This window comes from Sylvia atricapilla, chromosome 3 (assembly GCF_009819655.1).
Source record: "Sylvia atricapilla isolate bSylAtr1 chromosome 3, bSylAtr1.pri, whole genome shotgun sequence".
NCBI classification, from domain to species: domain Eukaryota; kingdom Metazoa; phylum Chordata; class Aves; order Passeriformes; family Sylviidae; genus Sylvia; species Sylvia atricapilla.
This window is the reverse complement of record NC_089142.1, coordinates 31,900,198-32,044,376: the sequence shown is the minus strand read 5'-3', so window position 1 is coordinate 32,044,376 and position 144,179 is coordinate 31,900,198. Positions and strand designations below refer to the sequence as shown.

At 36.9% G+C, this 144,179-nt stretch overlaps 1 protein-coding gene across 1 annotated transcript; it reads right to left on the bottom strand.

Annotated features, from left to right (window-relative positions):
• Positions 1-32,648: 32,648 nt before the first annotated feature.
• Positions 32,649-105,831, bottom strand: MEI4 (meiotic double-stranded break formation protein 4). The gene is made up of 6 exons (XM_066314407.1): positions 105,665-105,831; positions 97,083-97,147; positions 96,566-96,814; positions 85,046-85,605; positions 71,866-71,997; positions 32,649-33,087 (listed from the first exon to the last, which is right to left on the bottom strand). The coding sequence occupies exons 1-6, from the start codon at positions 105,829-105,831 to the stop codon at positions 32,836-32,838; spliced, it is 1,425 nt and encodes a 474-aa protein (XP_066170504.1). The 3' UTR covers positions 32,649-32,835.
• Between the last annotated feature and the right edge of the window lie 38,348 nt (positions 105,832-144,179).

Genomic DNA, 144,179 nt, shown 5'->3' with positions numbered 1-144,179 from the left:
ACACACCAGACAAACTTCCCATAAATATGCTCATTACCTTGTCATCTAGGAAACTCAGGCTGACCAGAAAACTAAATGTTGTGGAGTAAACTAAACCTAAGAAAACCAACAGGAAAGGGAAAGGCAACCAACAAGTAATGCACTCTAATTATAGAGATCATCTATCTATTTCTTGGATATCTTTGTAAGATCTAAGCTACAAAGGGAAAGAAGTTTCAAAATCCTCCATGGTTAGGATCCTGGAGGATGTGTGGAACTGCAATGGAAATGATTATTTCAGACAATTAGAGATCTGTTCTGGAGCTAGCAGCACTCACTGGTAAGTTATTTTTTTGGAACTGAATGAAAAAAATTGGGTCTTCACTGTTGCACGGAGGCAGACATATTCCCTTGCCCACAGTCTGCTTCTTGTAGGTGATTGTCAACAAACATATTAAAAAACTGTCCCCTGAAAACAATTAATTTGTGCCAAAAGGCAAGGGATGTCACTTATGGAGCAGCCTTTATGGTACAGAGCAGGGACAGAGTAGCTAAAAGTCCCAACTCTACTCACATGAGGGATAGCAGTCACCCCTCCTGGACAGCACCATGGTCAGGCTGAGCCCCATCAGAAATGTGGAGGGGACACTGCTCATGGGTATATCTTCTGACATTGGAGAGAAGACGTTTTATAAACTATCTTATTCCCCTTCATTTTTGCAAAGGAGCAAGAGGATTAAAAGATCATCCTCTGAAATAAGCCAGACTCTGAAATCGATTCTCTTCCAGACCCTACCAGGCTGGTGAGGGCCGGTATTTAGGAGCAAGGCTGAGCCTTGAATGAGAACTATTTACTGTCCCATGGGGAGATACAGACTGGTCTTTTCCACTGTAACTTAAAAACTGGGAAGCATGAACAATTTTTTACATTTAACTTCATGTTCAGAACCCATCAACAGGTGCATCACGTCCCCAGGACTAACACAGAAAAGTCTTGACTCCAGGATACCTCTGGAAATACAACCCCCAAGCAATCCTCTGGTTGTAGAAAAGTACAAGCAGCTGCTACTGCGGTGCTCACTTCCTAAGCTCTGCAGTCTCGTCCTGCCTCTCCTCTTTCCCAGCTTACCCCAGCCATTATTTCCCTCTGCAGAGTGGTGAGAAGCAGTAACAAGATTAGTGCTGCTTGAAAAGACTGTAACTGCAGAGACGAGGGATCATTTCACTGATCAGTGGCCTGTAATTTAGAAACAAAGCTAGTAATATCATATAAAAAAAACCCCAAACAATCCAAACCCAAACTCTTTTGCTATTAGGCATATCAATTTATTATAAGATTACCATTTAAAAGCTGGAATTTCACACTGACCAAATTACATTCAAATTAAATAAATTACCTCAGGAAAAAAGATAGCTAACACATTTATATTCAAGTTATTCATATGGTTTTTATGGCAACTAAGATAAAAGTTCTCTTGCAGAGAAAGGATAAGAAAATATTTTTTCAAAGCCTCAAAGTGAATCCTTAAGCTTTATACACACATCATTTTACAAGAACAGATCTTGATAATAAATTTTGAATTTGAAAAAGTGCCACTTCTGTGTCTAGATGGCATAGAATCACAGAAACACAGAATCACAGAGTAAGCTGAGTTGGAAGGGGCCCACAAGTATCACTGAGTCCATCAATGTTCTGCACAGCACCATCCCCAAGAGTCACACCCTGTGCCTGAGAGAATTGTCCAAATGCTTCTTGAACTCTGTCAGTCTTGGTGCTGTGACCACTGCCCTGGGGAGCCTCTTCCAATGCCCAGCCATCCTCTGGGTGAAGAACCTTTTCCTGATAGCGAGCCTAAATCTTCCCTGACACAAATTCAGGACATTACTTTGGGTCCTATAATTGGTCACCACAGAGAAGAGATCAGTGTCTGCTGTAGGGGTATCTGTGGACATCAGGGACAAAGGAACTCTGCAGACCTGAGATATTCTAGAAACACGTGGTTTTATTGCAAGGGTCGTGGGTGAAGAGAGCCTGCTTTCAGCCACCAGCCTCGGCTAAAGTGAAGCCCTTAAAGAGAGAGGGAGAGAGAGGGGGGGGCATGAGGTAAGGGAGGTAAGAAGAGTGCCGGGGTCAGGGCAGTAGGAGAGAGGGAGGTAGGAGATGCAGAGGGAGAGAGTGGGAAAGAGAAGGGGTGAAGAGGCAAGAGAGCGCTCAGTTCCAACACATTATATCTCCTTTTGTGTTGAATATTCTATTTTACAGTGACCAACCAGCGAAAGATACAAAACCTACAAACTTTGCATGCAACCTATGAGAACTACTAAATTACCATATCATCCTATATTCTAAACTCTAAAGACTACTCTTCTTATCTACTTTTTCCTTGATGCCTTGGCAGGGTGGAGACAGGCTGCATTCTTGGGTCCTTTTGTTTTCTGTCCTTCAACTTATCTCCAGTTAATCACCATCTTCCTGCCTGCCATGCCTACATCTCAAAGCTGGCCTTCATTTCTATTTCACTCACAGATTTTATATCTCCAGTATTTCTTACCAGGCAATTATATCCATAAGCCCTTCCTGTCCCATCTTTCCCAATGGTCTGCCCCTCCTCTTCCCCTCAGTCTCCTCCAGCTGAACAGACCCAGTGCCCTCAGCCACTCTTTATGCAGCTTCCCCTCAAGGCCCTTCACCATCCTCACTGCCCTCCTTTGGACACTCTCTAATAGTTCAATGTCTTGTTTACACTGTGGCACCCAAACCTGTCCCCAGCACTGGAGGTGAGGCTGCCCCAGTGCAGAGCAGAGTGGGACAATCCCCTCCCTTGGCTGGCTGGTGATGCTGGGCTGATGTACCCCAGGACAGGGTTGGCCCTCCTGGCTGCCAGGGCACTGCTGATTCATGTTCAACTTGCCATTGACCAGGACCCACAAGTCCCTTTCCCTGGGACTCCTTTCCAGCATCCCATTCCCCAGTCTGTCCATACACACCCAGGGTTGCCCATCCCAGGTGCAGAATCTGGAACTTTCCCTTGTTGAACTTTATGTGGTTGCCCAGCCTTCCATTTGTCAAGGTCTCTGCAGGGAGACTTCTGCCCTGGAGGGAGTCAGCAGCTCCTCCCAGTTTTGTATGGTCTGTGAACTTGCTTAATACCTCCTCCAGTCCTGCCTCAAAGTCATTTATGAAGCTGTTGAAAAGCACAAGAGGGTCTGAGGAATGGAGGCCTGTAGAACCCCACAAGTGACAGGTCACCAGTCTGATGTCACCCCACTCACTTTGTCCACGATCCGTAAGCCAGTTGCTCACCCGCTCCTTGATGTGTTAATTGTGGGTTGGACATTTTGTCCAGAAAGATTCTGTGAGAGACAGCAGCAAGATACTTATAACACTTGCTTTAGAGTGAATGCTTTAACGGTATTAAGAAGAGAAAAAAGGTGTCCAAAAGTTTAAGTTTCCATCAGAAGTTATAAGGCTTGATTGTTTTATTCTATTTTGCAAAAATCACATTTTCTACTAATCCTTTGATTCCTATTAAAAATATTGAGCATTTCTGGATTGTTACTTAGATATTTTAATTTAATGAAAAGAAATCCATTGGTGCTGCCTCAAAGCCAGCAGGAAAGAATTTTCCCTGGTTTCTACAGGCAATGAATACTTAGATCGCAATCCAAAATCTAAAACAAAACTGTAACCCATTTTGAATGATAAGAACACTGAACTGTTACAGTTCCACTCCAGCACACAAATTATATTGGTCATTTAGCACAACTTTGATGCAGGAGCTCAGCTCCAAGTCGAGCTTATTATCAACCCCAGCAACTGCAATGTAATGTAATTTCAGGAAATATCAGGCAATTTCTCTCCAGCCAAGAAGCCCATCACATGTTCTACCTCAAGCTGTGCTCATGAGGTACCTTCAAACAGAATTTAGCCTGGGGCACTTGTGCACCCAAAGGGCCATGCACAGGTGAGGTTTAGGGGTACAGACACACTGTCTCAGTGGCGTTCAGCTGTTACACACACCAAAATGGGGTTGTTAAGCTTGGCTGCTGTGCAGTGAAGTCACTTTGGTGCAAAATAGATAAGCTCTGAGGGCCACAATTGTGAGCAAGCAATGATTTGTATTTCTTCTCAAGGATAGAGAATAGTTGTCAGTTTTTCAGCTTGAAGTTGCTGTCATCTAGGAAGTCATTCATTGTTGAGGAGATCAAGGAGATTTCTTATATATCTGCTAAAAATTCCTTTCTTTCTCCAGGGATTTAATAAATTTCATTTATTAATTCATTACATAGAAGTAAAGCACTTGTTAATGGTGAACAAAGATGACAGAATACAATTTTTATCTAATAATACTAAAGGAACTTAAACATGCTATTGAAGCTGAAATATCTACTAAAAAATTTATAGTGAAAAAATTCTCACTAATACAAGGCAGCTTTTTTGGTACACTGCAGTTTTCATTTATTTGTTTATTGTAGAAAGAATGGGTTCATATAGCAAATCTCAGAAAAATTTTAGGAACGGGTTAGAGAAATAGTAATCATAAAATATCTGCTGAGCTTGCACAAGTGGGATGAGATGACTCTTGGGGAATCTTTTCAATGCTCCATTTCTTTATGAATGCATTTAAAAATTTGGCACACTGTAAGAAATTCTTCTAGCCCTTACAAAGGATGTAGTAAGATGACTATAATCAATAAGACTATATTCTAGCAGTGCAGGTCAGAATATACCATAGAATGAAACCAAGGAACATGGTTTATTTTAAAAAAATGTACTAACAGCACAGGAAGATTCTTGAATTAATATTTTTTTTTTCTTCCAGCAAGAGTAAAATGATTGAGACAGTAAAAAAATTCCATTAATGTGTCAGAAAACAAGAGGGGGGAAAAACCCTAGAGACATTTTATGAAGCTCCTAAACCCTTTATAATCTAAATATCATACTAAGCTTCTTTTCAATTGTGCTTTAATTCACACACATTCGTGGATCCATCCCTCCAACAAGGACTCAGAGTATCTTAGTTCACTTCCCTGGATCCCTGCCAGATCTTTTCAACCTCATCTCAGGTCTTCAGTCAAAACTCCCATACAACCCACGACTTCTGATCTGTATTCTGATCACATCTATCATGCAAGTTTCAATTAGATGAATTATGAATTAATCTTTGGGCAGCTTCCCCTTGTTCAGGAGTCACAGCTTTGTTCGTGGACAATAGATAACTGAAACAAAAATAAAATCTGATCTTGAGTACAATTTTTTTCCATGTTTGCTTTCTTACTGGAGGAAAAAAAATGTACTTCAAAATGACAGTCTGGCTGCATCTCTCAGTGGAGGCACAAGATGTCTTATGAATCTTCTACAAGCCAAGATAGTCAGAATCACAAGTCTTGGGCCATGATTTTTAAAATTTTCTTTAGAGCTTGCTGATGAACAACATTAAGGCTAATGCATTAATCACTAATCTGGTAACAAACATAAGCAACCTTGTTTAGATTGCAGCTAGAAAAGGTACATCCCCTGTGCAACACCTTCAGTGACATCTTGCAATATTTGAGCACAACTTGGAACATGAAAATGCCTCTGTATTGCCATTTATTCCCTCTTGCTTGTGTCAAATTAACAATATGCTTTAAAATAGTTCAACAAACAGTTGACAGGGACTTCAAGTGAGAGTCTCACTGTCCCACTGTATTACAATCAAGATCAGAATAAAAAAGTGTTAGCCTAAGTTCTTAGAGAAGAAAATCGAGATCAAAATGAGTAATTAACAATCATGAATAAAATAATAAATAAGCTAAACAAGCTGACAGAAAAAGATTATGAGGGTGGGAAAGTGGAAACATCTCAGCGCCAATCCTTCACAACAACACTAGCTGGTCTGATTGAGACCCTCTTGAATGTTTTCTGCTCTGTGTAAGGCAAATTATCCTTCCATCTCTGTAATCATTACTTTAGTCCTCTTCATCAGAGAGCTAAATAGTTACATAAGCCTCAAGATTTTCAAACCTTATTTGGTGATTTTTGGTTGGCAGAATCCTTTGTAGCCTGTATAAATTCTCTGTACAAAAAAGTTTTAGGAGTCCTGATAACACCAGGACTCGAGGGAAACGGAGTCTCCATGCTGCTATATATGCAGTATTTGTTCATCTTCTTCATTAAAAACAGAGAAGCAGAACTAACTGCACTTTGTACCATTGCTCCTCTGATGAATTTGGATGACAAACACTACGAAACAACGCATTTCAACCCATGGATTGCTTCATTGAGAAGGATCCTGAATTGGCTCCTCACCTGGTGCAAGTGACGGTACCATCCGGGCCATGGATGACAAGCCCCAGAACACAATTCATCAATCTCCTCAACTGAATAAGTAGACAGTGCATGTGTACATATAAAGTTCACAGAAGTAACTTTTTCATGTATTATTTTCAATAAGCGGCATTCTTTTTCACTGGGTGCCTCCAGGTGAAACCCCTAGCAACGAGATATCACTTCTAATACTTTTATATCTATCTATGACAAAGGTTGACTTTCAATATTGAACACATTCCTTGCTGCTATTTTATTCGTTTTTTCCACTTGATAATAACCATGGTAGGTTCCAGGGAAAAAAATATTTAAGGGAAAAAAAATCCATAGCTCTGCTGCCCAGAAGTTCCTACTTCTAACCACACTACTCTTTATATTAAATATTCTTTCATTAATCTTACAAAATATTTTAAACTGTTTATATTTTTATAACTTGATTAGAATGTGTTGCCTGAAAAACCTGACTTGTATGTTAAATTGAACTGTCAGAGACAATTTATAGCTGGTGTGTGATCACTTTAATCAAGGAGGTGGCTATTCCAGTTCAAAAGCAAGATTTATTTCCCAAAAAACTGAAGCACCTGTGTTTCTCATTGGCATTATGTAGCACTTACACCAGTATTCACAACACAATAATTCTGAAACCGTCGGGTAACTTAGTCCTTTTTTTAGTGTCCATTCTTGTCATACAAGTACTGACTTGTCTGTTAGATGACCTTATTTTTTAGAGAAATGGTATTGTCCAAAGAATGTAACATTTCCAATAATGTGAATCAGTAGAAATGTTATGTGAATTACAGTAACCAGAATGATGGCTTATGTGACTAAACAGTGACAACACATTATACACAGTACAGCAAACATGGACTGCATTTCATTTGCCTGGACTCCTTGTATCAGCACAGTGCAGGTGCTTCTTTGGAATTACCCAGCTGTGGCTGTTACATGCTCAGCTGCTGCTTGCTTGGTATCATCAGTATTAACCACAAAGCTGGTATTCCACTTATTTTGTAATGCTCTTTTTTGATGCACACCATATGCCAACTAACATCTCATAAATTACCTTGTTTTTTTCAATCTCTATTCACCATTGTAGCTTAAATTTTTAATATTATACACTCCCAGCAAAGTGAGTTTGAGTCAGCAGAGCTCCTCTGCTGTGCTTGCACCTGATGGGCACTGCAGAATGGTGCTTCTCCAAGAAGCTACCATGACAACCATTGTGATGTCTGACAATAAATTTCCTACTCCTTTCAGTTTTAAAGAAGCACCTCTCTACCTTGTCTACTGTAACCTCTAAATTGGTGGTTAAGATAATCTTCAGGACTACAGCTAGGAATATAGGGATTAAAGAGAACTTTGAACCCATGAGTTCTTTCTTTAAATATCAAACTTTCTGAATGCATATAAGAAGCAAGCTGTACTACCAAATACCTATCCTTTAAAAAAAAGGGCTAAGCCTTGCCCCCTGTTAATGAATCATCACAGACATGCTCTCAAAAGAAGGCTACAGATTGGGTCACCAGACCAGAATGAAGGGCTTCCATATAGGTATTTGTAAGCCATCTGCTCTGGAATATCAAGTGTGAGTCTTCAAACTACATTTGGCCGTCTTCCTGGATATTCAGCTTCAAAACGCCACTTATCCAGTGTTTTACCCATTTGAGTCTCATTCTGACATGCCTGATTTTCCTCACACAAAGATTACTGGGATTGTGTACTGGAGTGAGCTTTGGGTTGCTTTATCAGAAACAAAATCCAAACTAAGGGATTGCAGTATCTTCATAAAGCACACCAATATTTAAGTCTTTTATTTGGTCTGTTCCTAATTTAGAGACATATGGCTTAAAGGAAGTTGATTCTACTTCTGCCATAGTGCTACTGGCTTCCACAGAGAGCAGCTGTTCCATTTTATTCCAGTAATCTCAAAATTTTTCTTAAATAACTGTATAATTCTTAGATCCTTTTGTCATCTCATTTCAGATGGTGAATGAAGAAACAGCTGTGTGCTTTTCCTTTTAGCACCTACTCCAGATACATAGAGAAAGGATTCTCTTTAACATGCAAGGCAAAAGATAACACAAATTACTATTGCTGCTGAGACTGGAAAACCTCTTAGCAACTGAAACACTAGGGAGAAATAGTAAAAGGGGCTGGACAAATTAAATATCCTGTGGGAAAATCTCAATTCTTGTTCTGCTCCAATGCTGCATGAAACTTGAAAGATAAGAAAAAGGAGACCTCAAACTCCACAGCTGAGACAGAGTTATCTAACATAGCAAAAGTTTAAAGTTTGCCTATGTTCATGTAGAATAAGCTATCGTGCATCTGAGGGATCTCTCCTCAGCTGCTTGAATAACGGGCATATAGGAAGGATTAAGACAGTGTTCTAGCCATGTATCCCAAAATGAAGACTGGGTCAGCGTCACTGGGCTTCCAGATTTTATTTTCACCATTTCCCTGTTTTATTCAGCTGTGCTTTCCTCCAGCCTTTACTGACTCCATACCTCACCTGATTCAAATTTAAAACTATGTTCCCCTTGCACTGCATTTGGGAATGAACTATCTAAATCTAGGTCTATTTGGAGTGGCAGGAACTTACAGAAACAATAGAGCTTTATCTTCTTTAAGCTGCTTTACTCTGTTGTATCTCCTTCCCAACTAAACTTTGTTCTTGTTTATGCAATTTGACCAGATAAACTAGAGGGCTAGTCAGTCACAAGATATTATTATGACTTTTTCTTTGCTGGGCACCTTGATAAGGCACTGAATTTCAGGGTCTGACTCTCTTCTTAGAGCCCAATTATTAGGAAAATCTTGAGAGGCTTTCATAGCTAACATATGCTTTTCCTTCATGTGATTTTTGCTATGAGAAAGCCTATCATCATCCTTAAAACCTTACTACAGTTTATTCCTGCATTTCCATTGTCTGCTTTAACCATCTCCTGGAACACTTTCAGACTTGAAGTCCTCTTGTCTTGACTGTTGCTCTTCATCTCTCTAAGTCTTTCCAGTAAGTACATCCAGCATGTCAGGTGGTGTATATTTTATATTCCAGAAGCTGCACCTTATCAATCACTCTCCTTAGCCTTTGTGGCATTTTTAAATCAAATTAGAACTTTTACTCCTTCTCTTAAGAATCTCCAGTAGACTTTCTGACCTCTCTGCTACACTCTCCTCCATGCTTATTCTACACCTCTGATCTTGCCCTTGCCTCCCTCTTCTCTATTTGCACCATCCTGTACATTCCAAAGATTTTTCTCCTTATCTAAACCTCTGGTTTATATCAGAAACCTGCTTTACAATTTAGCCTTTGACATTGAAACACATTTTACTTTCCCTTTTGTTTCTCATCAAGCAAGTCCCCTCTCACTAGTTCATCCTTGAAAGTTTCCACCACAAACTCAGCAGCTGATAAATTCCATCCTACTGTTCTGCTCCTTGCTGTGTCCCTATACTGCCAGAAATTTTCTGCTGGCATAGGGCTCCTACTCAGCACACTACGTATGTTGCTGTCAAGACACAACACAAGGGCAACATGTCACAAACAAAACACATACTTTCTTCTTATTGCTCAGATAATTTAGTCTGATTTTCTCTTCCTCATTAACCAGACTGAAAAGTCCTAGCATGGGAGAGTAAATCCCCTCACTGTGGCTACCAGAATGATATGAATAATTAAGCTGGAAAAAGTGACATTCACATAGAAAATCTGTATGAATTCTACATACTTCTGCAGACAAAAACACACAAAAACCCCTAACCAAACCAAATGAAACAAAACAAACCAAAAGTTCTACTTTTTTCAGATCAGGAAAATGTATTTCTCTGTAGCAGTCCTTCACTTTTACAGAAATGCAAACTCTCTTTACGTAGTGTACCCAGTATTATTTTAAAATTCACCAGAGAGCCAAATGCAAAAGTCCCTGGAGTCCAATGGTAATTTCTGTACAGATTTGCCCCTTTATTGAGAGTTTATTGAGCATTTGGGACATGCAATAAGCATAAAGTGGGTCTTTTAAAGCACAGAAATTTTTTAACCTCCAAAATTTGGCAGTAACTCTCAGACATAACTAGGTGAGTTCTTGTGCATGCACAGTTTACTGTAATTTCTATGCATGCCTCATATTGAATCTCAGTTTCCATTGCCACATAGGACAGTATTTCTGTTATCAAACTTTGAATTTTTATGATTCAGAAAACAAAATAAGCATCACTTACATATAGATTGGCTTCTGTGCAGACACAATTAGAAAAAGAAGAAGGAAACTATCCAAGGAAACTGAGTTGTAAAATATTCCTGTTGGTGAAAGTATTGCAGTTTTACTCTGCATTTTAAGAGGACAAATAGATTTTAGTAACATTTTTAAAAATATAATCCTGTGGGAAAGTTCTTTTTTTGGTTGTTCATTTGATTTTGCTAAAAGGATAAAATAGGAATAGTGAGAGATAATTACTGAATTATAGCTCTGCTTGTGTGAAATTATTACCTTGTTGTGTTTCTCTCTCTGATGTTGATTCATTGAATGTGTCATACAGGGACAAAATGCCCCAGCTCAGAGGAACACTGGACTCATTTAAGCCTTGTACAATTGAACTCTCCCCTGTGACTCACTAGTGGGCTCTGGAGACACTTTACAGAAGTCTGTTCAGATCCATTGCAAAGCCTGTATAATCACAGATTAGAAAAACCAATACCCCCTTTCTCCCCATCAGATAGGGCAAGCTCTGGCAGAGCAGCAGCAGCAGCAGCAGCATGGGTTCAGGATTGGTGGCCTGAGCTCCCCACTGCCCTCCTCTGCCAGGGGCAAGGAGCAAAATCAGTGGCAAAATCAGTATGTGACAGCCTATGACCTCTTTCTCTACCATCCATCACCAGCTGGTTTTTTACATCTTTTTCTTGACTCAGAAGATGATAACTAGCTGTGATGTCAAGCACTGCAATAGCCTGCCCAGGAAAGTGTTGAGCCACCCTCCCTGCAGGTGGAATATGTGTAGGCCATGGTGCTCAGGCAATGGTTTAGAGGTGGACTTGGCAGTCCCAGACTTGTGGCTGGACTTGATCTTAAAGGTCTTTTCCTGTTCAAATGATTCTGTGATTTGAGGTGGCATCTGGGGCTTGAAAAGGTCTGGAAGAGAAGTTTGCAGTTAGATGCAGGTGCTGCTGCCTCCAAAAGTTCATTATACACCAAAGGCACATCCATTTTAATTTTCCTACAAGTTTGCTGCAGCACTATTATCTCCACTATCTCCAAAAATCATCCCTACTCCATTTTAAAAACATAGCTTCCACAGAGGCATTAATGATAACAGACAAACAGAAAAGAAAATATCTATTGATATGTGCCACTAAGTCACAGACAAAACACAGACTTAAATGCTAGTTAAATGCTAGCATTTAAAATTTGCAAATGTGGTCACTAGAAAACTAAAACTAATGAAATAGGGCTAAAGTAATTATGAATTCTGAAACAACTCTACTAAAAGTTTTGGAACAAACACATAATGTTTATTGGCTTTCCTTTGTAAGGCTGATCATGCTTCATCTTACATCAAAAAGGCAAAATTATACAGTTTCCTGTGATGAGGAAGAAAGGGTAAGTGAAATTTAATGAATAGATTAGTTTCCCTATTGAAAAACTCACAACTAACTCAGTGGAAGTAATTAAGAACATGATGTTTTTTCAGAATTTACATATATATATATATGTACTTATTTATATACTGTTGGAATGTAACAAAGGCAGAGATATGTGCTGAGATTCTGCATTATATAGAAAGGTTTGGGAGTTGGGTGTGTTTGGAGTTTTCCCCCCCTCTTCCCCTGGCATTCAACCTACTTATTCAAAAACAAGACAGCTTTCCAGGTGACAAGCATACTAGATACCATTTCCTATATGAGTGCATATAGTTGTATCGTTAATTGTAAATTAATTTCTGAAATAATAGAGCTTATTAAGCTACTCATCAGCTATGAGTCTATCCACTTCTGAACTCCTGCATCACGGCAGTTTCTGACATCAGTCACAAAATCCATGTGGCTCTTGCAAGGGCCACAAAAAACAATAGCTTTGTTTTGCAATGTTTCCTAATGTGCACATTTACATGAAGGGTAATTTAAGAGTTTTGTTCTTTTTGTCTCTTGATTCAATACCTTTCACAAACAGAATGGCTTCCCTGTAAAATACTAACACCAGTTTGGCAACCATTCTAAAGTCCTTCATGCGTAACATTGTATAGAACACTTAGAAAAACATATTTGTTCTACTACAAAACTTTTTACTGCAGAAAGAAGGGGAAATTGGCTAACCTTTTGTGATTTCTGCCATTAAAATTGCTCCTATCAAAGTCTGCTAAATAAAATATGTCAGTGTTCCAACACAAATGAGTTTTGCTCCAATAATCACAACATATCCCAGGTGGAACATGCTGGAAACACTTAGACCCAAAATTATCCAAACCTTTTGAAGATTACTATTTGGCCTAGGTTTGCCACATAAAAGATTAAGAAATAAGTTGATATTGACAGGTGTATATTTCTAAGATTGGAAGGAAAGAAAGGTTTTGAGAGAAAGAAACTTTTTATTACTTCAGACAGAAGTAACCTATATCAATTTTATCAAGATCCTATTTCAATATTATCAAGAAAAAAAAGAAAACCACTCCTAAACTAGCGTTTCCCAGCAATGTTCAGAGGAATTACAATTTATAAATGAACACATGGCTTGAATTACCACTTCTAAACCAAAAATCATTAAAAAAATTTAGATCCTGTTTTTAAAATTCAGATGTTAGTTTTGAGATGGGGAAAAAATTAAAGTTATCTTTGTTACGTGAGCTTAATCATGTAAAGTTATTTCAAACCCAACCTGGTAGGAGCAAATTCATGCTATTTAAATACAGTTTAAAGTTTTAAGTTTTTGAAGCACTAGTGCATGTTTATGTAATTTTTTTTCAAATCCCTCAACCATCAAAGTATTAGAGAAAATTAAAGCCCTACAATGTCTCCAGGAAACATTTATTTATTCCCTCCAAGTAAATAACCACACCTACTCGTATAGAACACCCTGCACCAGAGCATACTTTCCTTCCTCAAGGCAAGATTTTTGATTTTAGCCTATTGGAGGTGTTTTTCTCCAATCATATGGGCATTTGTGGTGTTTAGTATCAATTAATTTTTATTTTTTCTTTTATTTTCTGAAGCCCTTGAGGAGTTGCAGAGTCTCATTTTCTCTGTAGGCACATCCTGCTGACTGGTAATGAGAAGGACAGGTTTACCCCTCTTAACATTAATGATCAGAGCTTTGCTTAAAATACCTCATCTTTAGATGATGTTAAGAGGAGACAAGATGTACTTCTCATTTCTTATTTCACACAGAATTAGGTGCATACACTCCTATAACAGGTTTACAATCCACCAAATGTAATGCAAAAAATCCCAGTGCTTAAAATTTCCATGTTTTTCCAAACACATTGAAGCATGATTGAAATGTTAACAAGAAGACATTGGAGGTGAAAAAGACTGTACAACTGATACAATAGTAAAGAACAAAAGCACACATTAGAATAAAATTAAAACTGTGATCTCTCAGTCATACCAAAATGTTTTTGCATGCATAATTTAATGAAAATCCTATTCAATTTCACTGAATTTTTATGCATTCAGTAAATCTACCATAGAAAGGCCGTAAGTCAAAACATTTTACCTGAATGTTTCCAATAAATTTGTCATATAAAGTCAGGAAAAATATGCCTAGAGAACATCACAGAATTGTTTCAGTGCTCAATTTTGAGCCAGGCCAGATCTCCAAATTTATTTATTTTCTCAGAAGGAAAGAAAAAAAAAAAAAAGAAGCAATTCAGCATTTCTTAGAAATCATAAACAAGTAAATGTCCTTGCATAATAACAGTAAAAAAGAAGTTAATATATTAATCAAGTTGGGTGTCCATGATATTTTTTAAAAGTAAAGCCACATCTATTGACCATTGCTCTTCCCTAATTATCACTGTTGCAAAATGGGAATTAGAAACAATGTTACCTTTTTTGAATCACATGCAGTAAAGCACGCACAGTTGTGTGCAATCCAAATAAGCCATCAACAGCTGGACAAAAGAAAATCATTGCAATTGGACTAAAAGGACAGATGAGGATTTCCTCTGAAGGTTGCTTTCCAGACATCTTACTTGAGGGTTAGACTAGAGGTTAAAGGATTTGTTAAAAGTCCCTTTCAACCCAAACTATTCTATGATTATTTAAGAATATAAGTATTTTTCATAGGTAATGAAAAGTGAAATAACTTGACAACAGACACAATGTTGGGAAGCATTGTCACAACAGAATGTACCAAAATGAGAGGAACAGAGGCAGCTTTACACGTGGGAATAATGTGCCAAAATGCAGCTAAACCAGCTGGAAACCACAGAGGAGCCCCAGACATTAATTCACGATGACTTGATTTGAAGGACAGCCCAAATGTGGAGTATCTTGCTTCCTCAAGACACCTCACACCACTCAGCAGGCACCGACGGATGCTGACTGACACAGAGCCATGGTCTCTCAGCTTTGCATTCACCTATGGTATATCTTTCCCTCAAAACCCATGAATGTTCCTTATTTGCCTTTAATTACTGACTTTATAGTTCAGTGGGGGGGGACACAGAAGTATTAATTTATAAAAAATGGCTTAAGTAACTGAAGTTATTTGCCAGCTTATTGACAAACCTGGAGTTAACGATGCAATTTGAAAGATCGATTCTCTTCTCTGTGAAAGGATTATGATTAAAGGAAGAAGTGAATAACAATAACAATGACTGGGGCTAAATTACTGTAAATTTTTCAGCTAATTAAAAATAAACAATGAATATATCAAATCAAAGACTGAGTGAATCAACCAATGAATCAATAATAATTTGCTCCTGAATTTTGAAATTATCAAGTCACTGAATTAATACAGAGAATAAACCATGAAGCTGACATAAGGAAAAATGTCTTTTTAAAAACCCCAACCATTCATGCATAGAGATACTGCTGGAAGATGTATCACATCCCTTGCTTCAGAAAACATAAAAGCCAAAAACTCGTCCATCCATCTTCTTCCTGCCCAATACCTAATGCCCTGTCTGCCACTATGGGCTTGATTAACAGTTGAAAAACTTGAATGTTCATTCTGAATGTAGCTCTTTGACTCAGGCAGTTCACCCAAAAGGGCAGCTAATTGCAGAGAAATAATGAGATTTAAGTACTTTCCCTTCATTCAAATGCTAAAATCTCACTCTGGCTAAAATTAGGTTTTTCCTCCTGCTTCCTTCACAGAAAATAACAGAAGTCTTAAAAAATAGAGGTAGCTACTAAAAAATTAACAACTCCAGCACAACTCTTTCATCTTAACTACATGGATTTAGATAATAGCCAACATAAAATTATAAAAAACCCTCAAACCAATAAAAGATCAAGACAAGTAGATGTTTAATATCTGAGATCCTGCTTGAACAGAGCTGTTCTTCATGGGGGTTGTTAGGAACAAATAGGAGGAAGACCTTGAGGCCAAGGTGAGAGTGGAGCCAGAAGAGGCAAAGAACATAGGAGATGCATGGTCAAGTATGAGCCTAGGACAAGAAAATGAGAAAAGAAGGCACTGGTATAAAGACTAAGGGAAGAGGGGATACAGAGGCCGAGATGAAGATTGGCCAGCTTTCTACCAGTCTAAATTCTGCTTGGAAAGAGCATGGGGCCAAGCCCCAGATATGATTAATGGAACAGAACCCAGAGACATACTGTCTTAAAACGCATCAGACAGCTTCATAGATATGGATAAGAAATTTACTGCAATTATTGCTCAGGAATTTGCACTGTAACATATAACCACACTCAGACTGCCTTCTAATAGTCTGTTCAAGATTGTTGCTCCCTTACATCAGACTTCAGAAATAAATTAATAGTGGAGCAGTCCATAGAGACACACACGACTGTGGCCCCACTGTGAGTGCTCTAATACCCACTCAAGCACAATTCAGTTTTTAAAAGTCTGTAAGGAAAAGCATTAAAGGGCATATGAGCACGAATGTGCCAAAAAAGCCTTTTGGCTGTACATTGGAGTCATTGCTTGTAGGCAACTCTTCCCTGGTGTGTAAGGCTCATAGTCCAACCAAAAGAAAGTACGGCTATAAAATAGATCACCCACGGTCCTGAGGGACTATAATGCTTGGTAAACTGCACTTGAGTGGAAGCAGCATCTTGGTATGTGTCAGTAATACACCTCCTGTATCATAACTACCCATGGCTATCTCTTAATGGAATTTTATTGAATTCCAGGGAGTGCTGAGGATAGCCTTCATCCTGCTGGTCTCATACTGGACCATGACATAACTCATTTATGTAGTTTAAGAACCTCTAGCAGGAGATAATCCTACATTTAGTTTTCCCAATTACCAGTAGAAACAATCTTGGAGACTGATTTCTGTGGTGAAAAGCAATGTGCTTTTGACAAAGGAGGTGCTGAAGAATGAATCCACTTTTGGGATAAGAAGTTGTCAATGGAATACAGGTAGATTAGCCCTCTGAATTAGATAAATCTCAGAAACTGCAGGGAACCCAAGTATTTGCAGACAGAGGATGAACAACAGAACTCAAATGTTTTCTCCCTTCCCGATGATACTACCAAAAATAGAAAGACACTTAAAAATCAGATGTAATGTTATCATTGTAAAGGGATGGAAAAATGGCTCTCTGTCCCCTGTGTCTCAAAAGAGTCCCCAGAAAGGGGAAGGCTGTCAGAGAGCAAAAGAACAATATAGATAATACATCCTCAGGCCATGGGATTTGCGAATTCATGGGACTATGGGAAAAAACTCTGGTTAGAGGATTACTCAGAAAAGCTGAAGGGGGTCCTGATGCAAAGTCATTAAGCAAATGGCCTCTCAGGGGTTGTCATGACTTGGAACTTGGCTGGTGCCCACACATATGACATATTCCACACAAGGAGCTGAAGACTCACAGCTTCTAGCACTTTTCAGTCAGAGGAAAACTCCAAAGTCTGCTTGTGCAGCACTTTTTTGAGCTTAGTCTCATTTTCCTGAGATGTTCTTTTGTGAAACAGATGCATAACACAGTGGCTATGTGCCGTCACTGTAGATGGAGGTTGGTGGTTGATGACAACATGACACACACAGAAAAGATAATCGATGAAACTTTCATGGCCAAGGCAAACCAGTAAGTGATGAAACAGAAACTATATTGACAAGAACAGAAGTGCTGCATAGGAAATGTTACATCTGCTTGAACCACTGCTGACAAAAGGAAATGAGAATCACTACACAGTTTTTGAATGGCAGTCTTATACAGAGAATTAGAGAATGTTTGAAAAATAACCTAAAATATCACAAAAGTGAACAATCTTTCAGTCAGGCATGGTTTGGCATTATCTAGAGATTAAATGAGAGTAGAAGGTCCACCCCACAGAATTTAAAATGTCACTTTAAATAATTTTAGTATCACAAAACTGGAATTTTTGTTATTCTGAACATTTACTAGGACATCATATATTCCCTTTGGACATTAATTCTCAAACTCAAACAATTTTATATCTAAAAATCTCAAAAAAGCCCACATTTTTTATTATGCTATCTGCTGTTATAACCGGTTTTCTAGCTTTGGCTTACTGCTGTGTTAAATTTAATCTAAATTCAGAATTACGTATGGCAGAAACTTATATTTTTATTATTCTGTAAATTCAATGTTAACTTGTAGTGCAGTCTAGTAAGAGATGGTGATACAATCGAGAAGAAGAAATGGAAATTCTGAGTGAAGTTGTGTAGAAATCTATTACCCAAGTTATTAAGTGTCTGCTGACCTGTTTTTTTTTTTCATATTTTACTTCTATTCTAGCTGCAGACCTTAAAAGAAGAAGTGGTGTTTTTCACTCCTATAAGGAAAATAGTGTCAGCCAAAATATTAGACTACTCGGTTGAAGTCTGAAATGAGAAATTAAATACACCTTCAGTGTGGACACCTGGGAACTGAGTGTACTGCTACAGAGATGAATTACCTCTGTTCCTCTCAGGAGTGCAGCAAGAAAAAAAATGACATAAATGCTAACACTTGTGAATAGCCTGTCCAGTAGACAGAGAGGTCTTCTCTTCCTGCCTTCACTTTCTCCCTAAAAATTGAGGATGCCAAATATGAATAAGAATTTTGGCTATTTCCTCTGAACAGACCTTATTTCCATTCCATTTTTATCTCTTTTATAAACTATGGATTAAACATAACAAATACTTCAAACTACTTTCTGCTTTCTTTTTTTATTTCAGCAGAAAGATCAAGTTTGTGACACACTTGAAAAGTAAGTAAAGCATGACTTAGTTCTGTCTGTACTTTAAACCAATCTTTTTTTAAGCTGAAGTTCAGCTAGAGTATGCTCCATCTGACAACTCTGTTCTGCCACGCTGATTCCTGTAAGTAACTTTAATAGGTTCAGTGTACATATGAACCAAAACTTCAGAATCAGATGTAACATTTAAAGACACCTTTTATAAACTTGAAAGCTTCTATTAATTACTCCCCTAAGTCTTCTCTTTATTAGGTTAAAAAATTCTAGTTTTCCAATGTTCCCACAAACATCATGGTAGATGTCTAATCACAAAGAAATTTAAAAAACCAACAATCCCACCACCAATTCTCTGACTAAAAAGAAGATTATCAAGAGGCCAAAGCCAGGCTTTTCACAGTGATGCCTGAAAAGAAGAGAGATAACAAGGATAAATGGAAATAAAAGGCATTAAGTAAGGAGAAATTCTCTGTGTAGGGAGAAAGATTCTCACCATGAGGCCAAACAAATACACCATGCTGACCAGTTGGTCATGCATGTGGTCATGCAGTTTGTAAATTGGTCATGCTTCCAACTGAGCATCCCTGGAATTTTTCAAAACTCAACAGGATAAATCACTGAGCAAACTGGTTTGTCCTTCTAGTTGATGCTGCTTTGAGCAGGAGGAAGGACTAGACATTTTGAGATCCTTTCCAATCCGAATTTTCCTACAGTTCAAAAAATCACAAGCCTTCCTTTTGGAGAGTCACTAAAACTCTAAAAAATCCAAGTGTATCCAATACAATGTTGTGATATTCACAAGTTGAGCACGTACTGCATTTTTACTTAACTGTAATCCAGTATATTTACCACTGATGCATGAAGTTGCATTTAAACTGTCAGCCAACTATATGGACTTAAATGGCTTTTCTGAGCTCTTATTTTTGTTCCAGGGAAGCCTAGAAAAACAAAAGCTGAGCAAACAAAAAAAGCCCCGGTCATAAAGAACTCTTTGGACATCTTATTTGTCCCTTAATCTGCCCTTTATTGCTTGCCAGTTGCATTTTTCTTTACATTTAACAAGCTCACTTGCAATGGCAAACAAGTATTCTCCTAATGATGTTCTGATGGAAAAAACATAATTGCACACCATAAAACCTTAGTAGCTACTTTAATTGCTCCACAAATTATCTTTAAGTGCTGTGCATGATTTATAATAGCAAAAGGTTCCCCCTTTCAGCAGCTAAATAGAGCTGACTAGGAACTTTCAAGAAAACTTATTTTTTCGGTAGAAAAATGCCCACCAGACAAACCTATTTTTAAGGGCAGTTTTCATAAAAAAAATGATGACTAAGTTTTCTTAAATTTAGGTAGACTTTTAAATCAGATTTAAATACCTGGTAAACGAGATTTTAATCACACCAAGAATACCCAAGTTGTGAGAGACAGAGAGATGAAAAATTTGTAAGCTAAGATACACAAAATGACAAAAACAGATTCAAGATCTTTATTCAACCAGATTGCAGAAGAGCGAAATAATCTTGAAATTTGCTCTCTTGGTTGAAGGTTTGTCTTTTCTACTATAGTGGAAGGAATTTAATGTGAAAGACAAAAAAAATTTCAGTAAATGAAATTTTTGTTTGCTGATGAGCCTGTCTTCAAATAACACTTGGGCAGCTGTGAGACAATAAGCAAACACAAATACTTGCATAATTACAGCAATTTGCACATTCCTCATCACCTCAGCATTTTATAAATGAAGTAAATGAAGTGGCAACTTTGATGCAGAGCTGCATCATTTTTAGAAGAAAATACTGCTGAAAGTAGAACTATGAAAAGACCAACATTTTAGAAAGTGAAAACTGTTTCTCTACAACAAAGCTCTACACTAATTAGGCCATAATTTAACTAGTAGGAAATAGAAATCAGTGAGGCATTAGGAAAGCTTTTGGTAAGAGACAAACTTTGTAAGTGTTCCATCAGAGGACTACATTCTGCTATAATTGCAGCTCATGTTTTCAAAGAGGTGTGTATTAATGGGTTCCAGCTCATTAATGGAAAATGTTTGTTTCTATAGAATTAATTGTTGACATGTCTAAACAACTTTGAGCTGAACTTAATGCAATCTGATCTGCTGACTGAAATCTTTAATTATTAGCAATTTATTGAGCCACTTGGAGTCTAAAACCTTTTCAAACACAAAGTACTGGAACAATCTTGCTCTACATTTAAGTTGGATATGATTATTTTCTGAATGAGACAAATTGACTGTGATGTGAAACACACCTACAGAGAGTTTAAGCTGGAATTATATACAAATGCTAAAACAAAACAATCCTGAAAGGTAATAAGTAGCAGGAAATATAGAAATCCAAGTAAGCTGTGCAAACTTTGTGAGCATAAATTATATGTGAGAACAAACAGTTATGGATAACAGATCTCTAGGAAGTGCTAGTCAAAAAAAATCAAACTTAGAGACAGATACTTTTCTTCTGTGCCCTAGACCTCTCTTAGGAGACAATGACTGCAGAAACATCTCAAGTTTCAAACTGGAGGCACCAAAGAAAAAATATTGACATATTTCAAGAACTGAGCAACAGATGCCTATAGGATTTAAACCAAAGATGAAGCAACAATGCAAATCACAGAAGTTTCAGCTGCTATGGCATGTCGATAGCTATTAATATGTTTGCATAATTTATTACAAAATTATAGCACATAAAAATAAGTCTAAAATATAATTTAATATACAAGGTATACATAAAGCATACATATATATGCATATACATTTAAGAACAGAAATAAACCCAGTCTATAATTAAAAAGTGAAATTTGAAGCCAAGATTCCAATTAAAAAAAAAAAGAAAAATTGGGGAGCTGCAGAAGCTATATTTCATGCAAAGTAAGTACCATCAAAATTTCATAATTCAAAGAATCACAGAATCACTAGGTTTGAAGAGATGTTCAAGATCATCAAGCCCTAACACCTCAACTAAACCACGGTACTGAGTGCCACACCCAAAACACATTCAAGGATGGTGACTCCACCACCTCCCTGGGTAGATACTATTCCATACTTTATCACTCCTTCTGTAAAAAACTTTTTCCTAATATCCAACCTATATCTTCCCTTGGTGCAGCTTAAGACTGTGTCCTCTTGTTTTATCAGTTGCTGCCTGGAGAAAGAGACCAACCCCCACCTGACCACAGCCACTTTTCAAGGAGTTGTAGAGTGATAAGGTCACCTCTGAGTCTCCTTTTCTCCAGGCTAAACAACCCCAGCTCCCTCAGTCGTTCCTCATAGGGCTTGTGCTCCAAGCCCGTCATCAGCCTTGTTGCCTCCTCTGGATGTGCTCAAATGTCTCAATGTCCTTCCTGAACTGAGGGGCCCAGAACTCGACACTGTAAACTCAAGTTTACAACTCCAAAGCAAATTTTTATATCTGCACTTTCAATTCATTTCAGATTCATCTTCTGCTTAACTTTTTTCTTTGAAATCATTCACGAGTATTAATGGCATTCACATTTTTGTCTTTGTAACTTACAGAGTTTCTGTGCTAGAGGAGGATTATCCTTAAAATTTTGGGCAATCTGAAGACTTCAATATATGAAAGTTGATACTAGGTGTAGCTGGCCTAAATTTTTAGACATTAAAAGGATATTTTCAAAATCTGCTTAATTCCATGTATTAATCTTATGAAGCTAATGGGTTTTGAAAAAATCTATAAAACCAGATAAAAAAAATGATAATTCTAATAAAATATTATTCTTGATAATTCTAATAAAAGTCCAGAATAAAATAGTTCCATGACAAGATATATACACTACTAACTCTAATGTATCTACCTTAATCTCTAATTTCTCTCTCTTAACCTTACATCTGTAAATGAAAACTTGCCCCTCCTGATTTCATGATGATATCAGCACTAAGGTTAAAGGTTAATCTTGAAAGTGCTGTGAGCAGAAATCTACACTAATGTAAATTCACAACAATCACAATCACAAATTTATCATAATCCCTAATGAACTTACTAAAGCTGAAGAACTCAATATTACTTGCACTAATATACTTTTTTTTTAATTGTTTATTTACCTTCTTAATTTTTTGCAAACTACTGAAACCATCTTCACTTTCAGCTTCTCTCTTCCATAATAATTCAGCTGCAGCTATTTTTCAGGAGACAGCCTCTATTGAAAAACAGTTATCTCCTATTGTAACTTTTTGAATTGTTACAGATTTTATAAAAGTTTCTTTTTCCATCATATACTTTGACGCTCTATTCCCACTAAAGCTGTCCTTTTGAAGGTCAAACCAAAGCACTGTTCTTTTTCTGAGTGATTTACCCTCCCCTGAGTCTTAATTTCTTTACTGTCAGCTGCTCCCCCTTACAGTTACTATTTCCTTCAGGATGATAAACACCAGAGTTGATAAATGGGTAAGATCAGTGGTGCTATCAAAGATCTAAACGGTGCTGGAGATGGAATATATAACAGGATCCTCAACTTTGATGATCTCCCCTTTAAGCCTGGCTTGTGGTCCTCTACCTTGGGGACCTTATGTGGACTGTCATTTAAATTTCCCCTTGGAAGTTTGCCCCTGGCTCAGACTTGCTACTTCTTGAGTAAACTAAAAACTGACAAAAGCAGCATTAGGAAAAAGTAATGCTAAACATCAGTGAATGACTGCAGAGAGCTATCCTGGAGTGTATTGTGGAGGATGGTGATAAGACTGACAGCGTTTGATGCTGTCAGAAATGATCTGCAGGAAGGGGCAGAGATTGTATTACTGACACTCAAACATACGCAGGGCATATGGGGAGAACTTGGAAACCACAAATCAACGGGCAAAATTAATCAGAGGAATAAACAAAACACAGAAAAATTCAGTTAAGAGAAAAAAAGAAAATCAATGTCTGCATGAAGAAAATAATCTTATATATACTACAGATTTTAGCTTAGGACGACATCTTGTCTCCAGCTGCTGATTTGTTATCTAGCTCTCACATGCTATCTGCTTTGGAAGCATAGGCACTAGCTTTATTTTTCAGGAATCCTTTTACTCTGACTTCCCTTTGTTCTCTTTCCTGGAAGTTCAGGCCCCATGGTTTGTTATGCATCTAATGCTCTGCTCCCCTGCTTCCTCTAGGACTTTTCCTGACACCTTCTCCAGAGCTGAGAACCTCTGGTGACATTTCCTTTGGGGTAGGGTGACATTTAAACCAAAGGGCACAAACTCTGTAATGGAATTTGTAAACACACATAAGTACACATTAGGCAGAATATAACACACCTACACAAATTTCTGGTAACAGTCACATCTGTGCAAAAACATTTTTCAATCTCTGCATGACCTTTGAAACCCAAGGACTTTGTACCATTGAATTAGAGAGTGTTATGACAGAGAGGTCAAATCACCTACTGCTGAAATGTCAGACTGAGCAGGGATCACTGATTTTCCACACTTGGATGGGTGACCCACCTGGATACTGCATAAGAACAAATGAATATCCTTACTACTGCCATCTGGGGCCAACTTTTAAACTAGGAGACCTCAAATGCATTTTACGAGAAGCCCTACAGGACATATTGGCTTAAAATAATTCCTTGATAGATCTGTGTGATGAGTGATGCAAACAGTACAGGATCTATCACAAGAAGAAAATTAAAAAGAGGAAGGGGGAAAGAGAAAACTGCTAAAGCACAAAGAAGGAAGTAGAGCCCAGGAAACAGTAAGGTTGCAGACGCACTTACTTTTTCCTGACTGCATCTGAACTGATTGAAAAGGTCACCTCCCAAAATTATTTCTACACTGCAGTTGCCAGGGATCATGACAGTCTACAGGGCTGCTCTTCTTCATACATCAAAACCATCCTAGTTGAAATGAAGAGCACAGTTGTGCCAGTCTGAGTCATCCTAACCAAACACCTATACCAGTGTGATCAGAGATTGGTTAGAAGAGTTTAGCCACTTCTTCCATTAAAAAACAAACAAACAAAAACAAACAAACAAACAAACAAACAAACACAAAAAACCCACACCCCATGCCTAAATCTTAAACCTGTCCAGTAGTGTTAGTGGACTTAAGTGTCTAATGTATCTAGCACAATGTACTTTTATACAAGCAGCTGCAACATGCTCAAGGAAGACTGCAATTATACAAAGCAGGCCAAGTACAGTCTCAGCTAGAATTACTTCTCTCCAAGCAGAATAATGTTATCAGGAAGTTATTATCAAATCAGCTCAGGATATCAACACAAATAAAGCTTCCTGGAAAGACTGAATCATAGGGGAGAGCATAGAGGTAAACGAAAGCCAGTGAAGAATATAAGATCTGACAGGGACACAGAATATTAAATGGATATATTCTGTTTATCAACACTTCGTAGCACATTACCAACACAACATGTAAAATGTTCTGATATTTATCAGTCTGGAAATTAGTATGATATTTTTTCACTTACAATTTCTCATCTTCCTTTAAAATGCTGCTGATATGAATTCAGTCACTGAGCTTGAAAGTGGATTTGATAGTTTGGTTATGATAAGTCCTTTTCTTCAAAATATTTTTGAAAATAATCCATCCAGAAGAAATGCATAAACCCCCCCTAAAAACTACAAAGGCTTCTTCATCAGTGTCATTTATAAGGCTTTTGTCTTTTCTGCTCTTTGCGACAAGAGTCCTCTGGGAGCTTAGGATTCATGCTTGTGCTTTTCTATTAATTCCAGCATCATGAGTGCATCCTGAAGCTAAAATGAATAAAGCAGGAAAAAAACATCCCACTCTAAGTTACCCTAAGTAAAGAATGAAAAATCTAATCCTTAGCTACATTTATGTGCCTGCAGCCACCAAAACAGAGGTGAAAGATCTGGCGAAAATATAATAGGTAAGAAGATCTTGGGATTGTTTCATTTTAAAGGTGATCACAGAATTTCAGAATTTCTTCCTTCTCATTAACTGACAAACAGGTTCAGCTTGCTCTCACTGTATGGGCTGCCTAACCAAGGCTGAAGACAAGGGAAGGTGTTAGCAGTACGGGTAGATGTGGTATTAGACACAGAACACAAAGCCTTTCAGCCATCAACATTTTCCCTTGTTAAAAATGAAACCCCATAGTTTATTTCAAAATAGCCATAAGGGAAATTTGTGTGGAACAGGATCATTAGCTTAGCAGCGAAATGATTTGAGTACAACCTGCTTCCAGTCAGTAAAATTTTCAACTTTAAAAAAACTAATGAGTGGAAAAACTAGAAAGTGTCAAAAATAATTCCAGTGAGATACACATTTCTTTAACTTGCTTCACATACTGCCTTAAGTAGTTTTAATACTACAGCACAAACAATGTTAAGTAGTTTTTCTTTCTCATTTGGAACAAAAACTAGAAATGCCAAACAGAACTCTAAAGTTTCAGTCTGTTTACTTCTTACAGTTAGGGATGTCGATTTTGGTTTATATAATCATTAGGAAGAAAAACATCAAGTTGAGTATGCTGCTCAAGAGTATACATTAATGTCTCACATGGGTGTTTGCAACCATACTTCAGTGCAACAAGGAATTTGTAGCAGTATCCATGCAGAACAGGCTTCCTTTGTGCTTCTATTAGCTTCTAATATATGAGTAGACTTTTGACAGCTCAAATAGTACAATCTGTTTTCTGAATAGTAGAACAAATTGCTGCACTAAGAAGCTACCAAAAAATCTATTACATTCTAATGGTGGTGGCCTAACATATAAAGTGTTGCATTGTTTTTTTATAAATTCTCTCTACTCAAAGACCATTTTATATAAAAGCAAAAAGAGAAAAACAAAGTCTCCTTTGGAATAGTTAGCTTATTTGCCTTAAAAAGTGATAACTAACAAAAAAATTAATATTGAATGGGACACTAGCAATCTAGATTCCCTAGTTATGAGGTGTTCCTTTTTTTTATTTTGGAAGTAGACTATGCTTAGTTTTATAACAAAGACCTGTAGTGAATTACCTGCTAAGTGCCCAGATGCCTGCCCTGGTGATCCAAAAAATGTAGTAAGCTACAAGATTAATTTTCCATTCTTTCTTTTTCTGTCTCAAGATGTACTTTCTAATCTCTGGTCCAAAAGACAAAGCTCAGAATACACAATGGCCAAAAGTAACTACTTTCAAGAGGAAGATAGAATGAAGAGCTGTAAAGGTCAGAAATGACCCAGTATCTTCATCAGATGGAAAAAGGTGTAGTATAGAAGTGTGTTTACTGTCTTCTGTGGTTGAAAACCCTTCTTGCTAATTCTTTATGTCAAAAAGATAATAAAAATTAGGCTGACTTTTTTTCTTACATTCAGCAGAAACACAAAGTAAATGCTTCACTAAAGCAATGGAACTCATTTATGTTACAAGAAAACAGATTAGGCTCTGTATTTGCCTTGTAATAGTACCTTTGCTTTCAATGTTTTATCTTCTTTCAGAACACAGTGGTCATCTACAAGAGTTTAAACTTCTGTTGTTTTCTCCAGAGATTTTACTTCATAATATTCCTCTGACTGTACAAACTCAGCTGAATACATCTAGGAGTACACTTATGAAATTCGTAGGTGTCATCATGCTGGGTTCCAGGGAGGTCAGCTACTCTGGAGGACAGAAATGAATTTCAGTCTCCACAGGCTGGAAAGAAAGTCTTCAAATAATATAACTGAATTCAGTAATTATAACACACACACAAAAAATCTCTATGCTTTGACAGAAGAAAACCAGAAACAGCAGCTAACAGAAGCAAGCAAGAAATCACTGAGAAATCTTGGAGGAGTAACCAGCACCACTGCCAAAATCTGTAGTGTACAGTTTCTCCTGTATGTGCCAAGTTTTAATGAATGCATGTGTACTGCTTTTAAAACTGCATGCACTGAAGAGCTGAATTCTGTAAGGAGACAGAACTGGCGTAAGTCACATGAATAGCTGGCATTTACAACAATAAGGAAAGAAAAAAGACTTCCCTTTTAAACAACCCCAAAGAAAGATCTTGTCTTGGAAATATTTCTTTTCCCTAGGGGATGCTACTGGTTTGCAGAGAATGTTTCCTTAAGTATAATTTGACAGATTGTCTCAAACATGAACTCAAGCCTGGTAAGCAGGTGATGTGCAAACAGTGCTCTTCTCAAAGATGAGCCACTCTTTAGTGTAACTATTTTAAGGGTGGGTATAACCCCTAAGAATTCAAGACGAATTTGAAACCAGCAAGTTTAGTAGAAACCATACTGAAAGAATATCTTAATTAAAGCAAGGCTGTAAACTAACATTGTTTGCTCAATTAAAGAAGCAGGTGCAGACTAAGTGAATATACTTATATGCAAAACAGGAAAAACTAGAAGATAAAGAAGGTGAAACAATTTACATAAGGGAGAGTTGATTTAATAAAGGCCTAAGTGAAGCAGACCATCTGGATGAAGTTGCAGAAATTGTCGCAAATCAAGGCAATTAAGAGCTGCAGAACAGAAAAAAACCCCTACTGGCATGTGATAGACAAGAAAAGCACAATCCAGGAAAGCTAGAAGTATATAGCTATAGAAGGAAAAAATCAATAAAACTTTGAGTTCTAAAGGGAAACATACATATATGGACAGCTGCTCAGGGAATGAAAACAAACACAACAAACGTCCTTTGCTTTTCCTGTATTTGTGCTTACCATTATGAATAATTAAAAATACTTTAAAACTCATCCTTCTTTTAATTATTAAACTGAAATAGAATAAGATCCTAATGTTAATGTAGTCCTCTGATTTTATCTGACTGCAGTTTTTTAACTTCTCTCTCAAGCTCATCACTGGAACTTGCACTTCAGGAAGGACCAGTGGAAAGTGTCCAGCCTGGGAAGGAAGTCTCCTTTGCAGTGATACAGGTTGGGAGTGCCTGGCTGGAGAGCAGCTCTGCAGGCAAAGCCCTCGGGGGCCCTGGTGGGCAGTGAGCTGAAAGTGAGCCTGCAGTGGCTGTAGCAGTGATGAGCACCAAGGGCATCCTGGGCTGTGCTAGCAGGAGCACAGTTAAGGGAAGGGATTACCTCCCTTTAATCAGCGCCCGTTTATCTGCAGCTATACTACTGCCCGTTTGGGACCCCCAGGAAATAAACTGAAGTGTATTCAGCACAGGGCTACTGAAACACCTGAGCATCTGTGTCACCAGGGGGGTTAGGGGAGCTGGACCTCATCAGCCTGGGAAAGAGATGGGAAAGGAGGGACCTAACAGCAGCCTCCAGTGCTATGGGAAAGATATCAAGGGAACAGATCCAGGGTCTGGGTGGCAAAAAGCCTTAAGACACTGATCATAAATGAAGTAACTGTATACCACTTCTGCCTGTATGCAAGGAAACATTTTTTCACCATGAAGACAGTCAAGAGCAGATCCAGGCTCCGTCCTGGAGAGTTTTCAATACATGACTGAATACTGAAATAGCAACAGACAACATTGATTTAACCAACATTCATTTGATCCCACTGCTAATGCTGATTGAAGCAGGAAGTTTGCCTAGAGACCTTGAGGTCTCCTCCAACCCAAATTTTTCTATGATCCTGTGAACATGAACTAATGTTGCACCACAGTAAACTACAAACTGTACCAGAGAGTAATGCACAGATAACTGAATGAAAAAAAAATATTATTACAGGGTTAAAGTAAGGCACAACCTAATTTTCACTGTTACCAACATATACAAGCAGTAACTTGTAAAATCAATAAACAGATTATGAAAAGACTCCAAACTAAGTTACAAAAAGATTCTGAGACAGTCCACTTCAAAATCCCACCCACTGCTGCTATTTAGTAGGAATGCAAAAGTCTTCAGGGAATAGAACAGTCAGTGAAACGGCACTAGAATAAAAATTTATTATCTTTGTTTCATAATTTTTCTATTTTCATAAAATGAGACTCTATCACAGAATTCTTTTTGAAACAGATAGAGATAGCATGAAAGTCAGTCACCCAGAATGCTACGAGTGTGGCAGAACAACAAATTATAAAACCATAAACTGCTATTAGGCTACTAATAAATAATTGCTAATTCAATCACATAAATATATAATTTAACTGTGTGTGCTTATACATATATTTGCTTTTATAAGGCTGAAGAAGTTGCATTTGAGAAACAATAGCATTTTGCCAACACCTAAAGTACATGTATTTACAAAAAAACAGATGTGCAAGACACAAGAAATATCCTTGAATTGTAATTTTAAAACTGTAAGGGTAAACCATGTAAAACACTCCAGAGAACAATGACAGGTCAGACCAAATTATTTTCAGTGTTTCATATTTAAGTCTATGAGATGTTATGCTCAGCACATTGGACCTTGAAATGATTCTTTTGAGACATCCAATAGTCTACACTCAGCAAAGAGCACTTTCTCTGGATTTGGTATTTTTCTCTGGAGGCCAGACAGGTAAAACTTGGACATGGTCATACCTACTTAGTAAGTACTTGAAGACTTAGTTTAAACCTGCAGCATGTTTCTTGCAACCTGGTTGCAGATCCTCCAGGGACTATCGCAGTCATCCTGGTAATTTCAAAACTAAAGACAGTGGTGTTTACTCAAATTACATCTGATAGTCATCGGATAAGAACAGAAATTGTCTGAAGAGCAGGGATTTAAACCTAGGATTTCCTACTCTAAAACATACAAGGTATCACAAATGTGGGGTTTAGTTTTCAGATTAAGACACCTAAATGCATGTTTTTGGTGGTGAGCTGCACACCTAAGCTCATGCTATCACTACTGTTTGGTTGTCTAAGCAGACACATTAAGTGACAGGGGCACTAAAGATGCTTCAGGGTATCAGAGGCATCTAAATGGAGAAAATGTGACACAAGACTTGGAGAAAATCTGCACTCCTTTGGGGTAGCAGCTAGACACCCAGACCAAAACAATTTGTTACTTTGCAAGTGTTTCACAGATTAGATGTCTAAACCACATGGAGACATCTAAAGGTACAAGTCTACCTTTGTGCATTTTCATCTTGAGCCAGGTCCCATCTTAGTGAAAAATCTTTGAGAAACAAGAGACAATAATCTAGTAAGTATTCTGATTGCAGGGGTTACTGCCTGCACCAAAGCTGAGGTGTTCATTAATATGGTTCACAGCCCTATTTAATTCTGCACTAAGCAGATAAAGAGAGCCCAGCTGACCAGTTAACAGCACTTTTGCAGAGAGGCGACTGTGTGCCTAGATTGCTGCAATGGCATTGCGAGGGGAACTCTCACTCTGCCTCAACACTTTGAAAGCTGCACAACTGTTCCAAATCCCTGTCAGAGCGTAAGTGCCATGTAGCTGTGCCATCTCTGGATACAAAACCTTGTCTTTCTGAAAAATACTATTTAAAAAATCATGTCTCCAAGTGAACAGCTACTTCAAAATTCACCAAGAATGAATACATTGCCTGAAATATCCACTGCTTTTCCAGTGGCCTAGAGAGCTTACTGGTGAGAAAGTGTTATGGTCTGCAAAAAAGAAAATATGTGTCTCTTTTTGCCCGAGTTACTTTACTAACAACAAAAATACTTTTTGCCAATCAATGAGCAAATATGGTTTGAAATTTAGGTTTGAAATTTTCTTTTGAACAACAAGCTTGAAACAATACACATTTTGCCATTATATAGATGCCAGTATCCTTCTGCATTTTGTCTTTTGCTTACATACTATATTTGAATGAAGCTTTTTTGAAAAAATTAAAATGAAAATTATTATATCAATTAGATAATTGTTCATTTTGTTTATTTCTTTCCTTTATGTTTTTGCAATCATGCATTCAGTGCTGTGGAGGAAGAAGGAAGAACTGATTCTCTACTAGAATGAAACAAACAAACAAACAAAGAAGTAAAGCAGCAACAAAAAGGGCACAGTAGTTCCTGAGTGGCTACCAAACTTATAAACTGATTTATTTTCTTAAGTTTGGCTAAACCCATCTGATTTTCTCATGTTTGATTTGCAAATCAAACATTTCTCTTGGACAAAGTTACCTAGAAGAAAGCATTAAACAAATCTTACCATATGACATATCAAATAGGAAGTTTAAGAAACAGAACACAGGACAGGGTCTTAACTAAGAAACACTCTCTGGGGAGCCAATTACCATCAAAGTAACCCTCTTTCTAAATATCAGTGTATTTCACATATATATAAAGCAAAGGTTTATTAAAAAATAAATGCATTCAAATTAATAAGATAATGGTGTTTCAGAGAATTTTCCTCACCTAAAAATCGAAGGGGGAGGACAAGGACTAATGCTCAAAATATTTTGCATTTATAGTGAATGTACACTTCTAGGAGAGGTAATAAAACTAAAGTATTTTTTATTTAATAGAAAAAGGAGCAATTGATCATAATAGTTATTCTTTAGATTTATCAAAGACTGTGGTTCAGTTAAGATATTGTTAAGCTCACACTTCAAAGACCTTTTAAGATAATTTCTGTTATGTTACTTTAATTATTACTATGAACATAATATCATCACACAGAAAAAAAAAGTCCCTTTAAATATCAGATAATATGTAAATATACCAAAGGGGATTTTATCAATATTCATTAATTTTGAGCAGAAAGGTTTAAAGTAACTATTAAATGAGTTACACTTCTTCAGATTAGATCTCTGAAATCATTACTCAACCCAGAGTGAATCAGGCCTATTGTATCTAAACTTGTGCATGCACACGTAAAGCCAAGCAATATACAATGAATGTGAGAAAATTGGGAAACTGAGCACCAGATTTTATTTTGCTCAAGTAATGACTCATTTGATTATCAGTAATGACGACTGTCCTGTAAGAATTTCTACTGAGAAGCTACCAAGTTTAAAACAAACATTTCTATTTCAGCCAACCAGACATTGTCTCTAAATCACGGAGAAGCTATACAACTCTTAAAGGACAGGCATTAGTCTCCTAACCTGGAAGCTCCACACATAGATTATGACTGTACTTTAAAGTTCATAGTGGTTATTTTAAACAGCACCTGAAACAACTTTCTTTATTACATTTTCACTGTGGGACAAACACCAACACACTGTTTTCTATTATAAGAAACAGCATTTATTGAAAATGGCACCTGGATGATTACATTTTTTCTGTATTCAAAATTGGAAATAAATTGCATTATCTCTGAAACTGCTGTATAGAATAGTAGTTTAAAGTAAATGTTTTCCAATAAGGATAATATCCTTGTCTGGCTTGAAAATTTTCCAATGAAATCCCACAACAAATGCACAGTTAAAAAGCAGGCTGAGGCTGCTTGTTTTAATCAATTTGCATTTGACCTGAGTTCAAAAGAACACTCACTCTCCACAAATATAAAGATAACAAAGGGAATTCATCTGAGAGATGAAGAATGATTTGATCAAGGTTCTTCAGAAATTTGATTTTTTCTTCTTCTCCATAGTTTGAGCTTGAAATGTTACTTTCTCCTGTCTCATTTTGAAGAAGTTGTTCCAGAATCATGCACAAAAAAAATATATTCTCATACTGCGTGATGTCATACACAGACTGGACCTGGGAATAAAGAAAAATCAGTACATGAGTGTGAGAACATTCCTGCAGCCTAACTTCTCAGATGACAGTTGAAGGAATACTGTTAAAATTTGCAGGATTATTTATATAATCAGGACAGCTATGCAGTCAGTATGATTACTTCTAAAAAATGTTTTCTTTTTTGTGGTAACAGTCAAACAACTAACACTGCATCACATCACCAAGTGTGATGAAAAGTCAGCATAACCTCCTCCTCATGAGAGAGTTTGCTTTACCTAATTATCCACAGGCTGTGACATACCATAGTGATGTATAGAAAAACAACTACAATAATAGCTTTGTTTGGTTTGGGCATTTAATTAGAATTGGTGGATTTCTGTTTTCTGAAAAATAAAATAACAAGCAAAAAAGAAATTTTTACTCCTAAATATAGACACTCATCTATTCAAGTGACACATCCAGAAAGCAAATAAAAAGTCAAATTCTCAAATGGAATAGAAAAGGCACAAGCCAGTTCTGAGCATCTTAAAATGGAGTATTCAGCTTGTCAAGTAAGCTGGAACATGGACACTGACCAAACTAAAAAAATTTAGAAGTCTTACAGCTTTATGCAATATAAATTCACCTGTCCTGTATCAAGAAACTGGAATTTTGCACAGAAGCTTTCTGTTAATAGGAAATAACTGGTAAGGTACACACTTAAACTTTGGAGAATTGTTTCTCTGGAATGAAATTCTGTGTCCTTAACAACAATATCTACCAATAAAATGAGATGATCTTCTTAAAAAGGCTGCAGTTACAATAGGTAGATGATCGGAACTGAAAGGTAAAACCATAGCTGCTAGAAAATTAATTATATATTTTAGAAAATAGACCAATAGCTCTAGTAAATTTAAAAACCTGTTTAGACCTGTGGTAGAAAGCCAGATGGGTCAAGGTTTCAACATGGGGCTATGAAAACACATCAAATAATTTTTCTCAGTCTAGATTTCAGACTGTAAGACTTCGCCCAAAAAATCTACTATACAATCATTGGCTTTACGAAAAATGTAAAGTATTTTTGATTCCACTAGAATCTAAGAAAAAGACAGCACTTCACCTTCTCCAGCTAAAACTGAGGAAGATGTTGACTCAGAGATTGATCAGTTTGCTTTCTGAGATAGTAGTTATTAAACCTAAAATGTGTGCTGAAGCACCCTGTGGTAATGGTTTTCAGGTACCTTCCCACCTCAGAGACAAAATTAAGACACCACAGCCATCCTACTGCAAAGCCTCAACATAGCAAAAGAATTTTGCTGGGTTTCCTAGAAATTTTGAAAATTAGGTTTATTACCACAACATGTTATCCCTAGCCTTACATACTCCTATTCTGTTTCTTCGGAACCTGGTAAGAAAAATGTGCCGTTTAGATGCTGCTGTCTAGAATTCAGTATTGACATTCTTACCAGGACAGCAAAAAAAATGAAAAAGTATTACATTATTTAATAAAAGCATATTAAGTATTTGCATATTTCTAAAGTTCATTTAAATCTAACTGCCTAATTTGGGAAAATCTCCTTCCTTGGGAAAATCAGAGGTAATAAGACAGTCTGTTTCTTCAAATATCAAACATCCAACTCTAGGACAATCATGCCTATACACTGATTGTTTTGACTGCTAACTAATAGCGGGGAGTTAAAGATACTTACTTTGCTTATTAGACTTAATTACAACTTTCAAATTTGTGAAAGGAAGACTTTATTAATGATTTACTGAATTTCAAGGAAATAAGATGATTCTAAAGCCCTACAAAGTCTGCTCCTAAGACTATCAGTGTAGGGGTCATCTGACCAAACACACGCATCAACAAGCTGAGATAGTTATCCCTTGTTCCTGATTCAGCTGACAGAGGGAAGCAAAGGGTGGCACAGAGTTGGCTGAATGTAGATGTCTACTGCCATTTCACAAGCCTTAGCTGCGAGCCAGAAGGAGTACCTTAGGTGTGCTGTTAGATGTCCGAGTTTTTGCAACTGAGCAGCTCCCAGGGTCCTTCAGCATGTAATTCATCCCACTCCAAACCAGAACCACAGCTATACCATGTCCTGGAACACTTCACAGTGATAAAAGTGTGACTGTACCCAGAAAAAAAATGACTACGTAGAAACATAAATGGAAGTTCTATGCTCTTAGTTCCTGTAATTCGGAAATCAGATGTACAACATTACAAGCAAAAAATCTTTCTTTGATTCTCAAGTGTTGGCCATGAAAATTCACTCCTTTTACTTGAGTAATCAATACAAAATATTTTAGAAAGGCAAATTATGTCACTTCACTTACTCCCGTAACCTCAGGCTCTCCCATGCACTTAATTGTGTTACTTTCAGTGGGTCTTAAAAGTGCAACTAATTGCAGCTTAGTAAACTATCTGATTACAGATTATAGAATCCACAAGTTAACTAATTAGCTGCTTCTACAAATACTACTGCATTAAAGGAAAAATGCTTTAATGACACAGAACTGACATTGAAAAGAAAGGGTAAATATGATGGCAAGGAGGAAGTATTTTTTGAGATAATTATTTTTCTGGAGACAAATGCACTTTGAAATATTGCATTATATAACCGAGGTGGGGGAGAATCAGTCTAGAACATTTTCTGGCTCAAGGCTTATTATTAACCTTTCCAATCCATTTATTAATCTGAACAAAATGTGTCCCTGTTTCTTTTATTAGCTGTCTTCTGTAGCACTGATTGATGCAATTACTACCAATACAAATTTATGCCACATAATTGGTGAAGAGATGCCTTTATTGTTCCCTAATGGTGCAGAATCAGATAAAAGGCCTATTAATCTTGTGTGTGAGTGGATAACTGTGAATGTATGTGTACACACCAGAAAGTTCAGAGGGTGTGCCTGTAAAGCAAGCCTCATATATATATATATATATATATATATATATATACACACACACTGCTATTCCAGAATACATTAATACCAAATTTAATTACTTTAACACTTACTCTGTTTTTCAGAACCAATTTTAAGGTAATCACTCTTACAAATTAGACAGGTAAGCAATATGGATTTTGGACACTATACTTTATGAGATCAGTCCTCATCAATTTTGCCTCACCAAGTACTTGGAAATGTGTTTTGTAGCAGTTACAGGTATTTTTCATGTACCTTAGTTTTTAATTTAACTTTTGAAACTATTTTCTTATTATGATTCTCAATAGAAATAAACTTGTTAAATAATTAAAAAATATTATTTATATAAAACTGAGCTTTACATAAAATGGAAACAAGAGCTACAGGGATCTCCTAGCTGGATCTGTCATTCTGCTAATCAGAATTAATTGTATTTACATCACCAATACCAATTCAGAATACAAGAAGTGTCAAATGTTTGGTTGAAATGAATTCTCCGACCCTCTTCTACATTGCATGGTGACCACCTGGAAATGGACACATATTTACTACATAATTGGAAAGCAGGGAAGAAGTTCTCTTACCTGTCTCCTTTATAATGCTATCACAGTCAGTACTAATATGTTAAAAGAAACTGCTGTGCTCCGGGTCCCTGGCCCTTTTATACTTCCTCTGCAAAACAATAGATCAGGTGGCCCCAGATCAAATTCCAAGCTGCCCCTGTCTTACTGGACAGATTTGGAGTCTTGGCAAACAGATTAGGAAACAGATTCCTAATTGTACTTAGAACATTTTTTGTTTTCTTGTCTTAATGGTTCACATGCATTTATCTAATTTATTCAAATGCCATTAGCAACAGCAATATAAAACAAGAGAAGAAATTGAAGGAATTCTCTACAATTCTCAAGCCATGTCACCAGCCACAAGTCATAATTCCAGTGATGCAGTCTGTTGGGCCTGGAATTTTCATATGCAGAAGGCTGATGATACTTTCTGAGTAGAGGAAGTAAGTTTTATTCCTTTTACATCTCAAAGGATGTACAGAACAGAGACAATACTTTACCAGTGCAAACAAAAATTAGATTAAAGAGTATGTTCATGGCAACTGCTTCCATGCAGCTCAGATGCTTGTGTAGAAGGGTCAGCAACATCTGTATGTTCTCTGGAATATAGGAGGAATGGCACTAACTTGGGAAAACTTTCTTTGGTTTAAAACAGATGATTTAAATGCTGAAACTTCTGACAAAATGAAAACAATTAATTTCAAAGCACTGTTATGTTTGATTAGAGACGAAAAGCTTCCTTCCTTTTCTATCTCTATAATTTCGTTAACATCTGTTTAGGCTTTTTAAGTCCCATGGAAACACTAAGTTTATATACGTTTCAACAAGTAACTCTACACAACAAAACACTACATAAAACACTGACATACCAATACAAACTTTAATCAGGCAGGAAAGATGAGTGTTTATTTGACACTTCTGGATAGTTATTTTAGCAGAAAGGTATTCTGCCCAGATCTCCCCAATCCATCATATCCTTAGAGTTTTATTCTTTTCATTTTTTTCTTGCAAGATTTGCCTCTTCCATTTCTTTGCAAACCTCTACTGCTCATCAGGGATATAACTTTTTGTGCTAGCTAATTGTCTTTCCCATGTTTCAAGAAGTTCTAAGTAAAATTTCACTGAAACATCAAGTGTTAAAAGGTAGTGTTTCTCTCTTTTACACGAGTATTTTTCAGAAAAGCAGAAAGAGTAGACCAAAATACACAACAAGAGCTGCTACAGCTTGGCTGGTTTTGCCTTCCAGTGAAAGCACTGGCAGTAAGAATTGTAGCAACATCAGTTGTTGGGCTGTGACTACTTAGTTAAGGAGCATGAAGGATAGAACAGAACCAAATCTGCCATCTAGCCATTTCCAGATAAAATCCCCCACGGCCAGTCTCCTCCTCAGGCAAGAAAATGTAGCCAAAGCTTCTAGGCAGAAGGTAGAAACAAAGAGTATACATTTCTCTTGATACATACCAACACCAACTCAGCAAGAAGTCCCAGTGCCCCCTTGCTTCCTTGCAGGTGGCTACTACAGGAAATACAGACTGAATTCTGTGCAAGAAAATTAAAACTCATGGGCCAGGAGGCCACAGAGCAAGTGGAAGCTGATGTCCCACAGGAACACGGGACTTATCCAAACCACTTGAAAATGTCTGAAGAGGAGCAAGCCTCTTAGAAAATGTCTCAGCTTGGTTTACAAGTTTCTAGAGACACACAATCCTGGGTATGCCATTTAATAGACAATTACCCCAACTCTTTTTTTTGTTGCTGTTGGTTCATTTTATTTGCTGCCTTGGCTTTCTGGTGGTAAGAGGGGATGCTCTATCTAGAACTAAGAGGAAGGTGACTGAGACTAAATAAAAAAAGAAGTAACATACTAAATGCAGTCACTGATGCTCTCATAAGTGAAAAACATTTTTGTGCTCACTATGCCTGCATATAGGAGGGAGACTGAAATGGCTTTCTGCATTTTAACACCACAGTTCTTAAGAGTATATAATTATAACTACAAGTTCCTAAATGAGGCAATATTTGACTAGATGAAAGCATCATCTTTTAAGAAAAAATGTTTCTAAATCAGCATAATGAAAAACAAGAAAAAAGTGACTGACTGGAAACTCTATCAACAAACTGCCACCATTTGGTAAATTGTGTGCTTATGAAGGGAATGTTGAAAATCTAAGTTTTCAGTAGAATCAACACTGTTTTTACTCTGCTCTTCCAGTGTAGGTCAGAGGTTAATGGAAATATGTTTCAAGAATCACCGAGTTGTTCCCTCAAGTCAATACATTCTCAATTTCTGAATAAACAAGATTAATTCTCAGAGGGATTTCTATTCTTGACCCTTTAGTATTCCTTTGAGAAATCCCTATCCAGGTTACTTACTGCTGTTTCAAGTGCTAAATACAAGAGAAACATTTTTTCAGAGTACAGTTAAGAACATTTGGATAGGCATTTTATTTCAAGTCAAGTCAGAAATCTTCTCAACTGGATGTTCTGCAAGAATGTGAATAACCTCTGTTTGATAATTAAAATTTACAAACCAAACAATAGCCACAAAACACAAAATGAGAGCAGGATAAAAGAGATTATTTATAATTGTTGTTTAGTGTTTAAATAACATGCAGATATGCATTTCTAAAAATTTAAGGCAGGCATGGATGAAAGTCTTTACTAGAAACCTTTTTGTCCTGTTTCTAATAATACTGTGTTAGGGTAAAGGGTAACTACAAATTGTCATGATACAGGGTTCAGTTTTTAGCTGATTAGCATGTCTCCTTAGGAGCTTTTTGTTTTGTGATTTGAAATGCCTATTTCCTGAACAACCCTCCCAATAATCATAATCCTCATAACCGTGTCAATTAATCACCTGCCAAGTAAATTCAAACTGATACATGAACGCTTTCAGTATCTCAAGCAAAATTTAAATCATGTACAATTCATTAAATTTAGACTCCCACAGCTCGAATTTTCAAAATATTTTCCTATTTTTTCCATGGGTTCTGGAATTCCATTTTTGCTTTTATTCATGCTGAGTGTCACTTTATTCTCAAGTAGATCCCTAAGTTTCAACTATTCTGCTTGCAGATCAAGATCAAATGTGACTGCAGAAAGGGTTGATGAATTACCAACATTTTTAACAGTTAAATTTCAGTGGAGAGACCATCAGATAAACTCTCGGAACAATTTAACCTACAGCATGTGCAGTGACTCGTCCTGAGTAAGATAGTGCCAACAACACTTTAGAAGCCCCAGACAGCCTCATGCTAAAGAGGTTTCAGAAGCAATAGTAAGAATTTTGTAAAAATAGTATCTGTCTAGACATCATTATTTGGCATACTCTGGAAAATATTTTCCATAGAATTTAGTGTTTGCTCTCTTTGCAATCTCCCAAGGGGAAGACACTTACCCCTGAGGCATCTGTGCATTGTGCCTGTTACACATATCACTTAGCAGGGTCATCTGTTACTAGCCCTTAGAGTGATACACTGAATTACGAGAAATTCCCAAGACATCTTAAGCAATATTATTCTTAAAGTAATACCATTTCCACAACATTTTGTAAAACTTACATATGTCAGCAGCAGTGCACTGACATTTCCATTTTGGAGCAAGAATCACAATTTTCTTGCAAGTAACACAACAAAGACAAACAAAGCTTTAAAACCCAAATTCTAATCCCCTATATCCTATTAAAGAAAGCTAAAATATAAGTCATAAAGCTATCTCATTTAGAGAGAACAGCCAAAATGCATGAATCTGTGAACCTTAGGAAAATGGGAATTTATAAACATATTTTATTCCAATCTACAGGGCATAAACTTCAAATCTGACTTCTCACATTTATTATTTTTGTAATTTTTTCTAAAATTATAAAAATTAATTATTCACAAGTTGAAGCATGTGAAATATGTTGGTTTGATTTTGGTTTTGTTTTTATTTTTTTCAGAAAAGAATCTGAAAAAATAATTGTGAATAGATCTTAGTGTGGGTCTTTCCAAATCAAATGGACTACCTAAGAATATTTCTAACTTGAAAATTAAGTTACAGATCAGACAATCCCATGGAAAGTCTCTATCAGGAGAAAGCAATCAACAAAACAATCTAAAACAAATTCTCAGTTATGAACACTTCAGTATTAGAGAAAGGGCTTTTTTGTGGTTTGTGCTCATGGAGGACTTGCCTACTTACAAGTGTAAGGGTAACACATGAAATAACCCTATAATTGAAATAATAGACACTGTTTGTTGACATAGGAAATTAAGTTCTTGTCCTGCGAGAAGTGTTGTAAGTACAGCAAGGCCAGTGATCTAAGCAGGTCTTGAAAATAATCATATATATAACATATTTATAGGTAATAGGACATTAAGGTAATAGGATAAAGTTTAGAATAATAGCAACAATAAAAATTCTTCCATTAATTAAAATCATGCCAGAAAATGATGGATTGTTGAAAAATACAGCTACATTAGTCTCAAAAGATTTGATAGTTTACCTATTTAAGAAAATGCACAAGAAGCTCTGAAAATAAGTAGCAACCACTTTGCTTTAGTGACACTAGCACTGGGCAGGCAATCCTGACAGTATTGCAAGGCACACATTTATTTGTACTGAATTTTTGAAAAGAAACTTTTCAACATGATTTTCATCTCCTAGGGTTGTTTTTTTTTTTTTTTTTTTTTTTTTCCTAAAAGCATGATAACTTTGCCTACATAGAGCTTGACTTTCTAAAATTATCTCTTCCAATGCTAGGGATGGGAAGAATCAACTGAACCTAGCAAGTGGCAGATGGCTGGTCCAAGAACAAACCAAAGCAGAAGGCTGTCACAGAACATGCCCTTAAATTGCCTGCCATGGGACACTGTGAAAGCTGAAAGCTTGTATGGGGTGAAAGAAAAGTGAACAGTTGTATGACAGTGAAATTTCCAGACACACATGTAAAAACAATCACTCTTCACCTGCAATAGCACAAATAGATGGATACTGGGAGAATGTTCTTGAAAACATCTCCAAACTCCTCCTGTGATACTGTAAGCACTATCAGAGGCAAAATGGCCACTCCCATGTTTTTCACTCTCCCAGTTTAATTTACTGTCCCACCCTCTACCAATGGTAAGTTACTTCAGAGAAGAAAACCTTCCCTTTTTTAGTTTGCAGCTCTGGAAGCCTACAGCCAGTGGCTCTTCATGCATCCCCCCTTCATATTCAATGAGATCAGCCCTTGCTCCAAAGCCAGAGACAAACTCCATCACTGCAGGTCCAAAATCACAAAGAAAAACAGCCCAAATATAAGCAAACCTAGGTTGTTTCAGACAGAAAACAAATGTGTGCTTGATGCTTGTATTTATCTACTGCAAAAGAAAACAGAAAATCCAGGAAAAAACATGACAAAACAAAACTCTAAGAAGGAGCAAGAGGAGTGATTCTAGGCTTTGCCCTGTGTGAGGAAAAGGAAAAACCTGGTTGGAACACAAGCTTAATGTTTGCAAGAAAAAGAAGTTGACATCTGCTTTCTGAATCCCTTTCATCCAAGGAATCAAAGTCTCTGTATACTTTTAATAGATAAAAAATGATACTACTAAAGAAGACACGTTTCCTTCTAATTATGCAGTTATTTTTCCTCTTCCATAATTAGAAGCTTAATATTCTACAATTGTTCAAGGCAATACTTAACTTAATATTAATCTGACCTTTGTCTTTGATTTAGGAAGAAGTGTCTTAGCTATCTATTTTTCTTTCCTCTTGTTTTAGAAAAAAATCTTGCAATTATTGTATAGATAAAACCTCTTTAGGCAAGTGTTTATATTTCACATATTTAAAATGTTTTACCAAACTATTTTCCTGAATAGGATTAATGTTTCCCTTAGATATAACTGAAACAAGACAACAATAGTTTTTCAGTGATTCTACCATCTGTCTTAGACACCCACTTTCGACTACAATTATGTCACCAAATCCCATAACAACCTCTGAATTTTTAAAGAATATCATGAGAGTCTTCCAAACTTCAACTGTAAAACTCAAGAGACTTGAGAGACATGGAAGACTCAAGAGATATAATGTCAGAAAAATTTGACAGTGTTGACAAGCAGTGCCAGTTTTGTTATTTATTATATTTAAAACTATGTGGAATATGTATGTAGAATAAGTCTTGAGTGGATTAATTGAATTTAACAACATGAAAATAGTTCTTATTCAGCTTAAAGATGTGAGAAATTACAGATTCAACACATTTAATTGAACATCACACAAAATATAAAATGTCATGAAATCATGAGAACACCGCAGTGTATCTAAAAGTTTGCATACATGCATAAAAACTTTCCTTTGGAAGAAATTAGATCTTTTGACTAAAGACATAAGAAAACAAACAATTGAAGAGATTGCTACCGACAAGCTTTTTAGGCTTTACAGAAACCAGAAGAATATGACTGTAAGCAAGTACGGTTTTGCTTTCAAATTTTACTTTTCCACTATGTGTTAGACTCTTCTGGAAAGATCCAAAATGAGAAGTTGTCTAAACGACTTTACTTTTTAAAATTTGTTGGTTTGTTTGTTTCAACCGCTTTAGCAGCACAGTTGTGTAAAAAGACAGGTTTTTAAGAGCTCCAGAGCAGCAGTTTAGAATGTGTGAGGGCCATGGTGCTGAAAAGCAGTGATATGCAGTTCAAGATTGGCCCTCTAAAGTTCAGCAGGCCAGCTTAAATCCAAAAACAGTTACACTAAGGAAGATCCTTTTGAAACTGAAAATCTTCTGTAACTTGTGTGAAAATTGCAGCATCCTGACAGAACACAAAAAAGCAGAGTAAACTTGAAAGGGATTAAATCCTAAATTGACCATCAGAAGCCAACTAGTTTTTCTACCTTTGAAGGAGAAAATACAAGAAAATACAGGAAGGATTGTGTACACAAAAATGCTTATAAATTCTAAAATTTATGATATCAAGTGAAACAGATAATGAAAGAATTACTGAAGAAAGTTCTGTGCTCTGAGTACTATTATATATATAGTGAAATTTACTAGATCATACCCAGTCCAAGGGCTTCCTTTTCATAACACTGGAATAGTTTTATTCCATTCAAAGTAGTCTGGGGAAAGTTGTCTGCTTATGCACATCAGAATTTCTACGTGGCAAACCTCTCTGGATGATTCTGTAAATCTCAAATATGTAGGCTGACAACTGGTACATGTAGGTACATGTATATGTATATGCATATAACTGGTATATGTAGGTACAACTGGCCTTAATTAAAGATAATGTTTTCAAGAGTGCAGAGTCAAGCCAAAATTTGGATGTACACCACTGTTTTCAGCGAGCACAGAGGCCTTTATAGCAGGTCTCATTCCTTGTGCTAGAAGGCTACTATCAAGAAAGGAATCTGGGAATGCAAGGGTTTGAAATGACCTAGAGAAAAGCTAAAGAAAATTCAGGAAGATTTACATATGGCAAGAAAAGCATGTGATTTTTCACTCTGGTATAATTTTTTATGCCAAAACTTCAACACAGCTCAGTATAACTAACTTCAACTGAAAAGTAGTGGGGAACTACAGACTTTTTTATTCTTCACAGAACCTGTTGAAGGATAATGTTCTGAGATTGAATTTGATACATTAGAGCTGAATATCATAGGAAAAATAGAGATGATTTAATCAAATGGCTTTGCTAAGACAAATATTGAAGAAAAAAAAGTTAAAAATTAGCAGAAGTGCACTCTTTTGCACTGAGTTGCCCAAAAGCAGGCCATAACAACCAAACTACAGAGATATTATAGAAGTTTAAAGCAATTAAATTTGAATCTGAAGCATTAATTCTGAAAAAAAAAATCACAACCAGAGCAAAAACCAACCCAACTGGAGCTCCAAGTACATTCAAAGTCAAAAAGGATCTGAATGAAGACCAGTGAAACAACATTCGACTTGCGAAACCTAGAAGACAGTGTTTTAGGTAAATGGCTGAGGTGTCTGGTGGACGTGTTACACAGAGCTGACATAAATGTACCTGTAGAGGCCTATATGGGACCCTGATAAGAGTTAGTGGGCTAAAGATACTGTCATTCATGTGGATGTGGTATGACAGCTGCATAGTAGAAATGTTATAGTACTGAAGAAAAACCAGAATAACACCCAAGAATAACATAAATAAAGACAGCAAAAGAACAGCATGTCAGGGATGCCACTGGAAGTCAAGTAGATACTTGCACTTGTTGAAACTGAATTTTAGAATGACTCAGGTTGGAAGGGACCTTAAAGATAATCTATTAATCTTTCAGTTAAGGCTGTGATTTCCTCTGATGGCCTGAACCAATGATAATACTACATGAATTGCATCTGAAAACCTCTCCTGTCTTCCTTAGCAGTTACAAACTGCTCTGCCATTCCTTTCCCTGCTGTGCTCCCATCACCATCCTTTTGGCTTTTCTCTATTTTTTCCATCCACCTTCTCTGGAAAACAGAAGACAAATGCCCCACTGGCACAACCAATAATCTGGGCCATGTCTATGATTTTGAAATCTGAACAAAATACAATAAATTTTAAGTCCGAACTTTCCACAAGAGCATGGTATTGGGGGAAAAATGGAAGAGTGGAAAATGAGCAAGTCTTCAAACTGAAGAAAAAGATAGAAATCTCTTTAAATTCACTACAAAACCATGGATGTTTTGAAGGGGATTGTATTAGAAGAATAATTAGCATTATGTAAAACTCTGCAAGCTGCTTCTATGGAAAGCAGCATTTAAAATGCAATTAGGATATGGTATTTACCTGAACAATTTCTAGGCTTAATACAGTTTCAAGAAGGTTACAGAAAACAGTCCCTAATCCTCACCACCATTAAGACAGCACATGACCTTTCTTGTAAAACAACAAATGCATCATCCTACTACAATTCAGACAACCTACATTCAGTCAAGATTCTCAGAGAGGACTCTGGTCTTTCTGCAGCTGCCAGCACACTTGTCAGGTTTGCCGTGAATCAGAATGCCATGTTAGATATAGCACGGTATTTACTAAAAAAATGGCCTGAAAAGATTAGAAAAAAATTAACATTTCAGAGGAAGACTAGCCTTTCAAAAATACAGCTAAACTTCAGTTTGAGATAGGTGTTGTTGTAGTTGGGTTTTTGTTTGTTTGTTTTGGGGTTCTGTTGTTTGTTTGGTTTGGTTTGGTTTTTTTTGGTTTTATAATTATGTGATCTGGAACAAGAAATAAAGCATGTTTCTAACTTTGGACCAGATGTAAGAATTCAAAATACCTCTACATTATTTTATGTACCACATTATTTACAATCAGATAATAATTACCAATTAAGAATTTAGCAAAGCTTTTTAAATGCCTTTAGAAACACAATTCTTTCCTCTTTGCTGTAAATTTAATGCAATTTAGAAGGACTGCTTAATTTATCAAGCAAGATTTAAATCACTGTGAAAGATATTAAAAGATTATATTAACAAATCATACTAAACACACAGGCCACCTAGCTCTTCAAAATTATTTCAGATGACTGCAGGAATACTTTAACAAAAACACGACAGAATATCATTAGACTGACTCATTGAAAAAGCAGAGAAGAAACAAAATCAAAGCCTATCAGAATTGAGGTACATAGATCATCTTTGGTATGCTGCAACTGACTCCTAGCAAATTTCTGATTTTTAGAAGGTCTGGACTATCTGGCATAGCAATTGTAACATTACACATGAGTGAAAGACATCAGCTGCAGTATTAAGAAGCCCTCCTATTTTAATGCTCAAACTTGTTTTATAAAAAACCCAAAACTCACTAATTTTGCGGTTATGCTTTTGTGTTGAGTATATATGGACAGGGAAAACTTCTATAATACAGAAATTTGAAGAATGAACAAATAAGAAAGAGAACACTGCTATATTTTTATGTCTCTAAGGTAGCCATACAATACATTCCTTCAAGATTCCCCAGTGACAGCAAATTAGCCAATAGGGAACTCATGCTCCGACTGTTTCTGCTACCAAATTTAACTGATTTAAATTGAATTAAGGTTCTTCTATGCCATATGAGCACATAGTCATTTATTTAGTAAAGCTTTTAAGCTTTCCAGTCTGAAACTTAAAAATTTCCCATTTGGTTTTGTCCCAGAGTTCCATCTCTCTTCCTTAATACTCTGTTTTATATTTCCTACTGGAGACAGAGGAGATAGGATTATCACCATGTAGAACTAGGGCTCATTAAATGTTCTTTCTGGTTCTCAATCCTGTAGACAATAGGAATTTAAAAGACTTTGACCTTCTTCACCTTAAAGGGTTAATTAGGCTCCTGGCATCTCCTGTTCCCCCAGTGGGATCTTAGTCTAGTGTTCAGCAAGGTCGACATTAAACCATTACTACTCTGTTACTTTACTTTCTCATGAAACTTTCTCGACCACTGTAATCTCTTTCCAAAATAAAATATGACCTGTCATTTGTTCCAAACTCTTCTGTCCCCAGATGACACAGGATTTAGCAACAAGAAAGAAATCCACTTTGTTTTTTTTTCCCAACCCAATTTTTGAACGTCTGTATCAGAGTTATCAACTCAAATACTCATGTGCAGATGAAGGAACTTAGGATCTTAATTTTAATTCTTAAAAAAATAAAAAAAATAAAAAAAGGCAAAAAAAAAAAAAAAAGTCTTAAAAAAAAGTCTTAAAAAAATAAAAAAAGGCAAAAATCTTAGCTGAAGAACCTTCTTTCTATTCATAGACACTTGCACTTGTTTTTAGGATCAGAAGAAAACTTAATCTGTTGTGAAAGATCTTCATGAGCATCATTCCTTGAAAGAAGCAAAGTTAACAGCAGTGCCAGGTGACAATATGGAATATAAGATGGAATCACTTCTGGCTGTAATAATGCAAATATACAGACAAAGATATACAGTAAATGCAAGTCTTAAAAGAAGGATTATAGTCAAAATTGGAAAAATTAAAAAATAATAAGAGGAATGTATTAAGCCTCTTGGGTCTACTACAGTGTGAGAGTAGGTATATTACAAAATTTTCCTCAAATTAGGCTGTCAATGTGGGTGATGCTAACACCATTATTTCAGTGGACCCAACTCTGGCTGTATGTGTGGAACAGTGAAGTATGATCCACAGAATTGGATTCCTCTGAAAAGTAATTGTTGTTAAGGTAAGGGATCTTAATATGGTTCTAAAATCTTCAGTGAAAAGAAACACCTCATCTACTCTATCTTTCAAAGAATGAAGTTACCTATCTACTCATGGTAGATGACCATAGGGAAAGGCATTTTTCTAGGTAAGCACAGCGACTAAGACTTGAAGGTACTCCTTATGAAAACTGTACAACACCTTGATTGACAGGAAATACCAACATAACCACTTCTGCCTATAGCATCCATATGATTAATGAATAAACCTTGGGTCAAAAACTCTTGAAGACATTACAAAAACACTGGTGAGGAGGGCAGTTTAGGCAGAACTTTAAAATTCCATAATTACCATAATAACCAGCTAGAGAAGCTGATGATGCAAATCAATGCAACTTTTTCCCAATTCCAACGTCATGCTTCTGGTCTTATGACTAGAACTTATATTCACATTTATATCCCACATGATCCCATGCAGCCACAGAAGTATCAACAAACCTCCTTCACCCAAATGAAATGAAAAGTGAATCAACCTATGCTAATTTTTTTGGTTTTGGTTGGTTGGTTGGGTTTTTTTGTTTGTTTTGCTTTGTTTTCATTAATTTATCTATTAATTACCCAGGTTGAAACTGGAGATTTTTATGACTTTGCCAGATTTAAAATAGCCTTGTTAACAGAGACATATTCTGGCCAACATCTGGTGACGAAGGAAACATTCTAGACATGGATGTACAGTGATCTAATGATCAAACCAGAATGAATGGCAAGCTGAAAGACCTCAGGGATCAATCTGGGAAAAAAAAAAAAAAAGTAGGCTCATCCCAGAAGCATAGAGAGTACACACATGCTGAACAGCACAATACCCCCTCATGACTTTCATGAGGATGACAACTAATTTTCTAGAAGGATTTGTGTTGCTTCTCCTACGCTCTCACTTAGTAAACAACTGAAAAAAGGAAGGAGGCAGAATCCCATGTTTGTGGGAAGTCAGAACTCACAAAAGCAAGTCAGTTGTGTCATCACAAGAAGCATAACAAGTCTGAAGAGATAGGAGCTTCGAAATACTACCAATTCCCCAGACCAGCTGGTCTAGCCTGAGGTTGTCTGAAAGAATTCAAAGAATTCCAAAGGTATATATACTGATATACTGTTGTGACACGTAAAAGAATTATAAAAGAAAGGCCTCATAAAATCAGGCCTGCTCTGCTAAATTGCCAGAGTTAGCCTGTCACTTCTAAGTAATTTGCAAGTTCTCATGTGAAAACAATCCTGGTTTGTTAACACAACAACCTATTTTTGGGTTGAAAAACAAGTGCATCTGTGTAAACAATAGGATCTGTTCCATGAGAACCCATAAAAGAAAAATGTAACCAACCTGAATCTTAGCAAGTACACATAAATCACCTGCTGACCAATAAATGAAGTAATAAGAAAACTATCAGCTGATAAGTGCTGCACACAAGGTCTGTGAAAACTCTATAAAATAAGTTAAGGGAATAAAGAATTGGCTTTTCCAGCATGAAAATAATGGAGCCTTGGCTAACTTATTACAATAATATACCATGATTTTTAAATAGTAATAATGAAAGTCATGCCAGACGCAGTATATGCATCTCCTGCTGGTATTGAAACATGAGACTGAAGACTTCCTTCTGGATAAAGTCAATGCCTTTTGCTGCCTTTCTTTGGCTTCTTTGGAGGAGAACTACAAGTTGCTACTAACAGCAGAAATTGTGCAAAGATTTGTGAGTTTTTTTCCTTAACACTGAAAAAAGGTAGTAGAGAACGAAAAGCCAGCTTTCTGCCTTCACTTATCAGTTAGAAATCATCAAAGTTTGGACAAACATCTTTCATCTCACAGCTCTGTTTGGACGTTCAGTTCGTATCTCCTGACTTAAGACACTGCCCTTTTGTCAAGCAAAAGTGCACAACAGCAAAAATGGTAAACTAGATTCAGCAGGACTGTAAGAACTGGGAGATTCAGATAGTCAAAAGAACATTCTTCTTAAACCAATATTTTCTCACCACATTTGTACCAGGCAAAAAAAAAAAAAAAAAAAAAAAAAAAAAAAAAAAAAAAGCTTAACAGATCAGGTGGGTAATCCACATGCATTGCTTTTGGAAGCAATTAGCATTCAAAAGTGGGAGACTATTGTGATGATGGAAAGGATCTGATCATCCTTGCCAACAGGTACCCCATTCTCCTTCTGAAAAACCAAAACAGTTTTGGAAACATTCAGAAACATCAAGTGAGGGTTTAAAAAAAATAAAATAATTTTTAAAATTCTTTAGTACATTTAAGACTCTCTTTTCAAATTGCAGCATCCTCTGACAGTTTCTGAGAACAAGATCCACATTAGAATTTCAGTACTTCCGGAATTTACACTTCTTATTCACCCTTTAGGATCCATTAGATGTGGATCCTCAGAGAAGCACAAAGTATTGGCTGAAAAATCTACCTTAGAGAGAAGCGCAACTGCAGTGATAGCAGCAGCCCAAAGATAAAAGGTGAATTAGAGAAGGAAGAAAGATTACAGAAAATTAGCTCATATGACAAGAACTTTTATGGAATATTCACACAGAGAATGTCGCTAGAATGTTCTGGTGCAGGATCTGAAGATCAGGAAAGAGAATATACTAGATATTTTCTTTGAACAAAGGTGTCTCTTAGATGCAAGGATTTTTCTTGCCTTCAAATTTCAATTTAGTTCTTGTACAATGATAAAGAGCTGGAAAAAATATTCAGTTTCTCTTCTTTATATCATACACTGGTTTATATACTTCTGTTGTAACTCTTATTTGTTTGCTCTTTAAGTCATAATCTATTGTTCTCTCAGAATCAAGGATTTTACACATCTCTAAATATGTTATGTTTATCCAAAACTCTCTCTAGTCTGTTATGTATTTTCTGAGAAGACATTATCACATGACCAATTTTGCTGCCAACTATCACTTACTTATTTCTCTTACAACCTTAATAAATATTTTTGAACAGGTGCTCTGCATTGAAACAAGAGCTAAAACCTATTATTTTAAAATATCTACTGTAAAATTATTAAAATATAAAATTATTTTAAAACTAAATACCTATTATAAAATTATTTTAAAAAAACTATTATAAAATAAAAATATTTTCTGTATTTGCTTAATGACATTAAAGAACAAACTCTTGAGAGTTAAACAAAATAATCAGTCATTACATTAATGAATAAAAATTGCAGTAACCACAATCTTCAAAATTTAAATTTACAATAGCTAGCACCACCTTGCTACTTTAATTGATGAAAGAATAATGACTAAATACTTGGAGTGGTTTTTAATTTGCTGCTCTTGCATGCAGTATGATTTATCTTAGGATTTAAAACTATGCTTAATTGCATATTAAGTGACAGCAATATGTGCAACAAGTTTTTATTAATATCACTGCCTGTCATATTTCATATTGAAAACAATCTACATTGGCTCACCTATAAATTGAACTTGTAACACAGGCCTACTTCACACTAAGTAGCACATTAGTATTCTACACAGACTGTAATTGCCATTCTGCTGCTTTTATAATACTCATGTTTTGAAATGTTCTCTTTCCATTTATATTAAAAGCATTTGAGAAGGCAGTCATTGAGTGGTGGGAATAATTTTGCAAGAACACAGGAACACTTTTTAGATTTATTTTGACTTTGTGCATGTCTGAATGTATTTCTTTGGTTTTTTTTTTTTGTTTTTTTTTTGTTTTTTTTTTTTTTTTTTTAAAAGTTAACTAATTCATGTACACTGATTACTCCAGTAACTGCAATATTCACTGCAGAGACAATCAAGCTCAATATTGTTTTAGAAAGATGCAGCATGATAGTAACACAATTAGAGCATACTGACACAGATGATTAAGAGACTAATGCAAATTTATAATCTCTTTTAAGAATGAACTCTGGATCTTAACATGGTTCAAAGGCAAATGAAAGAGGAGGAAATGCAATACAAATACAAATGATCTATAAGAAAATTAGCATTACACAATATTTAAGGATAGTTTTGGTGAGAAACTGTGAGATAGCAAGATTGGGTGTCCTGGTTTAGGAACAGTATTCTCCAATTAAGTGCTCCCACGGAAACCACGCTAAAAAAGGCAGAAAAGCTAAAGATCATGGGTCGAGATAAGAGTAATTTACTGGAAATAGCAAGGAGATAAGAAAATGAACAGTAACAGCAACACTATTGACAGACTGTACAAGAAAGAGGGGAATGATTCACACAGAAGCACCACCACCTGAGTGCTCCCTCCCCACACTACAGCGATGGGGAAGGAACCTCTTTCTCCTCAGAAGAGACACTGTTCCTCTTGCCCCTGGCAATGAGGTGAGGTGATACAGAATAACCTCCTGCTCCTGGCCATGCCCCCTCCTGGCTACTGCAGTAATTAATCCTGTCCTAGCTGGGATCAGGACACTGGGAAAATGCAATATGTCTAAGGTGCTGTGGAAGGCGGCACAAGTGTTTCTCTTGTTTATTCTCAGACTGGTATTACTGTTCTTATTTACCAAGTCTGCATATTATGTAAGTGGTATATCAAGTGGTATGGTATAGAACACAGTAAGCTGTGAAGAACAGCACAATCTGTTAGTCTAAGGCAAGTAGCAAGTAGGCAGTACAAATCTCTCTCTTCACAAAAAAAGTAATTCTTTGGAAGAAAATGAGACATCGGAGCACTTTTATTTACTGACTTTGTTTAAAAGGACATATACAAATCTCCTTCCAATTTCCAACTTGAAATAAATGGTTTAGGTGCTTCACTATGGAAATCATTTAGGGTTTGTAAACTGCAATACTGCATGTGAGCTGCACAAAAAGCCCAAAATCTAAGATGGACACTTTTTTTTTAAACTAACAGTACAAAGAATATCTGTTGGGTTTTTAAAATCAAGACACAAATATGAATATTTACTAAAAATTAGATGAATAGTAGTTTAGCTTCCAAAAGTAGTCAATCAAAAGTATGAAGCTCTAAAACTAGAAAAATCAACAGTCTTATAGCAAACTGTATAGAGAAATAGTAGGGAAAATTCTTAATAACCCAAAGCTGTCAGAGTTGCAAAAAGATTTGAGAAAGACAGCAAAAACTGGCTGACAGCAAAAAGCAAAACAATGACAGTGACTCACAAGCCCACTTTGAGCACTGCACCCTGTAACTAGGAAAAAAACATCTACTGCTCAGTCTCAAATATTATGTACAAGCAGGCCCTCAAATTAAGCACTGGAAACAGTTAATGTGGCAAGAAATCAGTTACTTTCAGAATTTATAACAGACAGCTTGGTTGTGTATTTTGTGCATTTCCTTAAGTTTGTGACATATGTTATTGTTTCTATTTTTGCGTGTGTATCAGACTGCAGAAGGCTGAACTTTTACACAGTCCATAAAATAATAATTAAAAAAAAGTAAAAAACATCCTTGCTTACTTAGAAATCAATTCTCAAAGGCTTTCTTTCTGTTGCACTCATAACCTATGACATGACATAACCTTCATAACTTGAAATTGATATCCATTCATTGGTATTTCTACAGTGTAACTGCCATTGAAGGGTTGGAAAGAGTAGGTAAAATTAAACTGAATTAAGAAATTCAAATTTTTCCAAAAAATTATTTGTACTTAAAGTTCTTACAGCAAAGAAACACAAAAACAAACCAGAGAAGTAATTAATTCTACCTCTATTTAAAAATAATTCCAAGTTCCTAATGAAAGAATCTGAAAGTATTAAATAATGTATTACGATGTTTTTATACAGCCTGACTTTTAAGTCAAGAAAGGAGCACAAAGACCACACTGTTTGATCTGCAAGTTCCCAGAAAGTAAATTTAATAGTCTTTTTTGAAATATACAAAACTTTATTTTAAAGACGATAAACTAGAGAATAGTTTTCTGTGTAAGTTGCTGGTACAATAGCTGAATTTTCCAAGTACCAACATTGGAAATGGAAAAGTATGCTTATGTAAAAGTGAATCTATTAAAAGAAAATGTGAAAGCACTGATAATACATTAAGGTAGTATTACCTCAGACACAGACGGCTGGATTCCTTTCCCACCGTCCGGGTCACCACTGGTGATGGAGGGTCACACGTGCGGCTGCTGCTAGGAGCACGAAAGGACGACGCAGGCCAGCAGGAGGTCAAGCAGGAAAGCTTCTACTTTATTTTTCTGACTCCATATATATACAAATTTACAGACAGGCCAAGATTGGCTACACAGGTAGCCACCTCTTCGACCTCGTTGGTGACCATCACCATCAATCATCATTCTCCTCCTAGAGAGGAAGAATGTAAACAATTCTAATAATATACATAGTTTACTTGAAGCTGCGTGAGAACAAAATGCAAAAAAAAGAAAAACAGGCAAACTTGAGGCAACAAGGTAGGAAGAACAGGTGGCAATGAATGGCACTGAAGGTAAGGTAAATACTGCCATGCAAGTAATTGATGAGAGAAGCTAAAAGGATCATAGAATATCATTAAGTGCTAGAGTAAAATTCCCTGTCCAACTGAACAACCAACCAACCAAAACAACTACAAACCAGAAAAACCAAACCAAACAAGCTTCATAACAAACACCCACCCCCACCCCCCCAAAAAAAAACCAAAAAAAGCCCCAAAACCCAAAAGAAAGAACTTTAAAAGATGCTGGGTGTAAAAGGAAGGCCACAGATAAGAAGTAAGATACCCTACTAAACTTAAATAAGAAAATAAGTAATTATAAAAAAAGCCAAACCAGATATAGTCCAAAATGGTTTCTACTCCAATCCTGAAGTGGAAGAAGAAAAGGATATTTCTATTCGATATGAAAGTGTGGATGGAACTAAAAAACTGGGGATATGAAAAATATTCTGCAACAACCCAAGACTTCATTAGGACATGATTAATTAGGACAAATTCTTCTCAGAGCACCTTTGCAGTATTTCTCACAATGAATATATGTCAATACCCACATTAGAACACCAAACTTGTATATTAATCCTAGATCCCTGCTTGGAAGATTTGTTTCAACAGAATAATGCATTTGCCAAAAGGGCAGTGGGGCCTGTTTGCTAGAGAATTTCCTTTATTCAAGCATAGTTATGAATTGACTTTAACACAGTTCTGGCTCCACATTCACACTGAATGTTATGAAAATAAAAATTTTCTAGTGTAAAAAGTGTTATGTTCAATACATAGTATTTCATGGTTTGGACTGCAAATAAAGAATATCAAAGGAAGCAGACCTTTCTTCAACCCCAGAAAGTTCTTAGCACTAACAGATATTTGACTAAATTACAAAAACATAACTTTACTTCTACATAGTTAATTAATTTTAAAATAGCATGAAGAAGTGGAAAAGTAAAATTTATTATTATGGCTAATCATTTCAGAGGCCGTAATTATTTCTCAAACAGTATTTGTAAGATGCCAACTTATTTTAAGTATCAAGTATCACAGTTCACTGCTTATGCTCCTGGATACAACTGGCAACTAATATAACCCATCTATGTTTTATTTATTAGCTTAGCAGACAGATGTGCACTTACTGAATTTCACATTACTTGCTAATATTTCCCTATAGTTACAAAGCCCTGGAGGTCTTGTTGGAAATATGTCAACTGAAACTGGAGTTCTGAGTTTGTTTTTACATGCAAATGCTTTTACACTTAACTATTCAGACCTTGGGAGAAAAAAAAAAAAAAACCCTTTTGCCAATGATAGAAACAATTATGACTGGATAAGAGGATTGTCCATTCCTGCTTCTGCAGACCCTCAATATACCATAAGGGCAATTAAATAATTATGCTTCAATTTCAATATAATTAAAACCATGAAAAATCCACAGGCTGCACTGTAAACTTAGTTTCATAACTGCACTAATAGCAACAAAATTTCTGAAAGTCTGTATTTCACATGACACATTTGACTGAAAATCTTGTGTCTTTTAAATTCATACTGGATAAAGGTTCCTTAGGAATAAGTTGGTATTTTAGACTCCTGGCTTTTGAGTTTTTTATTAAAGTCTTCTTTGTAAATTGAAACTTAGCATAGGGAGGTAATTTACAAGAAAAATATTACTGATTAAGGGCCTACAGGCATGTTATCTTTGTCAGAGAAATTCTAGAAGTCTGTCTCCTGCTGAGTAAATTGCAATGAAAAAAATAAAAATCAGTACGTTGTGCACAGATTACAACAAAATGTGCCATGTTTATTTCATTCCAATTCCTGTATATGTAGAAATTCATTGGGAGCTGTCACTTCTGCACACGTGAATTGCACTCAGTTGCTCACAGAGAACTGAAATCTGCAAATGGATACTGATTAAGGTGGAAGAATAAAGTCATACTCTTTCCTAACACTGAACTGCTTATTTGAAGAAAAAGTGGTCATAAGGACTGCATCTTTAAAGAAAATACAACCAGCAAAAAATTGAGATCTTTTGGCTGGAGAGGTAGTCGTGCTGGTATGAAGAGTTAAAAGCAATGATGCATGTTGCTATTCTGACAGAATTTCTCATCTCTGCAACAGTCACAGTAAAGTAACTTTAAAGATGCCAGCAAAGATATTTAAAACACCCTGTATTGGTTCCTCTGCCTTCACTTTTCAGGCAGGAGAATCAATCAGGAAGCAGCTCAGGATGACAAAAGATGTGCCAGGGAGCCAAGTCAGCCAATGATCCTTTGGCTCTAAAGGGAGAACTGCTGCTCTCTGGCTTGGCAGCAGCTCTTCAGGTGCTGTCCCACAGGACTGCAGGCTGGTGGGCTACCAGGGTCACATGGAAAAGCAGGAGCCCTCCCAGTTACTTCCCTTGTCACAGAAAGAATAGCTTTGCCATGGCAACCTGTGCTATGAACTCTTCTGTGTTTAGGACATCTTATTTTGGATATATCTTTCTGAGACTTGGGTTAAAACCAAAAAATTTCTTTCCCATTCCAACAGCACTAAGAATCAATAAGATTGAATTGCTGGAGCAATTTCAAATACTCTTTTCTTTGTATCCTGATAGCCCCTTAAAAATCTCTATTTAACTTCTTCTTTGAATATCTTACACTACAGTTTAAAATTGTTCAAACAAGAGTAATAAGAAGGAAAATGTGGATGGCATGAAAACAATCATAAAGTAATATAAATATCTTACTATTAGGATTTCTTTTCTCTTTAAACCAGATATTTGTGTTTGATACCGAATACATACTACTGTAATTGAGGCTTTCTTAGAGGAATCATAAAAAAATCTGAAAATACAAATAGAATACTTCAGGTTTGCCAAATGTGGTACACTTTGTGAATGAGGAGACAGAGGAAAGTAATCAGGTAGAAGAGATAACCAGAGTGGACATCACTGATAAGTACAGGTAGCATTTGGTAAGAGTTTGTTTAATAAACAACAACAAAAAAAAATACAAAATCATGGCCTATGTAGAGCCATAATAAAAATTAAGTGATACAAATTAAGGGCTATGTGAAGAAGAAGAAGAAGCAGCAAGAATTATAAACCACTAGGAAAGGAAACTCAATTATTCTTGTCTTAAATATTATTAATTCTAAGTTAATTCTATAATTTCAAGAGTACCCAAACTCATCAACTATATAATGTTATCACAGTACAAATGCAAACATTAAATGGAATTTGACTGAAAAATGGAGTCCTCTAGTGATAGTAAGAGGCTCTGGATCTGGTCTTTATATTTTAAATTTAGTAGTATTCAGAATTACTATTAGACCATGAGTTCTAGGAAAAATTTAGTTTTGTGCAGATGGATTTCTGCCTCAAATAAGTATTTTAACAAATAGATTATACATAACATAACAAAATTTAGCCAATACTACCGATTTGGGTTGATTCGACACAAACCTTGTTGGTCAACTGCTTACACTTCATTCATAATTTATCTAACTTACTATACAATTGTATTTTATATATAGCTCTATAAAACTTTATGCAGTTGTAATATTATTTCTGCATATTCTACCAATCTTGATCTGGGATTTTTGTTGGGTTTTGCTTTGTTTTGGTTTTTTATTAGCTGTTACTTAATTTTAGGCAATAAAATTCAGATAGAGAAAGCCACAACTCATAAGCTATTATTACAGACTGAGGAGAATAATAATTGTAAAAAATGAACAGAATGAATAACAGCTTTCAGATTTGATGTATTTATAACACATTCTTAAATTCAGCATCTGGAAAAATCCATTGCCTGTGTAGAAAGGTGTTTGGACTAAACGACTCCTTCTGACCTCAGAATCCATTAATCAATAATATAATTTAACTTTCAAGTGAATTTAGAATATTTTTCAAGGAAGTTAAAAAGTAGGTTCTGAAATTGAAACATATGGTAAAATACATTTTGAAGAGCAGCTCTTATGATAAATAGACATATTCAAAAATGAGAAAAAAGGTTCTTGAGTATTATTAATTTTGTCATTAGCATAAAACAACCCAGAACAGTTCGTATTCTTTGAAATGTTATTGAAGTGAACACAGCTGTAATCTACTCATTACTCAGATCCTTACGTGTAACTGTGCACAACTCTCTAAGATCTCGATCAGTGGTGCAGTCCAGTCGTCAGCTACTCTTTTCCCCAGTTTCCAAGCCCTCTCTTAAGATTATAATTTCCTCCATCTTTAGAGATAAATTATATTATACACAGGTGTTACAGTGAATACTCAATATAAGCAGGGACATCAGAAGTAATCTGTCTGAGAAACACAGAATTCACAGGACTCCAAATATAAAATTCCCAAAAGGCTTCCTCTGATGCAAACCAGTCACTTCTTTGCAAAAATTACCTGTTTAACATGCCTGCCAGGACACATCTAATCTACATCCTGATTTTTTTATTACTGCCTGAAGAAGAGAGTTTTAACCTCCTGCAATTTGAAATCCTGACTGTGGGATGTGTTAGTGGTTTTCTAAAATGAGTCAAATTTTATAAATTTTCTGTAATGCCTTTCCTGACCTACTAGCATTAATTATTACATTCTTATTATACCAATCTCCCCAAAACTAGCATTCACATCCTTAGAATACCATTTAAATTTCTTCTAGACCTCAGATGCAGGGAAAATCTGCAGTGTAGTTTTGCCTTCTTTACCCTTCTGTGAAAATTTTGACCGTAATTATTAATGTTAATATAATACATAAACAGGACTTTAACAGTTAAAATATATGACGGAAAGTATTTAATCCCATCCCTCACCCTGAGATAGGTCCAAGTATAATTTTGTCACCTCCAAAAGATGCTCACCACGAATGTATTTCAGTACTTCAATAAGTTTGACATCTAACCTTAATCACCAAGTACGTTTCTTCTTGTTCACTCCAGTACACAAAAGGATTACTCCTTGTATAACAACTTTTCATGTTCTGGGAGACAACTGCAACTTCTCTTTCCCCTCAGTCCTCTCTTTTTTCAGATTATTTTATGGAAACTGACATATTGTCAACAATATCTCTAAACACATCAAACATGCACACAGAGAATCCCATGAACTTATAAAATATGGACATGCCCTATTCTATGATTTATTGTATTTTTAAATAGATGCAAAACTTTAAGAACAAACCCAAGCCACAAACTAACCAATAATTTTTTTTTTGACATTCTGATCAACTCTTTCTCATATATCATATGTTGCCTAGGTACATACTAGCACAATTATAATGAGTATTACATTACACTTATAAAGAATATTGGGCAAGATTTCACAGTCTTCATTATGAAGCACCTTTTACTGCTTGGCCTATTTACCAACATTATCTGAAGGAAACAGATGAATTTTGAGAAATACATTAATAATTTTCCCATTATTTCCAAAGTTACACTTTAAAGGTGATTAGTAATCCTGTATAGCAAATAAGAAAACATTATTCCATAAAAAATAATTCTGTAAGCAGTTTAATTCCCATACGACTCTCTAAAGTCATTAGGGGACCAGAAACCCTCTTCCTTTTTGTTAATCTTAAATCATTTATAAGTTGAATCTCAGCAGCTTTATGCTTTCCCTGAAAGTTGACTTCCTCTACTTTTTCTACAGTGGTATCTACACTCTAAAGAAACAGATGGGTACAGTTTACAAAGAACTGTCTTTTGCATTATAATTAACTTTTAAGAACCCGTGACCATGGAAAACTGTATCTTAAATAACCAACAGACTGGAATCAGCTCCTATGTTACACAAACAGGTACAAACCTCTAATTAATTAAATTCAGACACTCGAATTTAAGTAGATTCTTCTTCCAAGCTAAGTAGAGTTGAGCAGCTCTTGAGCAACCACCATGCAGAATAAACTAGTGGGACACATTCCAGAGGTTGGCCAAAGCATTCACTCACAGAATCATGAAACACTGAGGAAACAAAGGTCTACGATTCAGACTATGTTCTTTAATATTGCAAATAATGATCTTATTTATTTTATACAGTTTCTTAATGTACTACTAGCTCCCTGCTTTTACTAGGAATGGCAATTTTAAATCCATATAATGACACTACAAGCCTAATTAGTTTCTTTTATGCCTTCAGGTGTTTGGCTGTGATTTGGTTTTTTTGGTTTGTTTTTCTTTTTGAAAAGGGTTCTTGCTTCTGTTACTATAGAGAATGGATGCTGCTCAATTAGAAAAAATATTATTCAGTATTTTTCTGTTCTTGTTATATGCATGGGCATAAAATGTGTAGTATTCAGTCTCTACTCTGAATACAGAATTAATACTTTATTTTTTTATGACAATCAATGCTATAAGCCCACACATACCACAAATACTACTTTAACTTCATAAATGCTTTTAGGTGAGGTAACACTTTCCTACTTTTAAGAAAGAATCTTTTCATTGTAGCTGCTAATCCATTCTTGGCTGTCCAGGACATTATTTTACAATGACTGCTATTACACAGAAATGCATGAATTCAAAGCAAAGCCCATGCTGGCTTCTGTGAAAACTGTGGACACTTAAGTCTTCCTCTCAGCATAGAAAAATGGCCCAAGAAAGAAATTTACAGAAAAAAAGTTTCAGTCTGAATGGTAAACATTTTCCAAAATTTACAAACTGAAAAAAAGCTGTAATGATAGAAAACACTATCGTTTACCTGATCTACAGTGTGGGCGAATTTTACTGTGTGAGAATTGATTCTTTTGTCTTGCTTCTGAGAGAGATAAGTATTCTTTTCACATTGTACCTGAAAATTTATTCTGTTTTCAGCAGATGGTACAATCATGTCTTTCAACAATACAGCATTTATCTGACAGAAGCACAACCCACTAGTCTAATTTTGCTATCAGTATTGGAAATACCAACTGGAATTATACACCATTTACTTTTGAGAAAAACATACCAATTATCTAGAATTACTTCTTATTTTCAGTGAGAAAGAGTTTTCAAACTTAAAAGTGCCTTGCCCTCTTCAGCCCCAAACTCTGGTGTTACTTTCTCCTGGCTACTCTGGAGCTAAGAGTCTGTGAAAGACATACAAGGTTTGGTATCTAATTAGGCCTAAGAAGTAAAAGGAAGGTAACTGTGATGGAGTTTAGGTGGCTGGAAGGGAGGTGGGATAACATCAAAGACCTAGCAGTAACACAATAGTAGCAGACCATGAGAATAGCTGGATGGATACAGAAGGGAGATTAATTACAGTGAAAGATCACCATGTTGATGACTCCTGCTCATGGCAAACACTGCTCAGGATGTAATTTGAGTTCTCAGAAACCCTTGGTCATTTACATGTTCCCTCTGCATGGACTAAACAGCAGATCTTTACCTCCCCCAGAAGCAAAAAGAATGTATGTTCTCTGACATGAGTGGACACAAAGGTTGATCAAGCTTACAATACAAGCTGCATGCTTCCCAACTAAACTACACATCCAGATGAAAAACAAAACAGCTCCTAAAAGATCCAAGTACTACAGTTTCTGATAAATAATTTTGCTAGCTTGCTCAAGTTATTCAAGACCCTTCATAAAAGCAGGCAAGCTCTAAATTAAAGATAGAGAACCTAATGTGTTGCTTTCCTTGAAACTGCTTCCTTCATTAAAATAATGTAAAAATAACAAGAGGAAAGATATGGAACATGCTTAAATATAATTAGTTCTAGCTGTTATTCAAGGTCCCTCTGAAACATCTTTCAGCCTTGGAAGGCTAAGGGCTAATTTAGTGGGTTATATGCTATCCTCCAGGTTTCTTAGGTATATGAAAGGTTTTCTACAGAATGTTTGAGAAAAATCAGGAGTTTCAGAGCATGTCCCAATATTCACCTTATGTTTCCATAAACTGATAAATATTATCTTCACTAGTTTTTAACTTCTAGAGTGTTACTGAAGCTCCTATTAACTTTCCTGAGCAGTATTACTCCTTCGCAGGTAGAAAAATGACTTGTCTCTATATGACTTAACATCTTTTCTTTTAGGAACTCAAATAATTTGCAGCTATAATCTTACTTCTAGAAAATTAATCAAACACAGCAGGTTTAGAGATGATACAACAGCAGAAGCAATGGACACACCAGAGGATTGTGCTACCATTCAGAATGATCTCAAAAGGCTGGAAAAACTGGCCAAAGGAAATCCTGAGTTGCAGAAAATGGAAGTGCAAAACAATGCTTTTGAACAAGATGTTATGTTGATCATTTCCAGATGTTGTTTCCAACCTTTTCCATCCCATACTTTGACAATCATTCAATGAATTCACTCTGTTTATGTTAATCAACAGGACTGAATCACAGCTAAAATAATCAAATTGTGTAGGTGGTAACCAAATTGTGGTTAACTTATGTAATTACTCTAAACTAAGGTTTTTTATGATTTAGTCCAAGGGGCAAAAATACTACTTAAACTTTTAATGCTTTTACTCCACTCTCTCATATTTATCATACACAATTCACCATAGTGTTCTGTACTAAGTGTTGTAGCTAGGTTTAGTAAAAGAGCTTTGATTAAATTATAAGCCTCCACAAAGAGTTCTTGAAAACTGCAAGTTCAGCTAGAAGTTTAATAATCTGAAAACTCAAGAGACACTAGTACTAACTTTTAATGAAAGAATTAATTATAAAGATGAAATAGAGCCCAAACGATCTTGTTTCAAGACAATACACCCAGAGGTTTAACTGAGCTTTGCTAACTCAATTCCAGGAATGACAGATGCCAAGAAATTCAAAACATACAAGCTACATCTTCAAAGTCTGCACTATAATCATGCAACCTGGAATAAAATTGTCTACAAGAAAGGAGAAATAAACATATATTTTTCTTCTATTTTTCTCCTTTTTTTTGCTTAATGCATTTGACTTCTCCCTATGTGAACTGCTATTAGAATCAAGTGAAAATAATCCATTTTTATATAACAGGAAGCTAAACAAGTGGATTCAAGAAAGTTATTTTCTAAAACTACTTTTAATTCTGTAATGTTAATGCTACATGCATTTCAAATGTATACTTCAGCAGAAAAGAAATAATTCTACAAGATATGCAATACAAATTGTGCTGCCATAAATTCTTCTGTAACAAAATATGTGTGCAAATGTGCATTGGCAATTGTGGTTTAACTCAGCAGAGTTACCTGCTTACCTGCATTTCATACAAATTCAAGACTGTGACCAGTAATATCTTAATCCTTAATCTAATCAAGCCATATAAATCATATATCTTGCCCAGGAACACTTCAGCTTCTCTTTTAGGAACACCTCTAACATCAGCAAAATGTCCTCTGCTCCTCAAATCCTGGATATCCAAGCCTGATACCAATCCAGCAACTCATATAATTAATAAACAGATCTAAAGACACTTAGCTGCTGCCCTCTTTCTCCCTCACCACAAACCTAGTTCAGTATCCCATTCCCATATCTCCAAAGCCCCTGTGAGTCCCAATAAACTCACTCTTACACTGACACTTACTCAGGCCCACCAATACATTAGCTGCACTGAGTCAGTTTTGGACTGACGTTACATCATCAGTGTCTACCTAAAACTGAACCCCCAGATCCCTTAAGTCCTCAGCACAACAACCTTAAATCTGTATCTTCTATATAGACGTTCTGTATCTTCTATAAAGATGTTCAGCTTTAGCTCCTCACAACCTATCTCCCTAAATTAAATCTACACCAGAAATGCTGTCAATGTAGCAATGATTAGGAGTTGCTGCTTACACCAGTTGTGAAACTGACTTTCCCCTCTTGGCACAGAATTAATAGTGGTTTGCTGGCCTGTCAGACCAAGCCTTAACCAGCCAGAGAGTGTGGCCACCCAAGATATATACTAAGTCTAAGATATGAGAACCAGATTTCATCTTCCATACATCTCAGCCATGCAAACCGTAATTCCAATCTTAGCTACAAAGCAAACTCTATCCAGCTAATACCTTTCATCCCAGATATAAACCTACTCTGTTAATAACTACTGCATCAATTAAATCAAGAGACAAATTCTGCTTGTTTCAGAGCCAAGCTTAGGACTGCAGCTCCTTCTGACTGTGGCGGCAGCACTTGAAGATTTTACAAAGCACTAAACAAACACCAGTTAATCTTCCTGGTCTTAAAAATAGTGATGATTATGCAGAAGATCTATAGGTAGATAAACAGAGGTTTAAATGTATTTTTAGCAAAACCAAACGAAACCAACAAAGGAGGTTCAAGCAGGGCAAGCTGATATTCTAAGTCATTATGTACAGATCTGTCACATGTTTAGAGACAAGTGTATGCAAAGCTAAGAAATCCAAGATATTGAGGTGTCCTGTAAAATGAAAAGAATGTTCTGAAAGAAAGATGAAGTTATAATTTTACACTAGCATCCTCTATAATTCTGAAGCTTTCATTTACCTTTTATTATATATACCTAAGGTCTTAAAGAGAGTTTTAATTATAAACTATACTCTTACTTATACTCTTCAAACAACAACAACAAAAATTTATCAGCAATCCCCAGTTAGAAACTCTAGGACTGCAACTCCTTTACTTTTCCATTTTATGAAGATGTGGAATACTAAAGCAGCAAATAGACTGCAAAGGAACTGTGCATTTATAATGTATCCCAAAAAAGCATTTAGTGAAACTGCATTAAAAGCATGCATAATGAAGACTTTAAACAATTCTCCAATATCAAAAGCCAGAGGTAAATCTGTAACAAAATCTGTTACCTTTCCTGGAAATTGAACTTTTAAGAGCCCATATGTTCTTATATATGCTATTCACACAGGCAACTGCAATACCCAAAAAGCAGTGCTCAATTTTCTGTAACATCATTCCATTTTGCAAATCATTGTCTGTAAACAGGAATGCTCAATGAAGAAGGGAGCTCAACAGGAACATTTAAACTATCTATTTGAAGACACAGGTTTAAGTAAAAATCAAATGGTCTTCCAGACTAGCAGGTCTACCACACATGCCACAAAAATCTGTCGCTTTGTCCTTATTCATGTTCTGCTTTCAGGCATGCTAAAGAACTAAATGAGCTGTAAAGAAAGCAATAGGAAAAGGACAGTATTAACACTGAGAATAAGGAAGCAAAAGCAACATCAACCCACATTAAAAAAAAAAAAAAAAGGGGTTTAATGAAAGCCTAACTGCACTGGAAATTCAAGTAGATACTTTCATTTAAGGTATAATCATGCTATTTTTGGTTTTGTTGGGTTTTGACTTCTGGGATTTTTTTGTGTTTTGTGTTTTTTTTGGTTTTTTTGTGTTTTTTTTAAGCTTGAATTTTATGCACAGTTTGAAACAAGGAGATTTCTAGAAATATTACTTAGCAGCTTTTTGAGATATAATATATTTTGGTATCTTTAATTAAGCATTTTTCCTTTTCCAGTATTGTGCTTCCATGAATAACATGATTCACCAATATTAAGAGTAATAATACCCTAGTCAACAGAGTTCTCCTCATGTAATCGATATTTGCTGCTTCTGCTCTCCAACACACCTGAGGTTTTCTGATTACATGTCATCCTCAATTTTGCCAAGCATCTAAGTGTAGTCAAAGCCCTGCTACCTTTTAGTTCTGTAGGAACACTTCTAAACTCCTTTCTCCTTAATGCTATCATTTCAAGATAATATGAGAGGTAAGAGAAAACTGCATGAACCATTTGTCATTTTCCAGTTCTGTCTAACATGTAAGCATCTTAAAATCTAATCTGTAATAGGGGATGACATATGCAGCAAAAGCAGGTATACACTTCAAAGGTGTATGACACTCATCATATACCAAGCCTTGACTGATTCTTTCATTCCTGCCTTTCAGGGAAAAGATTTTCTTATTCCCAAATCCGTATCTCCACACTAGGTATATAAGAAAAAAAAATGCAGATCCACTAATTATTCTATCTATCCATTATTTCCTTTGTTATCAATAGCATCAGCAGTTACATGGAATAAAAATTACATTACATTTACTCAGAGCACTATTTTGCAGCATCTTTACCAATTCACAATTTGAAATATGCTACAAACTCTGCTTAAAAGCATAACAAGGAAAGAAATGACATTTTAAAAAGGATGAATAGATGTCCAGATACAAGTTAAATTATTTTCATAAGGTCTACATAACATCAATCTCTTTTTTCTTACCTAACTGAAGTATTATTAATCTGATGCATCAGCAAAAGTCAACAGTAGAAATTACAAAAACCCAAATATACTTGATAGCCATTTTAGTACCTCAAACAACAGCAGACTGCAAAAGGTATTTAGCTTCTCTAGCTGCATAATAGACTCAGTTGTTTTTTTCTTATCAACTCTTTTAGTTATTTTCTACCATATTTGGGGAAAAAATAGTATAGCTTTTTTTTTCTAACCCATAAGAAACCTTAATTGCAACATATATAAACTTATGTTTGAAGAGAATAGATATACTGCATAAAGGAACTAAGTTTCTTGGAAAGAAGAGCTTGTCTGAAGAATTCTCTACATCACATCAGATACATCTGCCTTTGGAATAAAGCATGTGGGTTGTACTACACCTGTCCAGAGCAACCACGGGATACAGAATGGATACATGAAGAAAGGCTAATGAAGACAAGCTCTGACATTAATAGCTCAGTTCTCAGCACTCTAAACCTTTTGATCATCTAGCTGAACCCAGCTACAGGAAAACTCCATTTTCCCTGACGAACTGATTACCAATGGAGCTAGTCCAACTTGACATTCACTCTGATTTGCAGGCCAGCTATGAAAACAAAAAGGCTCTCTAGCCACAAGGATATTTCAGCCCTTGATTTGCTTCCATATAGAGCTGTTGCTGTGCAGTTTGACATTCCAGTGGCATGACAATTAGCCACACAGTGCTGCATAGCAGTGGAAATCTCAGGAAATACTGAAAATCACAGTGCTTCTGTGCTCCCTTTGTTCTTTTTCTGCCTCAGTACATTGCCTGAATAGACTGCTGGTTTTACAGGTCTTCCTCTTTAGAGGCCCAGGCATCTGACACACCATAGCTGAATGCATCTTACCAGCAGCTCCAAACCAAGCAATTCATCATCATTAGTCACCAGTCTCCTGTGGACACTAACAGAATTTGAACACCTGGTAACTAAGTTAACTTATCAATTACAGTAACTAAAAGATAACTTGTTCCAAACATCTAATAATGTTACATAAGTTTGTCAGTGTACCCACTTAAGTATGCTTTGCATAACTACCTGTTACAATGTTCTGCAGGATCAGGTCTCTGCTCAACATCTCCTGCCCAAATCATCAAAGAAGACATTTTCATAGAGATATTATGGGATTTTCAACGCTTAACTTTGGAATTTTACAACATAAATATCTGCATTTCAGGTTATCAACTTAAATGTTCTTTCTCATAGCCAGAAGAAAGAAGCAAACAACTCTAGGGCCAATTACCATAATTATGTACAAGGACATAGGTTGTACAAGAAATTACGTTTTCCCTCCCTTGACTACAATGGAAAGTTAAAGTAAGAAAGTCAGATGGAAACATCATAAAAATCTGAATTCAAGAGAGACAAACCTCATCTTATGTCTACCTCCTTTGGTTCTTTCAAGTCAAATCTGTTTTGCTGTAATGAGCCCGATTCTCGAGAATTTATGTAACATTCAGCAAAGCCTTGCATGACTATCTATCTTCATGTTGGCAATTTTTTAGTTAACCTTAGCTGCTTGGTTGACTTTTACAAGAAGCAGACAGCAAGGTCTGCTACATATACCTAAAATAAAGAGGATTAATCACACTCTCTATATCCTGTGACATTTACTTCAGGTCAGCACCCACATCTGAATTTGGACTAAATGCTTACATATTGAGAACTACATATAACTTGGTGTTTTGATTACAAAATCCCAAACAAACAGCTATTCAGTGTACAGCTGTACAGCTTTTGTGATAAAACTACTTTAAAGTTTTAAAAAAGTAAAAATGGTATATAGAAAGTAATGTGATATAAAACTTGGGTAATGCTACCCAAGCTATGCATTAGCAATTACTGAATAACAGAACTTTCCAATACCTCATAGCATGTCTTTCTTTCCTATTTTAAAATCTATTTTCTTTTTTTTTTTTTTTTTTTTTTTTTTTTTTACAATTCTTGGAATTAACACTGGGGGGTTAGAAATGAGCAATAAACCCAGCAAACCACAATGTGCTTTCCATTTCTGGCTCACTGTCTTTGAAAGTTATCATAAAGGAGGATCTGCTATCATGAGAGGAGCTCAACATTTGAAAAATAATCCATCTTCCACAGTATTTGAAATTTTCCATTCTGAAATCTTAGTATCCTACAATTCTATCTGTTCTGCAATAGGAATACAATCGGGGTTCAAAAAAGTTCTATTTCATAATAAGTTAAGGTTCAATTACAATATTCTTATAAATTGTATTTATGAAGCATGAAAAGTTCCTATTACAGATAAAACTCAAGAATTCATATACAACATCTGTTAAAAAAAGAGATCCAACTGAGTTAATATTAATATGCTTTTGCCTAGAATTTAGCACACTGGTGTCAGTAAAGTGCTTGAGTATGGACTTTACCTTGAGCCCATGATGAAGTACTTAAACAAGTTAAAGCACTTAAACTATTAACTTATTTGAGAGTTTAGTAACATAAAACTCAACTGTGTGGAAAATCAGGATAACTATACTGTTTCACACACTCCTTAATTACTTTAACCTTCCATATTAATATGTGGAAATACTGGATACAAAATTATATGATTCATGTATGTGACATTAATTTGCCATATTGTAAGATTAAACAATTTAACCAATTAGACAACAATATAAAAATATTTAGAGTAATTTCCTTATTTTTCTGTTGTAGTTTATTACAAACACTCTCCAATAGAAAACCTAATTTTTTAAATTTTAAAGCATGTGGCACAGATAGCACTTTTGAACTGTGGGGCACAGACTGATAAGCTTATTCCAAGAGTTACTAACTCTCTAAAAACAGTCAGAATTCTAAAGTAAAATATTTTCAATATGTATCAAAGATTTATACACAAACCTGCAAGGGGCTGAGCTGAGCACACTTCCTACTGAAGACATAATGGAATATAAAGTTCCACATTCTTGAATTCATCCATTTGACAAACTATTTGGAACTTAGCTCAAGTTGAGGAAGTTGAAACATAAATTTTGAGCTATCTAGATGATTCATTTAGAAAAATTTAAATGAATGTTGTTTTTATTTCAAATCAGTGTTGAAAATCATCTTCAATTTAAAAAAAAATTACTACAAAAAAATAAAACAGAATTTTCTTGGATGAATAAGCTATTTTTTTCAACTTCTGTATTCCATCAAATGTTCAAAAGTTAATTGCAAACTAACCTGGATACATGTCTTAGATAATTCTTTATTTCTTCTATCGGCCAACAGCAATAAAACTAACAATGAAGTGAAGCAAACCTCATGTATTTCCACACCTCTAATCATAACTAAAATTCAGAATATCTAATTTGATTGTTTTAAATGGGAGATACTCTTTGCAATTAACAGTGGTTTTGCTTAAGTAACAAAACACAATTAGGATACTTTTTAGCTAAAGAAATTTGATTATATGAAGTATTATCTTTCTCCAAACTCTAATTTAAGTATTTATGAAGAGCTTTTTTTAAGGCTGGCGTTTTGTTTATTTCAAACTGATAATGTATCATTAGATTTGATTCTAAACCAAGAAAAAATACTTTAACCCTTTCTAGAATTGTAACTTCCAGAAGTCATGCTGCACAAATTCAGAAATATTGGGAAGTAGGTCCGTAAATCAGGCCATCAGAATTAAAATCCTATTGTGATACATTCCCAGATTATTATCCCAGATACATACAGAAAATCTGATGGTTTGTAAATGAACACAATACATCTATTTGGACTAGATGCATGAATGCATGAACTTTAAAAACACTGATTTCACCACAAGCTAAGCAAACCAGAACTTCAGTTACTTTCCCTACATGTACAGCATCTTTTCCAAGTCCTACAGAGTGTCAGCTACAGATTTACAGATGCCCAGCTCCTGAGGCTTCACCAAATATGGAAGCAATAAAAACAATTACAGTATGGCAAGGTTAAGCAGTTCCATAGTAACTAACTCAGCAAAGCACAGTGCTTAATATGACCTTGACATCTCTGTGGAGCACTGAAAGGTTCTGCATTGCCACTGGCAAAACTCTGAAAAGAAAGACGACTAATTCTGTTAAACAGGTGAGATTTAATAATATTAAAAATGAGGAACTGCTTTAAACTAAAAAAAAATATTGTTTTTTGAAAAAATCCCCTGCAGCCCCACGGGGCTCCTTGGCTAGCTCAGTTGCTTCGAAGGCTCTGGGGGAGTATCTCAGGGACAAGACAAAAGATCCAAAAGAGGCTCTTACTCCCGGGATTGGTCCAAGGCATTTTAGTCTCGAATGGTTCCAGGGATGCAAGAGGGGGAAAGAGAAAGAACAAGGAAGAACAGGGGCTTATCTAGCTTGCTCAGGGAAAGATAGCTGGAACTCAGCCAATTGGGTCAAGAAAGGAAGGGTCAAACTACATGGTTACAGGCCTCAGGAGTCCTGGGGAAAAACCATTCCCCAGAGAAATACAACAGTTTTTAATTAAACACTTCCCTATCTTTACAGTTGTTTAAAGTCTGTTGACTTTTGGTTGCCATCTATAAATCTAGTATGCTAACCGTGACCTAAAATAAGAAACAGCTCATTTCTAATTCCTTCAAAACTGGCATTTTCAGAATATGATTCAAACACACTAGAAATTTGAGCTGGCAATTACATACTCCCTCTCCAACAGTCCAAACTTACAACTATATCATATCCTTGAGAGAAAAAGAATTAAGTTAAGACTGCTTGACCAACAATTATGCCTTTTGTTAAATTAGACTCCTGCAAAATAAATCTGTGGTGAATGTTTTTGATATGTACCAATAAATTTATTTTCCACCAAATAAAATGCTTTTAGGATAGTGTAAAATCAAGTTTCAATCCCAAGTGAAGCTGAACATTTTGCATAAAATACATACCAACACATACAGATACATGAAAAACCTATGAAACTCCTATTTATTTCATATATCTCTTTTTCAAATGTTAAAGGAACATCCACTCTCTCTCTTTCCTCTATTTTATTGGAAAAAAATCAATTTAAGAATAAATTTTACCAATAAAATGAATTTAAGGATAAATTTTACCAAAAATTCTATTCTGCTCTTTACCTCCTACTCATTGTAACCAACTAAATATAATATTATGTGCTGGATAACTTTTGCATCATGAAAATTTGAATAAAAAATAAAAATAATTTGAAAAATAATAATAATGTGAAACATGAAATCTAATTCCAAAATAAAATAAAGCAGCTGACTTTCCAGTTTTACATGAGCCAGAAAGAGAATACAAAAGTTCTATTGTGTGTTCAGCTAAATACCAAAATTGTATTCCCTGCACAATTTATACATTGCACTACAATGTTAACAATTTATACATTGCACTAAGTCTTCTAACTCATTATTTCAAGTATTTTGCAAATTACATAGTATGATCTAAAAACCTATACAGTTTATTTATTATCCAGTCTGATTTTACCTTTCCATATGGAATTTTCTCTTATTTTATGCCTCTCTTTTTGAATTTACTCTTTAAGGTGGCTCCCAGCATTTTCTGGGTTCTTAAATCTGAATATTCCATAGAATTATGCTTTTTTTACATTTTAAGAAACAAATAAATACAGCTAAAACACTCTCCAATATCAATCTTTGGCCTTTCTCAAAAAGAAAAGATGACAGTACCTGGTGAGCCTGTAACAACTGCTCAGCAAACTGACGGACTTCTGACAGGAGAAGTGATATTAAAGAATTTCTTAGTATGTTGTTCCTTCCTAGCAAACCCAGTGTTTCTGATACAGAATGCAGTGCCTGAAACTAAAGAGAAATAACAGCAAATTTAATCTTTCAAAATGCATCTCAATCTTCTTTTATCCCAAACGGCTACTTTAAGTAGAAATGGGATTTACATATTAAAATGTTAAAGAAAATGTCTAAATTCAGAATTTTAGAGTTTAAAATTCTGTTGATTACAGACATATAAGATCAATCAGAAACTGACATCCATCCTCACAAGATTAATACTACAGAAAAATGAACGAATTTCCATGAATGAACTCCTCCAAAAGTGTGAACTCCCCAGGACACCACTTTCCAGCATTAGATGTCATCATATCCATCTCTTCATGCAGCATCTCCTCACATACCCACCTCCTCACATGGTGACTGCCCTGCAAATAAGGTTCTGCTTTTCACAGCTAGACAAATGAATGAACAAATTCTTTGAAATTCAAACATGTAAGCTGGGAGCTCTACTAGGGTGTTCTGTCAATATAGTTATCAGGAAAAAACTTGATTAAATGCTAACTGCTTAAAGACACACTATGTATCTGTGTGTATTTTCAAATTCAAACAATTCACTTTCTTATTGTTCTTTAACAATGCATTTCTCCTGAATGACAAGAGTAGTGATGTAGACTTACATGAGAATTATGTTAGTACTTTTTTGCCACAGTTTCTTCTACTAAAAAAACCCTGCCCTGTTCTCTTTGCTCCCTGAAATTGAAATAAATAGCTATTATGTAATGAAGCATACTGCTTTACAAAGTACACCAGATTTTTCTATATGTAAATATACTGGAGTTTTTTCAAAGAAAAAAGAAGTTAGACATATTAAATACAATTACTATAACTTGTATTTTTATATCAATGTATATCCCCTACAATATTAATATTCAGTAACTCTTTGTACATGAGTATTTTTGACTGACCAAAGGATATTCTCACACAAATTTGTATGCCTAATAATAACTACTATGTTTTAACCACTCAAACCACACCACTGCATCCTACTAACAACCGAGATTATACCTCCAGCCAACTCATATGTGTATACAGATGCAGACATAAATATACATACATACACATAAATATGAATAAAAATACCTGCCCATCATCTACAAGTTTGCATTGAATGAATCCTGCTGGGAAACTTTTCCAAACACACGAAAGGCAGGAAGGTGTCCCAGGAGCAGCCAGCATGATTTTATTTAGGGGAAACATTTACTTTGACTTTACCATGGTTTTCAACACTGTCTCTTGTAAAATTGTCACTGACCAAATTTTGGGCTAGGTAAGTGGACAGCAAGGTGGACTGAAATCTTTTGCTGTAAAACCCATTAATTAGGCACCTTCACATTTACAGTTCTTGCTTGACTACCTGATCAGCAGTTGGTGCAATGCCTATTTGGCAGCATCTTCCAGCTGAAGAGTCGGATCAGCTTGGTTATCATGTGCCCAACCTGAGACTCCTATGGACAGTCAGAAAAACCTAACTCTAACAAAACTTTTCCCTCAGTCATCTCATTTCTGCATGTAATCCCAAAACAAGTATCATAAGAAATCTACAAAAGACACACAAGTCTCAAGTTAGAATCAAATCTGCATGCAGACAGAGATACAAAGTAAACTCCTTTGATTAAAAAGAACTCATAAACTCTACACATATAGCTTCAAAAACCTGCATAATTAAAATCATTCATCAACATACACACCAAAGAGTCTATAAATATGAAATGTGAATGAAGATGTGATAAAAATGGGTTTCTGAACAATGAAAATTATACGAAGGGATAATGTAATGCATGTACCTACCTGTGCTTTGAGGAAATATGAATTGAAATGAGACTTTCATATACCAGAAATATATACCCCTCGAAACAAAACAATGACTCCTCTTTCTAAAAATAAAGTAGAAATTACAATTTTGGAAGTCTTCCAACAGCATCTACTAGAAACAAGTTTGCAACACCTAAATAGTTTTGCCTTGACAGCACCCATGTTCCCAAGGGTACAACTGCTTCAACTCATGGTTTAAAAATGCTTAAAAAATAGCACATTTTTCAGGGAAGTTGCCATTTCCTCTTATTTCTTTTAATAAATTAAGGAGGGATACAAATTTTACAGTTCTATATTTTCAGAACATAACACTGAGTATACTTGCTAATTTGCCTTTGGTGAGCAAGCAAACTAGGCAATCAAGAGCAGCTTTTCAAGGTAACCTCTCCCAAAGATCACAGTAAAACATGAATATTGTTCTTTAAGCTCTCTTCTATTTGCTTACATAATTTTTGATAGATAATGAAGCAAGGAACTTTTTTTGTGCAATTATTATTAATGCTAGCACCTGAGATGTAACTAAAATAAGATCTTTCACAAAATTTTCATTATCTTTTGTGGTTTGACAAAAGTTGTCATTTTCTATTTGGAATCTTCAAGGACTAGATAACAGGGAACCTTGAAATTTAAAGCCTCAGCCTCTACTAAGAGAATAAATAGGTATTTTGTAATGATGCCACTTAGGTATGGGTATCAATGGCACCGAAAAATCCCATTTGTGAACTTATTAATATTTAATAAATATTCTTATTAAACGTATCCTTATAATAAAAATATTTCACGGCAACATATTATAGAAAATATATTATTATTATTATATTTAACAAATATTAAAACTTATTTTTAAAATCCACTGATTTATTAAAGAGCACTGATTTTACATGGTAACTGGATGGATCTCCTGCATTCCTTTAAGAATATTTTGAGAAAATAAGAGACAACAAAGAAGGCTAAAATAATGCTGATAGACTATATGCATTAAATGTATGCAGAACAAATTTACAGCATATAAGCAATAAATCTGAAAATAAAAAACAGAAGTAAGATTTTGTTATACAGCAATGCTCACATATTGCTAATTGTACTCTGGAAATATTAAAACAAAAAAAATCGAATAGTATGTAGTTTCATTAAAGATAAAAGCATATGTTCAGCTCTAAAATCTATCCAATGTTAAAAAGGAACAGAAAGCTTTTAATCCCTTGTTTAATGTTGTAGATGAAATAAAACCAATGCATTTCAGGAATCCTCAGGTAAAAGTAGTCAGAAAATTAAACTGTAAAATATATACCATTAGAAACAAGAAATAATGGAGCCTGGTTCACTGTTCAGGTCCTCCATCACCTCTCCCTAGCCCTACTCCCACACCCCAGGTTCTACTGTCTTCCCATGTTATTCAGGATACAGAGCAAGATAGGGCAATGCTGTGACAGCAGCTGGGAAGGATGTGTGGATTGTCGACCTGGTTGTTGCCAAAATGAATATATAATGTCAATGTTCAGCTTATCTCAGGCATACTAACTTGGTCTCTCCTTCACGTAGCTACAGATTTTAAAGCCTACTTGAAGGTATTATTGACCTTTCACTTCTTTCCAAATGATTTCAAGCTGGCTATCAAAAGTTACTTGCCAAGGAAATGAAGATAACCAAAGCAGACAGCACATTCCTGTAAGCCCTGTTTCCCAGGAAACAGCATAAAAATCCTACAAATTAGTTTTTTAGAACTCACTTATCAGCACGTTAGATTTTATTTAATAGCGGATATCTAAAATTTGTGAGTTTAATTCCTTCACGAGTTGTGTGATTCACACCACCATTAAACTATGATAACTGCACCTTACTTTCTGTTTTGCTAATTTGCAGGTTTTGTCCCAAGTAACAGCTATTTTTCCCAATAAACTGACATTGGGCAATACAGGACAGGCAAATAATTATTGCGGGTATCCTCAAATTGTGAGGTGTTACAAACAAAACTATTTTCACCTTTGATTTCACCTTTGATTACCCTTGCCCAATTAGTCCAATCTGACTTCCACTCGTAATCATCAGTGCCAGTTGAAAAGCTCACTTTTATCCAGAGAACATTATCATCCCTTTATCTTATCTTCACATTGCTTCCTTTGTTAATTGATGGTTCTCATGTATCTCTCTCTTCCTGTTTACGTGCCAATATTTCCTCTATCAGTCTCCAGAATTGATACATATTATTTCAACTCTTTGCTCTGTGGGCCACATCCCAAGCCCTTGCTCTGCCCTTATCCCTTCACAGAATCATACAATCATGGAATGTAAACTCTGGAAGGGACCTTAAAGATCACCTACTCCCAGCCCTCTCTGCCATGGGCAGAGCCATCTCCCATTAGACCAGGTTACTCAAGGGCTTATCCAGCCTGACCTTGAACACTACCAGGCCTGGCACATCCACAATTTCTCAGGGCAATCTGTTTCAGGATCTTACTGCCTTCACAGTAGGGAATTTTTTCTTAATACCCAGGCTAAATTTCCTCTCTTTCATAATCTTGTTCATGCTTTTCTCCACTCTTCTTAACCTGATGTTCTCCACTCAAACCATCAGCTGGCTTCACTGCTGCAGGCTGCCAGTATTGTCCCTGGGAAGCCGTGGTGTGATATGCATAGAGCCACAGGGTGCTAGTGAAGATCCTCTGCTGCTGATTCTGAAATGTGCTAGCCCCACAGAAGCACACTTGCAATCATAGGGAGATGAGCCAGGAACTCCTGAGGTAACAGAAACCAACAGGGAAACGCCAGGGAGGGAAATGTCTCAAAGGAATTAACAGGTGTTCCTCGGGGAAGGTGACATGGCTGACAAGTCAGCTGAGGTGCCTTTGCACCAATGCACACAGCATGGGCAAAAGCTGGAGGAGCTGGAAGCCACTGTGCTGCTAGAAAGCTACAACCTTATTGCCATTATGGAAGCTCAATAGGACAAATCTCATGACTGGAACACAATTATTGAAGGCTAAAGAGTGTTAGAATAGACAAGGGAGAAAAGAGAAATGGAGGGGCTGCCCTCTGTATCAAGAGCTGGATTGAGTGTGGAGAGTTGCCTTCAAAGAATAATCATGAGCAGCATGAAAGCCTGTGGACAAGAATCAGAAACTGGGAACCTTTTGACTGGGATCTACTACAGGCCCTTGATCAAGGGGAGCCTCTTTGTTGGAACCCCAGAGGCAGAAAATTCCAGGCTTTCTGAGCTGAGGGGTGCTGACCCTCAGGCAAGCCTCACATTTGACTTGAGGCCTTGGAACAAGCTTCTGAGACTGTGTGATAGCACAGGGGTTGTGGGTGTGTAGTTTGAATGGTGCTGTGGGATCTCACTGGGTGAAAAACAAGGATTTGGGTTTTGGTATATAGTAATGTGTGTGAGCCAAGATGGAGGATTCAGGCGTTGTCTGGGTTCTTCTTTTTTACCTTTTTCTTCCTTCTTCTTCATGGATTTGGGTGGTTTTCTTTAATTAGGTGAAAAAGGTCCATATTGTGAGCCTCCTGTCAGAAATAATATAGGTGTCACCTTGGAATTGGTAATTATCTCTTAAAAAGCCTTGCTAAAAGTTACAAGACTCCAGTTTGCCTTGTTTCTCTAACTTGTTAGTTGGAGCTTGTGAGACTGTAAATAGAAAAGGAATAATAAACAACCAAGACCAAAGTCGACTCTGCATTTCCTGTGTCTTTCATATTGACCTCGGCCAAGATAAAGCAGGCAGAACAGTAATAGCTCTTGACAAAGTCTTTTTGCAGGACACATTGAGCTCACAGGCTCTTGTCCTAATGGCGAGCTTCAGCCCACCCAACATCTGCTGGAAAAGCTAACTTTGTCCTGTAGTTCTTTAATTGTAGCTTTGGTGTACGATCTGCATCAGCTGAGGGATGGCTGAGAAGGGAAGACGGACATTTCCTTTCATTCATTCTTGTCTTGTTACTTCTCTGATCCACTTTACTGAAGTAAATGAGGGTCAGTCAGCTTGGTGATTACTTTAGACTGTAGCAATTTTCAAGACAATGGATTTTGATTATCATTTGACTTAACTCTCTCCATAAGGATAACAGATTGTTGAGAAAATTTAATTCAATAGTCAAGAGATTCAAACATTGACTCTTACTAGACCTCAAAATCCAGGCAACATGTTTTAATATTCATACAAATGAAGTGCTCTTCCCCTATAAAAGCAAAATCTTTTTGCTGATGAAAATGCACCCGTAGTATTCCCCTTGGGACTCAATTAATTAGGAAACCTGAAGCCTGCTTGTTTTACACTTGAAAACCACCAGTGACATAAAAAACTATTTTTAAATCTTACTTTTCCCTAAGTAGGAAAGACTCTTGTAAACCAATGAGTTAAGTCCTGTCTTGGCTGTGGCTGACAAAAGATACTGCAAGCCTATACACAGTTGGGGAAATTTATTGTCACTCACAACTAGCTACAGCATGTATTAAATACATACTGTTGCATGTATTCAGTCATCAGAGTAAGTTTATGATTACTCTCTTCCACAAAAATTCAGTTATTAATGAATTATACAAATTGAATCCTAGATAAGAAAAGATTCAAAACCATGGTTCTGATGAATGTGTGCAGTTTTAACTCCACAAGCACAGATATACATTTCGTTATATAATTGCCACTGCGATATAAATATTTCTCTTTCTGCTTTTCAATGTATTAATTTTCAACCTGTTGTTCCCATGAAGAATTCCCATGAATTCTTTCTCACACAAATATCCAGTAAAGGCATCAAACTACTACTCAGAATTCCTGCATTTGCTTTTCTGTTAAATGTTATCAATAGCAGTACTTTGAGAACTGGCAAAATTTTACATAAAGGCTTTTAAATGAAACATGAGAGAAAAATTAAAATGGGCAGTAAAGTCCCAAACAGGATACGAGAAGTTCCTAAAACTATGTTGATGTCTCAGTGTCCCTCCAGATGCTGTTAATGCTAGTAACTTCAAAACAACCACCCTAAAGGTAGCAAATTTCTGAAAAAGGTTAAAAAATAGGAAGGAAGTATCACATAACCTTTTTTTGTATGTGTGCTGTTCGACTGGAGCAGCAATTCATGACTTAACAGCATCTTCAAAGTCTGTATTGATGTTTTAAAGTAGCATGAGAAGCAGCAAAGAACAACAAACCACTGAAACACATCTCCCTTCCAGGTCTTGTTTGAAAGAGATTATGAGTGGGATGGGCCAGAGAGATGAGGTATTTGTTGAACAGCTCAATGTTAGAAACCCAAAAGTAGTGTCTTTGTGTTTTGGTTAACTCCTTAAAACATGAGGTCCAAGAAACAGACACAGAACTCTGTTAAAAACCCAAGGTAAAGTCCTGGATCTTTTGGCCCGTAACAGATGCATTGGCCAGGGCTCAGAATTACAGTATCAACTGCACCTGAAAGAAGTACAACCAGTGAACTGAACTGTCTGCAGTACTGACAAACTGGTCTGACACCACTAAGGATCACACCACAAAAATCCCATGTAATGCAGCACCCTGTAACGTACCTGGCCATGACAGCTTTGAACACAACTGAACTGCACTGAAAAAGGCTACAGATAAACCTGCTCTTCTTTTATCTCCAAAGTAACAAATGAGACTCTGGATTTCTTCACAGTAACTGTTTTGAAGTTTCACACAGCTGTATAGACAAGAGATGTAAATATGATACATGTAAAGCATCTTAATTTCTGTTACAAGAGGTTTGACTTTTAAAGATAATTCCATATACTATGAACCTACAGCCAGCCCAGATTCACCACAGGAGGCTTCCAGGCAAGCTCCAGGATATCATCTCTGAAGTGCTCTACTGCCATGAACTGTCCAAAACCTTCACCAGAAATACAAAACACATCTTCTACCCTAAACAGCACAGGGAGTTGGGAATCCCTGAGTGCCTCCAACTGTTATATTTTTCTGATATAGGAGAAATGATCCCCTGTTCAAACATATTCTAGACAACAGATACAAACATCAACAAGAACAGGCACACTTCAGCGCCAGTGAGTGAGTGATGCAACTAGGAGCAGGAGAAAAGTACATCTGCTGTGTCTCTGTGGAGGCATATGAAGACAGACGTTGTCAAATCCCAAAGAGGTAGCAAAAAACAAGGTTCCAGTGCTTCCTTTCTGAAGTTTCTACTCCACTGTAGGGACTGTAATTACATACCATAGCTCCTACCAGAGTTTTCCATGCAAAATGTTTTCCCATGTTTTGTCAGGTAGTAGAGTCCATTTGAAAGCCAGAGCCAGTGGCTCTGCCAACAGAATACAATCTCACAGAGTTTTATAGTACACTTTGGTCTGCTTGAAAGCAGGACTTGCAAGGAACCTACATAAATACAACAGTGGTTCTGCTGACAGAGCAGAGTCTGTCAGTGGAGTGACCCCACACAAATTAACAATTTGCAAACTGAAAGGCAATACACACTGCTACAAATCCCCAAAGGTCTCAGTGATGAGGACTCAAAAATTGGTGATGAGCAAAGTGCTTGCTCCACAGATCAGCAGTGACTGTCACACATTTTGTTGCATGAAAGCAACAGCTCGTCTGTACCAGAGCTAGATAGAGGATCCTTACAAGTTTTTCTGTGGCAGCCACAGAGGGATGCAAAACCCTGACAGCAGAAGGTGCAAAGTTAGGCCTTGCACAGATTGTTGAACCTCTGATCATTCATGCTTCACCCTCAGCAGCTGTGACTTGAAGGCTCCTTTTTAAGATATTTTCAGAAGGTTTATTCCAAAAGATTGTGTGTCTAACAACTGTGCACATATATCTGAGCTGCTTTTCACACATGGGGGGAAAAGAGAAAATTTAACAAAGGAAAATTCAAGTGGCTACTTTTAGGTTTTTAATATAAATAATTTAATGTTTTATGTAAAATTACCTTTTATTTTCTCTCATACACCTTAATTGACAAGCTTATTTTTTTCCTTTTGATACCTACGTCTGTTTGGAGCTTCAGCTCAGACTCTATCCAATGTGCACAGCTTTAGGTAGCTGGATCCAGGAAAAAAATTATGAGTACACATCTTTGCTGGTTCTACAGTTTCCAATTAGATAATTCTTTATAATTAGAAACATTTCAAACAATAGGACTGAACAGTTACAGCAAGTAATTCTGCTGCTGTTTTTCTAAGGTAGAGATAATGATTCCTTTTCCAATTCCCAAAAATTATTTAAAGTTATTTAACTTGCTCTGAAAAACAGATGTAATTCATTGAGTGTAATCCACAGCCACTTCTGTCTGTGAGCTTTTTTAAGGTGTTTCTCACAGCAGAACTTTCTTCTTGAAAGTCCCTGACAGTTTTAATGATGAGGATAGTAAAGGGAAAGCTGTGTCAAATACTACATTGCTGCATGGCTGTCTATACAAAGCTTTTTTGACAGTAATATTAGATACAACAAAAATATTAGTATTTTTATTCTGGAGGAATTTAAGCATTTTCCTGGAACTCATACAGTTTGCAACTCTTTCCAAAAGACAGCTTTGTATGCATTGGTAATTTTTTTTTAAACCTGTAATCTTGCTACTTCAATCACCACCTGTATGAAGTGTTCCTGGGAGATATCTGGTACACAGCATATAAAGAATTAGTTATACAATTTACACTACTAATTCTGAATGTTACATGTTTATTTCCATTTTAAATTCAGTTTAAAGAAAACCAGATCTCTAATCTGGAAACCTCCAGGATTATTCCTTAGTATTGGTTTATATAATTTTTAAACTTTTAATCTGTTTGACTGAAGCAATGGCTGCCAATAGTAGTGACTCAAGTCAATATTTTAGTGGAAGCAAGATACAACATATCTCATTAAAAGACATCTGTTTCAGTGAAGTTTTTCAGAGAAAATTTACTACTTTCAAATTATGTGGATGTATTCCACCTCTCCTGAACAATTCATAAAAATACTTCGCGGACCTGAAACATCCCTGATCTATCTGAGTATTTTCTCCCATTTAAGATGTGACACCTCTCCCTTAAATTTTGCCAGATTCCTCCAATCAACAGAAAATCTGTAACCAGACAATTCCTGGATTGCTCTTCCACACTTAACCTTATTTCAATTATTTACTGACTTCCCATTCGGGAAGAGGATGGGAAACAGTGGAAACACTGGACATCATCAATTATGAAGTCCTTAATGAAGGACTGTTTAAACATTTTGTTTAAAAATCCAATGATTACACACACACAAAGAAGGAGTCACACCTGTGTAAGCCCATTCCTGATGCCATACAAATGGAATGTATGGTCACATCCTTTCAAAACACTGACCAGGGACACCTCTAATTAAGAACTACGTCTTGCACCATGCTGACACTAAAGTAGAAATGTTTCTGGTACTAGAAACAAAAGGTTCAAGTCCTGAAAAGATTTCAGTCTGAATGCTACCTAACTAAAATACAGGTACATCCTTTTCAGAGAATCACTAGGTTGGAAGAGACCTCCAAGATCATCCAACTCATGCCCTAACACCTCAACTAAACCATGGCATCGAATGCCACATCCAGTCTTTTTTTTAAACACATTCAAGGATGGTGACTCCACCACCTCCCCAGGCAGATCATTGCAATAGTTTACCACCCCTTCTGTAAAAAACTTTTTCCTAATATCCAACCTATATCTTCCCTTGGTGCAGCTTAAGACTGTGTCCTCTTGTTTTGTCAGTTGCTGCCTGGAGAAAGAGACCAACCCCCACCTGACCACAGCCACTTTTCAAGGAGTTGTAGAGTGATAAGGTCACCTCTGAGTCTCCTTTTCTCCAGGCTAAACAACCCCAGCTCCCTCAGTCGTTCCTCATAGGGCTTGTGCTCCAAGCCAGTCATCAGCCTTGTTGCCTCCTCTGGATGTGCTCAAATGTCTCAACATCCTTCCTGAACTGAGGGGCCCAAAACTGGACACAGTGCTCGAGGTGTGGCCTCACCAGTGCCCAGTACAGAGGAAGAATGACCTCCCTTGCTCCTGCTGGCCCCACCATTCCTGATCCAGACCTGGATGCCACTGGCCTTCCTGGCTACCTGGGCACTCCTGACTCATGCTCAATCGGCTGTTACCAGAACCCTCAGGTCCCTTTCCGCCTGGGCACTGTCCAGCCACACCGTCCCCAGCCTATAACATTGTTTTTTAGGCCAAAATGCAGGACTCGGCACTTGGACTTATAAAATTTCGTCCTATTGGATTCCATCCATCCATCCAACCATTCCAGGTCTCCCTGCAGAACCCTCCTAACTTCCAGCAGATAGACACATCTCCCAGCTTAGTGTCTTCTGTGAATTTACTGATGAAAGATTCAATACCCTCATCCATGTCATCAGTAAAGGTATTGAACAGAACTGGCCCCAGTACAGACCCCTGAGGGACACCACTGGTGCCTGGCTGCCAGCTGGGTGCAGCACCATTCCCCACGACTCTCTGGGCCCAGCCATGCAGCCAGTTCTTAACCCAACAAAGAGTGCTCCTGTCCAAGCCGTGGGCTGCCAGCTTTTCCAGGAGTGTGCTCTGGGAGACAGTGTCAAAGGCCTTGCCAAAGCCCAAACAGAAAACATCCACAGCCTTTTCCCCAGGCAGGTTATCTGGTCATAAAAGGAGATCAGGTTGGTCAAACATGACCTACCCTTGCTAAACCTGTGCTGGCTGGGTCTGATACCCTGGCCATCCTGTAAGTGCTGTGTGATGACACTCAATATAAACTGCTCCATTACCTTACTGGGTACTGAGGTCAGGCTAACTGGCCTATAATTACCAGGACCCTCCTTCCCACCCTTTTTGTAAATGGGAGTCACACACAGCTTCCAGTCATCTGGAACCTCACTGTTGGTAGATGATGGAGAGTGACATCACAAGCTCCTCTGCCAGCTCCCTCATCACCCTGGGATGGATCCCATCTGGGCCCAGGGATTTATGGTCCCATCCATGTGGCTCAGCAGTTCTCTGACTGCCTCCTCCTGGATAAAGGGGGGACCATTCTGCTCCTTGACACCAGCCCAGGAGGGCAGTCATTCTGAGGACAAGCCATCTTTCCACTGAGGGCAAAGAAAGTTTTAAGCACTTCCACCTTCTCCTCATCTGCAGTTACTAAGTTCTCTCCCACATCCAACAGAGAACAAAGGTTGGTCTTGCCCTTCCTTTTACCATTAATAAATTTGTAAAAACATTTTTTATTGTCCTGTACAGAAGTTGTCAAATTAAGTTTGACCTGAGCTTTGGCCTCCCTAATTTTCTTCCTATATGCCCTTTTTTCACCCAATGCCTTCTTAATTTGGTAATAATATTTGTTTGATATTCTGGGGCAAACACTCAATACAGAGTGAGTTGAATTAATTTTAAATTACAGCAAATGGACACATGCATCCACAGGCATACCAGACATCCAGGCTCTCTCATTTTGACAGGCAACTTTAGAACTTATTCTAAAATAGGGACCTAGTACCTGGTATGCCTTCTTTAGGCTCCAAGGATTACAGGGATAAGATCTTAATTTGCTCTAATAGCTACATGAGGACATTAAATTGGTATATCTAAGTGTCAAACAATACTGCCATTGTGTCTGTTCCAAGTTACTCTAAAAAGGCAGAATGAAATCCAAAAATCCTAAGACAGGCAATGAAAATCATTACCTGTAAGCCATCTTGTGAAGACAGACTAGGGATACTTCAGCTGAATAAGGAAATGAACAAGATGATACATGGAACAACACACAGTGACGAATACAAAAAAATGTGATTCAGTTCTATTTGTTTTTGTGATGGGGACATTATTTTTGAACTCTTCACTCATTTGCTTATATATTTTAAAACATGAATTTACAAGTAGATAGAGAATGATGGAAATGTGAAGCAAAGAAACTATTTCATTCAGATACTCAAGAAAGAATAAAAAAATCATTACATTCAAATGAAAAGCTAGAGTATGTCTCCATATAGCAAGAGAAACAATGTGTTTTTCCCTCACAATTTCTAGAAAGTTGCTTTAAATGGCATTTTTATCAGTTACTTAAAAGTCCTGTACTTGGGAATAGGCTAGAACTTGCTAGAACATGAGCAAGAACATTTTCAAGTGCTTCAAAGCATTTTTTATCCATACTGCAGAAAAGAAAAATCACAAAAATCTCTGAGCAGTACTCTTCAAAATATAAGACAAGCTGGTATTTTAAAAGTGCATAAAACCAGGATAATATTACAGTATATGGAAGTGGGATATGAAAGAAGGAAAATGTTTTAAACTTACCCTATTGACACTTCTATTTCTTAAAATAATTTTAATTAGATTTTTCTTAAATTCTTCTATCTTCTTGAAACATTTCTTCAAAACATGATTAGATAATTTAGTATCAGTTATCAAACTGATCAAAACACGAACTCCTTCAGTAAGGAAACTTGGAGCTGGGAATTTAGGGCTGTTGTAAAAAACAGTCAGTCCATCAAGCAACTGAGACACTGACTTGCATATGGTGAAAGAATCATTCTCAAGCTCTGAGAAGTCTGCTTGAAGAATTCCTCCTTCTGACAGATTTCTTATTTCAAGCAAACGTTGCAAAAAATGCACTGGAGCAGTCACAGATTGCTCCTTGCTACTATGGCAAAGACTCAGCAGGGGAACTCTTTCCAACCAATGTTTAGAAGTGTTGACATCATGCTCAGATCGGTGAAAATCTGAAGCTATGCCTAAAGAATCAAATGCAGAGTCATTACAGACATCACATCCAGAGTCTTCTAGCTGGCTTGAGTAACTTGTAGGGTTTATAGATTCCTGACCCAGAAGAGTTTCAGCAGAGGTATCCTGTTTTCCTGAAATGCAAACATGAAAATTACATTTGTGCAATGCATAAATACATATATAAAGTGTCATATATACTTTCTCCTTTTTGCTTCCATGCAAAAAAACGTGCAATACACGAGTATGTTGGCTCCCCAAGAACTTGCTATGACTAGAATCTAGCTGTGGAAGAAGATTTCTTTAAATTAAAGTCAAACATTTCTATTTGTGAACAAGATGTTCTATGCTCATAGTAATATGAACAGTAATTTTGAATTTAAAACTGTCAGAAATTGTAAGTTTTCCTAGGTATAATTTAAGTATACATAAACCAAACAATTTAAGTGAATATCCTATACCCCATTAATTTCCAGAGAAGAAAGTGCATGTAAATTTCTGGCCCTCCAAACATTTTCACTGCTTCTATTCTCAAAATCTCAGACTGCTTTTAAAAGGCAGTGAGAGTCTGTTGCTATAACCACATCAAATAAAATATTCTTCTTTATGTGTACTCTCACTCCCCAGTCAGGTAAGAAATTCTAACAACAGTCAAAGTTGAACAGAACATTAGGTTTGATTTTTTTCATTATTTAACAAAGAGGAACATTCAGAATCAAAAGCTTCTTCAGTCGTCACCTATCTGATACCATCTCCTTCAAAGACGCACAAACTGCATTACAAGAGGTATACAATACATTCATGCCAATAAATTACTTTTGTGTGCTACTGTAGAATCTCTTTCATCCCATTTCACACATTGAATACATTCAAAGCAATGCCTCTCCACAAAAACTCAGCTCCAGGTGACAAAAGACACTTGTTTCACATACTACCTACACCAAAAGATCACAGTCAAAACAAGCCAGAGAAGTGAAGTGGAAGACCAACACACCTAAACATCTCAGTGCCACGAGGCAAGGCTAGAACCCCCTACTGGGGCAGAGTCACAAACTGCTTCCCCTCTCACTCTTGGAAAATGTGCCAACACTGTTCATTTTCCACAAGGATGCAATCCAGTACCATACTCCTTTGCCTTTGTATTCTTAAATTAATTAAAACAAATTACAGATGGTTTGGCCTCACAGGAAATAAATGTTATATTTCATAGTAAGTTAGAAAAAGCATTTTTAACACGGAAAAGCAGCAACCCTAAGCAGCAACCTACGGTGTTCTGTATGTTAATAAAGCACTACTCAAAAATTTTAATAAGGCTTTCATTAAATTCACCACTTCAAAACATACTCTGACCATTACATCAGTCTATGAAAAAATACCAGTACCAAGGAAAGTAGTATCACCAGGATCAAAACTGGAAATGTGGTTTATTTATTTATTGTTGAGTTCCATGTCTTCAACATTCAGACATATTTGAAATTGCACAGTATTGACACCAACTGACTCAAAATGAAAGGGCTAACTGTAGGGAAATCAACCATCATTCCCAGGAGGTAGGAAAAGCTGGACATTTAAGGCCAGCCTAGCATTTTATGGATTAACCCTGTTTCCAAATCCCCTGCATACCCAAGCTTGGAAGGCAAGCAAAGAAGCAAAACACACTTCTCATGGTCTGACTAACAAGAACATGAATCCATCTTTCATGTTTTCTGTCCCTAGGGTTTTGAGCAAAATGCATTTCAGAAGAAAAAAAAATTTGAAAATTATTTTTGGTGCCATTTAAGGAAAATAAGCCGTTCCAGAGAATCCCTCCACTGTGAGTTCCACCACGTGATTATTTTGCTCCTGTTCTTAATCTCATGGGACAACATGAAAGTTGCTCATGAGGATTCGTTGTCAGAAGAAGCAAAGCAAGAATTAAGTGCAAAAATCCCATATGTATGTTTGCTGATTCTCTTGTGGAAGTAAAATAAAAAGAAAAAAACAGAGGAGGTGAAAGAAAGGTGAGGAAAAGAGAAGAAAAGGGAAGAAAAGTAAAACAAATCCATAGAAACAAAACTTAAGATGTTCCCAAATAAAAGAGGTAGGGTATTCAACAAAACACTCCTTCTACTAGGAGAAAATGTTGCATTTATGGTTAGGTTCCCATCCACTGAAATATCGAACTCCTGTTCTGTGATGAGCTTCCAGAAAGCCCTGTTACAGTAAGTCCTCAATATCAGTGTATTTCCAGCTAAATAAGCAATACAAAATGCCTAAAATTGTTAAGCCATTTACATGTTCCAGTCATTTGGGGAGGAGATGGCAGTTATGTTGTTAAAAAAAACCCAAAAACATACCAGGAAAATATTATTTCCCTCAAAGTGTTTAGAAATAGCTTGCAATTTATTTATTGAAAGAAGCTAAATTCATCACTTTGTACTTACCTAATACTCAAATGAGAAAGCAGTCTTGATGTTCACACCATGTGGTTATCAAGTACAAGAATAAATAAATACATAAAAGGAATGCCTGCCTCAGACTAACAAGAATCTTTACATACTAATTTCAAGAACATTTGACCATATATGTATTGGAACAAGAAATATGAAAATTTAGTGTGTGTGATAAAGTTACCACACATTTTACAACACCATAAGTAATGAAATACCTGGTCACGAGCAATTTTAGAGTCTCCTCAAATTTGCTGCAGTAAATTCAGGAAATATTTAAGTTCTTAATTCCCATTTAGGACTTCATCATTTAGGACTTCATCATAAATGAGCCCAATGAATTTAGGACTTCATTGGGCTCATTTGAGATCCTGAGCCCAAACAACCCAAGATGTGGTCTCACAAGCAGAGACCACCCTGAGGTACAAAGGCTGAAGAACTCACACCTCTCTACACATATCCACTACTGTAGAAAGAGTATGGCCTGAAAATCAGAAGCCACTCAAGGGATGAGGGAGTGACTCCCGTACTGCGCAGTGTGTCAGCAAGGTGTGCAGGCACAAGAACTCAGATGCACATACTGCTGTGGGACCACAAAAGAGGCTTTCATCAGGGCAGTGAGATGTCAATCAGCCCCACAGTTAGAGAACAGGGAGTCTTCAGCTAGTCCCAAGGAAGCAGAGTTCTAGAGAACACCAAAGTCAATCTCATTTCCCACATTCATTCTCTCAATACGCAGTAGAAGAGGCAGCTTGTGCAAGATCCGTGTAGTAGGAGCTGGGGGGTGGAAGATGCTTTCTTAAAACACTCTGCTGCTGGCTGCCTCAGACCAGAGAACACTTGAATGAGAAAGGACAAATCCTACATATAGTTCTAAATTTAAAAACTGGAAGAAGGGGCCTCAACTGATGAAATTGCTGTGAAATGGTAAAATGATCCCCAAGTCTTTTGAAAAACTTAATCTGCCTGCAGTTCCACCACCAACAGGGACTGCAGAACAGAAAACAGGCTTGAAGATGACAGAGGTGAGAAGCATAGTGAAGACATGATCTGAATTCTGCAAAGAAAAAATTACTTCTGTTTCAAGCATTAGACATTGTTTATATTCTCTCATTTCATAAGCAGACACATGGATTATCATTTGAAAATCACAACCACTGATATCAGACATGTAAAGTTCCTAAAAACTCAATTACAATTGATAGTCTCAGTTCTACTTTTAAAAGAAAAAACAGAAGACGGCTAAAATGAGACATTCATAGAAACCTCTTTGATGATATGGCATTCTGCTTTCCAAGTATGTGTTCAGTCAATAACCTCTAAAAGGAAATGAAAATGTAAGTGAAATTATGTCTATATTTTTCAGGGCTCTGTTACTCTTCATTTAATTTTCATTGATAGGTTTGTTTGAAGTGCACTTTCCATGAACAGTGAATTAGATTTACTCTCTTATTTAAAAACCCATATGTTTTCTTTGCCTTTCTTTCACATGTAACTCTGTCTCTATTCTGATGTTTTCACTATAGCCAAGCTGACTGGTTGAAGAAAAAACAACTCTCCCTGCTTCGTGAACTCACGTGTTTCGCACCCCATTGTTGTCCTGACCCAGAACCAAGCCAAACTCCTATTTTCATTATTCCATAATAATCATGCCAAAATACTATTAGAGAATATTATTAGGAATCTCCAAAACAAATTTCAGAAGCCTTGCATCCCACACTCTGCACCTCCATGGGGTTTTTTTTGTAACTGGCTTGGAAAAGAAAGGACTTTTGTTTAAATGCAAGGTGCTTTGTTACGTTTTTTAATGCTAAAGGTGCATGCTGACATATTTTATCCCATTTAGGGATAATTTCACAGAAATGAATATAGGACTGAGTATGTAAAATTCTTCTATTGTTCAATGCTAGGATTTAAATGCTTCTCTAAAGGCTTAAAAGTATATACTTCAATTTGTTAGGGATTTTGCTTACATAAAGCATCTAAATGTTCAGAATTCAGTAAAAACTGAGAAGGATTTTAAGGATATGAACATTAATTTTTAAGGGATCTCTGTAGATGACAGGACAAATCTTTTGTTTGTTCAAGTCAAATAAAGCAAACTTGCAGTAAAGATATGAAAGGATAAATAACCACGTGACAAACATAAAGATTTGGGTCAGTTAATGCCCAGCAAGCCGCTTTGACAACAGAAGATCTGACAAGTTTTAAAATATTGACCATCTCAATGGTATGACTGAAATTTGAGCTCTAAGCCAGACGGGATATTTCAAAATACTAAATGAATTAATGTTATCTCTAAAGACTGCCTGACCAAACTGGTAGTACTAAATTGTAAGCATTATGTCTTACCAAAAATGCTCTGTATTATGAAACAAACTGAGCTTTGTGAAGAGACAGGAAATAGCAGCCAATGAAGACTGCAGTGATCTGGATGCAACTTAGAGAGATGAAGGCTAAAATGAGGTGGGCTCCTTAAGAAGTCAGTTAAAGTGTACCTTCCTAAAAACATGGCTTTTCTTGAATACAGCATGGTATAAATGCTTGGCTTTTCTGCCTTTATATATCCAGAAGGATGCAAAGGATCTGCTTGAGGAACTAGATTCTAAGTTTGAGTTGGGTTAAGGCTCCTCAAAGATCTCCATCCCCAAAGACGCTTATAAAAATGTCTGGACACAATTCACAACTGGCTCTTGTTTGCTTGTTTGACAAGCGGCTCGGACCAGATGATCCTCAGTAGTCCCGTCCAACCTCCACCATGCCGTGATTCTGTACTTCCATGAAAAACATTGACTGATTCTCAGCTTCCCACAGTAGACTTAAAGGCAAAAGTATCCTAAGTGCCATGGCCACACTTCTTAACCTGTTTTTACCCTATACATTTAATTTTCCCCATAGCTATCCTTCTGTTACTCAGAAAAAAAGAAATTAATCTACACTAAGTTATGAATTCCACTTGCTTTTATGAACCTTATTCCTAATAATCACTATGCATCTTATAACAAATTAATAAACTAATAACAAACCCTTTCTCTTGCTGGGAAAATTGGGTTGGTTTTGCCTCTGAATGGGTTCCTTACACAGAAATCTGGAAAGAAAAGGATGCTTATTGTGTCACTTTGCCTGAAGTATGTGCTTAGAACAGCTGCAGCAATGCCACTGGATAAGATAGGCAGCACGTGCTTTCAGAAGGAGAAAGTTTCCATAACCAAAACAGACCTGTTCTCCATGGAAGGAGCAGTACTGAGATTCCAGTGAATCATTACACTCCAGCTGGTGCTTTTTACAGATTGCAAATTAACTTATTTAATTATCCTGAAAAGGCCTCAGCTTTCATAAAGTTCCCCATTGTGTCAATACAATTATGGAGAACAGATTTATCTCATCATCATATTCCAAGAGCCATATTCCTACAAATCTGTGCTAAACACAATTTAACTTCCTTTTTGCCATCTCATGGATCTGCTCTCATTTCTTTGATCTCCTCATAAAAACATAAAATACTTTTTAGGTTGTGAGACATTCCTTGCCATGCTGCTTACTTGCATTATTACCACTGGCAGACACATGGGAGTACACCAGTACACTTCAGATGTCACATGACATTTCTGAAGTACTGTTCGTCTGACACCCCTATAACTTAGAGAAAAAAATGTTGAGATAACACACTGGGCTATCCTTATGGATCTGTAGGGAGAAAAAGACACCTATTTTTATTTGGGGGGATGGAGAGGCAAGAAGTAGGGAGATAGAATGTCTTTATGCAGAAACATCACGTCCCTAAGCACCTGAAAAAAATAATCAGAACTGTTTTCCATGGCAACATCAAAGTAAGAGTTGACTGCTGCCCAATGGAGAATCCTATGACCTTAGAAAAAAGGAAGACAGAAAAAGAAAGAAATAAAAGATCCACCTCAGAGGCTGACAGTTCCTCTGCAATTGTGCTTTTGTACTCCTTCCAAATACCAGGAGGGGAAAGTGATGCCAGGACACAGCAATCTGTAACAGCAGCTCATTTAAACACACCAACCTAAAAAAATAGCTTTTCCTTAAACATACCACAATAACTTGGAAATTCTGGTCTGTAGTCCTCTATCTTACTACCATAAAACGTTACAACACATGTAAACATTTGACACCATTTCATCTATCTTCTGGAGAGGGAAATAATTTCCCCTAATAGATGAATGTGTTTGTATCATTACTATTCAGTCAGATGTGGACTGCTGTTACCTCCACTAACAAGGAAGACTTCTTTATAAGGCTGCAGATGACATACCCACTGAGGAAATCTTCAGGTTTTGGTCTGACCTTTCTGAATTCATCTGACTGGTTTCTCTTTGAAAGTAAGCTTAAAAAAATCTATTATCAATTATGTTCTCTCACCACTTCTTTTAATGTAAGGAGGCAGAAGAAACATTACAAGCTACATTACTTAAGTCATGATAGAGAATTTTGCCCTTTCAGAAGTTTGAAATCCAATTATTCAGAAAACATTTTGACTGGCCATCAATTTTCCTGCCATCATCAAAGCAGGACTTATTTGATCATGCCTCTGCCTACCAAGGAAATCCTAGGGTATAAGATAAGCACCTAGAGTTTCTGCCTCTCCCTTTTGAGCAAGAAATCCCCAAGCCATGACTTAGAGGGAAGCAGAAAGGAAAGAGAAGGCTGAATTCTGTGGCCCAAAGCAAAGCTGCTGGTAAACTGTAGCTATGTAATGCTTGTAATCAGCTTTACTTCAGCTGTTGAACTGGCTGGTTCCAGTTCTATAAGCTCCCAGAAAGAAATAAGACTGAAAGGTCTTCATTCATACTAATGTACAAAGGAAGTTGTTCCCTTTTTCCACACGTATGACTAAATGCCTCAAGAGATGCACCAAGTTAAGGAGTGAAGCAGGAAATAATTTTTTTTTTTTTTTTAATCTGAGTATTATTCCCAAAATAGATAAAAGTTGCTTCTTTGACACAGGGAACAGAATTTAGGGGACAGTATCCTGACAGGTGGAACACAGCCCCAGAAGTTACAGTTAAAAATCAGACATTCAGGTTAATCCCATTGTGACTCAGAGGTCAGCATTTCCCTAAACATAGACACTATGTGGTAGGGAGGCTGGCACATGTGCTACTGTGGAGGGAACTCTAGGGCATGCCAGAAGAAGTTCTACTGTAAATGATCTATAAAATGAAGAGAAACCTAATTCTAAAAGGGTGCAGGGTGGAGAGAATTTGGCTTTTATTTTGAGAGGCAAGCAATTCAGTAAATTCCTACCTACTGCATAAGAAGGGAATAACTTGAACCAAGTCTGAAGGTGAAGCTAAGGAAGAGGGAACACATACTTGAGGCAAGTTTTGCTAAACCCATACCCTGGATAATCAATTTTGAAGCTTCAAGAGTATCAGCTGGAAGCAACCAAGGTAATAAACATCTATCCTCTAAACTGTCATTGCTAAAATACATGCTTGGCAAAAAAACCGATAGACTACGGCATTTATGCCTTCTTGGCTTGGAATAACAGCTGCAGGCTTTTCAGAGCTCTTAAACACAGTCAGCCAAGAAACAATATGATCATTGATTTTATGAACTGATGAGAGTGAAGGAATTTGTGTTACAGTACAGAAGCGTCAATCCATGAACGTATCAATTCATCAATGCTTTGTAAGACCCTTTATCTTTTCTTGTTGCTCCAAAGTGAAGTCACAAAAGAATGCTCAAATACTATAAATGCTTATTCTCAGAATAACACCAAGAAGTTTCTATTCTCCTTTCTGTGAAATTTTAATCTGAATCTAAGAAAGGCATAAAGCTTTGATTTAACACAAAATTTGACTTTTTTTTTTTCTACCCATAAGCATAGTTGTCAGCACAATACTGTCAAGGTGAAAAATAACAGATAATTGCAAAAATATTTGCTTCTCTTCCTCCTCATATGATTGACATACAGTCAAAAGCTCCACCAAAGAACAGAGTTTTTGTATTCAGAAAAACAACTGAACAAGAAGTCAAATAAGGAACTTCCAGACACAGCACAGTCAGTGAATACTCACCACTGCACTTTCATAAAAAGCACATTAATCTTAATGTAAGAATATCACCAAGCATTTTGCCTGCAGCAAAACATACTTCTCCCCCTAAGTTAGGAACCCACAACTCTTTTAGTGTCTCTGAGGACAAAGAACTATTCAGGTGGGACAAAGAAATTTGGGCACCATTTCTTTTTAAAATAGACTCTCTGCTCTTTATACTTATTGTATTTGCACATCTGTACTGTGCTCAACTATAGGTGGAGGGGGAAAGAAGGCACCATAGCTTCAAAGAGCTCACAAATTTCTTATATCAGAAGCTCCATGGGCAGTTTCTAATCATTCCTGAAGACTTACTACTATGATTACAAACAGCGGGTGGGAGAGGAAAGCTCTCACATTTGGGATGCAAAGCAGAGAAGATACAGCTGCAAAGTGAACCTTGACTGAAGGACTCAAACTCTTCAGTTTCTAAAGAGGCACCAGGAGGCATAAATCCAGTCTTATCCTTATGGCATAACATTTTCTGGTGGTGGATTTTGTGAAACCCAGATATTTCTGTATCTAAAGAGCTGCTAATCAAAACAGAAGAAAGTCACAGAAAGGCTGGGGGTTTGAAATATTTTTAAGACGCTGCATTATTTTAAGCAGAACACCAGCTGCACAAATGAGGCTGGGAGAAATGAGTGGAGAAGGAAAAGGATCCATGATATCTGCACATAAGTTGGTGCTAAGAACAATCCTAGTAATCCTCAGTCCTAAAGAGAATATCTCTTGTGTGATATTGCTCAGGTGGTAAAGCTGGGAAACCATAACAATGGTTTGATGGATCTATAGTGGTTTCACTTGAAAGGAAAAAACACCACATACTATCACCACTTTTTCTCCTAACTTAGATTCAAGCCCCTTGTGCCTTTGTATCTCAGCAGTAGCCACCCTTTAGCTTCTATTCTCCACAAGCTTGAAAAATTTCAAAACTGGCACAACAAACAAGAAAGGTGTTGTTTTTTATCTTGGGGCAGAAGAAGGCAGTGGTGTGGTGGCCCCTATTTCAGGTAGGCCTTGCTTCTGCAACCATCTTTGCATACATGTCAACCACAGATGTTCTACTACTCTTAATATACATCATCAACTTGATATCCCAAAGAGCGTGCAGATCTCACCAACAGATATTGCATCAAGTACTAGTAACAATCTTTCTTTACTCAAAAGCAAGTGACCACATGGAACTGTAGTCATGAATGCACACTCAGTAGAAACACTGCAGGCGTAAGACACCTAATATTAGAAAAGATTTATCACATTTTAAGTTTCTGAACAAACTTCAGTGTGATTAGGGTAATGAAAATTAACATCTTTGCAAGAGGTGTAATCTGCTGGAGACAGTTTTCTCTGCCTATTTCACAATTAAAATTTAGAGTTTAGAGAATCTGACAAAAATTAGACTTAAAATACAGAAGTTGCAAGTGAACTGATTTTGTTTGCTATGTTTTGCTAATTGGTAGTGTTTGCTGTGTTCTGCTCAATCCACAATTAGAATATTCTCTCCAAACAGATGTTTATAAATTTATCCCAATAATATGCAGCCAGCTCTTCAGAACATAAGTACCCATTGGAAACTGCATCTTAGAAGTTACTTTTAGTCTGTTTGCAACAGGTTGCAGAAAATAGACACACAGACATTAACAAAGTAAAAACAGTCATTAAATCACTTCTCTGTAGAGAAAGGCCTATTATACTAATTAAATACATAAATCATTAAAGCTTCTAGCTTTAATGATCCCCCCATCAGTCAACGTTACAGATTAGAAACCTTTAGGCAAGGCAACAATGACGCTACTGTGTCAGTACAAAGGCAGCACGGCAAAGCCTCATGAAGTTTTCACCTGGGAACCTTCTAAAAATCCCAAGTCATAAAGCAATTAGTTATATATCCTGATTTTAGAGATCCCCTCAACAGTGAACTTACTTTCCTGAGAGATGGAGGTCAAAACGCCATGGGCTGAAGGAGAGAGAATCTCCCCACAGCCTGCAGAAACCCTCCACTGCCTGATTTCCAAGCTCACACAGTGTCATTGATACCTTGAATTGAGCATGACTTAGTAGACATGCACAAGTCAGAGAAACAGTGGTGTTTCAGAGCACCTTTTTTTTAATCTTCTTTGACTAAAAGTTTTCCTGAATCAAATAATATCAGACTCACAGTATTTTACCATATGCCATAAAAACATTCACAGTATCCACAGTCTCAGTACACTCTCAGAAGCAACAGATATATAGTCCCTTGCCTGCCCTACCTTCCTGTTACATTTATTGGGGATTAGTGCTTCCAGCTCCTTAGGCTTAAACTCTGATTTTAAAATCTGTAGGGTGGTTAAAGATATGCAATATGTCTTTCCAAATGGAAATACAAACTAGCTCTTAAAACCAGTATTTCCAAGGTTATAGGGTAACATTGTGTATTGCAATCTTTATCTGCAATTATTTTGTATAATACACATTGATTCTGAAGGTTAAATACATAAATTTTGCATAAGCGTCAAATTCTCTCACATCTAGGTACAAGAAATGGTACAGGCAACATGAAAGCCGTTTGGTTCCTTGCTATAGCAACATAGCCAGAAATTATTTGAGTAACTTACTGTTTTCCAAGCAGAATCTTGGAGAGATCCGGGTCAAAAGAAGTTCTTGTCGTAATCGAAGAACTTCAGCCTCCAGCACTTCCACTTTCCATTTCCATCCAAAATCTTGTTCAGATACAGCTTTGGCAAGGTACTCTGTGTATTCTTTGGAACTCTTCCCTGGTGGTTTTGAGTGGATAATTGCAAAAGCCAATGCTAGTTTTGATATTTTCAAATAAGAAATTTGATTTTCTCTTCCGCCTTTGATTTCTATTGCATTAGAAAAACAGAAAACAAAAAGATTACTTCAATATGACTCCATCAAGGAAATGATGCACAGTATTTTCTTGGCTTTGAAAACTGTTCAACAGTGAGACCAATTCTTTCCTTTCTAGTGCATTTCTAAGTCATCAACGAGAACAGAAATACAGGCATCTGTGCACAATGTGAGAACAGAACATACATGATCTGCACTCAGCTAAAAAAAAAATAAATCAGCCAATGTTTGAGAATAACACGATGTTTGAGAATAACGCACTGGAAATAGTAAGCACTTCAAATAGGATTATCCTAGCAAAATTTTCAATGCAAATGTTATCACCACTAAAACAAAGATGAAAAAAAGTAAAAATACTAACCTCAAAAAACCCACCATGATACTCCCTCCCCCACCAAAAGAATTCTAAACCCATGACACAAAAATTCATTTGGGGTTATTTATAATTAAATACAATACATATAATTTCATGAAAGTGTACCAAAGGTTCCCAGGGCTCAAAAGGTAACACTTTGAGGTTATCTCTGGTTTTGGGCACCTGGTATTGGTGCCCTTGAAGTTTTAAGTCTACATTAAGCCTCATGCCTGCAGAAAGCTAAAGAGACAGCTTCAAAGTGATGCAAGTGGCCAGTAAGGTAGGCAAAGAATACAGTCTTATAAGCTTTGTTACAACAGTGAGGATGAGGCAAAAGGCATTATAAGAGTCAGAGAAACGAAGTATTTAAGCAGATGATTACATCATGAGCAACAGCACAGGGCCTAGGAGCAGAGAAAGAAAAAAATGAAATTAAAACCAAATAACAACCAGCCCATCTAATTAGCAAAGTCACTTTTTTCTTCCTAGTTCCACACCATTTAAATTCAGTTGTTTGATGTCATCTTTTTCTAAAAAATAGCACTCCCAAAATAATAATAATTTAAGAAGAAAAAAAAATCACATCCTATACTTTTGCCCTGACCTTGATATCTACAATTTTTTCACAGTGCTACTTTTTTTTTCTTGTTATCCGTCAAAACTGCAGGTTAAGCACTAATAATTTGTGTTGAGCAGCTCTGAAAGAGTCACAGCACAGGTTTGAAAAAGGTATTTTTTGGTCATCCTTTCACCAGATCATCTGCTATCACTAAGCTGATTTCTTCCTCTGGTTCTATTTGACTTTGGATAGTAAGTCATAAATCATCCCACATTCATTTATCCATCAGGGACACTTACAGAAGGAACTGCTTTTTAAGTATTTCTTTCACCTTTCAAATACTTCTGAAATGCACAAACAATCCCTGTGCACTCCTTGCACACTGTCAATTCAGACAGAGAAGCCAGTTAACACCTTACACAGTACAGAGCACAAAGGACAAGAGTACAACAATCCTTTGGGATCTTTTTACCTACAGCTGTATTTTAAGCTACAGTTCTCCACTTGAAACACTCCATTCCTATCGTGTGCCAGGGCAAAATCACCTAATCTAAGCCACCAGTGCATTCTTAAAGCTAATTAAATAGGAAGCCTTTAGAAATTGAGCTATACTTACTTAAAGCAGTTATACATTAAATGGTACTTTTGCAAAATTTCTGATAAAGAAAATATATTTCACAGAACTTTTCAATTCATACCTAGAATTTCAGTAAAAAGCAGAAATTGATTCTCTTAAAGGATTAGCATTTCTGTGGGACAGCTAACTGGTGCAAGACTTTTGCTTGCCTTATACATCAAAGGAATTTTTAAAAATACAAAAGCATGCAAGTAATTGAACTGCCTTCAAAGCCGTGAATAAAATGAAATACATGGAACCACACTGAAAGACGATTAAATAGTAATAGTAAGGTATCCAAAATATTTGGCTTTGAATCTGAAAGGTGCTTCCCATCAACAGAAATGTCACCCAGATATTACTCAAACAGTGTCTGTCAAGCTCCACTCTTACAAAGTCCCTGTGCAGAGCAGAATGATAAATTAGGGCAGGCAGAAACATGTCTTACACTGCTCATCTAACATTTTGGTACCTCCAGAGACTACTCTGCCAAAGCTTTCTGATTCATCTTCCTTTTAAGGACAAACACATATTTACTTTCTGCTTCATAGCATTCTTTGCCAGTATTTGCATTTTCCTTTAAATTACACTCACGAAAGTTGCAAACAACATTCCTGTATGGGCCAGGAAGTGGTATTTATTCCAGCATTTCATGGATGTTCAGGTGCCTTTTATCATCAGAGTCACCACCAATGCCTTATTTATCATATTCTATTTCTCCCTACAGGACATACTAACAGCAAGGAAACACCAAGGAAGTTTCTTATCTGACCACTGACATACTACCACTATGCTACGAGTGGGAAATGCTACTTTGGTAGCATTTTTGATTACCTATTATCAAAATACAGAGAGTATTTTTTTCATTTTGTTTTGAAAGGGACTACTGTGTTTTAAGCACAACAAAAAACTTAGTGCACAAGGTCGCAGTACAGTGGAGACAAACAAAAGGATCTTTCAATTGCAACATTACAAAATGCTATTTTCTAAAGTAGATGTATCCCTAGCAAGCCACATAAACCATTACCTAATTTTGCTTTGAGAATCTTAAATAGCATTCCACCTTAACACTTAATTAATGAATTAAAGCAATTTGAAGTTCAAGGGAGGCCTTTTCCTCTTTAATATCTTATACAGACTGGATTCTACTGTAGAAGTGCCTTACACTATGACTTTAGGGAGCTACTCTTACTCTGGAGGAAAAAAACCCTACTCCTTTTCTGGAAGAATTACTTGTAAAGATGCTGTTACAAAAAAACCCCCAAGAGCAGGACAGATCACAAAACACCGCTGGTTCTTCTAAGGAACAAGACGCAGCATAGTTTTTGGAGAAGTCATTCTTTGGAATAACAAAATCTCTTGTTTAAAAACAGTTAATTAGTAACTAATAGCAATATTCCTGCATGCATTTCCAGAGAGAATGGATTTCTTAGAGATTTTATGGAGAATATACAGGTCTTTCACTTGCTTTCTGTTTCTGACACTATCACCATCTCTCTTCATTTCTTTTCTGACTAGGAAAAGAAGAGTTTGTGTACTGAAAAGCAGAAGTTCTAAGAGTTGATTGAGTTTTTTCACCATGTCTCTAAAGGGACAACTTCTCTCTCAGAAACTACTATGTAAGTCTCCTAGAAAATAACACACTGGATGACATTATTAGAGATATGGGGATGCTGGCCAACTGTGCATTAGCAAAAATTGCACAGCAATCTGTTGCTCTCAGGAAGTGCTGAACCACCAAATATATTCCGCTGAAAGCATACTGGCAGCTACAAAGTTTTATCAATAATTTTTTTCTTCCTATCAGCACAGAAATTACACCACTGGCTTGGCAGAAAGAAGTTTTAGAACCAAACCAAAAACTTTCCTTGATTGAGAATAGTACCCAATCAAGAGAAGAAAGGAGATACCAGTCTAATTCCAGCTGCTAATGCCAAAATATGTCTGACATAAAGAGAAAGGTTCAAGAATTATCCAAAGCTCCTTTCCTGTGATAACTTAGAGTTAAGGAGAGAACCAGTAATCCCTTACAGACTCTGCTGGAAGCAGGACTCAGCACCCTAACAACAGATATCCCCTGGTGACAGCTTCCCTATGCAATCCACACACTGATATTGGAAAAGCACTCAGAGGATACAATGGGTTAACAATACTGTTGAAAAGGGCTAAGTCTACAGATTTCCAACGCAAGAATGACATTCCAAGCTTCCAGCTCCCATGCAGAGAGAGGGTACTGAGATGCCACAGACTTGCTGAGATCCTAGCCATAGAAGACTGCTGAGCAATTATTCACCTGCTGAAATAATTACAGAAGAAGTGATGAACTGTCCCATACAGCTTTGAGTAACATAACCAAGGGGAACTGAGATGTGGTGCAAGATCCATTGAAGGCCTTTGATATAAGCAGGAAACAGGATAACAGAAAGAATCAGGATAAACCTGATTCACAAGCACTACCCTAATCAACCAACCTGCCAGTCCTGTTTTGCAGCTGCATTTGATGCAGCTCATATGGACAAATTGAGATGTTAAGGCTTAATGACTCAAAGAATGAGCCATTTGCAGAAGAAGGTGAATCCTCAACTCTAGAGCTTTTAAGAAGTCTTTCAGGGATGTCTATGGATAAAGGAGGTGAATTTCATATCATTTACTCTTCTGAGTGGTACATACAGTCTTCTCACTGACCTTGGAAACAGGTAAGCCACAGAGAAATGAGGGGGAAGATAGCTAAGTAATGCTATGATTTAAAATTATAAGGTACCTCAAATCAAACCCAAAACCTGAACTCACTTGGAATAACTTAACACTGGAGTAATAGTCATTAATGTCAAAGGATTATAGACCTTAGGTGTGATTTCCAAGTTCGGCCATGAAATTAATGGCTAATAATGGAGGAAACTGCCGCAAATGTCATAGACAAAACCTTATTGATCACATCAGGACACTAATTTGTTATTCAGACCACTAGCATATGAATTTATAAAATAATTTTAAAAATTAATAGCATAAGATACAAAACAGACTGTAATTTATGTAACTTCCAGGCCATTCCAGGGCTCAGTTTTCCCCCCACATGAAGTTTTTATTAAAAAATAAGAGGAGTTGTCAGGACAGAAACAAATTGCCAGTCACTACTACTACATAGCTAAGAATCTTCAGACAGCCCTAAATATATATATAAATGCTTTTCCTTCTAAATTTTAGAGTATGGCCTGTCCTTAAAGGTACAAACATTCAAGGAAAAACTGGGTTGTTTTTTTTTTTTGCCAGGATTTTTACTTTAACTAGTCTGTCAATTACACAGTACAAATAAAAGTGAAAAAAATTACCCACATCTTTGTAACCTCATCTGCTTTATACAATAGAAACCAAGATATTGACTCATTATGATGGAGCACAAAATGCTGCAATTGCTCTAGCGGAACTGGGCTGAGTTCAGACACATACGGCCACAACATTAGGCAACAATAAAATAAACTTGATTTAATTGGTATGCCTAGCACAATGTCATTTGTGTATGTAATAAACAATGATAATGGGACAGCTACATAATCAAGATGAACTGAAGTACGCCTTGTGTTCCAATTAAGTAACTTTTATGGTAAAAATGTATAATAAACCAAGGCTACTCCACAGTGTCATCTTTAAACAAACTATGCTCACAATACACAAAGGTATGTAATGTGACCACACTCAATGCAGGAAGAACTTGCTTTTCCTACAACAAGCTTACCAATAACTTCAGCATATTTTTTTCCAAATGAACTCAAAATGGTAAAATAATACTGAAAATAATAAATGTTTAAAATACTTTATGTCAAAAGCAAAAGGAAACTTTAATGTAGCCTGACTTATTTCTTCAAACTCTAACTTTTAAATTTTATTTTCTAACTTTTTAATTTTATCTTCTAAAATCAAATATTATAAATTCTCGAAATCCAAACATGAATGAGTTGAAAAAAAACCCCAACATTTTAGCACTTACTAATGTTCCTCAATTATAACCATATCCGAGAATTTAAGAACATAAGCAAGCATAATTCCTCAGGATTTCAGTAACATTTCTGACGTGGGATTTATCTCCTCTTAACTACAGAAACCTACAGATTAGATGGCTACAACTGAGCTAGCTGTCTAGCCTTTTTTTATTATCAGTGGGCAGAAACGGAGATCTCAAATGTTAAAAATAAGAAGCCAAGCCATTTGTACATTTTGTGGTAAAGTCATGACCCAGAAACATTTGTTTCCCCCCGTGGATTACAAAGAGTGTTAAGACGACCGCATTAGATGCACACACATGCACTGTGGACAGCCAGCTGCACTGAGATGAGCTGGTGCACCACAGGCACCTAAAGCTGAAACCTTCAAAGACCTATTTAAGGCACCTAACTAACGAGAAATTTTGCAAGGCTGGGAGCAGCACCCCTTAAAAAAAGTTTGTAATTCTAGATCTTTTTGATATCTCTGGGTGGGGGAGTGGAACCTTTCTAGAAGAAAACCCAAAAGTCATGAAAAAAGGCTTCTGAGAATACCCCTGTGAACATATTACAATACACAAAATAGCAGACAGGTGCAAATTAAAGACAAGAGAAACATCTAGTATGCTCTATATGAGCATTAAAAAATCAGTTTGGCTCCTCAAAGTATCTGCCTCACTCTTCAACAAGATAATTTGAAAATAACAATTTAGGCCTGAGTTTTATGGTAGTTTAAAATAGTGTATATATATTCTCCCTACAAGCTGAGAATTCTCCTTTTTACTCTCCTTTTTCTCCTCCAACAGGCCTCTTTTATGTGTCACTCGCAACAATATAGAGTAAATCTGGCACACAGTACCATTACCATGTTTCTCTTCACTATTCTGACTACTAAAGACACAAATGTTTCCAGAATAGGGAATTTATTCTATAAAACCTGCTGTTCTGAAATTAAAGTGTAATTCAATGGTGTAAATTTATCTATTCTTATGTCAGCACAGATTTCTTCTGTTACCAAAACAGAACTGTGTTCACCTAATCAGCTGGGTGTAAATCCATTTGATTTGGGAACTGAGGATACACTTTTCATTATAGCTTTATGAAATGAAGTTTATGTATCCATGAAATTCAGACCCTTATTCTGTTACAAAGTTTCATATATGCTAATGATAATTACATAAAGAGTGAATTTACAGTTGGCATTAGGGACTGTGGAAAACAATCCCAGCCTTTATACACTGCCAACTTACAAGAAAGCAGTCCTTATCTCTCCAGTTTTACCTACTGCAATGACTATTAGCTTTTGAAGGCAGAATTTCAAAGCAGAGTTCAAAAAAAGGCAATCATCAAGAGTTTGTAGGATTATATGAAGGCTATTTTGCATATCTCCTCTTCCCATGTTAAAATATAGTGACTAAAATATCACCATAATTTCCTGTTCAGTTTCACACTTTCAGCCTTTACCTCAACAGTTCCACAAGTGTTTAAATCTACAAGATCAGTATCCTTCAGTGATACTGATTCATTCACATAACCTTCTAGAATGCATCTACTGTATTTTAAAAACCTTGGGTTTGGGTTTCTTACAGAAATTTAGTATAGGCCGAAAGAAAGATGAGATTGTTCAGAAGAAAGGAAATGCTTGTAATACAGGACAAGAAAAAGAGGGAACACTGCTAGGAATCCAGTACTCTAAAATGCATACAGCATGCAATAAAGAATGAATCTTTACATATACTATAGATACTAACATAACTGTAACCACATTTAAATATGTAGTGTCTAAATATTAATTTATGAAGCACTGGAGGTTGTAAAAGACAGCAAACCACTGAAAAGACCTGCCAAGGACTCACAACCAAGTCCATAGACAAGTACTTTATTACACTTTAAATCGGCTCAATTGCTAGTTTATTCAAATTAAGACAACATTTAAGCCATGAAGACGATCAGAAGGCTGGAGCACCTCTCCTCTGAATGCAGGTCGAGATAGTTAAGTCTGTGAAGCCTGGAGAAGAGAATGAATGCTTCATTGTGTCTTTTAGCATCTAAAGAGCATAGCAAAAAAGATGGAAAGGGAGTTTTACAAGAGCAGGACAAGAGGGAATGACTTGAAACTGAAAGAAGGCAGATTTAGATCAGATACTAGGAAGAAATTCTTTACTGTGAGGGTGATGAGACGTTGGAACAGATTGCCGGGAGAAGCTGTGGATGCAAGTCCTGGTTTTAGCTGGGACATTTTCTTCTTAGTAGCTGGTACAAAGCTGTGGGTTTTGGATTCAGTATATGAATGATGTTGATAACATCCTGATGCTTTGGCTGATGCTATGTAGTGTTTACCCTAAGTCAGGGACTTTATAAAGCATCATACTCTGCTACTGAGGAGCTGCACCGAACCCTGGGAGGTGAGCAAGGCCAGGCCAGGTGACCCAAACTGGACAAAGGAATATTGGGATCTCCGTCCAGAAATGGGCTGGGCATTGATTATCAGGAGTTGAGCAACCATGTTCATCACTTGTTTTTCTTGGATTCTGTTACTCTCTCTTCCTTTCCTTACAACGATTCTTCTTCTTCTTAACTATATTATTAGCATACTTAGTGTCATTATCAGATTTTTTTCAATTATTATTATTATTATTATCTCAAGCCATTAGGTTTACCTTTTCTTTATGACTATCCCCGCTGGGGTGAGGGGGACTGAACAAAAGGCTGTGTGGTACTTAGTTGGCAGCTGGGGTTAAACTCCATCCCTGGAAGTGTTTAAGACCAGGATGGATGAAATTTTGAGCAGCCTGGTCTGGTGGAAGGTGTCCCTGCCCATGGCAAGAGGCTTGGAACTAGATGACCTTTAAGGACCTGGAAGTCCAGACGATTCTGTGACAATACAAAGTTAATCATTGCTTTCTTCCCATTGGTGAATGAGAGAAATGTAAATGACTAAGCCCTATAACTACTGAATTCCTAAGGTCAGAGTGATCAAAAGCTATCATTTCGATTCACTGACATTAGAAATAATTAGGTAAAAATATTGATAACTTTGATAATTCTTTGATATTCTATTATACTTACATATTCACACAACTTTTTTTTTTTTTTTTTTTTTTTTTTAACAGGAGCACTAACAACATTAATTGAATCCCAGCATCCATTCCAACAAAACTTCACAACAGTAGTGTTTTTCCTTGTGACTTAGGTGAAACAGACAGGAGAAGACTTAAGATTTGTAACTTATAAAAACAGAGACAAGTAATTAACAGCTGATTTTCTTCATTATTAATAACCAAAGCAGTGCAACTTCCATGAGATGTTTCCCATTTCCTCCCAAATAAACTCAACCTTTCCTCAGGAAACCACTCTTTGATCAGCTGAGGCTGCCCACGGAAGGCCTCCCCCAGCGAGAAAAGGCTGGTGTCCCAGGGGAACCAGGTGGTTGTTCCAGGAGAACCAGGGGGCTGTCCGAGGCAGCCCCCAGACCCGCACCCCTGTGCACAGGGTTTGCACATGACGGGTGTCCCCAAAGGCCACTGACACCGCGGGCTGGGGGCACCTCCCCGGGCCGGTGCTCCCCTCTCGGAGCCTCCCTCACGCCTCCCTCACCGCTCCCTCACGCCTCCCTCACCGCTCCCTCACATCTCCCTCACCTCTCCCTCACGCCTCCCTCACGCCTCCCTCACGGCTCCCTCACGGCTCCCTCACATCTCCCTCACCGCCCCCTCACCGCTCCCTCACCGCTCCCTGACGCCCCCCGGAAGCGCCGACAGCCTCGCGCTCCGACCCACCTGCAGCAGCGGCGGCGTCGCCGCGGGGGCCGCGCCCCGGCTCCATGGCCCGGGGCCGGAACGCGATTTCCCCGGGCCGCGGGGGTCGGGACAGCCCCGGCTCCGCAGCGATTGCAGCTCCTCGGGGCGGGCCCTTCCCTCCCACTCGTGTCTGTGTGGGCTGAGCGCGGCTGTTCCCTGCGGCAGTCGGGGGTCGTTTCCCGCTGCCGGGGTGAGAGGGAGCGCGAAGGCCAGCTGGCTGCAAAGGCCGCCTCAGTGAGGACGGGGCAAGAAGGGGGAAGCCATGGGACCCCGCCGGAGACATCTGAAGGTGCTTCCGCCAGGGAAGGAAGGGAACGGGACTGTGGGCAGGCTGTTAGCGAGTCTGGCCGCAGCTGGGCCTGCTCAGGGTGCGGAACTCGCCATCGCCTGGGTCACCCGAAACCACCCCCCACGCTTTTACACTTCTTATTGCTATGAACTGCATGAAGGTCTCTCAACGTGTTTTGCTGATTTGCCTCTTTAAACTTTTCTTACCTAAAACATAGCCTCATACCAGCCACTCTGCAGAAAATTAACTCCATCCCGGCCAAAACCAGCACAATATCTTAAGAGGAAATGGGATCATGAAACTTTAGAACTGTGTTTCTTTAACACTGCATGGAAAATAGAAGCTGCCTTTTAGTGGATACTCTGTGAGCCAGGCTCACATGTTGAGAAATTATCTTTGTTTGAAAAAAACATGTTTTTTACATAAACTGTGCTGAAAAGGCTGTGATAAGGCTTCTTGGCCAGAAATGGATTCTGTAGAGGCACAGAATCACAGAATCATTTGGGCTGGAAAAGACCTTTAAGATCGTTGATTCCAGCCATTAACTCAGTACTTCCAAGTCCACCACTCAATCATGCCCCTCAGTGCCACATCTACACGTCTTTTAAATACTTTCTGGGATAGAGACTCCACCACTTCCATAGGCAGCCTGTTCTAATGCTTGACAACCCGAAAAAAAATTTACTAATTCTTGGTTGAGGCAGCTGAGGATGGAGGACAGGAGAGAAGAAATGATTAATGAAGTCAGATGCATTAGGTGTAGTTAGGCTTATCACAATACATCAAGTTTTTAAGTGGGGGGGGGGTGTCAGTCTTTCTGAACACAGAAGTATTCAGAGGTGACAAACAGTACACACTTTTAAAACCCTCTTCTCCATTTCTTGGATAATCTAAGCATTATTATTATTATTATAATGTTCTTCAAAAAAACCTATTTTTTATTAATATATATTAAACTTCTGGAAAATTTCTGATCTAATACACTTTTTAAAATTATTTTGAAAGATTTACCTTCTGAACTAGAGAGAACTGTTAACACATTGGAACTTTCATTTTAGACTTGAAATGATAAAAATAAATTAGACAGAATAAGTTAAAGAGCATTTTCATTCTGACAGCACTACTTATTTCTCAGTGGAACACAAGGGAGAAAGAATAACAAAACATCCTCCAGTCTTCTATAAAAGTGACATATCAGGAGCTACACTATCATTTTTTGTGCATCTTTTGTGCATGTAAGTGATGCAGACACTTTGCAAACTGGACACTCATTATGTAGACTGAAACATCCATGTTTTCATATAATCTTTTCAGCTGAGACTGAAATAAAAGATTCAGAGATAGCAGTGCTTTTACCTGCAAACTTGTCACCTGTACACAGAGAGCTGAATCTAAAAAGTAGAACTAGGCAGGAGCAACATTATTAACTGTTCTGAAAAAGAAAGTGGCGTTGCTTTTTCTGAGAGTACTCTGTAATTTTAGGCTTATTGAGAGGCACCTAAAAATCCTGAGGCCTTTTATCATTAGACAGCTGCCTGGAGGGGTGTTTTTCACTTTATTGTTTTGTACTTAAAGTACATTAATAAAAAAAAAATTAAGAAAGAAGTGCTGTATAAATTTAGTTTTAGATGCACAGTTCCATTTTTTATATATTTTTAATTTGGAGCTAGTAATTAGAAGGAATGTTTCTTAAACTTGCAAAGTTGGTGTGCAAAACTTTCAGAATATCAACCAAAGTACAACTTACTGCAGTTTTTATGTTTGCTTTTAAAATAAGTTGAAGCATCCCAATATTTTCAAGATGGAAAAAGCTGGTGCACCCCCACCATTAACGGAGCATCTCCAACAACTTTTTTGTTCATCTGAAAGGAGCAAAATCTGAGCACCATCCGCTGCAGAATCACTGAGATGTGTGTTCCTGTTTTATTGAAGAACACTTTTCAAAAATTCCAGGGACAGTGACTCCACTACCTCCCCAGTCAGCCCATTCCAATGCCTGACCACCTTTTCAAAGAAGAGTTTCTTTGTGACACCCAAGCAGCATAATATAACATTAATTTTTCATAAATTAACAACGTGTATGTGCACATGTATTGGTTTATGGTGCAAATTCATGTTATATCTGATAAATAAATAAAAAAAAGCTATCTAAGCATGGGGTCATTAGCACTGTTTGTAATCTCAAGTGAGACACCAGTGAAATGAGGCTTCAGTTTGAAATAAGCAGTTTGCAGTTTGTGAAGGAAGCTGATTCTACTAGTTGCACATAAATGCTTTTGATCTTTTTATGAAAATGTTTTTTGATCTCAAGAAGAATCAAAGGATATATTTGTGACAAAAGGTCATGCAAAGTAATTAGCTGCTTTTGTTATTAATTAAACATAAAAGCGGTGAGGTGTTTAATCCCATAAGAGGTCATGAGTTCTCAGTATTTGACTGATCCACATGCTGAATGATTTCAAGCAACTGAGTGGTCAACCAAGAACAAACCCAAAAAACACAGGCTTCAATCAGTTGTTAAAAGTAAATGGATTCCATTACTGTCAAACAGGCATGCTGTTGGAAACCTAGAGGGTTGTATGCCCTGCTCTTATTGGATGGTCACAGTACCAGCAACAACTTAAACATGGAAGAATATATTTTCACTTGGAAAACTACAGTCTGTCAGAATTTATAAGACATCTTTATATTTCATGTCTATTTACCTGAGAATGGAAGTATCTAAAAACACATATGAAACATGTCTCAACTACCATAGCTGCAATTTTGCTTAGCTCAGATGGGGCAAGAGATACACTGTTTTTAAACAGCATGTGAAACTCATTAATAGGAGCATCAAAACCTTCTCATTTGAGCCTGTTTTTCATGTGTTTCAGTGCTATATTTAATTAAAAATAAAAAAAAAATATTTGGCATCATAATTCTTCATTACTCAGCATCAAGCTGTTTTCAAAAGAGATTATAATGTGTTCATGATGGCTCTATTTTCTATGTAATTCTGAAGGAACCAGTATGGCTCGAGCAGTCCCTTTGAGCATAATCTGCAATTCTAAACAAATTGTCTGATGCAGGATGTTCAGTGAGTTATGCAATGACATCTTTTTTTTCTGTTCAGAGAAAAAGCATTATCATCAGGAAAAAAAGAATCACATTTCAGTGTCTGATGCAATAAAAACTTTGTTCTGTAAGAATAATATAAAAAGTTAGACATGGTACTGGGAGAACATGAAAACTAAAAAACTTGCTACTGTTTCTAGGTATCATATCATTACTTATGAATAGATATTTTATAGTGCTTTGTCATCACTTACATAAAATTAATGACAGCAGATTCCATTCCTTTCTATACACTACATCCTTTGGACAGATAAAACCTTTCCCTCAAAGAATTTCACTGTCTGAAAATCAGCACTGAAAGATTCTCACTCCACTAGGTAAGAAAAATGATAAAAGCATGTTAGCAAGTAATCAGAATGATACTTAAAAATTAATGTGACAATATAGCAGATAATTTTACGCATTTACATTTCATCATTTATCTAAGAGTAACAAAATGGTGTTGCAGGACTTTCCTTGTATACAGCTACAGACATCTGAGAAGACAAGAATTAGAGTAAGAACATACAAGGAGTTTTCATTTAATTTACTACTCTTTATTATAGTTCCACAAGGTTTTCTTCATGAAGATCATAAAAAGGCAAAGAGGTAAACAGTTAATTGCTATGATATAGCAGTCCTAGGATATAAAAAATACAGGTTACACTTCTATACACAGAACTTTAACCACACAACATGTGAGCAGTCCTTGTTAACTGCCTCATAATATAGAAAATTGAGTGCATCGAAATATCCACATTATTGTGATTTAATCCTGAGACATTTTGTTTAGCATTCCTCTGTGCCAGCATGAAGTGTCAGCTGAATCATGGGTTACAGTCTCTATTTCTTTCTGTTGACTCAGGCATAAGTTACAATGAAATGAGTTTCATTTCCTGGAACATACTGACTTAATCACACTTCACACACTAGAAAGGCCAGGTGCCCACTTGAGACACAGTAGTTGTGCTGTTTCTTCTAGCACCTCGCCTGTCTAACCAGCTTAGAGTTTAGAGGATACAGAGTAAATTTCTTTCTTGATGTGGCTTGCACCTTGTTTCCCATAGGAGCATTGCACCCAGCAATTACAGTGGTGTTCTGGAAGAGATTTGTCTCAATAACTTTTGCCAAAAATGCCCTCTTTTGGTGAAAATAAATCGTCTTTAGGATACAGGGAGCTTTAATATGGTGAAAGAGTAATTACCAGGCAGGAAGATGAGGGCTCTGGTTTTGATTCGCTGGTCCAGGTAGCTTGTATTCTTCTTCAGAAACAACTGAAATTTGCCCTATTTTTAGATAAGAAATCAAATTGCCTTTATGTGAGGGGATATGCATGAGGGGTTATGTACCACATGACATGCAAATGTGGTACTTCTGGATATGGTTTAGTGTTGGACTTGATAGTGTTGGGTGAATTGTTGGACTCGATGATCTTAAAGGTCTTTTCCAATGATTCCAAATGATTCTATGATTCTGTGCTCTCTCATCCAAAAAGGTATTCCTTTTATGGAAGAGCTGTAATAGCAGTGTTGTCTTGGTGATAGTCTTACTTGAAGTGGGACATAGGACTTACTAGACACCTTCTAGAAGTTCTTTCAAACCAAATTGAGACAAACCAAACTCAATATTCTGCTCCGACAGTCTCCTTGACCACCTGAAGATTGACTGTAACCTGGTGAATTGGGCTGCAAGGTGAAAGAGATGGGTTTTAACACTGACACAGAAGTGAAAGAAGTTTGTATGTGCCAGCCCTCTGACTACTGAGTTACTCGACAGAAACCGGTTAGTGTATCTATTATCTGTATTTTGTGATAATTTTAGTATTCCAGACATAAAATCACAGGAGAGTTTTTGGAGGTTGTTAGCCATATGTGGACATAAATACACGTTTGATCTACACTGAAGGAAATAGTATGTGGTCTGGCAGCCTTACACACAGGAAAGACTTTTGATTCATGCAAGAATCTTCTACATGGCACCTGCCTTTGCCAGTTTCATCTCTCCCAGGATCCTTGGCAGTAGTGCTGAGAGGTGTCCTGCTAAAAAATCCACATCCTTTGCCCTGCATAGCAACATGTTTTGTGGATCTGTGCTATATTGTAGTACCGTCATGGTCATGGACTGGCATGTCAAGCTGGCTGGACACATAAATAGTGTGTAATAAATCTGTGCAGTCTAGTTTAGCCTTCAAAGTTATGATATTATCTTTCCTCAAAACAATGATACTGTACTACTCTTGTAGGTGAGGAGAGGGAGTACCATATACTCAGCCATGTAATTGTCACCATTTCATTCACTTAAAATGAGTTTTGTCAGTTTGCTCTAATTGTAAATATGAGGAAAAAATTGTAATTATGTAAATGCCCAACTGAATTTAACGAGCTTAAACCATTAATTCATTCATTTTTCCTATATACAAATATATACAAATATACATGTTTTTGGACAGATGGATAGATAGGTACACAAGTGACAAGGTGATCAGGTTATGGTACAGAGGAAGAGAAAGTATTTTTATTTATCTGATAAATATATTTCAACTATAATGACTGGCTTCCTAAGATTTCCTTTAAATGAAACTTTCCTTCCCTCAGAAAAATCCTATCACATATCCTGGGTGAGTGGTTACTCAGCTTTACAGCTGAAGGGCTGTAGATAATTCTAAGAGATCTAGGTAGCTGTAATCAATATTGTATCTGCTTCGAAACCCTTAACCTGTGCTTCCTGTGGCTCCAGGCATTCATGAGGGAAGGGCTGTGGACTGACATAAATCCTGTCTCCCAGCAGCTGGTCTGTTGGTTCAGAGAAGAGAATCTGCTTACAACGTGAGAGGGCCATATTACCATGGTTCCCATGCCTGATATAAAATGGTGGTGATTTACAAATGTGAGCACCAGTAGGTACAAATGAAGATGCCATTTAAAAGCTGCATGATGTGACTCAAGTGATACAATTTAAAATTTAAATCACTCTTTACATGTCCTTATGCAGCTGTCCAGAAATCTGAAAGTCCATATGTGGGACTCAGGTTGTACATTAGACCAGAAAGATTAAGCTGTGCATTTTTTAAGGGGAGAAAATTGCATGTCCCATAAGTTGCTAAAAATAGCCATTCCGTAGGGCGTTTTAAGAGGTAATCACCCATCTGCCAAAAATATTGGTGTTGTCTTTAATAGTGTTTCTGCTGAATGAGTAGAAAACATCAGAAAAATATATTTACAAAAACCAAAACAACACACCACCCCCCAAAAAACCAAAACGAAACCAGGACCATCAAACTCTGTAATTATGAAGAAAACAAGTGATTAAAAAGAATTGGCTGCAATAAAAATTTACCTGAATTTTATTACATGTGTGATTTTGGGACTAGACATAGTTGTCATGACTTACAATAACATAAAACCCCTATTAAAGGGAAGGACATTTCATTTAAATCCATGGAAACTACTCTATAAGTATAGTTCATAAAATAAACAACTTTCACTTCTGAGTTCTATTTAGTTTAGTTCTAACTAAATTCTAGACTTTTGTTGAAATAATTCACTGTTTGATCTTTCTCTTATGTAAAATAAATGCACAGTTCTTCATTTCAGCTGTGACATTCATTTGCTCTCTACTGTAAGCTTGATTGACTATATAACTTCTTGTCTCAAGGATTTAGGAAACAAAGCAGCAATTCAGCAGAGTTAAATTCTTATGTAGGTTACTTGGATAATTCATATCTGAGGATAAAGAAATATGAGTTCTGTGCAGTACATGTGATACTTGATATATATGCTTAATATATAATTACCTTAAGGCCTGTAAGAAAATTAAATTGAAGTTTAATCACAAGTTTTGCTCTGCACTGATCTGTGAGAACCTAAGGTGAAATTGGATGAAGAAATGTATTTATGGAGATGATCCTCTTGTATTCCCATGCACATTGCATTTGGAGAGAAGTTGTTTTCCAATAGCTTTCATAATTTTTATTTCTTCTTCAACTCTAATATTTTATTTATACTTTATTCCCATATCTGACACACAGCTATGTGCATGAATACATTGAGAGCCATGAACATATGAATATAATTGTCTCAAGAGAAAATGTTGCTGTCAATACATATGCAATGTGGCATATTTGTGACCAGGGCAGGCAGTTCTAAGATGCATTACTTGATTATTTCAAAACCAGATTTCTTCAAACATGCCAAAGGCTGGTATGTGTCAAGATAAAAGCTACATGAGTTGGGAGTGTAAAAGGGCAACCTAAACATTTTTCAAAGTATTCAGAAATCTGTTTGCTTGTATTCCATACCTCAAAACTAACCAGAGTGGATTTTTACTACACTTTGATAATAATTTATAGTTGGGTAATGAACAAACATGAACAGTATTAGCACAACAGATCCTGTTCTTAAAGTTCTGAATGTTATCACAGAAATTAAATACCTTCTCAATGGTCAAGAATTGTGGCCATTGTAAGTGAGGTTGCATTTAAAAAAAGAAAAGTTTTCCCCTTTGTTTCCTCTCTTGAAATATTCATCTATGTAGCCCTTAGAACACTATTCCTTGCTATTAAATGTCTTCAGACATTTAAAATACTTTAGCTTTAAAATGCTTCAGACTGTCCAGAGTTTTTGAAGTACTGTCAAAATGTAAAGAAACCTATGCTGCCACTGGCATTTCTTCATACACTAAGAAACCATCTCTTCCTCATAAAGAATTATTTCTACACTTGTTTTCAGGGGTACAAGTTGTTCTGCCAATATTCATGAAGATGAGCTTGTCCTTGCTACTTACATTTTATTTGTGGGAAACGGATCAGATAGACTGCCTGAATGCTCTGGGAATTAGTGCAGTTAAAAGTCAATACTGAGCCAAAGAGATGGTCCCAATGTCCCACAGATCATTCCTTAGACTGTCAATCAATACGTTTCACCTGGGTCTCTCTAACTACTAAGTCAAGTAGCAAGTAACACCAAGGAGGGAAGCATACACTGGAAACATAATGAACACCTGAGTAAGTGAGACAAAGGTCTATCTAGCCCAGTTTTGTGTCTCATGTGGTGCAGTGAGAAAGGCTGTTGGAATGTTTTTTTAGAGTTTACTTGCTGGCATGTATTTTCTCCATTGTGTCCTGTTTCAGCTTGTAGATACTGTTGAGCTCTTCATTACTGCTGTAAATGGTCATCCTTCATTCCTGGTCAGTACTTTTCTCCTGTACTGCTTCCAGCTCTTGGGTCCTCAGCATAAAAAAACCCCATGGACCTGTTGAAGCAAGCCCAGAGTAGGCTACCTCTAAAGATGATTAGAAGGATGGAGCACCTCTCCTATGAGGAAAGGCTGAAAGAATTTGGTTTATTCAGCCTGGAAAAGAGAACACTTTGAGGTGACCTAATTGCAGCCTTCCAGTACCTGAAGGGAGCCTACAAGAAAGACAGAAAGACTCAGAGCCCTTTTTATAAGGGCTTGTGTTAATTGGACAAGGGGGAATGGATTCAAAAAGAGAGTAGGTTTAGATTCGATATCAGGAGGAAGTTCTTTACTGTGAGAGTGGTTAGGCAATGGAACAGGTTTTCCAGGGAAGTTGAATATGCCCCATCAAAGTCAGCTTGGATGGGGCTCTGAGCAACCTGGTCTAGTGAGGTGTGTCCCTGCACATGGCAGGGGAGTTGAAACTAGATGATCTTTAAACTATCCAAACATTTCTATAGTCTTATGATTCTACGATCCTTCTGTTTTGCTTGTATCTTTTTGGTAAGAATGTGCCATTGTTTCAGTTTTATTGAACAAAGTGAGAAAGATCAACCACAGAGAAAGGGAACTAGACTTCTGTCTCCGGCTTCTCTACTAGTACCCTGTCTAATGAGGTCAGTTGTCCTATCTTACTCATGTGATTAAGAAAAATACTGATTAGAAACTAACTTGGACTTAAGTTTTGCCATCTTTTTAAAATAACATAGTTGCTTTCATAGATGTTCATTTATTTAGCCTTCTTCACTGTGGTAATAGTTGTTTCCAAGATTATCCACTAGGTTTTCTTGCCTGTTATGTCAAAAGAAAAAATGCAATTTATACATGTAGTCTTTAAGTAATGTTTTTTAACCATAGCTCCTTGCAAGTGTTATTGATCATAGTCAAGATGATTTCAGCTAATTATCCACAGGAGATAAGTCACCTGATAACCATTAGACACTCCATTGGCATAAAATATCACCCTTCTAAATTTACATAGTAAGAAAGATAGTAAGATGAAACTGTCTTCAACAAAGCATAAGGGAGGAGTTCAATAAAGCTGACAGAGAACTTGAAGCAACAAAGAATTTGGAGACATCAAAGAGAAGTTGGTTTCTATTAATTTGTCTTTCTAAAATGTGACTGCTTTCCATTTATATAACCTTCAAAGCTCATCAACTAAATTTTACAGAGCCTTACTTAACTTTTTTTGCTTGAGGATTCATTTTGATGAGTTGAAATTATGCAGTTTTTTTTCTCCTCCTTTGGTGAAATGACAGCTGTAAGTCAGGCTGCAGCCATATACAGCATCACTATTTATATTTTCCAAATATATGTATATATATATATGCATCAGAGATGTTATTTCAGGTTTGAAAACCTGGATGCTTAGATAAACTGGTTATAAATTAGAGTAGGTTTTTACATGTATCCAAACATGTATCTAAATTTCTTTGCATGTTTCCAGGAGATTTATATTTTTCTAACAGAACTCACAAGATATTAAACCATCTGTAACTGAAAGAGTTGCTACTGAGTAGTGCATCAAATGTCATCCCATACAGATTTTCTATGCTTAAATTGCAGTTGCATTATTTAAATGCAGTTAGCTTGTACCACAAGGCTAAGAAAGCTCCTGTGAAATATCTAAGTAACTCACAAAAACCTTGCAAAATCCTGTCAAATACAGGAAACTCTAAAAAACACATTGTTTTCTCTGAATTAAAAGATGATGTAAATTTCCTTGGAAGTAAAACTTTATAATTAAAAAGCTGACAGGTCATTCACTATAAAATCATAAATGCTACTCAAATTGGACTTTTATAAGAGCTTAGACAGGGAGATTTCAAAGGAAATAATTTCAAGGAAATACTGATTTATTAATATTAGAAAACCATGAACATTGGATTGCTAGGTGACTAAAACAGTTGATATTAAAATGAAAAAATTATAAAACATGGATTTGTATTTTCAATTTAAAACAAATAATAAGACCATAAAATAATTTTGAGCCTCCACAAAACCTAGAGGGTAAATCTGTCCACTGGAAATTTTCCCATCCTGTTCATTATTTTCCCTTAATTTGATTTTTGATTTCTGGGATCACTTAGAAGCTGAAGTTTCTTGCATGATGATTAGCGCATTGAACAATCTGCTAACTATTAAAAAGAGAAAAAAAAAAAAGTAAGCACTGATGCTTGGTAGTGAGTTCTTTAATGCCCTAGTTACAAATATTACCAGAAAAACATGTGACAAAAATTATAAGGGTAAATACACCTTTGATTCTGAAAGATGCTGAAAATATTTGATAGTTGTGATGATTGACCTGGGCTGGGTACTAGGTGCCTTCCAAGAGATCCTATTTCTTCGCTCCATATCAGGATGCAGGTGGAGAAAATAAGAAGCAGAAAAACTCATGATTCAAGGTAAAGGCACTTTAATAAAGGAAAAGCAAAGGTTGTACATGGAAGCAAAGGAAAATGGAAAGATTTCTTCTGTACTTGCCATCAGCAGGTGATATCCAGCCATTCCACAGGTAGGGCTGTAGTATGATGTCCTATGGTGTGGATATCCATTTGGTTACTTTGGATCAGCTGTCCTGAATGTGTCCCTTCCCAAGACCTTGCCCACCCCCAATCCCCTGGGGTGCAGTAGGGGAGTCTTGGAGTACCGATGCTGTGTTATCCACACCTTTCTAGATCCCCTACAATGCTCGGCACTTTGAGGGCTGCAATGGGGAAAACTAACCCTGTCTCAGACACACCAAATACAGTAGCATCTCATTTTAAAGTATGTTTTTTAATCTCTTGAAACAGGTCCTTGTCTTCTGATGTCTAACATTAAAATAAACTGCCAAAGCCTCATAAATAAGTGTTTTCTTGCTTAAATAGCCGCTAATAATAACAACTGAAATTAATACCAAAACTCTGAAACTGGATAAAAGTAACTGTAGAAATTTCTTCTATAGTAACTGGAAGCAAGAATTGTTTGCATCAGTCTCTCACTGAGACTGAAATGTAATCCTGAAGGAGCACAATTGACACAGTGGTGTTGACTTAATTTCAGTCATTGAGATATAACACTGTGAAAGGTACTCAGATTTTCTGAAGACTGACATAATATGTCCCCTTAGGGAAATGTTTTGGAGGTCAAGGTGTTGCTTGTGTTATCAGGAGATGAGCAGAATAGATTCTTTTTTTTTGAGAAAGATTTCTCATTGGCTTGATTCAGCTACTTTCACATATCCCTTAGAGAAGTGGGCCTTTGGGTTAGCACACAGGAAACTGGTATGTATCCTTCTGAGGTCAACAGAGGACCTGCTGCTTTCCATCTCTTAGCTGGAATCTGTCAGGCTTCTGTGTAGTTGCTGGGCCAGGCAAGCAGACAGACAAGTGCACACTGTGCACACTGTGCAAGTTGTTTCATGCAGTTTTGCACATACACCAAGTCTCAAACATCAGGCATTGTGGTTTGAACCCAGAAGTGTTGGCAGATGGCGGAAGGTGTAGGTCTTCTCAGTCACAGAATCACAGAATATGTTCAAATGGAAGGGACCCACAAGGATCATTGAGTCCATCAGTAGTCTGCACAGTACCATCCCCAAGAGTCACACCCTATGCCTGAGAGAATTGTGCAAACACTTGAATTCTGTCAGACTACTGGTGTGATTCTACTTCCCTGGAAAGCTTGTTCCAGTGCCCAGCCACTGTCTGGGTGAAGAACCTTTTCCTAATAGCCAGCCTAAACCTTTCCTGACACAGCTTCAGGCCATTCCCTTGGGTCCTGTCACTGGTCACCACAGAGAAGAGATCAGTGCCTGCCCCTCCTCTTCCCCTCACAAGGAAGTTGTAACTGCAGTGAAGTCTCCCCTGAGTTTCCTCCAAGCTGAACCAAATGCCCTCAGCTGCTCCTCACGTATCTTCCCCTCAAGACTCTTCACCATCTTCATTGCTCTTCTTTGGACACTCTCTAATAGTTCAATGTCTTATATTGTGGCACTCAAACCTGTCCCCAGCACTGGAGGTGAGGCCACCCCAGTGCAGAGCAGAGTGGGACAGTCCCCTCCCTTGCCCAGCTTGTGATGCTGTGTTTGAGCTAACAAAAATGAGCTATTACTAGCCATCTTAATTAAATCCCCCTTAAAAAATTCCTTGCAAAATCTTTATGACAAGCAAGGATCAGTCAGGAATCTCCTTAATTTCTCCTAGAATTAAGAGAAGAGGAGAAGGAAAAATACAGAGATTTGAAAAGTAATGTGAAAATGGGGAAGTTTTTACTGATATTTTGGAGGCAAGCCAAACTGCTCATTTGGATTCTTACTTGCACAATTTATTTGTCAGTCTTCTTTTTATATTGCATAAGATAAGAGATTAATAGGAAAAATAAGGACACAGAAGAAAGTTCTAAAGTACTTAAGCTGACAATCCAAGTGTCATAGATGTTGAGTTTGCAGGCAGTAAATCCTTCCTCCTGCAGTGGGCAAGTCTGTCTGTCTCCAAAGAGCTTTAGAAGAGTCATAGGATGCTTTGGATTCAACAGAAACACATTCATAGCTTTCTCTGACATAAGAGAACAGTAATGTGCATTAAATATAAGCTTTATTGGTGGATTGGATTAATTTTACTGGTGTCATAAACTGAATGTAGATGTACAAACTGTTTAAAAGTTGGAGGTTGGGGTTCCTGAAGTGCTAAAGATTCTGCCAGGTCTGGTTTAGAGTTTTTTTATAGGCTGCAAAACACAAACTCTGAAGAAAGTCTTCAAGATTTGATTCACTGTACCGGTTAATATCCCACACCGGTTCCTTTGGCACTGCATTCTTTATAAATGAAAGCTTTCAAATTGAAATCAAGTTTCAGACGATTGCCTTTCTGAGGACAAACAAAAGAACCAATAAGGAGCTGTGCAAGAGCCTTTCAGGAAGTCATCTGGGAGCTTGAAATTCTGAGTTTTCCCTTTGTTATTGAACTGATTGCTTCCTCCTTTGGTATCTCCTCCTCTGCCCTGCAAATGAAATATCCAGTCCTGTCTTTCTGAAGAGAGTTGATGGATGAAACCATTTCATACTATGCACTGCTACCCAAGCTCTTTTTATCCCAAATGGATTCTGCATATGGCTGATTTTCCCCATACAAAGTAAGAAGTAAACAGAGAGTGATAGATATTGGCCTTCCATCATCTGATCTGTCAGCTGCTGTACATTAGGAAGTTATCTATGCCTTTAATTGTGAGTAGGAGAGGGATTTAGAGCTCGCAGGAGTGTAATTGTTTCACAGTAAATCTACAGATAAGCCCCTCTTCCTTACTGCCCACACAGTTCCACTGATTTTAGAATATTAAATTGTCCTTCTCCCTTCAAATACTGGTGCCTAAAAGAAGATCTATTATCCTGAAGTCTTTGTAGCTTAGACTCTAATGTGATGCTGATACTGCAAGCCAATAACTAAAATGAGGACATATTGAAATGAAGCATAAGGCTTCTTTTATTGCTGCCATAGTTCTTTACTGCATTAATTTTGAAACATATTTCTATTTGCTGTTTAATTGCGGTCTTAGAGTTAAAATTTTTGATAATTGGCAAGCTTCTTTCTCATGTGATGCATTCCTGGAGACAAGGTTGGGAGGGAGCATTAGGGGAGGGTAACGAAGAGGAAGGATTTCTACATTTGAGTGTACCAGACACTGTGAAATTTTCTTTTCAGTTTACTTCAGTGGATAAAACAGAGTTGTTTTGATGTCTAATTCTCAAATTTCAGCTTATTTCTTATTAAGAACGGTTTGAATTCAAGTGAGCAAATACCTCATGAAAATCAGGTAAATGGTCCTGTGATTAAATAAATACCTGTGGTTCCTCTGGATTTGTCTTTGGTTTTTTTATCTCCATCAATCTTGCCTTGTCTGTGCAGTAAGGATACAAGAATAAGTGCCTATTTAGCAAAGATTGCTTGGGTAAATGAGATAGTGAACAGCCACAGTTGCTTGTGTTCCCCAGCCTGCCTAAGAAGACAACTTATATTGCTCATTGATATTATTAATAAGACAAATGCACAGGAGAAAAATATCTCTGTTTATCCATCCTCCATTCACTGGCAGGAATTTACAGTACAATAACACTGCTTATGGATGCAATATAGTTTCTTATTCAGTATTAGTCTAATCACATTCTTTGAATCAGTGGGTGACAAAAGGAAATCATGACATAAAAAAATGAGACTAACACTGCTTGCAGTGGCCCCAGGTAGGATGTGCTGTTTCTTGCCTATCTTTCTAAAGAAGTAAAAGTTACTTCATGCTAACCTTGAAGATTTCATATGACAAGGATGACAAGGTCAGGGGACACAGAGATGTGGATCTACAGCTGTAACTGGAGCTTCTCTCCAGGTGAACTTTGGGCTGCATGGACCTGAGAAGACTTTATTCCACCAATGAAAGCCCATACAGTTTGTGGTGAGGTAGTACCTCCTATATATCTGTTGTCACACAAAGCATCTAATTATCCCAATGCCAGGGATATTTGGTATTTTTACAGAGAGATGCTGATATACTATAATAACTAATAAACTATAGTTTATTTCTGCCTTTATTTCAATTTTTATTCCTACTATCCTCTTTTTTTTTCATTCATTTCATCAAAATAAATGTTGTAACACATACAAGCAGGCAAGATGAAAAATAAAATGTCAGATACATTTTGAGACTAAAACATTTTGACATTGTGCATCTTCTTTTTAAAATCAGAGGGTACAGTAATTGCATTTGGCTCGGTATTTCCTCCGACAAGGAGGTAATTTACTTTCACAGCTGTCTTATAGAACAGGATGACGTTAAAGGAATAATTGACAATTTGCGGGATTTTTTGTGATTGACATTCGTGTTTCCATTTTAATTGAGTTTATAGGATTCTCCTTTCTGTTCTGTGTGTATATCAATAATCACTCAGTGCTAAAATTTTCACATAGAACTCCAAATAGGTTGGAGTAACATTTTGTATGGCAAACAGTGATGAGCAAAAGCCACAATTCTTTCTTTTCTTAATTTTCTAAGATGATAAAGTGGAGCAAATACTGTTACAAAACCAACAGAAATTATGATTGTGATCCCAGTGATTGTGATTCCTTTGAACAATGCAATCATATGATTCCATGTATGTACAAACCTAAGTAGAAAAATAACAAGATTTTGACAATAGCACCAGAGATTGGCTTGACTCCATATTAACTGGCCTCTGAACTGAAGGGATTTTTGTGTGCTTAAGCAAGTATTCATAATGACATGACATTTTTAAGATAACAGTATTCATATTATTCTGTGGGTATTTGGCCACAGGGAACAGAAATATACCTACATAGTGAGAAAACAAACAAATGCAGGTGCAATAAGGCATTAAGCAATATTGCTAATGACAATCACAAAATAAGGCAGTGGGAAAAGAAGGGAACTGACCACTGACATTGTTCAACAACCCATAGCAGTATAAGATTAATCTTGAAAGCTGTGGAGCAATTGGTAAATTGCATAAATTACTTCAGGGCCTTTAGCATTATAACATGTAATGATTTATGTCATTTGCAATGTGCAGCGTGTCATATCTTATTGCAATACTCAGTATGTTATGTGTAACCACCTATTCAGAATGTTGTTTTTAAATTTGCCTAGCTCCTCCTCCATATATGAGAGAATAAAATTTCATCTCCTTATATAGTTTAAGAAAACAAAATAAAAATTTAAAGCTACATAGAAACCATTTGTTATTTTGACATTGAAATTTCTCCTCTACCACCCTGTCTAGCCTGATGAGTTTTCCGAATCTGATACCAGGCCTGTTGTTCCAACTGGATATACAGACTTACCAAAAAGTGGATAGCTTCTGATAGTTTATTCACTTACCTTAATAGCTTTTCAGTTTTATTGAGCATTGTTAAATAGAGGAAAAAAAGAAGTCTTTTAGTAGAAAGCCAGTCTTCTAAAAATTTAGGAAGTTTTGGTCATTTTAATTTCATTTTCTTCACTAATTCTATTTTTTTTATCAATCAGTAATACTATTATATTTTATATTTTTTTTGCCATTTTTACCACCTCTAACTTTTTATAAACAGCTCTTATTAAATCTTCAGATTCTCCGATACTTTCCTTTTCGGTTTTGCTTTTTTAGTTTTTTTGCTTTGGGGTGGTTTTTTTGTTGGTTTTTTTTTTTTTTTGTGTGTGTGTGTGTGTGTGTGTGTTTCTTTTTGTTTGTTTGTTTGTTTGTTTGGGGTTTTTTGTTGCTTGTTTTGTTTTGCAACATGCTGAAAACCTTTACTCAGATGCATGGAACTGGCATTCTGCTTAGAGTTGTACGTCTAGTCTGCTGAGCTGGAAAACTGTATTTTGCAATTCCATTGAGATTTTGCCAACAAAGATCTGACTCATACAAATTGATAATATACACTCTGAAATCTTTGTCAGTTGAACATTTTTACAGTAATAATCTTCTTTCAGCAGTAATCAACATAGTCATGTTGTTTCAGGAAACAGTACAGAGGAGCCACTGGAAAAAGCAAAAGATATGGAAGTATTTGACTGAAGAGCTACTTTTCCTCATTTCAGTAAATGGTCCCTATGCTAACCCAACTCTGTTACCAATCAGCTCAAAACTTTCCATCAACAAAACACAAAGTGAGAGGAAGAGTTGGTCTCCTAAGGATTTTAAGGAGAAACGATGGGGCTTTTTTATTGTTTAGTCTTGGTTTTTTTCTCCTGCCTTTGTCTCTTGTCACAGAGAAAGCCTTTGTCTTTTTCTTCCAGTCTTGAATTCTTTGTTCATGAGCAGGAAAAAAAAGCTTGATCTAAATGTTCTAAGAGACATGCTTTTATACTTGCTTCAGGTTTAAGAAGAAAAAACAATACCTGATCAGGGCTTCCACTTCAGTAAAACAGATTTTTCACTGACTTTTAAAACTGTGACATCAGTCAAAACAGCTCCATCATGAAAAAAATAAGGTACAGAAAGTATATTTGTAAAAAAGTAACTAGTACTGCTAGAAAGAAAGAAAGTAACTTTTTTTTCCATCTAAAAAGAGCTTAAAATCCATTCAATAAACTATAAGTTCTTCAAAATCACATCCTGGTAAATGTGTTTAATCAAACTTTAGATTATTTCATATTTGCAAATGGCTTTCTATTTCAATGTATCTTTAACATAAAGAATCAAATAATAGTGACAGACAAAAACTGAAGAAGTTTAATTTGGCACTGAACAAGAACTTCAATTGGACACAGACAAATTTTCTTGTCCCACTGATTACTGTTGTCTTCTCTGCAGGTTATGAGTGAGAAGAATTTTCTCAGTGGTTCACTTATTTATTAAAAAGCACTTCACATAATGAAAGTGCAGTTCTTCTATGCTGTATGGCTTTTAATTGGACCTATGTTCATTGAAATTACTTATGTAATATTACTTTAAATGTGCTGAGATATAAACAATACGATTTTCAATTCCCCCTTTGTACTTAGAGACACACATATACTTCCAGCAATTATCTTTGAGAAATATACATAATTTGATTATACTTTTCTTGGTTCTGCTTTTAATTTTGCTCAGGTAGTGTTAGTACTTTTTAATTTATTTTATAATTTTTCAAAAATCAGTTTTTGTAGTCCTTTGTAGTCCTGTAGTTAACTTAGTTTGCATTTGACCTATTGGTAAAATGGTTTTAAATGGTTTACAAAAGTATCTCACTGGCTTCTGATGATGTTTCTTCATCATTGAAAAAACTTTTTGTTTGTATTGCCCTTGCATCTTATAATCTGCAACATTTGAAATATTATAAGTACTGGGAGGACCATGTGCAGATGTTTCCTTATGTAGAGCAATGTGCTTGCCAAAAATGGTTCTGTTAATGCTAAAAGAATTTTGGTGCACATTAAGGTCAAGCTCTGTCTCTGCAAACTCTTGAGACCTGGGAATGCCACATGCAGTTAGCGTTAGCCAGCTGATGTCCCTGTAGGTGCAGGACAGACACCTTTGGAGAGTGCTGATGTCCACCCAGAGAAATCTTGGCCAGCTGTTCCTGTCTCCTTCCATTATCTGGAAAGAGAATCGGGTAGTCTCTGTATTTCTGAACTTTAGAAAGCTGAGGGTAGGTGAGAGGAGTTGCAGCCTGAGTGCAGACACTCTAGTGCAGCGCTGGGGTTCAGGCGTGGCCAGCAGTATGGTGGTACCGCAGAGCATGGCACGGAATGGGCACAGCAGGGCTCGGGTCAGCACCACAGGTGGGTCAGGAGCTGCAGCTGAGTCACGGTGAGGGATGCTGGGGAGAGACCTGGGCACACCAGGATGCTGTATCACCATGAGAGAGGCATAACTGGTGGGCGAAGGGAGGGAAGGACAATGACACATGTTTTCCTGCACAGCCTGAGAGAGAGCTCGAAATTGCTGTTATTGGCACTCCAAGATACTTGAGCAAATAACATATAAAATGCCCTGCTATAATATTTGCCATGTGCCTCTCACTCCCAAAGTACACATTAGGACCAAAGTTCATTTTCTCTCACTGAAAACTTGTGACACGTTTGGGATAAAGTACTGCATACTAAGATTTCATTAAATAACAAAAAATTCACTGCCAGAGCTGAAGTAATTATTCAAGAGTTGTGCTGTCATAAAAGGCTTTTTTCCTTGCCTTTATATCTTCTTTTAATGATGTGCTTTTCATTTAGTTATAAAGAAATAACTTGAATTCTCTCAATAAAAGTTTAAGCAGTCTTTATTCTGTAACTAAAAACATGCACAAGAACAAATAATCTCAAAGATATATATCAAGTATATGCAAACACTACAGAATCATTTCTTTTGAAGCAATTTTGTGAAACCACTTAAAATCATATAGTGAAACATGAATCTTATAAACTGAAAAAGAAAAAAGAATTTAAAATATAGAGAGCAAAATTAATTTGTGCTTGTTTGTGAACATTTATTACTAAAAGATATTAAACCAGAATTTTTAATGTTCACAACAACTCACTCTCACCCTACCACTTCCAACATTGCTGTAATGGATACAATTTTCTGAGAAAATATTGTTGTTCTGTAATTAGTTGTATGAATATAGAGAAAAAAGGGGTTCCTTTGTTCACTCAGTCATAGGGTGAAGAGCGGGGTAGACATCTCTGTGTAGGCTCATGTACCTTGCCAGGGCCTTATGGAGAAATCTTGGGCAACTGTAGCATTGTAGCTCTGTAGTTCCCAAAATAATGGGAAGTGTGCATATATGCCCTGCAATATAGCACTGAGATGGTCAGGGCTTCCTGCTGTGGAGGAAAGTCTTCCCACAAACTCACAGAAAGGCAGCCAAAAAAGCCTGAGTACCAGATATTTTAAAATTATTTTGAGACCCAGGATTCACTGGTAATAAGCAAAAGAGGGAGGGTTTGAAGTTTTTTGTTGCTTTATTGGGCATAACTTGTTTGGTTTAGCCCAACATAGTAGCACAAACCACATACCCAATACACTGTTAAAGCCTGAAGATTTTTTGTTGTACTGAACTATGAAAGTTCTCAGGAATTTTAATGGTACCCCAGACAGAAAACAGTAGAAATCAGAAGTGTCAGCAGTGCAAAAGCCAGTGTAAGAGCAGTGGATGGGTACCTGTGCTGGGAGCAGCCCTCACCTGCTCCCATTCCTCAGGTGAGTAAGGGACAGTCCAGTGTCTTCCTGTGCCAGAAGTGCTTTTGAATTCTGGAGCAAGTTGCACTTGTGGGTAGATCAGCATGAGTGGCACCTACAGAGAGCATACAGTGCAGGCTCTCTGGTCATCCCTGCTGCAGCCTCGGTCCTGAAGGGGTCTTTGGCAGGCACATCAAACCAGTTTTTGATCTACACATGAACAATGGCTATGTCCATTCTAGCCTGAATAAATCTCTCCAGCTGTGGCAAACGCCTAGCTTGCCCCAGGACCTTGCTTGATTTTTCCAAAGAGCACACCCTCCATGCCCGCTCAGCCAGGACCATCTGTCGTGTCTCTGCAGCCTCAGACATGTCTGTGATGGTGGGGGTGCTGCACGCATGTCCTGCTGCTCTGTGTGCTGCCTGTGCTGCCCTGTAGTCCTGTCCCTGAACCAGCTCTGTGTCTTTGTGAGTATGGCGAGCTTCATTCTCAGGTATGACTATCTCTCTCACAAAAAAGGGATACAGAGGCAGGAGTTTAATCTCTTTGTACTGTAAAATTAGGACAGGCATAGGTGATCTGTTAGGTGCTACCAGGAGGTGAACAAAGTAAAATGTAGGAGTAATGACCATGTCAGACTTCTGAGTCTAATTCTTGCCTTGAGCAATGTGAGCAATAGTTATACTCTCTGGTGAGCTGCTCTATGGACACGAGTAATTATAGTCCTCAATACACAAAAACGTGTGCCTCATTATAATGAAGCACAGAAGTAAACAAAAATAAATGGACTAGAACTTAATGTTCAGAATGCCATTTATATGCTTGGCTTTAGACTGTTACCCGAAGTTTTACATTCAAAGGAAATCTGCATGTGGAATTCTGGCTGTATAAGTGGAGTGTGTGTGAAGAGTAGTTGTTAGAGATTTTTGTCCAATACCTGAAAAGAAAATGGTTATTCAACTGAAATATTTCATTTGGTAGTAATCAAAGTGAAAATGTTGCAGACACACTGCTTCTAAAGTTAAAATACAATTCTCTGCTCACGTTTCTGTGGTAACTAGCTCAGTAACACTAAATAATTTAGTATTCCAGCCCCATTTCATTAAAACCCTAGAGTCCTTGAAAAGAATAAGTATGAAACTATGAAATTCATGTGACTAATTGTAGTCAGTTACTCCTAAGAGTCAATGCAGATCTAGGGAGTAACTCAATTCATCCTAGAATGGATGTCTTAAATATACTGTGGATATGTGTATTTAATCAAAATAATCTAGCCTAGAAATATACAAAGGCTTAGAAATCTAATCTCCTTGTGTTCAGATTTCATTAAAGTAAACCTGCTACCAAACTTTCTAGGTATCCACAAAATGTATAAAGCTTACCATGCAAAAAGCTGCAGTAGAAACCCATGCTGGCCATCCAACTTTCAAGACAGATTTGGCGATCAGTCAGTTACATTCAGTCTGATTCTTCTACTTTTTTAGGGAAATTGACTACATGGCTACATAAATTGATGTCATTTCCAGCACTTCAGTGTTTCCATACCTGAAAGAACATGGCACTGAAACATATCTGGTAGAAATCCTGGTTCCACTGAAAGAGAAAAGGGAAGATTTCTTTGATTTCTTTGACTTCAGAACTGCCAGGATTTCACCCAAGGATAAGGATGGTTGTGCCATGTGACCCCAGGCAGTTACAGGAAATGAAGAGAGTTCCTCAAACTTCAGAAAAAAATCAAACAACCCCCTCTTGTCTGGCAGGCTTCTCATTGCATGTTCCATCAAGGCACCTGCAGGCAACTCTGCAGTAGGGGACAGGTTGTCTTGTGCTTGAAAGGTGAGTAAAGAAACGAGTGGTGGAGTTCAGCAATGATTCATATCTGGCAGTGCATTTTCCTGGCACTTCTGAGTGGCACTGCCCTGCTCTGCTCCACAAAGACATTTTAAATGATGTAGGAGATATTTTATATGGAAAAGCAAATCATGTTGCATGGGAATCAAAAGGATCTTGTTATTATTTCATCCCTTATTTAAATTACTCTTTAGATCAAGATTGTATTAAAGCTCATAATTAATTTGACCTTAAATAATGCATGTAATCCAAGTATCTCACAACACTTCTTGAGCTTTTCTAATTAAGCTAGTCACAATCTCTCAGTGAAGTACTCAAGGAATCTATGTGACTCGTTTCATCCAGCACCAAGAAGCAGTCACCTCTGGGGTCAAGTAAGGCACAGCAGCATGTTCAATAATGCATAGCAGTATTGTATCACACTTCGGGAGGGAAGTGAGAAGTAGAATCCTTAATTGGAACTACAGGGGGGTTAAGAAAGGAAAATGTATTTATCTGCAATTTCAGATTTAAAGATGCTAACTTGTTCTTTCCTCTGAAGATTGTCAAAGGCCCTTTCATGTCCAGTTGGCTTTTTAGTTCACAAGTCTGAGAGGAATGCCTTACCATATCATGATTTCAGGACCTATTATACTTTGAAATTCTGTGTCTACACATAGCATTTACTTTCCCGAAGTAAATAGCCAGTGTGATTCTTTGATGCAAGCTGTAAGCAATTCCCAATATTTAACATTTCTCCATAAAAGGTTTATTTCAAGCAGTTTTATTATCCCCACCACACAGAAAAAACCTGAAGTACTGGGAAAATAAATGATCTTCCTCCACACACTGAGAAAGTCAGTGATTAAAAGGTCATCAAATCTTGTTTTCTAAGCCTATATTAGTTTTCTAAGCTCTCACTCGTCATTCTTTCTGCCTGTTAAATCACCCCTAGCATTCAGATTCAGTCCGTATGACACTCTATTTTTGATGCCCTTAATTAAAATACAGCTTGAACACAGAGTCTATAATATTCTGCCTAACGGGAGAGCTTTCACATATCCATTCTCATTTGTTCCTCTACAAAAAAAAAAAAAAAAAAAAAAAAAAAAAAAAAAGCTTGAAACCCCTAAAAAGCTACTAAAACCCCACTGATGCAGGATTTCCCTAAGTATATGTTGTACAACTGCTCCTCAAGGCAGGAGCATCCATTCTGTGCTGCTGAGGCTTCTTCCTCATGGAGAAATCCACCAGGCACAGGTCAACTGAGCTCTTTGGGGCTCCACAGGCTGCAGGCTGAGACAGATGGGACACAAGCTTCAAGGGTCACTGGGGGACAAATGACTTCACCTGCAATTCCACCATGAACAGGATTGTCACTGATAATGGCTCTGAACTTCTCACAGGTTCCTGCAGCCAGATCAGGCTGTGGTGATCTCCTATGAGCTCCTCTCTAGCGTGCCAAACAACAGATTACCACAAAGGAGTTTTTACATAGGATAAAAACCTGTAATAATTTAAATCCTGAGAGAAAAAGGATCTGCTGTGTCTATAGGTTAAGTATTGTAATGGAAAATTACACTCACCACTGAGTAGCAGAAACTTTACTGTCTCAATTATAAGAAAACATGTCTCATGTTTCTAAACAAGTTTGCTGAGACAGGGGAGGAGCCTAAAAAAACTAGATATTTTACCAGGGTTCAGAAAAGCCAAGAGGGCCAGAAAACTCACCTTTCTCCATACTGTTCATAGTACAGCAGGAAAATGGCATATATATATATATATACTTTTCAAACCTTGGCTTTCATGTGCATATCTTTTGTTGTTGTTGTCCTCTGTAACAGAATGTGTATTCTTATGATGAAAATTGATAAAAAATATAAGGAACATGTTAAGGATTTCTAATTATTATTAAATTTTGTGAAAACAAAGCCACTACTGTAGCACATGAGCAATACACAGATTAAAATACATAGAAAAAACTGTAAAAACATGTATAAACCCAGTATTTTTACTAGGCAATAGTTATATAATCTGCAGTGATTTATACTATCCTCCATTTTATGAAAACTCTGAGAACAGATGTACATTATCATTGTCAAGGGAGCAGACAGCCAACATGACCATTCCCAAGATGAAAACAAATTTTTGAGATGACACTTTAAGCAGAGCTTCTATAAGGATTAAAATTCCACTTTCTAAATTATTTTATTTCTTGCCAAATCTTGATGCATCAAGATTTTTTGTGCAGTTCTCTTATGAAAAAACATTCTAGGAAAAAAAAATCCATCAAAGCTAATTTTTCTAGCTTTCTGATCAAAGAATTATCACAATTGTGAAATAATGTTATTCCTGAAGGTAAAAAAACCCAGCTTCACATTTCATCTGAATATCTGTCAAAGTTTTAATAGCTTTTGTGGTGTTCTTTAAACAACTTTAGTCACTTTGAATAATAATATTAAGAGAAATAAGGCTTTTCATTTTAGGAAAAATTCTTTAAAAGGGAATTTATATTCTCTTTCTAATTACACAGAAAAGTCCACATCTACTTCACAGTAGATAATAAATTCCAGATGATTGTATGAACCACCTTTATTATGGTGTATATCATTAACAGCTGTAGCTGCATGGTCACAGTAGCTGCACTTAAATTTTCTTTGTAGAAAGATCCATGCACTTTCTCCTCAAGAAAGAAAAAAGAAGTAGTCTCTAGAGTCAGATACTAATTGGTGAAAAATACTGAGGTCATCACATGGCAGGCCAAGGAAATATATGGGAGCAGTGAAGTCAACTTCAAGGAATTAAAAGAGAAGTTAAGGTTGAGCCCTTCATAGTGATGAGAAATGTGGGCTTCTAGGTGATACACCTCACTCCAAGTGAGGTACCTAATTACCTTGTCTAAGTCAGGAAAAATTACTTCAAGTCAGCAATTCCTTGGTATTATTTGCTAACACTAAGGGGAATGAAAGGTAACTAACTCACTCCTTGATAGCTAACTGTATCTAAATTTTGGAAACACATTTCTATTCTAAGTGCCTACAATACTAGTGCTGTCAAATACTAGTTTTAAACTGTTTGTGATAACCATTCCTAAAATCAGCTGGAAGCCTAGGAAAGTGCCAGGATTTACATGCCTAAGGGTGATGCTAGGGCTGTGACATTGGCAGTCCTAAATGTGAAACAGGGTGTCATAAACTCTTATTTCTTGTTTACATTTTCAAACAATATTGCATTTGAGTAAATAAGTGAATGTGTTTTTTGAATATTGATATAACTGTACATGCTGATGTACATAAAGTACCAAAGAAAGCACAGTAGATATAAAACTCCACATTACTATAACCAAAACACAATGTCCAGATGTCTTGGCTTGGCACAGATTTGTAAATACTTTGCTACATGGGGAGTATAAGATACCTTTGATCTTATTTGCATAAATTTATACAAAGAGGAAGTGTTATTTAGAGCCAGATTTAAGTTTTAAATGTGTGTGTGCTAATGCAAAACTCTAGCTAAAGCCATCAGTTGTTAGAAATGTTAAACAACAATATTGCTGCGTGTCATTGCTCTGTTAGGATTTAGAGGCACTTAGAGGGAAAAGTGTATGCAGCCAGCTGCACTGCTAAAAAACGGCTGAAATCTGCACTTAAGGGTATTGGCACATCACAGCTGGCAGAACAGCAGAAATACCTAAATTAAAAGTTAATTTGGGTATCTCCACGTTTTGCGGCAGTCTGGCATGTTCTACGTTACCTTTGGTGAGGCTGCACAGATGTTACCAAGGGGAAAGTAAGCCAGTTCTCATAAGTTTACAGCATATGTTTTGCTGCACTGCTCAGATCTGCTTGGCTTTACTAGCCAAATTCAAAATGCATAAAATGGCAGTGATTTTTCTCCAGTTGTAACCATTTATTCTACAGCAAAATTGGATCACTGATAATAAAGTAAAAAAAACAGGCAGTGGGGAAATGTAAACAACAGAAAAGCAGTGGAGATTCTCCTAGAAAAATGTTCAAGAGAGTTATTTGCACTGAAACAACAAAGGGTATCTCAAATGCTTAACAGTTCAATATCCTACCCTAGTCATACTTAACCTGCTATACAGATTAAGACCATTATAAATAAATTCAGTCCCCACCCCCATACAGAGTTAATCAAATATAGAATCAAGACAGACGGAATCTCAAGTACAGAAGGAAACATCTCATTTCTCAGTCATATTCAGTCATCCAGGAGAACAGATGGCCCTTAATAGCATGCCCTGAAACGTCTAATTATATGAGAAACTTTGTATAGTTTTTCTGGACTTTTAATTGGTCTCCCAACTGTGTGTGGAGACGGCCAAATGTTTTAATAGATTAAATAATAAATATCAAGATAGACTGTGTTACAGCATGTACAAGACCTGGCTGATTTACTCTTAAGGTGGATGTAAAAATATAGCAATGCATGGAGAGATTCAGCCCTGCGAATCCAGACTGTCATGCAGACAAGCTCTACTAATTTCTTTGGAAATCTTCCTCATAACGTGTTGGGTGCCTTGACATCTCAGAATCTACAATCAACAAGGTGTGTATGATAACAGATTTAGTGTCACTAAGAATTTAGCCTACATAAATGACATGAATGGAGCAATGGTCAGTAACTATAGCAATCAATAAAACCCTAACAGGAGAGGGGAATGGACATTACACATCAGCATGCGAAGTTGAAATGTGATACTATAACGACAAGATTCACAATACACTGGAGAGATACAATCTACTGAAAAAAGATTTTTTAAAAAAATTCTATTAAAAGAACTAGCGCATATTTAATAATGGAAATGTAATTAAGTACCCAACAGTAGTAAAACCAAAGTATAATCAAGTTCACAAGTGTTGTTAATGAACAATGGACACAGAAACTAAGCATTAAGTGAAGCACAAAAAATCAGCAGCAGCAAATGCATTTTTCAGTGTGTACTGAACTCAGAAACTTATCTAGAGATATAGGATCTCTACCTCAACTGCCCAAAACCTTGTATAATGTTTCCCTCTAGTAATAAAGGCCATAGGAAAGCATAAGAGTTCTGCTTAGTTGGTCGATCATACAATTTAATCCAAGTTGTGATTGTCCTGTTTAACCACATTAAATTTTGTGCTGCAACTAAAAAAGCTGTTCCAAAATGTTGTTACTCTGATGCTTAGGAACGTTCTTTTCATGATAAATTTATAAATAGCCAGATTATTCCCATTCATTCCTGTGCCAGCAGTGGCTATTAGTTCAAATGGCTTTTCTCTGGTGTATTAACATGCAATATGATGAATATGCAACATTTTGTTAGGCTGTGAAAGCCAAGTTCCTCTTGGAATTCAAGTGTCTTGGTTTGGGAAGATAGGTATCTGACAGGGAAAGCTGGAGCTTCCCTTGGAATGGAGAATGTAAACTACCACCCCCACCCCCACCCCCCTTTTTTTCTAATAATAAATTTGCAGATAAAAAGCTTTTAGGCAAAAGATTTTGGAAATAGAAATAGCAGTTCTTTACTAGTATGTATAATAAAGCAAACAAAACAACAACTACAGCATTAATAACAAAAACAGTACCAAGAACCTCGTGGACTTTGCTTCACAAAACCCAGGGCAGTTTGGTCTCGGTGCCCCCGCAGAATCCTCAGAGCACCAAGCTGGAAACACTGGAAAAGTCCCAGGCTGGTAGCTAGGATGGCAGGATGTCCCAGCAGGGCAGGGGCAGGGTGTCCCAGCAAGACAGGGTGTCCCGGCAGGGCAGGGGCAGGGTGTCCCAGCAGGGCAGGGGCAGGGTGTCCCAGCAAGACAGGGTGTCCCGGCAGGGCAGGGGCAGGGTGTCCTGGCAGGGCAGGGGCAGGGTGTCCCAGCAGGCAGGGGCAGGGTGATGCGGAGTCACACTGTAGAAAGAGCAGCAGTGCTGACAAAACCACGACAGCAGGGCAGGGCTGGTCCATCTCCTGCAAGGTGGCAGAGAAGCTCAGAATTCCAGGGCTAGCAGATGATGGTAGATTTCCCAGGACTGGACCCCTCCAGAGAGAATAAACTCTTCTAGCAGCAAGCAGCAACCCAGCCGTTCCCTCTCCCCAAATGCCGAAAAAGCAGAGTGCCAAACTGCCTCAAGCCCTGTCCTTTACCTGCCCCAAAACTCATGTTACCTTCCTCTCTGAGCTTTGACCACCCCTTTGTTTTTTGTTAAATAGTCTTAAGTATCCGACACTTAGTTTCCTTGGTAACTTATGGGGAAAAATTTCTTTATAGAGTAAAAAGGAACAAACCTAACCCCCAACACTCAAGACAGAACCACAGAATGGACTGGGTTGGAAAGGAGCTTTAAAGGTCATCTAGTCCAACCCCCTGCCATGGGCAGGGATGTCTTTCACTACATCAGGTTGCTTTAAGCCCCATTCAACTTGGCTTTGGACACTTCCATGGATGGAGGATCAACAACTCCTCTGGACAATCTGTGCCAGTGCCTCACCACTCTCACAGTAAAGAACATCCTCCGTAACATCTAACCTAAATCCCTCCTCTTCTAATTTAAACCCATTTCCCCTTGTCCTATTGCTACTGACTCTGTTAAAAAGTCTCTCTCTTCTTTCTTATAACCCACCTCTCTATGTATTGAAAGACTGGAATAAGGTTTTTCTAGAGCTTTCTTTTTTCCAGGCTGAACAACCCCAGCTGTCTCAGCCTGTCTTCGTAAGAGTGGTACTCCAAGCCTCTGATCATGTGAAAAAAACCTTTCTTCCCTTTTAAGCATCTTAGATGCCTTTCTCTGCTTTTCAGCATGCTTAATTCTCTTACAGTGTGAGTAACGATAATTGTACACTATATTCCAGGTAAACTCTTGTTAGAACACTGTTTAGTACATTTCTATTCATGAGAATGTGTTTTCATATGACTGTATCTCATCAGGCTATCACAGGAGCTCTACTCGATATATTTTATTTATTTATTTATTTATTTATTTATTTATTTATTATTGTTGCAACAGGTGGCTTGATTTGATACAGAAACTCTAGATATTACCCCTTAATTCTTGGCCTTGTGTTTTGTGCCACTGAATGTTGTCTCACTTCTGTTAACTCAATCATCAACTCAACTCATCAGGGTGCAAAAACCTCTATCTCATCTATGGTTGCCATTTCATTGTCTTTTATTCCTGTACATGTGGCTATGTTGCAATAACTGAGCTTTATCATTATAATTGATACATGTCCACCAGCATGTACCTGGAAAATTGTAATCACAGTTGTTGTGTTCTGCTAAGTTATGTTATAATGGTTTGTTCCTTTCCCCCTCTCTGGTTTTAAAGAATGTTGCTTCCCAAGTTTGTCCCTTCCCCTTATGCTGCCAGTCCTAATGTATCATTCCCAGCCTCCTCCCATGAATCCTGTCTGTCATTCTGTTGCCCTCCCCTGCTTCTAGAAAGTTCGAGGAAAGGCGTAGAGTGATAGGACAGGAACAGAGGAAGTCCCTCCCGTTATTCCCCCATTGGATCCCTGGACTGTCCTTCCCACCCTTACCCGCTCCCAATTGCCCCTTACTGTTTGATGGTTTGATCCCTCCTGCATACCTCCCCAGTTTGTAAGTTCCTGTCTTCCCTGTCACACTGCTCAGTTGGAGCAGCTCCCGTGAGACTAATGGCTCCCAATGAGGACTCTAATATTAAAGATCTTGGATTGCGGCCTCTGACTGAGCCGGACTCCTTCCTCTGCCATCTTTGCAAGCCTCTCCTGCATTAAGAGAAAGGATCCCTTGGCTTTGGATCCCTCGGGTTCTGCCGATCCTGAGGAGTGTCCCCCGCTTGTCCGCATTGTCGGGTTTCGCTCTCTGTGAGGGACACCGTGACACACAGTGATAAGAATTTACTGGAGATACAGAGATGTCTGTTCACCTGCCTGTGCAGAATTTCATAGATTGCCTCAGTGAAATCTCTTTTGCACTCCTTCCACAATGCAACTGACCAAAATCCTTTCTGTTTTCATCTATTTAATCTTTATTTCACTGTTGGTTATTACCCCAATGATTCTCAGCCCCATGCTTTAATCTTGTCTTTCCTGGACAGTTACCTATTACCCATTAATCATTGTTATTTTCATTATGCTTCTGGTTGTTGTGCAGGAAAGAATCAGTTGATTAAAAAAAGATTCAGACTGATCAGCAGTATTTTACACGTATTTCCCAGAATGCAGGAGGATACAAGAAATGAAAGACAATGGGTGATCACGGCCATGAGGTCTGAAAGCAAATCCTGTTCTTCACAGGTCCCAAGTGTTGCAGATGAGAAATAACCATGTAGAGGGTCTAACATCTAAAAGATAGTGCTTTCCCTTTTGGTTTGTATAGCTAGTCAGTGTGACACACCTTATTAGCTATCTCTGCTGTCTCTTTTCTCTGTTCACAGGTAAATCTGTATGTTTACAGTGGTCCATAAAGATGCTTTTTTTCCTCCAAAAGATTGCAAAAATCTTACGGAGCAAGAAAATTTAGAGTGCTAGGCCTATTACCAGCTGGCCAGCAGTAATTCCAAGAGCTCCCTCTCTGGGTAGAACAGCAGATGTTCTCTGGACCATCTGTAGTGGTTTGTGCCAGAGGTTCCTTATGTTCATTTCCCAAACACAAGGTATCTCTATAAAGTCCCCTCCTTGTCCTTTCATGCAAATCCTAGTTGCTACCTGCATATGGACTGTAACATTTCAAAAAGCCTCAATTTCAGGGTCTTCTCTCTCATTTCCATTTCAGGGTCACTTCTGCCATGAAAGGGTCAAGTTGCAGTTGCTGAGGTTTTCAGATGAGATGGTCAGAGATGGTCAGACCCCACTGCCCTGTCCCTCATCCCTCCCTGGGGATTTTGTCCAGTTGCAGTTCAGTAAGGCATACGCAGGTGCTAAGTAGACAAGATGGTTCTATACCACTAAACATACTGGCCCCACCCAGTGCAGATATTTTCCTTTGTGTTCCTGAGAATTACCCTTTCTCATGGTTGGATATTCAAAGTAGTGCCAAAATCTTTATTTGCTGCTATCAGAAGGTCTGGGAGTTCAAGAAATTCTGATATTATAGCTCCTGAAGCACAGAGATTTATGTCTAGCAGTTAGCATTTTTGTGTCCCCAGACCTTTCACTGGCATACAGACAACCTACTCATGGTGCAGAGGCTGTAGCATTTACCCCTTTGTGTAATGATTTCCAGATGCTGGAAAAATTTCCTTGTATTTCAAAAATTCCACAAAAAAGTAAAAGAAAGATAATCTCATTTAAAAGTGTAAAGAGCTAAAAAGTACTCTACTCTTTAAACATCTTGACAACTGCATTGCTAGAGGCAGAGCTGTACTGGAAGTCTTCCAGGGTGGAGAAATAGAATAAGAAACAGGATAAGAGAAATGGCATTAAAGAACCACAAAACCCCATATTACTCACAGGCTCTGAAAAATGTCCAAAGAAAAGTTTGTTCAAGTAATGACACAAGGGGAGGTATAGGAAAGTCAAGTTTGGGAGAAAGAAAAACAGAATCTACAATTCCAGGAACTTCAAAATACTTAGTTATATTGTCCAGGTTGTCCTGTTTTTATGCTGAAGGAAGAGTCAGACCATGGGAAATCAAATAAGGAAATTTTGAAGCAGTCAGAAAGGGCCATGAGAAAGTAAATTATAGATAAGGAATGAAGAAAGTTATTTGGAAATACTCTTTTGCATGATAATGGCCAAGTCAAATAACCTTCTGGATGGAATCACCGAATTCAAATAGGGAAGTGAAACACAAAGTCCCGTAATTGAATACCAACCTAACTAAGATGACTGCTGATAAGTATTCAGCACCCAGGACTTCAAGTTCATAAAAAAAAAAAAAAAAAAAGAGAGAGAGAAAGCACATTCTAGGAAGATCTCTGTGTGTGATCACTGTTTAACAATCAAGCAGATGAATAAATCAAGTGAAGATTAAGTAAATAAAAATTCTTAGCATTCGATCAGACAAAGAACATAAAAACAAGCAAACCAAACTTGTTTGCAAGAGAACAGACCTATTTCTTTGGAATAAGAAATATGAAGATATCTTCATGTAAAACTGTGAGAACAGTTCTAAACAAGCCATACACAGTACAGCTCTGCAGTGTTATTCTGCATTTAAATTAGATGTATACAGCAGTTAGGAGTTGCAATCAAAACAGAATAAGGGTTCTGGGTAGTGTGGCAGTTTGCTATTTCCTATTGCATATTTGCTCCAGTATTTTCTAGTTTTCATTCTGTATCTCCCCAATTTTTGCCTTCATCAAAATAAAAATAGGTAGATGGAGGAAGAAGGATTGTTTACTGGGAGCTTATTACAGGGTGGCTGTTAAACTGATTAGGGTTTTGGAAACCATTAAAGAACTAATGTAGATCAACACACAAGGTCACATAGTCAAATTAAGCTTTGTTTCCTGTGGACTCAGTGCTTATCTCTGGGGTTTCAAATTAGCCTACTAGGCAAGTAACCCAGTTATTTCAAGCCTGTCACATTGCAGATAGATATTATTTTCACTGAAGTATCTGTCCACTTAAAGGCACTTTATGCATTAGAATAGTTTCCTGACCAGCACATTCTGAAAAACACCATTTCTTCTCCATAGAAATATTGAAAATTTTTCAGTCTGAGACCTTGGTAACAAGTTTCAAGAAAATAGTGTTATATTCAATAAATTGGAATCTATCATGACTTGGTATTGTGAAAGCAAAAGATAACATAAAAAATCTAAAGTCAAATTGTCAATTAATTGAAACAAAGGGTTATAGACAAATATTTTTAAATTATTTGTTTGCCTTTCCTCAGATTTAAGCAGAACTACTGCAGGCAACATAGTATGCACAAAAATTTTTACACAAATAATAATTTCATTTTGCAATGATTGTAGCTTATAGACACTTAGAACAGAAAATGCTACAAATACCATGACTACTTGACATAATATCAGGGCAAAAATGCATTATTTAATAGTTTCAGAATATTCAGAATGGTATCCATGGAACAGTTATTAAATCCTCTGCTAATAATTCATAATAGGTTTAGGATGGATATATATACCTATGTCTGTCTCTGTTCACACACACACAAAGTTATAATAGTTAGGATCCTCTGTGAGTGCATGAGGAAATGGGATGTTCTCATTTACCTTTCCTGTATGTCCTTAATTTTAAAAATAAAATTTTCAAGAAGGGAAGGGAAGGGAAGGGAAGGGAAGGGAAGGGAAGGGAAGGGAAGGGAAGGGAAGGGAAGGGAAGGGAAGGGAAGGGAAGGGAAGGGAAGGGAAGGGAAGGGAAGGGAAGGGAAGGGAAGGGAAGGGAAGGGAAGGGAAGGGAAGGGAAGGGAAGGGAAGGGAAGGGAAGGGAAGGGAAGGGAAGGGAAGGGAAGGGAAGGGAAGGGAAGGGAAGGGAAGGGAAGGGAAGGGAAGGGAAGGGAAGGGAAGGGAAGGGAAGGGAAGGGAAGGGAAGGATGAATAGTAAAAATATTCCCATGTACTTTAGGTTAGGAACCTGTTAACATCCCAGTCATGGCTCCCTTAAGTGTTTGACCCTGGCTAAAACTGGAGAAACATGAATTATAAATCATCTCAACTGCCTGGCCAAAATGAGTTTGACCTTTAGCTCAGTTTAAATCAATTTAGACTACATAATCAGGATCTCAACTGACAAATAAATAAACAAGTAACAAAATGGGATGACCCACAATTATCTGTGCCTTTCCCACAGTACCAAGGAGCCTTTCTGGATGACCCTGTCCAGTTCTCAAGAACTTGTATTTGTAGTACTTGTGGGGTAAGTGGAAAGAGCCACACAAACCTAGTGGGGAAGAAAGGAAATGCTGTGAAGGAGGAGAGAAGGTGGGAGAACTCTAACAGAGAAGCAGGGTGTCAGAGTCTGAAACTAGCGCAGTTTTTCTGGAAATTGAGGTAGATCTCTGGTTTGACAAGGCTACTGAAAATAATAATGTAGATTTTGAAGTGCATGGACTTCATAAGTTGCTGAATAAAATTCTCATATTTGTAACTTAATACTTTACAAAATCAATAATATTATAATTATTGATTAATAATAGAGAGGGGGAAAAAGAGAGAGAGAGTGAGAGAAGGGGGAAGAGTATTTCTGTAAGTGAAAATCACTTTCTTAGAATGTCTGGAGATTTTTCCCAAGTTTCTGGATGATCTAAGAGTAAATACAAATTAGGAAAACAGCCTACTGGAGGAAAACATAACTGAATCCCAACAATGGTGCTCCATAATGCCAGGATAAAAAAAATATAATAACTATTAAATAACTTGAGGTGTTTCTTCCTTTGGAACTTCTTAAATTAAGCTAAACATTTTTATAAATGACAAATAGACTTTATTGGGAGTTTTTCAAAACTAAAACACAATGAAATGACAAACTCAAACCCAAAAGCAGATGCTGAAATATTTCAGCTTGCCACTGGGTGATTAAATAATTACCATGGAGCTGCATTACACAACACCAAGATGGTTAAGTTTAAAAAACTTACTATTACAGTTGAGTTAAAGTAGAGTGGAGGCACAAAGACCAGCTCTTCAGGAGTCAGTGCAGCAGCTCAAAATCCACAGTAAATTAGAGGAAGATGAAACTAAAGGCTTTTCTTAAACTCACAGTAAATCCCCTACATGAAAATGTCAAGAAGTGTTGCTTAGCTTAGAATGACAGAACAGAAGAATGGGAAGTGTGCAAAAAAAGTGTCAATGTTTCTTCTGCTTAACACAGCACAAATTTTGAAACCCTGGCATTTTCACAGGATGTAAGTATTAATTTGCAGTCAATTATGATAAATTCAAATGCTGCATACTGTTAAGCAAAGGATGTGTGTACAGGGAAGTGAGAGGAGAGACAGATGAATCTCTGAGATGCATGTCTCTGAGACCCTTGCCTTATGGTGAAGACCAGAAGACTAAAAAGCTCTTTCAACTCAAAACCATATTTTATTAAAATATAAACTAAAATAAGAAGTCTTTTAAAGAGAGAGTACTAAGAATAACTAAATAAGACAGAACAGAAATAAAATTATGTGTAAGCAAATCTGTTCCATCTATCATATACTCACAGGCAAATTCTTGCTTCTCTGCTTGGTTGCTGTGATCCCAGTAGGGTTTGATTTACAGCCAACTCATTCTCACCCCTAAAGAGTTTTTCTCTGCCACAGCAGGAGTTGGGCTATGGGTAACCCAGGTCATTCTACTCATTCCAGTACTATCTCTGTGGGCTACAGTTCCTCCCTTTTTGCCATGTCTCTGTCACCCAGAGACACTTTATTTTTCTTGCCCTGGGGCCAGTGACCATCTCCCAAGCCTCTGGAGGCACAACCTGAGTTCATCACTCAGTTGAAAGACACATTGCATTACAGGCTGAGAACAAGCTGTCCAGAACGTGTCTCACAATCTGTTTGTATTTAGTTTTAGAATCTGGTATTTGGAGTATAGAACTATACTGCTTGGCAAGATGACAGCTTTCTGATTTAATGAGTAGAAAAATACCATTTTTTTGACTATAAGTGAGAAATGTTGTTTCCTCTTTGTGACTCCATTGCCAATATGAATTATTTTTTAAAGCTTACAAGTGTTTATTCCTCTAAGAAAAAGCCTTCAGATAAAGTCTTTTAGAAATCTGAAGACTTTATTTAAGCTGTTTTTAATATTTAACAGCTTTTACATGAGCACAATACATTTTGACTTTTTGGTGGGTACTAGTTTTATAGCAGCAAATTAAGGGAAAGGTTTAAGGGCTTCCCACTTCAAAGGGGAAGCAGTTTGACTTTTATTCAAAACAGCACAACGAAAATTGCCTGAACCAAGAAAAATAATGTGCATGTATCTGATGTTCACACTGGCAGCTTGGAGATGATGAGAGCATTGATGAGCGCCAATATTGCGTTCATGAAAGGGGGAACTGAACTAAAAACTCAGAGACAGAGAGGTCTCCCTGCAGTAGAGACTCATCACATGCAACATCCAGGAAGATATCTTGAATCAATAACATCTAGGTCCAGTTCAGTCCACTTAACTACAAATAGTAAATTACAATGGAAGCTGCCTTTTTTTTTTTTTTCCCTGAAGAAATTGGTTATGTATATTAAAAATGTTTGCTTTCTACTGTAGGTTACCTCAGCAATTATCTGTAACTGTAGTTCAGAGCACAGAGTAGAGCCAATACTATTGTGTATAGACATCCTTTGTGAGACATTCTACATGCAGTGTGTTTAAATTTTTTAAAAAATAAAGTTTCCATGACATTATTCACATAAGTATTTCAATATCTGAGTTGAAAATAGAGTCCCAAACTGGGAGCATATTTGTGCAGTCACCAAACTTATTTGCAAACAGATTTCCATTACAAAGGAAAATTATGGTATTTCTTATATAGAAACAAGATCACTTATTTATGCCATCTGATTATGAGATTTGCATATCTAAAATCAGGAATGTCATAGGTGGAGAACTCAGTCCCATTAACATTTTGCATGGACAAACCCTTTGTGTTTTCTGAGAATATCTCTGGAATTTCTCATAGGATGCAGCATTAGTTGAATAAGGTACCAGAATTACTTTAAAATAGATTATGAAAAAAGACATTAAGAGTATTAAAATGACCCTGAATTGTAACAATTTGGTTATTTCACTGTTTTGTGGAGTCATTCAAAATGAAAATGTTGTGTACCAAGTCTAGGTAATTAAAAGGTATAAAGAATGGACATATGGTGATAAAATCTTATGATAAATATAAACAAGAGACCCAGGAAACAAAAACTGAAAAGAAAAAAAAAAAAAAAAAAAAAAAAAGAGCTATCTATACGGCCATCTGGTTAAAAGCATTAGTCATGTTTAGAATAAATCCAGTATCTTATGATCAGCTTGAGCAAACAGCTAACCTGTGCTCCAGGCAAGCATGTTGTAATTGAGTAAAACAGCATGTGAGAATAGATTAGAGAAGCTTCCACTTTTGTTGTGCCTAATTCTGTCAAGAAATCCATTATGACAATAGAATAATAAATAAGTAGCAATCATAGCTTAGTAAAAGTCATATTCTTTACTAGATTTTTCTCTTAGTGTTGTTCCACTGTGCAAATCTGGTTTTCTGTGATAGAATGAAAAATGAAAGTTCATTTAAATTGGCTTTCTATACACACAAAGAAAATCTACACATTGAAATGGAAAGGATTTCAATAATAAAAGAGGGAAATGAAGCCACACATTTAAAAAATGTCTTTATAATCTGTTAAAACCTCAAAATCCTTAAATTGCTAGAGAAATTTTATTCACTCTCTTTGATTCCATTTTAATAATTTTAAAGTCAGAAGGTTCTCTTTAGGCTTTGCTTTCTAGCTTTACCTTATCATCTCAGCCTTTATGTGACACCCTCCTATTTCTGTGGGTAGTGTCAAAGAAAAAATACAGTCACATTCCTGGCTGCTTCTGAGTCTGGACTTGCCATCTGCATCTGACATCTGCCTGAGCCTTTGCAGTGTACCACAGAAAAGTCTCTGGGCTGTTCTCAATAGCAATGTCAAACAGAGGTGCAAAGTGAGATCCTGTGGTCAGACACATTGATGCTTTTTCAGAATGACCATCCCATGAGGGTGTAATGGCCATTATGCTTTTGGTTTTAAGACCAAGCTCAGATATCTGTGCAGCACTGCACAATGTAGAGTTTGGTTTACTTTCCACAGTCAGTGAGGGGAGAGGTGCTTCCCAAAGGTAATGCACATTATCTGTCTTCATGCATATCTCAAGATGGGTTGAACCACCCTCTCAAAGACTGTGCTTCACTCTGGGTCCTCCAGGACTTTTCCAAAGCTTAGGAAAGCTTGTGCCATTTGAAAGAAAAAGAAAAGGTGTGTAGAAAAAAATATTCATTGCTTTAGAGTGAGATGGAGTAGAGCTCTTTGTAATAAGATGTTCTAGCAATTCAAAATGTGGAAGATCTT

What these genes read in the sequence shown, in the direction of transcription:
- MEI4 (XM_066314407.1), bottom strand. Translation starts at nt 105,831, where the DNA reads ATGTGCAAACCCTGTGCACAGGGGTGCGGGTCTGGGGGCTGCCTCGGA. An exon ending in TGAAGTGCTTACTATTTCCA is followed by an intron (nt 96,815 to 97,082) that starts GTGCGTTATTCT and finishes CTAATGCAATAG; the next exon opens with AAATCAAAGGCGGAAGAGAA. An exon ending in AGTTGTTACAGGCTCACCAG is followed by an intron (nt 33,088 to 71,865) that starts GTACTGTCATCT and finishes CTTTATTCCCAG; the next exon opens with GTCCAGTCTGTGTATGACAT.